The sequence below is a fragment of the Taurulus bubalis genome (genome assembly GCF_910589615.1).
Source record: "Taurulus bubalis genome assembly, chromosome: 10".
In the NCBI taxonomy this organism is placed as follows: Eukaryota; Metazoa; Chordata; class Actinopteri; order Perciformes; family Cottidae; genus Taurulus; species Taurulus bubalis.
In genome coordinates, this window is record NC_136598.1 from 28,262,377 (window position 1) to 28,377,376 (window position 115,000).

At 44.3% G+C, this 115,000-nt stretch overlaps 12 protein-coding genes across 13 annotated transcripts in view; 2 read left to right on the plus strand and 10 right to left on the minus strand.

Annotated features, from left to right (window-relative positions):
* arrb1 (arrestin, beta 1) overlaps nucleotides 1-12,776 on the plus strand; it is a 16,682-nt gene extending 3,906 nt beyond the window's left edge. The window contains exons 2-15 of one of the 2 annotated variants that reach the window (XM_079224855.1): nucleotides 1,374-1,404; nucleotides 2,616-2,676; nucleotides 2,810-2,854; nucleotides 3,304-3,500; nucleotides 4,072-4,131; nucleotides 4,221-4,288; nucleotides 4,631-4,766; nucleotides 4,896-4,980; nucleotides 5,214-5,286; nucleotides 5,410-5,547; nucleotides 6,101-6,190; nucleotides 7,549-7,619; nucleotides 7,739-7,787; nucleotides 10,692-12,776. In XM_079224855.1, the coding sequence (XP_079080981.1) occupies nucleotides 1,374-1,404; nucleotides 2,616-2,676; nucleotides 2,810-2,854; nucleotides 3,304-3,500; nucleotides 4,072-4,131; nucleotides 4,221-4,288; nucleotides 4,631-4,766; nucleotides 4,896-4,980; nucleotides 5,214-5,286; nucleotides 5,410-5,547; nucleotides 6,101-6,190; nucleotides 7,549-7,619; nucleotides 7,739-7,787; nucleotides 10,692-10,800 (1,213 nt within the window). In that variant the 3' untranslated portion in view covers nucleotides 10,801-12,776. The remainder of the gene's footprint in view (nucleotides 1-1,373; nucleotides 1,405-2,615; nucleotides 2,677-2,809; nucleotides 2,855-3,303; nucleotides 3,501-4,071; nucleotides 4,132-4,220; nucleotides 4,289-4,630; nucleotides 4,767-4,895; nucleotides 4,981-5,213; nucleotides 5,287-5,409; nucleotides 5,548-6,100; nucleotides 6,191-7,548; nucleotides 7,620-7,738; nucleotides 7,788-10,691) is intronic. The other variant, XM_079224856.1, reaches the window with a different exon arrangement.
* A 979-nt stretch (nucleotides 12,777-13,755) lies between these two features.
* Nucleotides 13,756-14,751, minus strand: LOC306742564 (olfactory receptor 52Z1P-like; the record flags this gene model as incomplete). The annotated part of the gene is made up of 1 exon (XM_079224954.1): nucleotides 13,756-14,751. The coding sequence occupies one exon, from the start codon at nucleotides 14,749-14,751 to the stop codon at nucleotides 13,756-13,758; it is 996 nt and encodes a 331-aa protein (XP_079081080.1).
* A 17,750-nt stretch (nucleotides 14,752-32,501) lies between these two features.
* On the minus strand, nucleotides 32,502-33,437 carry LOC306742565 (olfactory receptor 4B13-like; the record flags this gene model as incomplete). The annotated part of the gene is made up of 1 exon (XM_079224955.1): nucleotides 32,502-33,437. One exon carries the CDS (start codon nucleotides 33,435-33,437, stop codon nucleotides 32,502-32,504), a length of 936 nt encoding a protein of 311 aa, XP_079081081.1.
* A 7,608-nt stretch (nucleotides 33,438-41,045) lies between these two features.
* LOC306742566 (olfactory receptor 4B13-like) lies at nucleotides 41,046-41,981 on the minus strand (the record flags this gene model as incomplete). The annotated part of the gene is made up of 1 exon (XM_079224956.1): nucleotides 41,046-41,981. The coding sequence occupies one exon, from the start codon at nucleotides 41,979-41,981 to the stop codon at nucleotides 41,046-41,048; it is 936 nt and encodes a 311-aa protein (XP_079081082.1).
* Nucleotides 41,982-44,541: 2,560 nt separating this feature from the next.
* Nucleotides 44,542-59,272, minus strand: LOC306742567 (olfactory receptor 52D1-like; the record flags this gene model as incomplete). Its single annotated transcript, XM_079224957.1, has 2 exons — nucleotides 44,542-45,242; nucleotides 59,173-59,272. Coding segments are annotated over 2 exons (801 nt in total), but the record flags the coding sequence as incomplete, so codon positions are not given.
* Nucleotides 50,227-51,150, plus strand: LOC306742038 (olfactory receptor 52E4-like; the record flags this gene model as incomplete). Its single annotated transcript, XM_079224379.1, has 1 exon — nucleotides 50,227-51,150. The coding sequence occupies one exon, from the start codon at nucleotides 50,227-50,229 to the stop codon at nucleotides 51,148-51,150; it is 924 nt and encodes a 307-aa protein (XP_079080505.1).
* Nucleotides 59,273-59,917: 645 nt separating the features above from the next.
* Nucleotides 59,918-60,850, minus strand: LOC306742845 (olfactory receptor 52D1-like; the record flags this gene model as incomplete). The annotated part of the gene is made up of 1 exon (XM_079225282.1): nucleotides 59,918-60,850. The coding sequence occupies one exon, from the start codon at nucleotides 60,848-60,850 to the stop codon at nucleotides 59,918-59,920; it is 933 nt and encodes a 310-aa protein (XP_079081408.1).
* Nucleotides 60,851-68,411: 7,561 nt separating this feature from the next.
* On the minus strand, nucleotides 68,412-69,641 carry LOC306742568 (olfactory receptor 2A14-like; the record flags this gene model as incomplete). The annotated part of the gene is made up of 2 exons (XM_079224958.1): nucleotides 68,412-68,422; nucleotides 68,747-69,641. 2 exons carry the CDS (start codon nucleotides 69,639-69,641, stop codon nucleotides 68,412-68,414), a joined length of 906 nt encoding a protein of 301 aa, XP_079081084.1.
* Nucleotides 69,642-76,640: 6,999 nt separating this feature from the next.
* Nucleotides 76,641-77,597, minus strand: LOC306742570 (olfactory receptor 10A6-like; the record flags this gene model as incomplete). The annotated part of the gene is made up of 1 exon (XM_079224961.1): nucleotides 76,641-77,597. The coding sequence occupies one exon, from the start codon at nucleotides 77,595-77,597 to the stop codon at nucleotides 76,641-76,643; it is 957 nt and encodes a 318-aa protein (XP_079081087.1).
* A 3,782-nt stretch (nucleotides 77,598-81,379) lies between these two features.
* On the minus strand, nucleotides 81,380-82,517 carry LOC306742571 (olfactory receptor 10A6-like; the record flags this gene model as incomplete). Its single annotated transcript, XM_079224962.1, has 2 exons — nucleotides 81,380-81,417; nucleotides 81,623-82,517. 2 exons carry the CDS (start codon nucleotides 82,515-82,517, stop codon nucleotides 81,380-81,382), a joined length of 933 nt encoding a protein of 310 aa, XP_079081088.1.
* Nucleotides 82,518-86,590: 4,073 nt separating this feature from the next.
* LOC306742572 (olfactory receptor 2A14-like) lies at nucleotides 86,591-87,547 on the minus strand (the record flags this gene model as incomplete). The annotated part of the gene is made up of 1 exon (XM_079224963.1): nucleotides 86,591-87,547. One exon carries the CDS (start codon nucleotides 87,545-87,547, stop codon nucleotides 86,591-86,593), a length of 957 nt encoding a protein of 318 aa, XP_079081089.1.
* A 2,942-nt stretch (nucleotides 87,548-90,489) lies between these two features.
* Nucleotides 90,490-92,405, minus strand: LOC306742573 (olfactory receptor 10A6-like; the record flags this gene model as incomplete). The annotated part of the gene is made up of 4 exons (XM_079224964.1): nucleotides 90,490-90,535; nucleotides 90,637-90,785; nucleotides 91,246-91,305; nucleotides 91,503-92,405. 4 exons carry the CDS (start codon nucleotides 92,403-92,405, stop codon nucleotides 90,490-90,492), a joined length of 1,158 nt encoding a protein of 385 aa, XP_079081090.1.
* Between the last annotated feature and the right edge of the window lie 22,595 nt (nucleotides 92,406-115,000).

Below are 115,000 nucleotides of genomic sequence, written 5' to 3' on the forward strand. Positions count from 1 at the left end.
GTTCCACTGTGGTTCTCTCCACTATGGTTCTCTCCACTGTGGTTATACTGTGGTTCCATGCAGAACCCGCTTGAGCCCACAGAACATCTCCGTTTTTCTCGGAGTGTTTTTGTGTTCGCCGGCTGAATGAGGAGAATATTAATGAGCTGATGTGATCAGGACGACATACAGAGCAGCTCACGACGACTCAAGCCTCAAACCTGACCTGAAGGCCACCGGATTATATATATCATATTTATATATATGTATATGTAATATATATATATATATATATAAATATATATATATATATATAATATATATATATATATATATATATATATATATATATAAATATATTTATATATATATATTTATAAATATATATATATTTATATATATATAAAATATAGAATCATCATATTCTCCTCATACTACATCTCAGAGGTCATATTCTGCCGTTGAACATAAAATATGAAACGTTTCACTGCGAGGAAAGATCCTTCTGAAGCACATTGAAACATAAAAACATAAAACATTGAAACATTAAAATATTGAAACATTGGAGGAGGCAAGAGGCAAGAGGCAAGAGGCAGGAGGCAGGAGGCAGGAGGCAAGAGGCATCATCAGCAGCTTCCTGTCTCTAATGCCTTACATTACCTTCCCCCCCCCATTAGCTCTCAGCTCATCATCCAGCAGCTTCAGGACGCTGTTTTACTGGAAACCGCCGAGGCTGCTGGGAAAACGCTCTGCACACCACTGGCTGCAATTAGTCCAATTAGAGATGAAACATCCGCTCTGTGGCCGATGACCTGCAATCACATATTTAATAATGATAATCATAATAATAAAGTCTCCTAATAAACAAGCTCTTAACCTGATTATTAGACTAATTATTATTAGAAATATTGGTGAAATTTTGGGGAGAAAGGGCTAGTGAGGACATTTTTAATCAGATAAAAATACATTTTCAATAATTGTGAAAATTTCCCAAATGAAAATTTGTGAAAATCTTTGGGAAATTGTTGAACATTTTAATTTCGTTTCACGAAGGTGACGCTGTCATGAAAAGAAAGTCCAAAAATATATATATTTTTCATTTTGGAAATTTCCATAATTGTTGAAAATAGAAATAGAGATATAGAGATAGAACGTTCTCTGTTAGTTATTATGAATAATTCAGCTGCTGCAGCTCTATTAGCATCACCTCAGCCAATCAGTAACCAGGATTGTATAATAACAGTAAATATGAATGTTGAATCTATACACGTTTCTAAACAGGAAGACACATAAACGGTTCATGCACTAAAGCACAGAAACATCCAACAGGAAACACTTCTGAATGTATCTATAATATTTCATAGTGACATGCTCTTCTTCTGTGTTTGTTTCAGAGTGTTTAAGAAAGCCAGTCCCAATGGAAAGGTGAGTCCTCCTCTTCCTCCTCTTCCTCTTCTTCTTCGCCCCGACTCTCAGAGAAGTATCTGAGGATCGTGTAGTATAAATATACGTGAGCATGAAAAATATACGTGAGCATAAAAAATATACGTGAGCATGAAAATGATCCGTGAGCATGAAAAATAACATGAGCATGAAAAATATACGAGAGCATGAAAAATAACATGAGCATGAAAAATATACGTGAGCATGAAAAATAACATGAGCATGAAAAATAACATGAGCATGAAAAATATACGAGAGCATGAAAAATAACATGAGCGTCCATCAAAGCAACAGAAACGCTGAAAAAATAAGTAATCGTTAAGTTGAAGTACTTACGTAAACTCCGTAAACCGTAAGGTTTCACTGAACCCTTCATCAGTACACTTACAGAGTCACGAACAGAAAATCCCCGTAACCCTACAGGCTTGTATGAGTCGAACAAACCCTATTATATTTATGAATATTTCTTTTTTTATATTCTGTTGTGCACATTTCTGAGTACTGAGTCCTTCTTGGCCCAACCACATTTATAAACCCACATCATACAGCACATGCAGAAGCTGCTGAACATGTCAATACCCAGCATGCCCAAAGCAGACGCTGTTTTGTCATAAAATAAGTAATTTTTCCATTTTTGAACCGAACAACACAGTTTTTTGACTGAATATCCTTCCTAACATGCCAATGCTTTGTTTTCTTATTGTTTGTTATTAATATTATACAGATTATGATTCTTTAGGTCCTAATCTTTCCAAAAAGGGGTCTTATTAGTATGTGGGGTTAAGGTCCTGAACCAAACAGTTTGAAAAACTCTGGACCGCTCCAGGAGACATTTTTGTGGAACCTGGCTCATATCATGCTGGATGTTCATAGTTATGATCAAAATATGGTATACTAGTGATTTTTTTGAAAATATAAAAAAAATTCCCAAGAAAGAAATAATATAAAATAGTATTATAACTAGTTTGGGATTCTTATGACTACTGGAACACGAGGGAAAAGAGGTGCAGACCCCAATAGGGGTCTGTCGAGCTGATTTGGTGATGAAACTCAAAATAAAAAACAAATAGAGAACAATTACAATAAAATTATCTCACTAATCAAACATCAAGAGGCAGGGCTGTCCGGACAGTGGCTCTGATTCGCTGTTGGCGGTCCTGTTGGCCGATCTGACCGCTGTGTTCCTCCCTCAGCTCACCGTCTATCTGGGGATGAGGGACTTCGTGGACCACGTGGACCTGGTGGAGCCTGTTGGTGAGACCAGTTTCAGTTTAGTCCTGCTGTGCTCTTTGAGGCCAGCTAAACTTGGTTCAGGGTTCAGGGTTTGCTCCGTAAGACTCATCCGTCCTCCGGCTGCTTCTTGACTTTCTGACTTCTCTTCCTGCAGACGGCGTCGTCCTGATCGACCCGGAGTACCTGAAGGAGAGGAAAGGTGAGGCCGGTTCAACATGTTCACTGACTCACTGAGAGTTGTTCTACTTCTGCCTTCAGGATCTAAATTCAATTCAATTAAATTCAGTTCATTTTACATAGCCCAACATCACAAATACAAGTTTGCCTCGGAATGCTTTACAATCTGTACACATGACATCCCTATCCCGGGACCTCACATCGGATCAGGAAAAATTCCCCCAATAGAGATAGTAAAAAGGTAAATGCAGCTTTAACACAGTAGATCTGATCCCCCACAGCCTCTGAGAGCATTGATTGCTCTCAGGAATAGTTCAATTAAATCCTCTGAACAATCCTTTTTGTTCTCCATCTTTAATAAATGGTGGAGTTCCTCAGGGACGCGTTCTGGAGCCTCTGTTCTTTAAATTAAACCTTACTGGATTCAAAGGAACATTTGAGTGAATCAGCTTGTGTTTCTGGTCCCTTCAGTGTTCGTGACTCTGACCTGTGCATTCCGTTACGGCCGCGAGGACCTGGACGTCCTCGGCTTGACGTTCCGGAAAGACCTGTTTGTGGCAAACGTCCAGGCGTTTCCTCCGCCGGCCGAAGATGAGAAGAGTCTGACTCGTCTTCAGGAACGGCTGATTAAGAAACTGGGAGAACACGCCCACCCGTTCACCTTCGAGGTACTGAGCCCGGTTCACCAGTTCCATCCTTCAGCTTCTTCTGGAGCGTCAGGGTCACAAAACCACGGACGCGTCCTTATGAAGCGGTCGGTTCAGGTCTCAGGGCAAACTCTTTAAAGGGTTCTCATGAGGGTCTGACCGTCTGATCGTCCTGAACACGATTAGAAGTTGGTGATCAAAGGTCAACGGGACCATACCTGAATTCATAATGCTATTTATGACAACTTTTCAAACAAATGATTGGAAAACAATGATGAAGTGATGACATTTTACATCTAAAAGGTCTTGAACTCCATTAACTCCATAACTGAGAACAGAAACTGGAGACTGGGAACATTAAAGGAACCCAGAACTCTGCAGAGGAACCAGGTTCTCGGCTCAGTTCCCTAAACACACCCAGACTAGTGGGTGAACGAGATGAAGAAAGAGGCTCAACTACGTTTCATTGAACATCTTGTCTCTTTGTGCTTCTAGAGACGTGGAAGCACAAACCAGAAGGAGCTGATGGGCTTTTATTCTGAAAACCGGCTGAAGAAGAACTGTGACTAGTTAGTCTCTGATGTGCTTTCAGATTCCTCTGAACCTGCCGTGCTCCGTCACCCTGCAGCCGGGCCCCGAGGACACGGGGAAGGTAAAGACCGACCCGCCTGCTCGGTCCACATCCGTCCTCCTCCGCTGAGGAGATCCATCTAACTTCTAAATGTCCTTGTGTGTCTTCAGGCCTGCGGAGTCGACTTCGAGGTGAAAGCCTTCTGTGCAGAAAATGTTGAAGAAAAGATCCACAAAAGGTAAAAGTGAGTCAGAAACAGAAGAATTACCAGCAGAAACTGCAGAGGGAGGGCCACCAGAACCTGCAGGGCCACCAGAACCTGCAGGCCACCAGAACCATCAGAACCTGCAGGGCCACTAGAACCTCACCAGTCGTGAGATGCAGACATTGATTAATATCCTTGAATCTGGTTCAATTAAAGGCTCTGGGGGTCTCAGAGGTCTCTGAGGGTCTGAGCGCGGTTGAAGAGGGGGATGAAGAGTGGGATGAAGAGTGGGATGAAGGTAGACAAAGGAGTTATCCTCGTCCTCCTCCTCCTCCTCTCCGCAGTAGAGGTGTGATCATGTTGTTGTTGTTGCAGAAACTCGGTGCGTCTGGTGATCCGTAAGGTCCAGTACGCTCCAGAGAAGCCGGGTCCTCAGCCGACCGCCGAGACCACCAGACAGTTCCTGATGTCAGACAAGCCTCTGCACCTGGAGGCCTCTCTGGACAAAGAGGTGTGTGTGTGTGTGTGTGTGTGTGTCAATATGTTTAATTATAGCGACAATGCTATCACTACCAATAACAATAATAATAACAATAACAATGATTAGCACCACAATAACAATAATATGTTTCTCTCTCAGATTTATTACCACGGAGAGCCGATCAGCGTCAACGTCCACGTCACCAACAACACCAACAAGACCGTAAAGAAGATGAAGATCTCCGGTACTGGAACCTTCCTCCCTTTCTGTGTCATTGATTGATTGGTTGATTGGTTGGTTGGTTGGTTGGTTGATTGGTTGGTTGATTGGTTGGATGGTTAATTGATTGGTTGGTTGGCTGATTGGTTGATTGTTTGATTGGTTGGTTGGTTGGTTGATTGACTGATTGGTTGATTGTTTGATTGATTGGTTGGTTGGTTGGTTGATTGACTGATTGGTTGATCTGTGTGTCCACAGTGCGGCAGTATGCAGACATCTGCCTGTTCAACACGGCTCAGTACAAATGTCCGGTGGCCACCGAGGAGTCCGAGTCAGTCTCCTTCCTCTTTGATCTAGACTCAGCTCCATTGAGTTCTGAAGCTTTCACTTGTGTCACCTGGTTTTCCTCAGTCCATCCAGATGTTGTGACAGATGTTCTTGTGTGTCTCTTCAGTGACATCGTCGCTCCCAGCTCCACGTTCTGCAAAGTCTTCACTCTCACTCCGTTTCTGGCGAACAACCGAGAGAAGCGAGGCCTCGCTCTGGACGGGAAGCTGAAGCACGAGGACACCAACCTGGCCTCCAGCACCCTGTGAGTCCTGCAGCCGCGCTGCCTTCAGGCCGGGAGAGGGTGGGACATTCAGGGATGCTTTGGAGATATTTTCATGGGATTTGTGGGAATCCTTTTAAGCTCGACAGACCCCCACCTCTTCCAGTAGTCGTAGGAGCCCCCCCCAAAAAATCACCTTTAGAACATGTTTTGACTATGAACTATCAGAACTATGAACATCCAGCATGATTTGAGCCAGATTCCCCTAAAATTACTCCTGGAGCGGTCCAGAGTTTTTCAGACTGGTTCAGGGCCTTAACAACAGCCCACATACTAATATGACACATTTTTGGAAAGATTAGGACCTACACTGCCTCTGATTGGCTTACCCTGATTTACTAAACTTGTTCCTCATGCATGAACTTAACCAACCCAACCAATGAAGGCAATGAGTGGGAGCCAATCAGAGGCAGAGCAGGGCGGGTCCTACATGCTTTGCTTCACAGCCGGTCCAGGTCCAGGTCAGATGTTGTGGAGGTGGAGCTTGATCCAGTCTTGAAGTCCCGTCTGACTGAGTGTGTTCTGACTCCATCAGGTTGAGAGAAGGAGCCAATAAGGAAATCCTCGGCATCATCGTGTCGTACAAAGTCAAAGTGAAGCTGGTGGTGTCTCGAGGCGGGTCAGTGTGCTTTGTATATATTTCACATATCACCGCTGGGAAGAGCTTTACAGTCCAACTGTGTATTGACTTTTGACTTTCTGTGCGATTCCAACAACATAATTGAACTCACTAATCTGTGTGGGCTTCAAGTGGTTTATTATTTTCACATTATGTGACTCTGTATGTCAATCCAGGACTTTTTACGGGACTCTGTGACTTGGTATGTTTCCATGTGACTTGGTAGGTGACCATGTGACTTGGTATGTTTCCCTGTGACTTGGTATGTGACCATGTTACTTGGTATGTGACCGTGTGACTTGGTATGTTTCCATGTGACTTGGTAGGTGGCCGTGTGACTTGGCAGGTGACCGTGTGACTTGGTAGGTGACCGTGTGGCTTGGTAGGTGACCGTGTGGCTTGGTAGGTGGCCGTGTGACTTGGTAGGTGGCCGTGTGACTTGGTAGGTGACCGTGTGGCTTGGTAGGTGGCCGTGTGACTTGGTAGGTGGCTGTGTGACTTGGTAGGTGACCATTTGACTTGGTAGGTGGCCGTGTGACTTGGTAGGTGACCATGTGACTTGGTAGGTGACCATGTGACTTGGCAGGTGGCTGTGTGACTTGGTAGGTGGCTGTGTGACTTGGTAGGTGACCATTTGACTTGGTAGGTGGCTGTGTGACTTGGTAGGTGACCGTGTGACTTGGTAGGTGACCATGTGACTTGGTAGGTGACCATGTGACTTGGTATGTTTCCCTGTGACTTGGTAGGTGACCGTGTGACTTGGTAGGTGACCGTGTGACTTGGTAGGTGGCCGTGTGACTTGGTAGGTGGCTGTGTGACTTGGTAGGTGACCATGTGACTTGGTATGTTTCCCTGTGACTTGGTAGGTGACCGTGTGACTTGGTAGGTGGCCGTGTGACTTGGTAGGTGGCCGTGTGACTTGGCAGGTGACCGTGTGACTTGGTAGGTGACCGTGTGGCTTGGTAGGTGGCCGTGTGACTTGGTAGGTGGCTGTGTGACTTGGTAGGTGACCATTTGACTTGGTAGGTGGCCGTGTGACTTGGTAGGTGGCCGTGTGACTTGGTAGGTGACCATGTGACTTGGTAGGTGACCACGTGACTTGCAGCAGCGTTATTGTGCCGATATGAATGTGTAGCAATGAGCTGCTGCTGTAAAACTGAAGGTGTTCAATATTGATTGATTTCAGCCTCCTGGGAGATCTGGCGGCGAGGTAACCTTTCACGTTTTGTCACATCAATGAGATTTACACAGGTCCCCTGAACGTCTCACTGATAATAGTCACACAAATACATGTCTTTAATGAAGCTGCTCTGGATTATTGGTGTTTTTATGACCTGTTCTACAGGTATTGATTTGTTTTTCAGTGACGTCTCTGTGGAGCTGCCGTTCACATTGATGCATCCGAAGCCGTTAGAAGAATCCATCTACAGAGACGGTGAGTTCACAATGATCTTCAAGCTGGTTCAGGTGTCAGGTGTCATCATTAACAGCATCGCTGACATCAGTGAGTTCCTAGAACAACAAACAGCTTTAAACCTGGCTCTCTCTCTGCAGCTCCAGATGAAGCTCCGATCGACACAAACCTCATTGAGTTTGACACAAAGTAAGCAGCCGTCTCTTTCTCTTTCTGTCTCTCTTCATCTCTCCGTCCTCATCATCAGCTCTGCGATCTGATCGGCCGTGCCGTAGGTTTACGGCCCGGTCGATAGCCGACGGCAGAGAGGGTTTCCTCTGCGCCCGCAGAAGCATTAGCGGGAGATGGACTCGTCTCCGGAGTCCCGGGCCTTAATGTGTCTTAATGCGAGGAGGCGGCAGGAAGTGGGCTTCAAGTGGAAACTCATCCTCAGGATCACAGGCAGACACTTCTCTGAGTTCTCAAAAGAAGCCTCTGGAGCTGGATCAGTGGACAGTTTCATGTTGTGCAATCAGAGAAACGTGTCCGTGATCATCGCATTCATGATGAATACATTTGTGCTTTTCACCCGGATGAGCGGTGAGGCAATCCAGAATAATTATGAATAATAGAGGCTCATCTCCACGTTCCTTTGTAGAAACACTCGTAGTAACACTCGTAGCAGTAGTAGAAACACTCGTAGTAACACTTGTAGTAATAGAAACACTCGTAGAAACACTCGTAGAAACACTCGTAGTAACACTCGTAGTAGTAGAAACACTCGTAGAAACACTCGTAGTAGTAGAAACACTCGTAGTAACACTCGTAGTAGTAGAAACACTCGTAGAAACACTCGTAGTAGTAGAAACACTCGTAGTAACACTCGTAGAAACACTCGTAGTAACACTCGTAGTAGTAGAAACACTCGTAGAAACACTCGTGGTAACACTCGTAGTAGTAGAAACACTCGTAGTAACACTCGTAGAAACACTCGTAGTAGTAGAAACACTCGTAGAAACACTCGTAGTAACACTCGTAGAAACACTCGTAGTAGTAGAAACACTTGTAGTAACACTAGTAGAAACACTCGTAGTAACACTCGTAGTAGTAGAAACACTCGTAGAAACACTCGTAGTAGTAGAAACACTCGTAGTAGTAGAAACACTCGTAGAAACACTCGTAGTAACACTCGTAGTAACACTCGTAGTAACACTCGTAGAAACACTCGTAGTAACACTCGTAGAAACACTCGTAGTAACACTCGTAGAAACACTCGTAGTAACACTCGTAGAAACACTCGTAGAAACACTCGTAGTAACACTCGTAGTAGTAGAAACACTCGTAGTAACACTCGTAGTAACACTCGTAGAAACACTCGTAATAACACTCGTAGTAGTAGAAACACTCGTAGAAACACTCGTAGTAACACTCGTAGTAGTAGAAACACTCGTAGTAGTAGAAACACTCGTGGTAGTAGAAACACTCGTAGTAACACTCGTAGAAACACTCGTAGTAACACTCGTAGTAGTAGAAACACTTGTAGTAACACTCGTAGTAGTAGAAACACTCGTAGTAACACTCGTAGTAACACTCGTAGTAGTAGAAACACTCGTAGAAACACTCGTAGTAACACTCGTAGAAACACTCGTAGTAGTAAAAAACACTTGTAGTAACACTCGTAGAAACACTCGTAGTAACACTCGTAGTAGTAGAAACACTCGTAGAAACACTCGTAGTAACACTCGTAGTAGTAGAAACACTCGTAGTAACACTCGTAGTAACACTCGTAGTAGTAGAAACACTCGTAGAAACACTTGTAGTAGTAGAAACACTCGTAGTAGTAGAAACACTCGTAGAAACACTCGTAGTAGTAGAAACACTCGTAGTAACACTCGTAGAAACACTCGTAGTAGTAGAAACACTCGTAGTAGTAGTAACACTCGTAGAAACACTCGTAGAAACACTCGTAGTAACACTCGTAGAAACACTCGTAGTAACACTCGTAGTAGTAGAAACACTCGTAGTAACACTCGTAGAAACACTCGTAGTAACACTCGTAGAAACACTCGTAGTAGTAGAAACACTCGTAGTAACACTCGTAGAAACACTCGTAGAAACACTCGTAGTAACACTCGTAGAAACACTCGTAGTAGTAGAAACACTCGTAGTAACACTCGTAGAAACACTCGTAGTAACACTCGTAGAAACACTCGTAGAAACACTCGTAGTAGTAGAAACACTCGTAGTAACACTCGTAGTAACACTCGTAGAAACACTCGTAGAAACACTCGTAGTAACACTCGTAGAAACACTCGTAGTAGTAGAAACACTCGTAGAAACACTCGTAGTAACACTCGTAGAAACACTCGTAGTAGTAGAAACACTCGTAGTAACACTCGTAGTAACACTCGTAGAAACACTCGTAGAAACACTCATAGTAGTAGAAACACTCGTAGTAGTAGAAACACTCGTAGTAGTAGAAACACTCGTAGTAGTAGAAACACTCGTAGTAACACTCGTAGTAGTAGAAACACTCGTAGTAGTAGAAACACTCGTAGTAACACTCATAGTAGTAGAAACACTCGTAGTAGTAGAAACACTTGTAGTAACACTCGTAGAAACACTCGTAGTAGTAGAAACACTCGTAGAAACACTCGTAGTAGTAGAAACACTCGTAGTAACACTCGTAGAAACACTCGGTAGATTTCCGATGACATTATTTTGTCTGTTCTATAAGTGATCATGAACGAGGAAACAAACAGTTGGTTCTTCACGGGAAACAAGAAGTCACCGTTGATCTGTTCCTCGCGTAACTTTCAGCTTTCTGTGGTGGTTTGAACCCAAACTACAATCTGTTGACAACTCAGAGAACAGTACCTGTAGTAAACTGCAGGGTCCTGAAGTGCTCTGATGCTGGGAGATGTTTTGTCAGGCGGTCCGTCTGAAGGAGGATTCAGTCTCGTGATGAAGATGAAGCTCGTCTTCTTCAGACGTCGATCTCATGGCTCGACATGCTTCTCACCGTCCTCCTGACTTCTCCTCACATCCGGACTCTTCATGTATTCTTTCATTGTTTTGTTCTAAATTAACCTCCACAACCCTCTCCTCCCTCAGCGACGATGACATCATCTTCGAAGACTTCGCCCGCCAGCGGCTGAGTGGCGGCGCAAAGGACGACGAAGACGAGGAGCCGGTGGACTCCCCCAAGCTGGACGACAGATAAAAGGATGAAGATAAACCGCCGCTGCCGTTGTTGTCTCGCCGCTGTCGCCCACATCCGGACGCCCTGCAAACACTCGGCGGCGCCGTGTTTGTGTTCCTCGTTCATGTCCGTCCTCCCTGCGTCCTGCCGGAGGTGTAAAAAAAAAGCTAGAATACCGCAGCCTAGTCGTGTCGTTTTCAGACGGAGCCGCTCTTCGCTCCGTCGCCCCCCGGCCCGGCCGGAGACTCGAACCGGCGACCGCGGCGAGTCGTCGCGACCCCGCGGGTGGTAGCATGCCTCTAGTGTCCCTTGTTCTACGTGTTTCCATTAGGGAGCGAGCAGGAGTAACGTCGTGTTGAGATTAGTTTGATGTGTCGTACCAAAGGGTCTTCGGCGAATCTGGAATTGTTCGGCCGACGGAACACCAGAAGAAGTCTTCGACCGCCTGGGGCGTCAGGGAGCGCCGCCACGCCGCCGGGGGAACCGGTGGCCGACTGGGCACTGAATACACCGACACTTTCTACGGTTTATTAATGTCATGATAATCCACTTTTATAGAGGACGGCCCTGGTTTCTAAGGTTTTCATTTGTTTTCCAAATCTTCATCGGTATTAAGATCATCATCATCATCTTCGTTCTGCTGGGTTCACTTGTTCTTCACCTGAACTACAGTCACATGGGAAGTAATGAGGTTTCACCTTTTAATCCTCATACAAGTTTTAAAACGCTGTTATTAAGTTTTGATCATGTAAAGTAAGGATTCCCAATAATGTGATCGGTTTTTCCAAATGTGTGAATATGATCTGATGTTTTAGTTTCTGTGAGTTTCTGGTTTTTATATTATATTATATGTCTAAAGACACAACTCACCTCTGTGTTTACGATACAGGATTCATCCAATCAGGTTGGCCGTAGCTAGCTAGCAGCTACTAGCTAGCTAACCGCTAGATAGCAGCTACTAGCTAGCTAGTTGGTTGTTTATTCCAGCCTCCAGAGAAAGTATGTTCCAGTCACTGATGGAATCTGCTGAATGTTGACAAACATCATCCAAACCGAGTCTTCGGTTGGACAGAAACACGTGTTTTAATCCCTGGAGTTTGAACACGCAGTGTGCAGATGAATAATAAATCGCAGGTTTTGTTTGTAGCTTCTGATAAACAGACTGGAAATGTAAACGGTCACTTTCTCGCTTGAAAAATAAGGAAAACGTAGAAACTTTTCTTTTAGAAGCAAAACAATTTGGACGATAAAACTGGCGACCACCCTAACCCTAACCCTCACTTCCTGTTTGAAACACAAGTGACCTCACTTCCTGTTTGAAACACAAGTAACCTCACTTCCTGTGTGACGGTTTGTGTATGACAACTTTTAACATTCAACCACTAAAAGACATGGAAGAAAAGCGTCCTTGAACGCACCATCAGCGCTGAAGACAGATCTTCATAGAAATAGAGGATTTAAATCTATTTGAAACAGATTCATGGAATGATCAGCTGACGTGTAAACAGGAAGTGGTAATGTGAAGAATCAGGAGGCTAAAATAACTTTATTCAACGAAACACATCTTTAATTTCTGCATTCAAGTAAAACAGTGATGTGTGTGTGTGTGTGTGTGTGTGTGTGTGTGTGTGTGTGTGTGTGTGTGTGTGTGTGTGTGTGTGTGTGTGAGTGTGTGTGTGTGTCTGTTACTCTTTACCTGAATGAACTGCTGGATAAAGATCAAAAACATGGTTATTGTTTCTAACATTATCTGGATGGGCTTTTATTTTGACGGGGTGTGTTTCTGACGTAAACAGACAAAACAAAGAGCTCGATGAGGCATCAATATTATTTTTAAGATTATTGTCCAACACAACTCAATATATTGATAAGAAGCTCTGACTGTGAGTGTTAACGGACATTTCACACTGTGAACCCTCCAGCGCCCCCCGGTGGACACATTGTGTCTCAACTTCATCTTTGATGTTTCTGTATCTTCAGATGAACACGAGCAAATTAAATTGGATGACAGTATTTATCTTCAGATTTCTGCTCTGAACTTCTTTTCTGCAGCTCGTCGTTAAAATAATGTTCAAGTGTTTTGTTCTGATTCACATGAACGGAGGAACGAACGTAACTCTGGATTCACCCGTCAGTCCTCTGCATAACTTTTACAACCTAATGACTAAACATAAGGGCTGATTATTCATCATTGTGAAGTAATCAAGTAGTTACAGATGGCTGTAAGTCTTTATGTGGCCAAAGAATCACAGGAAGTAATAATGCCACGCTCACGATTGATAAAGCTATTTATGTATAAATATATATGAATATTTATTTATAATATATATATAAAAAATATACATATTTAGCTAATACTCGATGAATCGTTCGTTGCAGTACTAATTCACTCAATTTGTCTCATCTTCATTGTAAAGACAATGTGAAGTTTAGTTTAATTTAAGTTTACGTAAAGTTAAGTTGAGTTGAGTTAATGTTAAAGTTAAAGTTGAGTTGAGTTAATGTTAAGTTAAATTAAGTTGAGTTAAAGTTAAAGTTGAGTTAAGTATAAGTTGAGTTGAGTTAAGTATAAGTTGAGTTGAGTTAAGTATAAGTTGAGTTGAGTTAAGTATAAGTTGAGTTGAGTTTAAGTTAAGTTAAATTGAGTTTAAGTTAATTTAAGTTGAGTTGAGTTGAAGTTAAAGTTAAGTTAATTTAAGTTGAGTTGAGTTTAAGTTAAGTTAAATTGAGTTTAAGTTAATTTAAGTTGAGTTGAGTTGAAGTTAAGTTAAAGTTAAGTTTGAGTTAGAGTTGAGTTAGAGTTAAGTTAAGTTAAAGTTGAGTTGAGTTGGAGTTGAAGTTAAAGTTAAAGTTAAGTTAAAGTTAAGTTAAAGTTGAGTTGAGTTGAGTTTAAGTTGAGTTTAAGTTAAGTTAAGTTAAGTGAAAGTTAAGTTGAGTTTAGAGGGAGAAGTCGAGACATGAAGCAGAAGAACTTTGTCACGTTTGTGTTTTTCCAGCCGGAGGAACCCTCCGTGTGGTTCTGTTCTGGCCTCGGCGCCCGATGAGCCTCAAAAGAGCGTTCCGTACCTCTGTGGTCCGGACGCCGTACACGACGGGGTTGATGGTGGCCGGCAGCAGAATGTACAGGAGCCCCATGAAGGTGTTGGCGTCCGTGGGGATGCGGATGTTCAGGTTGTGGGAGAGGAAGGAGACGCTCCCCACCAGGTAGAAGCACATCATGACAATCAGGTGAGTGCCGCAGGTGTGGAGCGCCTTCCTGCGCTCCTCGCCGCCGGCCGCCGCCCTAAAGACGGCGCTCAGGATCTTGGCGTAGGACAAGCAGATGAGCGGTATGTCCACGCCCACGAAGCAGACGATCACGGCGAGGCCCGCCGCGCGGCTCCTCTCCGTGCCGCCGCACGCCAGGCTGACCAGCGCCATGTGGTCGCAGTAGCAATGGTGGATGGCGTTGGAGCCGCAGAACTGCAGAGAGCCCGCCAAGGCGACCAGCGTCGCCATGACGGAGCCGCTGCGCACCAGCGCGAAGAGCAGCAGCTTCGTGGCGGCGGACGCGCCGACGAGCTCGGTGTAGCGCAGCGGCCGGCAGACGGCCGCGTAGCGGTCCAGCGCCATCGCCAGCAGTAGCGTGGACTCCAGGGAGGACAGGAAGTGAGCGAAGAACATCTGGGTCAGGCAGCCGGCCAGCGAGATCCGGTCCCAGCCGAAGAGGAGGCCGAGCAGCAGGCCGGGCACGATGGCGGTCGCCGAGAGGACGTCGACCACGCAGAGCGCGCACAGCAGCAGGTGCATGGGGCCGCGCAGGCTCGCCGTGCGGCGGATCACGTGCACCAGCACGCCGTTTCCCAGCAGCACCGTCAGGTAGGAGGCGGAGAACGGCAGCGCCAGCAGCCGATGGTGGTGCCGCAGCGCCGGGAACCCTCTGAACACGAAGCTGCTGTGGGAGAAGTTCCCCCCCGGAGACGCCGCCAACATGGCGCCGGATTTACCCGAGACGCCAAACACCTGAGTTTAGGAGACACGGGAATATTCTATATTCAGATCATGACTTCCAATCAAGTTGGCCGTAGCTAGCTAACAGCTGCTAGCTAACTATTATCTACGAGCTAGCTAACAGCGGGATAGCAGCTACTAGCTAGCTAACAGCTGTTAACTAGCTGCTAGCTATCTCGTAGCTGTTAGTTAGCTAGCAGCTATTAGTTAGCTAACAGCTACTAGCTAACTAGCAGCTAGATAGCAGCTACTAGCTAACTAACAGCTCCGAGCTAGCTAGCAGCTAAATAGCAGCTACTAGCTAACTAACAGCTCTGAGCTAGCTAGCAGCTAAATAGTAGCTACTAGTTAGCTAACAGCTACTAGCTAACTAGCAGCTACTTGCTAGCTAGTTGGTTGTTTATTCCAGCCTCCAGAGAAAGTATGTTCCAGTCACTGATGGAATCTGCTGAATGTTGACAAACATCATCCAAACCGAGTCTTCGGTTGGACAGAAACACGTGTTTTAATCCCTGGAGTTTGAACACATTGAGCAGATGAATAATAAATCACAGGTTTTGTTTGTATCTTCTGATAAACAGATGCTAAACAGACTAGAAATGTAAATGGTCACTTTCTCGCTACTAAGGAAAACGTAGAAATGTTTCTTTTAGAAGAATTTACCCGAGATGCCAAACACCAGTTTAGGAGACACGGAATATTCTGTATTCAGATCATGTGACTTTCTTTGTTTCTTTATGACCTGTGAAATATTTCATAACTGCACTCACGTTCATTAGTGATCAATAGTTTTAAAAAGATATTAAAGTGAGTAACGATGTATTTTAGGCTTTGTTTATTATTCATAGTCTCAGTTCCATCTGTAACTCAGGATCAATACATGAGGATCAATATCTTTTCATGTGATTATCAACTCATCCATATATCATATCAATCAGCATCAGAAATCACACAAACTAGTTTAATGAGGTTTGATTCATTAATATTCCGACATATTAAAGTATACATATTGCTGCTACCCAGAGAACGAAGGTTTCTATAATACAGATACAAACTGTAGATTTATACATTGTATTGATATTGAATGAAAGAATACGGTTATTAACATCCTGTTATAAAGAAGGAAAATAAGACCAACACTTTCATATTCTGAACTATACCTCTTAGTACATGTTTTCATTTAAAAACATCCTGAATGAAACCATTTGCTGTAAAACAAATTAAAAACACTGATCCAGCCTAACGAGCAACAATGTCGTATAATAACTTTAAACGGACAAACTTCATAATATTTTGTCTGTGTTTCAAAATGCCGCAAAGTCTTTTTTATTATCATTATGTAAAAAAATTGCCTAGATACAGAAAGATTCCTATAAAAACGTTTAATTCAGTTTAATGTCAATGTAATTTTATTTTCAATACAAATTGTTGTTACTCACTTCTAAGTAAGATGTTTCACAATAAAAGCATCATAAGAAGAAAAATACTCAAGTTCTACATGTATAACTGTTGTGCAGTAGAAGTCTACAGTATCTCTCCGTAGTAAATAACAATAATCTAAAGTTGTATCTGTTTAGATCTGTAATTAAGTTGTAATGAAGCATGAGAACCATAAAGAGACAAGTTTTGGACTATTATTAAAACCAGTTTTTATCAGAAGAATAAAACTATTGAAGGTTCTCACCTGCTGAGGTTCATCAGAAGGTCGTCAGGAGGAACGCGGGCCGGTCTCGCCTCCTCTTATACCTGAAGTCCAAACGTCCCACGGGGAGACTGATCCCAAACGCAGCAGCACTCTGATTGGCTGAAATCAACGTGAACTAATTAAAACGTCCCTGAGCCAATTAGAGGAGGTTCTCCAGAGTTTAATCATTTCATGTTCCCTTTACTGAGCCAATTAGAGGCGCTGTTTTGTATATGTTTTATATGTTTAACATGTTTTACATGTTTTTTTCCTCTCCGTTTTTCGTGTTTCATGTTTTTTTTACGTTTTTTATTCGCATATTATTATGATGACCTTTTATTTTACATTATTACTTCGAAGAGTCAAGTCCTAAGTCCAGAGTCAAGTCCTAAGTCCAGAGTCAAGTTCTAAGTCCAGAGTCAAGTCCTAAGACCAGAGTCAAGTCCTAAATCCAGAGTCAAGTCCTAAATCCAGAGTCAAGTCCCAAGTCCAGAGTCAAGTCCTAAGTCCAGAGTCAAGTCCTAAGTCCAGAGTCAAGTCCTAAGTCCAGAGTCAAGTCCTAAGTCCAGAGTCAAGTCCTAAATCCAGAGTCAAGTCCTAAATCCAGAGTCAAGTCCTAAAACCAGAGTCAAGTCCTAAGTCCTGACAGGCAAGTCCTGACCTTTGAGTCCTAAACGAGTCCTAATGCACTCGTCACCACATGTAAAGCCTCCGTCTGTGAGTCCTTCAACCGGCTCGCTCTGCAGAGTCGAGTCTTCGTCATTCACTCTGAGTCCCGTGGCTCGAGTCCACCGCGCTAACGCTAACTGCTACAATAACCAAACAGTAAATCAGTTGTTTCCTCTGAGGTTTAAACCCTACAATCCAATTAGTCTGCAGCCGTTAGTCTCTTCAGACTTCTCTGTTGGCGTCGAGGCTCGAGGTCAAAACATCAGAGATTCATTATTTACTTAATTAGACTCTTCATTAGACCGCTGGGACGTGCACCACTTTTAATTAAGGACCATCACAGATGTTTTCATAAAACAGAAAACGCTCATTTTGGTGTTTCGTTGTTTTCTGTAAGACAATTTACTTATTTAATGAAACCCTGAGGAAGGTGAGAGAAAGCATATACTTCTATACAACCAGAGGAGTCCCCCCTGGTGGTCAGGAGAGAGAATGCAGCTTTAACACATGAAGCATAGACTTCTATACAACCAGAGGAGTCCCCCCTGGTGGTCAGTAGAGAGAATGCAGCTTTAACACATGAAGCATAGACTTCTATACAACCAGAGGAGTCCCCCCTGGTGGTCAGGAGAGAGAATGCAGCTTTAACACATGAAGCATAGACTTCTATACAACCAGAGGAGTCACCCCTGGTGGTCAGTTGTCTCCTGTTTATGTGTAACAGAATGTCACCATGGCTTACTTAAGCCGTACAGTTTAAGTTTTCTCGTCTGGGACGGGTCTACTTTCTGTTCCAAGAGTCAGAACTAAACACGGAGAAGCAGCGCTCATCTTTTCTGCTCCACACATCTGGAACAAGGTCCTGAAAGCTGCAGGTCTGCTGAGACCCTCATAGACCCTCATAGACCCTCATAGACCCTCATAGACCCTCAGCTCCTTTAAGTCCACAGTGAAGACTTTTCTGTTTGCTGCTGCCTTTAACTGAACCAGATTCAATTACTGCATCTCACTACTGCATTTTATTTCTTAAACTGCACTGCAACTTTTATTCAACTTTTATTTTTTATGTTGCTTTTTGACTGTTTTAATGTTTTCTTAACTGTTAAATCTGCATTATGTTTTGATGCTTTTAATGGTTTTATGTGAAGCACTTTGAATCGCCTTGTTGATGAAATGTGCTATACAAATAAACTTGCCTTGCCTTGACACTTTCTGAACAGGGAAATATCAATTCATTTTTCTGAGTTCCTTTAATATTTATTCATCTCTGAAACAGGCGGGAATTTTTATTTGTAATGTTTTTAGAGGTTTGTGGTTGTAATACTAATTCACAAGAGGCTGAAGTTCACCACAACTTCATGTTCTAAATAGAACTCAAAGCATTCAAGTTTTCTTCAAACACGATATTTGTCCCTTTGTGTTCACAGAGAAATTGATGATCGTGACAAAAACGAATGAATAAATCATAGTTTCCCACCTGATTCACAAATGAACAAAATATCAGGAAATTAGAACGATCGTCCCAACAAACCTGATTTTAATTCATCACGCCGACTGTTTACGGAAGCTGTTTTTAGAGGAATATCTTTTTTTATTACAACTTTTTGGATTAGTTTTTATTATTGTGAGAAAACCATGATGAAAAACATTTTGCTCATTGGTGTTTTGTTTTGTTGTTCTTTTAATGAGACTTCGGTTAATTTTCTGTTAAGTTTCTTGTTGATATATAATTAACAATTCCTTCTGTTTCCGTTCCACTGACCTTTTCTTCTAATACTAATATAATAATAATAATAATAATAATAATAATAATACAAGTCCTTCTGTGTCTCCGTGTTCCAGATGACTTCTGGTCCAGCCGTCCTCTCTGAAGACACGTCCTGCATCTGGTCCTGGACCATGAGCACACATCCAAACATTTTAGTCAAATATAACTTCATGTGCTAATCCGTAGCAGAAATATTAGTTTTTTACTCATATAACTATATTCCTGACAGCATGGGTGCACTTTACATGTAATTCTAACATACGTCGTACGAAGTACCTGCACTGTGTACAAATATACAATCTAATGTGATGAAATACAATATGAGCTGCAAACAGTTTCAACATCCTGTGAAGACGTTCTGCTTCCTGTCTCTCATGGTGAGGAACTCATAAACGCCGTGGAGCCACTATCACTTTGGTTTATTTACTTTTTCAAGACATCTTTGACATCTTTAATGTGACATATTTTACTGCACTGTTTTGTGAATGAATTATTTCTAAGTGCAAGACGTCATGAGGGCAGTTGCTTGTGTGTTTTATTAAGAGGTAACTCTGATGGAGGAACAGTCTAGGATGTGTGATTTGTTAAGCGTTACGTCGCATTTCTGACTATGTTCCTTCTTTGCAAAGAATAAATGTTATGATTATTGATTTCACATTACTGAATCCGTGCACGGGGAAGTCCAGGACTGTGGCAGAAAGCCCTCCGCCCTACACTGGTCAGAGAGTAGTCTGGTTTATTGAGAGGTTTGACAAAAAATATGCCAGCTTTTGATTGGTCAAATAGGTTTGGTCAAATAGGAGAAAAAGGAGAGAACAGTGTGAACAAAACATGACTAAGTCTTCTGATCTGTATCCAAGCGTACATTTCTGTGATAAAGCGGATGATGAAGTGGTGTTCGGGACACGGCCTCCTCCGTATGTTGCAGTGATCTCACCCTCCAGCACTCCACTCCACCCTCTCCACCCGGACACGCACAGCCGGACCAAGGCACAGTAGCTGACCTCGTGTCTGTGTTGGAGATAGTGAGGCACCAAAGCTGTGGGCCCGTTCTTCAGAACACCAGATCAGAAATGGAATACGGTAAGCAAACATACCAGTTGTTTACTTATCTTACTTACTTAATCTTACTCAACACTGGTTGTAAAATCATTAATTAGGACATTTATTCTTTGCAAAGAAGGAGCAGAGTCAGAATTACAACATGATGAACAAATTGCGTATCCTAGACTGCCCTCTGAACACGCGGAGAGTTTCCTCTTAAATACATAAAACACACAATCACAGAAGCCCTCATGACACTAATCGTGAACCTTCCTCCCGTCATCCCATAGATATGTTTTAAGCCATGAGAACAACAATGATGTGTTTTGTCTGTCCGGAACATACAGATATAGCAGATCGCTTGACTCCGAAACTGAGCGTTGTGTAAGGGAACGTTCACCGGAGACACAGGCCATGGAACATCATTTAATTAGAGGGGCTCAGACCCCGAACTAATTTGCTATGATGATGACATTTCTGAAACCGATGTGTATTTTCAAGATAACCAAAAAAGATTCCCGTGGCCGGGGGACGTGGACGGAAGGAGAGTGGATTTTAGAGATGACGACAGGAAGAAAGGAGCTTGTTTTCATGTGGAAGGGACGGACATTGGGAAAGAGAGACTGCAGGGATCAGAGGAGCTGGAGAGAAGGGCGTCAAGGATCCACTTTGGCAAACACCCAGGTCATACACAAACAATGCGCCTACACACACTGATACACAAACAGAGAGTGTCAGTGAACAACAGGAGAGAGAAATATTAGAGTTAGAACAGATATAACTGTTTATAAGAGTAAGAAAGAGAAATGTTTGTGACTTTAATTGGATGCAAGATATCGGTGAATCGACGGCGTGTTCCAGCCCCGGACTACCGTGTTGGTCAATTGGTGTGGCTTTCGGCCAAGGACATCCCCCTCCGCAACGAGTGTAGGAAGCTCTCCCCCAGATATGTCGGTCCTTATCCCATCATCTCTATCGTCAACCCGGTGTCGGTAAAACTTCAGCTGCCTCGTTCCATGAGAATTCACCCAGTATTTCATGTCTCTCTCCTCAAACCCGTTGTCTCCAGTCCCTTAAAGTTTATGGTTCGGCGGATGCCCGGGTGGCCCGAGAGACGGGACTCGTGGGCCCACCGCAGGACTTGGGAACGGGCGGCCTCAGGAACAAACAGGCGGTTCGGGGGACCTCCTCCGGGGTCAGGCTAGGTGTGCTGGGCCTCACGTACCACCCTCTCAATCTCCCAGGTAACTGCACCCAGCACGCACGAGGCGGGCAGCATGGTGTCGAGAGTAGAACCTCCCTCCTCCGGAGCAAACTGATGGGAGAGTGCGTCCGGCTTGGTGTTCTTGTGTCCTGGCCGGAAGGTGATGGTGAAGTTGAAGTGTGTGAAGAACAAAGCCCAGCGGGCCTGGCGGGAATTGAGGCGTCTCGCCGAATGGATATATTCCAAATTGTGGTGGTCGGTCCATACAATGAAGGGAAGCACCGATCCCTCCAGCCAGTGCCTCCACTCCTCCAAGGCTAACTTGACCGCCAACAGTTCGCGGTTGCCAACGTCATAATTCCTCTCCGCCGGGGACAATCTGCGGGAGAAGAAGGCACAAGGATGGAGCTTGGAGTCGGAAGCGGACCGCTGGGAAAGTACCGCTCCGACTCCGGTGTCCGAGGCGTCCACCTCGACGACAAACTGGCGGGTCTCGTCTGGGTGGACCAGGATCGGGGCCGAGACGAACGGATCCTTGAGGGCACGAAAGGCCCCGTCGGCCTCTGGGGTCCATGAAAAACGGACCTTGGAAGAGGTGAGTCATGTCAGTGGTTCTGCCGTTCGGCTGTAGTTCCGGATGAACCGACGATAGAAATTGGCGAACCCCAGAAACTGCTGAAGCTTCCTTCTTGAAGTGGGCACCGGCCACTCCGTTACTGCCTTAACCTTCTCGGGGTCCTTTCTCACCTGACCCTCCTCGATAAAGGCCCCCAGGAACTGCACAGATGTAACGTGAAACTCGCACTTCTCAGCCTTCACGAAGAGCTGATTCTCCAACAGCCGTTGCAAAACCAGGCGAACATGGTTGGTGTGCTCCTGGGGATTCGGGGAGAAGATGAGAATATCGTCAATATACACAAACACAAAGCGGTTCAAGAAGTCGCGGAGGACATCGTTCACCAGGGCCTGAAAGACGGCAGGGGCATTAGTTAGTCCAAACGGCATCACCAAATATTCAAAGTGTACCAGGGGTGTGTTAAAGGCCGTCTTCCATTCGTCCCCCTCGCGAATTCGGACCAGGTGGTAAGCGTTGCGGAGTTCCAGCTTGGTGAATATCTTGGCTTCAGCTAGGGATTCGAAAACAGAGGACATCAACGGCAACGGATATTTATTCTTGATAGTGATTTGATTCAAACCTCTGTAGTCGATGCAGGGACGGAGGCTCTTATCCTTCTTCGAGACGAAGAAGAAACCCGCTCCCACAGGTGATGAAGAGGGGCGTATGATTCCAGCGGCGACCGAGTCCGTGATGTACCTCTCCATAGACTCACGTTCTGGCCGGGAGAGATTATATAACTGGCTCGAGGGAAGTGGAGCGCCCGGGAGCAGGTCAATGGCATAATCATATGGACGATGAGGGGGAAGTGAAAGAGCCCGCTCCTTGCTGAACGCCTCTCCCAAATCCACATAATCCTGAGGCACTGCGACGAGGCCAGGACCGGTGTCAGGCCTGCTGGGAGGAATAACCTGACGGGGCAGCGTAGACCTGAGGCAGCGAGAATGACAGGCAGAACTCCAACCGGTGATCCTACCTCCAGCCCAATCAATCTGAGGATTATGCTCCCTGAGCCAGGGAAGTCCCAGAACCAAGGGTGTCTGGGGGGACGGAAACGCATAGAACCGGGTACTCTGGCTGTGATTGCCAGACACGTGCAGGGAAATTGGCTGAGTCCAGTGTGTTATCTCCGCCAGTGAACAACCATCCAATGCGCTTACCAGCAGAGTGCGCTCTAGCGCCTCCACAGGAATCCCTTGGCTCCTAATAAAGTCAGTGTCCAAAAAGTTCTGTTCAGCCCCGGAATCAATGAGGGCTGACAGGTGCACAGGCCCTGATGACAGCCTCAGGGTGGCAGGAAATAATGACCGAGACTCAGAATGGGGAATTCTCCTTGACCCACTCGCCAGCACCCCCACTCCTACTGACGAGCTCTCTCTTTTGGCCGAGCGGAGCACACGGCCCTGCGGTGTCCCGACTCCCCGCAGTACAGGCAGCTTCCTGTGCGGAGGCGTCTCTCTCTTTCCTCCGGAGAGAGATGAATCCGCCCGAGCTGCATCGGCTCCGGTTCCAACGGGGGAGGGACCGAGGAAGGAGAGCGGGCGCGCTCCTGGCCGTACCGTCCGACCGGGGTCGGAGGCTGAGAGCCGGGAGCGGAAGAAAACTGGCGCACCGGATTGGAAGGCCGGTAGTTCCTCTCCCGACGGCGTTCCCGAATACGGCTGTCCATCCTGACTGTGAGAGCGATGAGCTCCTCTAAGGAATCCAGTTCGTCCCGGACGGCCAGTTCATCTCTCAGAAGCTCCGACAGACTGTAGCGGTATATCCCCTTCAGCGCCTCACTCCCAACCCGACTCCGCTGCCAGAATCTGGAAATCCACGGAGTATTCTGCTGCGCTGGTGGACCCCTGGCAGAGACCGAGCAGGCGCTGTACAACGTCCCGGGTGTACACCGGGTGGTCGAATACGCTCTCGAAAGCCTCCTTGAAGTGCTCGTAGGAGACCCGAGCAGGGCGTCTGTGGAGCCATGCCTCAGCCCAGACCAGCGCCTTACCACGTAACAAACCCACCGTATATGCCACCTTCGCATTGTCCGAGGCGTACGTGCGGGGCTGCTGGGTGAAAACAAACCGACACTGGAGCATGAACCCTCGGTACTCCCCAGACGCTCCACCATAAGGCACAGGAGAGGGAACAAAGGACTCACGGGTGCAGGCGGACTCCTCGTCCTCCGGGACCGGCTCCGCGGCGCAACGAGAGGTTGTGCAACATGCCTCCGATCTCCTCCATCTGGGATCCGATGGTACGCTGGGAGTTCAGTAAGTCCTGCAACACCTGCTGGTGTTGGCCGAGGAGAGCGCCCTGCGAGGCAACCGCTCCCTGTAGCTGATCTGCAGAAAGCGATGCTGCTGCGGCGGCTGGGTCCGTCATCATTGGTCGGGTTGTTCTGTTAGAGGTGTGTGGTGTTGAGGACCCAAATGCACAGACGCAGCAGTTCAAGTTCCTAGGGCGGACTTTATTGCGACAAAAACAAAACACAACGAATAGACACAAACAAATACCACCGGTAATGTCCAGCGAACAAAAGGGGATCCACCTCCCCTGCTCCAGAGTCGGGAGGGCAACTCTACCGCTCTTGTGAACAATGTTCCTGAAGCACGCCGGCCGGATACCGCTCCAGAGTCGGGAGGGCAACTCAACCGCTCCTGTAGTCAATGCTCTTGAAGCAGCAAACCAGACTGGAACTGGAACAACCCGACAAATGAGCCAGGTACGCAGTGGTCCCTAAATCACCTGCCAGTGATCAAGGCAATGCACAACAGCTGGGATGAAGGAGAGGGGCGTGGCAGTGGGCGGAAACCGGGGGGTGGAGACTTACGAGCAGACAGGGAATCCAACATAGCTGGAGCCAAGATATTCACCAAACTGGATCTCCGCAACGCTTACCACCTGGTCAGAATTCGCGAGGGGGACGAATGGAAGACGGCCTTTAACCCTTTGGAGTCGGGGGTCATTTTCTTGATTTTACATAATTTCTTAAATTCACTTTTTAAAGTCACTTGCATATGATAGATACCCATGTGTTTTACATCTAAAATTGCAGAACAATCTCAGCTCTCTATATAATGAGGCACCATTGTCATAAGGCAAAAGTGTAAAGAGAAATATTACTCTAAAGCTGAAACATGTAATCTAGATTTTGGAAAATCTCTTGCTGAAACATAGCTTTACTCAGGAGGTCGAACTGTTTTGGTGCTTGAAATTAGTTTACCAAAGGTCTTAGGTTCACAAAAGCAGTGAAATATATGAATACAAAAATGGTAGAAACATGTAAATGAATGTCTAAAATCAAATGTATTATTATATGGTGAGGTGATGAGCTGTGGCTGGCGTTGTGGCCTGCAGTGATGATTTGGCAGAGACGGACTGGAGGCTGCTAAAGCGATGCTGCATGTTGTCCTCTGGACCCTGGCAGCTGCAAATCCTCTCTGTAAAATACATTACTAATAGTTAGTATAAGTTTACTGAAAGAAAGTAACAGGATAGTGACACTATTTGATTACGCCCCGTTCAGTCTCATAACTACCATGTGCCCATTTAGCTACTGCACAGCTACTTCCGGTTAGCGCGCAGCTAACCTAACAACATGGTCATTTCAGTCTCACAAACACATAACAGAGATCCCACACTACTAAGCGTACTACGTTCACTGAATGAAAGTTAACAGGGATCGTGACAATATTTGAACACCCACCGTTCAGTCTTTTATCCACCCTGTAGACATATATAACCCCGTTAGTGATCGTTAGCTCGCTCGGTAGCTCCGTGTGAGCAGCAGCTAACGTAAACACTACGGCAGTAACGATTAACAGAGATATAACACTACTAAGCGTACTAAGTTCACTGAAAGAAAGTTAACGAGGATCGTGACAATATTTGAACACCCACCGTTCAGTCTTATAGTCAGCCTGTAGACATATATAACCCTGTTAGCGATCGTTAGCGATCGTTAACTCGCTACCCGCTAGCGTCGTGTTAGCAGCAGCTCTATCTGGTTACAGGTCCCATTACTAACGTAAATATGCTATTGCAAAGTTCAGTAAATACACTTACCCATCTTCCAATGGATCCCTTTGCTTGGCGTTGTCCTGTACATCTCAGGGATCGACTCCTTCAGGCTCTATTTATAGTTGAAGCTGCGCCGTTCTCCAGTACAGCTTCACTCAGCCTGCCTGCTCTTTTTCTCTCTCTCCCGGTGAAGCTGTGTTCGCATCATATGACACGTCTGGGTGTGTAGAATGCTCTATCTTGCTGTGTGAATCTCATATGATCTCGCGGACAAAAGGCAGAGGAAGCTGAAGTTTAACTAAATCTTGGAGACGTGGAACCATATTTTTGTGCAGAATTATCATGATTGAGTGAATATTTTCAAAACGGCAGTATCGTATAGCGCGTGCGCTCGCTCGAAGATCTCGAAGGGTTAACACACCCCTGGGACACTTTGAATATTTGGTGATGCCGTTTGAACTGACTAATGCCCCTGCCGTCTTTCAGGCCCTGGTGAACGACGTCCTCCGCGACTTCTTGAACCGTTTTGTGTTTGTGTATATTGACGACATTCTTATCTTCTCCCCGAATCCCCAGGAGCACACCAACCATGTTCGCCTGGCTTTGCAACGGCTGTTGGAGAATCAGCTCTTCGTGAAGGCCGAGAAGTGCGAGTTCCACGTTACATCTGTGCAGTTCCTGGGGGTCTTTATTGAGGAGAGTCAGGTAAGAAAGGACCCCGAGAAGGTTAAGGCAGTAACGGAGTGGCCGGTGCCCACTTCAAGAAAGAAGCTTCAGCAGTTTCTGGGGTTCGCCAATTTCTATCGTCGGTTCATCCGGAACTACAGCCGAACGGCAGAACCACTGACACGAGTCACCTCTTCCAAGGTCCATTTTTAATGGACCCCAGAAGCCGACGGGGCTTTTCGTGCCCTCAAGGAGCGGTTCGTCTCGGCCCCGATCCTGGTCCACCCAGATGAGACCCGCCAGTTTGTCGTCGAGGTGGACGCCCCGGACACCGGAGTCGGAGCTGTACTTTCCCAGCGGTCAGCTTCCGACTCCAAGCTCCATCCTTGTGCCTTCTTCTCCCGCAGATTGTCCCCGGCGGAGAGGAATTATGACGTTGGCAACCGCGAACTGTTGGCGGTCAAGTTAGCCTTGGAGGAGTGGAGGCACTGGCTGGAGGGATCGGTGCTTCACTTCATTGTATGGACCGACCACCACAATTTGGAATATATCCATTCGGCGAGACGCCTCAATTCCCGCCAGGCGCGCTGGGCTTTGTTCTTCACACGCTTCAACTTCACCATCACCTTCCGGCCGGGGCACAAGAACACCAAGCTGGACGCACTCTCCCGTCAGTTTGCTCCGGAGGAGGGAGGTTCTACTCCCGACACCATCCTGCCCGCCTCGTGCGTGCTGGGTGCAGTTACCTGGGAGATTGAGAGGGTGGTATGTGAGGCCCAGCACACCCAGCCTGACCCCAGAGGAGGTCCCCCGAACCGCCTGTTTGTTCCTGAGGCCGCCCGTTCCCGAGTCCTGCGGTGGGCCCACGAGTCCCGTCTCTCTGGCCACCCGGGCATCCGCCGGACTATAAACTGGCTCCGCCGCATCTTTTGGTGGACGTCCCTCGAGGAGGATACGCGTTCATATGTGCTGGCCTGCACTACGTGCGCCCGCAACAAGGCTTCGCATCGACCTTCCGTGGGGTTACTAAGACCACTTCCTGTGCCCCAACGCCCGTGGTCCCATATCGGGGTGGATTTCTTTCCTATTTTCTCTCCATCTGACACCAACACGTCATTCTGACGGTTGTGGACCGGTTTTCAAAGGCTGCTCACTTAATTCCCCTGCCCAAGCTTCCATCGGCCCGTGAAACCGCCGATCTGCTAGTTCTACATGTGGTGAGGCTTCATGGCATCCCGGCGGACATAGTTTCGGACCGCGGTCCTCAGTTTTCGTCCCAGTTGTGGAAGGCCTTCTGTCACACCCTCGACGCCACGGTCAGTCTCTCCTCAGGATTCCACCCACAGACTAATGGCCAGACTGAGAGGATGAACCAGGAGCTCGAGGCCATCCTCAGGTGTGTGACCGCCACCAATCCCTCTTTCCCGGTGGTTCGCCAAGAGGCTCCCGTTAAGGGAGGGGTACTGTTGGATTCCTTGTCTGCTCTTACGTCTCCACCCCTGGTTTCTGCCCACTGCCATGCCCCCCCCCCCCCACCCCTTCATCCCAGCTGTTGTGCGTTGCCTTGATCACCGGCAGGTGATTTAGGGACCACAGCGTTACCTGGCTCATTTGTCGGGTTGTTCCAGTACCAGTCTGGTTTTCTGCTTCGAGAGAGAGTAGATCCCAAGAGCGGTTGAGTTGCTCTCCCGACTCTGGAGCGGAATCAGTCTGGCGTGCTTCGAGAGCGTTGATCACAAGAGCGGTTGAGTTTTCATTACCGGCTGTATTAGTTTGTTTCTATTCGTTGTGCTTTGTTCTGTCTTAATAAAGTCCGACCTTGGAACTTGAACTGCTGCGTCTGTGCATTTTGGTCCTCAACACCACACACCCCTAACACATTGCCTATAATTTTAACCCAGAACAGGCCCAAAGGGTCAATTTGGACCCTAATTCCCTTATTTTTTTTATATTTTTTGACTAATGTAAAAATGATCATAATATCTCAAATATTAGTCCCACAGTCCATAATTTGCACAGACACTCTGGACAAGGCCCAGGGTAAATGCTAGTTAGTTAGACCCAAAACACGTCACCACATATTTGATCCATTTCCGTGTCTTCCACTGAAAGTTGTACCTAAAAAGCATAACATGTCCCATTCACACTTAACCTTACCCATTCTCCCTCTAAATGCATAAAAGGTCCCAATGGTCAATGATCAATATCGCCCCCTATAGGATTTCCCACTTCGGTACACTTTGCCCCTGCAACGTCCTTCATGTTCCCATATCCCCCACAAAATTGCCTTTTTGGTCCCTTGGGTCACAATGGGAATTGGTCTAAATGGCCCATTTCTAGAAAACAAAGGGACGGTGGCCCACGATGGCCCATGTTAAATGGGTGTCATAACCCAGACATTACCTTACTAGCCTTTATTATGGAATCTCTGACACCGTGCATGCGATCCTGTGACAAGGGGAAAACACCTAACCACTTTTTTAAATCTCCCCAACGGAGGGGAAAGAGGGCCGCTGAGAATTGGGAAAGCGCACGAGGCGTCGTTCGGGACTCTGATGAACCGCCAGGGACAATTCGGGAGCCGTTTGGACTTCCGGTCGCGGAGATACGATTTTTCAAACACAGCCTACATTTCAATCCGAGCGGTCAGAGTACCCTTTCTCGGCCACCAGGTGGCGAGTTTGACTGACATCTGGGATAAATTCTGACATCAGAGGAGGTGTGCCCCCTGGATGTCAGGGTGCGTGCGCAATGTTGACCATTCTCTTATCTGACAATGGGCACCACCTCTGACAGTGGTGTATTGACAATAAACATGCATGTATGGCCCTTACGTTTGCCGTCTCAATGTCATTCCCTGGTCGAGGGTCCACTAAGTCTGGGTGCAGGTTCTGGTCCTACAGGGGTCCACATTGCCTCAGCTCGACCCAGACAAGGTCCACTAAGTCCGGGTGCAGGTCTTGGTCCTACAGGTGGGGTCACATTGCCTCAGCTCGAGTGCCCCCTGGATGTCAGGGTGCATGCGCAATGTTGACCATTCCCTTATGGTTATAGACAATGCGGACGCATGTATGGCCCATACAACTGCCGGCGCAATGTCGCTCCCTTATAATTTAAAACTCATACAAATGCACATAAATCATCAGAAAAAAGGTCTCAACTGCTTGAAATTCGAACGTAGCATTCCATTGGATGCCTCTAATATGGTCCTCGAAGCACAAGTATGCAGATCATTTTGAGAAAAATGTCAACTTATAGCTGCATGCAAACATGCTAACGCACTCATGCCCAGCTATTTCCCGGTTACGTGACCAGCTCACCGGTCCTGTTCGTGACCTTCATGGACAGGATATCTAGGCGCAGCCAGGGGGCGGAGAAGATCCGGTTCGGGAGTCTCGGGATCGCCTCTCTGCTGTTCGCGGATGATGTGGTCCTGTTTGCCTCCTCGGACTGTGACCTCCAGCATTCACTGGGGCGTTTTGCAGTCGAGTGTGAAGCGGCAGGGATGAGAGTTAGCGCCTCCAAATCTGAGGCCATGGTGCTCTGCCGGAAACCGGTGGATTGCTCCCTCCAGGTGGGACAGACTGCCTACCCCAAGCGAAGGAGTTCAAGTATCTCGGGGTCTTGTTCACGAGTGAGGGTAAGGTGGAGCGGGAGATCGACAGACGGATCGGTGCGGCTGCAGCAATAAAACAGGCGCTGTACCGGTCCGTCCTGGTAAAGTCCATTTACTGGTCGGTCTATGTTCCAACCCTCACCTATGGTCACAAACTCTGCCACTGCCAAGGACAAGGGCATAATGCAGCGTTCTACTCTAACTTTACTCTATGACGACATGTTCTATCATGTAACTTTAATCTATGAGGACATGTTCTACTGTAACTTTACTCTGAGGACATGTTCCACCATGTAACTTTACTCTGAGGACATGTTCTACTGTAACTTTACTCTCTGAGGACATGTTCTACTGTAACTTTACTCTATGACGACATGTTCTACTGTAACTTTACTCTATGAGGACATGTTCTACTGTAACTTTACTCTATGAGGACATGTTCTACTGTAACTTTACTCTATGAGGACATGTTCTACTGTAACTTTACTCTGAGGACATGTTCCACCATGTAACTTTACTCTGAGGACATGTTCTACTGTAACTTTACTCTCTGAGGACATGTTCTACTGTAACTTTACTCTGAGGACATGTTCCACCATGTAACTTTACTCTGAGGACATGTTCTACTGTAACTTTACTCTATGAGGACATGTTCTACTGTAACTTTACTCTCTGAGGACATGTTCTACTGTAACTTTACTCTCTGAGGACATGTTCTACTGTAACTTTACTCTATGAGGACATGTTCTACTGTAACTTTACTCTATGAGGACATGTTCTACTGTAACTTTACTCTATGAGGACATGTTCTACTGTAACTTTACTCTATGACGACATGTTCTATCATGTAACTTTAATCTATGAGGACATGTTCTACTGTAACTTTACTCTGAGGACATGTTCCACCATGTAACTTTACTCTGAGGACATGTTCTACTGTAACTTTACTCTGAGGACATGTTCTACTGTAACTTTACTCTATGAGGACATGTTCTACTGTAACTTTACTCTATGAGGACATGTTCTACTCTAACTTTACTCTATGAGGACATGTTCTACTGTAACTTTACTCTATGAGGACATGTTCTACTGTAACTTAAACTCTACTCTGATTTTCCTTCCCAAGACAGTTTCAAACACCCTTGCAAATCTTTTCTTTTCTTATTAAAATACACTTGGCGCTTTTGTTTTATATTATATACTTGTTCAAAAGTACTATTATCCATGTGTTGTTTACTATATTCATCTATTATGTTTATTGTTTTTATTATATTTGTCTTGTTTAATTCTACGTCTATGTTTATTGTTAAGCACCTTTCACCAAGTCAAATTATTTGTATGTGAAACGGCCAATAAATGATTCTGATTCTGAAATATACACATTTTATTTGGCTTCTTTTTAAATAGTCATTTGCATGTAAAATCAACCATATTATTTTATTTGACAAAGAAAGAAAGACAAGCTACATCAAAAGGAAATATGAATAATGATATGAAAAATGAATGCATTTATTTGGCTTCTTGACATAGAAATTACATCAGAAGAAAAGGAGCCTTGTAGCCCTGAATGAATAATGCGGTGAAGGACCTGTGACCAGTGCAGACAGACCAAGCAGGTGAAGCACAGAATTCATTTTCCTGATCACAAAGGTTGAGAAGAACTCAGACGAGAAGCCGTTTCACAACGTTAACCCTGTGAGGTAGATGACAAGCGAAAAGACCCAAATGTGACACATTGACAGGCAGAATGTCGGGTTATTTAAAGGGCTTTCCATGAGACCGGTGTCCTTCCACATGTCTCCGATGTGTGTTGTGAGTCCTTGCAACCGTGGAGAGATAGTGGTTCAAGTAGTTCCAGTACTACCAGTAGTCGTAGTACTGTGTAGTAGTGGTGAACTTCTAAAAAGATGTGCTGACGTTATCTTTGACCCAAATGTGCCCGGGACACCACACAGCCTGTTAATGGACTGAAGCTGGTGGAAGCAGGAAAAGCTCAGTGAACAAAGCAGGAGGACTCACACATGTAGTGCGTAGATATTTATCTTCCTTTATAGGCAGTAACACTCTGCTATGCTTGAGATTCTGGGTGTTTCCGGCCTTCACCAGCGTGACAAAGATGTGATCTCCGTCTCAACCTCCTGCCTCAACATGTCTAGAAATGATGATTCAAGTCAAGACAACTGGTCGAAACTATCTGATTCACTTTGGGTGCTGCTCCGGCTCTGTCTTAGTAAACAACATATTGTCTGTGTTCATTGTACTTTTGATTTCCCTCAGCTAATAAATACATTCATCTCATTTCTGAAATTTGACACAACATGATGCAACTGTTTCTAAAACTGAGGACATCACGTCTCTGTGTTTACAAAAGCAAAACGAGTCTGAGTTATGTACTTGTGTTGGAAACACACTGCACAGAACAATACAATGGTCTATATCCTGAAAGAGAATCGGCTGCTAATACCAAGAGCTCATGTTTGAAATCAGATTTTTACATGAAACACGTATTTTAGACAGATTCAGTCCGTACATTAAAGGGTTAAAGAGCGGCGGGCACGTGAGAAAATACAACGATAAAAAAATACGCAATATGTTAGGAACACCGTTCATATTAAATCTGCTCTGTAATATGTCAAAACTAGCTCCAAAGGAGAAGTTGAGCAGGGAAGCGAGGTGAGGTGTGCAGGTGCTGACAGCTTTCTGTCTGGTCTGCTTAGAACCAGAGAAACAAACTCTGAGAATCCTCACGTACGAGTAAATGATGAAAACAACAACAGAAATTAATGAAGTTGTGTAAGTCAGTCCATAGATGTTATTAACCGTTGTGTCATAACAGGCTAGTTTGACAACAGAGTAATTGTCACAGTACACTTTGTTAATGATGTTCCCACACAGCTGTAAAGGGACAGATAATGACAACAAAACAGGGATTGCAATGAAAGGGTATAACCATGTTAGAGCAATGAGTAAGGCTGTCTTTTGATGGGGCATAAGGGTGTTATATTGTAGAGGATAACAGATAGCAAGATATCTGTCATAAGACATCACGGCTAAGTTAGTAAATTCTATACTGCCATAAGTATAAACAAAGAATATCTGCAGGAAACAAAATGGAGCAGAAACCGTGTGAATGTCAGAGAGGATCTGAACCAGAAGGAATGGAAACAACCCTGTACTACCAAACAGTTCATTCACAAACAGGCTGCAGAGAAACAGGTACATAGGTTCATGTAAGCTTCTGTTCATGCAGATAACCACAATGAGCAACACGTTGGAACCAACAATTACAACGTATAAAGACATAATAATCACAAAACATATGTATTTAAACAGACCGGTGTCAATGTAGGCAGCAAGTATGAAATAAGGAACCTGTGTTGAGTTCATCATCATAACTCTACTGAACACAAACAACAGGGTTTCTCTGAGTGGTTTCTGTATTATAGCGTGTCTGTTTTAAATGTCTGCTTGTTGGGCACCATGTGCAGCTGAAACATGAAGAACACATGAACAGAGCTCGGCTTTACACTGAACAGATTCATTACAATAGACAGAATGAATTTAAAACAACCCCAAACGTACCGTTTCAAAGTCAAAACAATGCTCAGTTCAGAAATGACAAAAAAACATTTGTAGCATTATGTAAGTTTGAGATTTTACCATCTGCAGCCTGACTGGGAATCTCTCCGATCTGAACTCTGCTTTGACTTGTTTGAGACTTAAAGACACCTGCAGCAGCAGAGTGACGTCAGTATGATCAATTCAGACTGCTAAAATGTAAGAGGAGGTGGATGGTGACACAATGCAGAACATACAACCAGGAGACCGGTGTCCTAAAGTGTTGTTGGTTGTTGTTAGTTATTAGCCAATCAGAACTGTTTAGTCCGAATGAGACACGTTTGTTACCAAATACGCTACACATACAAGGAATTTGGCCAAGTGAATGGTGCAAAACAATGAAGACAGTGACAGTGCAATACTATAATAAAAAATCATTTAAAAATAAACAATATTAAAATGTGCAATAACATATGGGAAACAAACAATAACAGTACTTTAAAAGAAGCATATTATTAAAGTGTCAAGTGTGTATTAATAGAGAAAATATGTGCAAAGGTGTGTAACTGTAAGTAATGGTCCTGAGGATGTACGAGTCAGAGTCTGTGGGGGTCCCGGCTTTGTTGATGAAGCCAATTGCAGATGAGAAAAAAACTGTTCTTGTGGCGTAAGGTCTTGGTCCTGATGGACCACAGCCTCCTGCCAGAGGGATGGGACTCAAACACAGTTCGTGTCCTGGAGGCAAACAAGTCCTGGAGGGTAGGATGGATACGGGGCAGTCTGCTCAGTCCTTGGCAGTGGCTGCAGCATAGCAGACGGTGATGGAGGAGCATAGGATGGACTCAATGATGGAGAAGTAGAGCATTGATTCAATGATGGAGGAGCAGATGATGGACTCAATGATGGAGGAGCAGTGGATGGACTCAATAATGGGGGAGCAGAGGATGGACTCAATGGTGGAGGAGCAGTGGATGGACTCAATGATGGAGGAGCAGAGGATGGACTCAATGATGACCGTGTAAAAGTGCACCATCATGGTCTTTGGCAAGTTGAACTTCTTCAGCTGCCTGAAATTAAAGCTGTTGGTGTACAGGGGCTGCCTTTCTATTTCGTTCAGGTTGTAGCCTCACACTGTCGGTCAGATCCATGGTAATTGATCCAACAAAGCGAAGCGCTAGGAGTGCGTCTCTGGTATAGCTAAAGGGCAGCCGAGCCTCCATGCCAGCAGGTAATATTGGGGTGGTGTACAGAGTCTTCATATGTGTCATGTTGTCACCTAGGCAGTCGAGTAGTTTCCCTGCGTTTCCTCTGTTTCCCTGTCATTTTGTCTCCTGTTTGTTTTACCTGGTCAGTCTGGTCTGTCTGCCAGGAGGGAGATGTGGCCATCGCCTCCTCCCTCTTCTGGGCGGTGGTTGCTGGAGCAGCTGACACCAATCATCTATCAAGACACACTCTGCAGTTTATCAACGCTGGTCTTCCCGCCATTCATCACCAGATTGTTACTATTATCTTACTCGTAAACTGTTGACTAAACTGTTCACTTTGTACCTTTTTGCCCTAGTTCTGAATCCTTTCCTGCCAGCTGCCTCCACTTCCTGCTGAACTTACCTGCTCACTCTCCAACATCATTGCTTCTGCCGCGGATCATAAGTGGACTGGAGATGCCTCTGGAGGAACACTGGAACCCCACTCCCCATGCTCCTCGCTCCCTCGAAGACTTTCAGTCTTAATCCCAGCCAGGTTCGACGTAGAGAAACCCTGCCCTGTCCACCCTTTTGAATTTATTATTATTAATAAATCCTTATTGTTACAAATGTCCTTATTGTGTTGCATTAACCACAACATAACAATATGATCAGTGCAAGACAGACGAATTATGTAATTGTTGCCTTGTCTTCTGTGATTATTTATCCATTTCTGTGTTGAAAGGAGTTGTTGTTGTCGTTAGCCGTCAGTTAAAGCCTACTGAGAAGATGTATCCCATAACGCATTGGGCTGAAGCTGTTGACGAATCAGAGGCTTTGTTGCTGGCTGGACATGTATGTTGAACAATCCTGATCTCACTTATAATAGAATAACATGACGTTCATCTCAACCTAGTATCAGATCTGTGCTGTATGGATAGCAACTGAAATAATATTGTAATGAAGAAATTATGCTTTGCACACTGGACAGTATTGTGAGCCATGCGCTTTGGAAGAAATCTATGAATATGATAGGTTCTGCAGAGGATGTTCTTCCTGAGGCAGCTGAAGAAGTTCAACCTGCCAAAGACCATGATGGTGCACTTCTACACTGCCATCATTGAGTCCATCCTCTGCTCCTCCATCAGCGTATGATATGCTGCAGCCACTGCCAAGGACAAGGCCAGGCTGCAGCGCATCATCCGTTCTGCTGAGAGGTGATTGGCTGCAATTTGCCATCCCTCCAGGACTTGTTTGCTTCCAGGACTCTGAAGCGAGCAAGAAAGATCGTAGCTGACCCCTCTAACCCTGGACACAACCTGTTTGAGTCCCTTCCCTCTGGCAGGAGGTTGAGGTCCATCAGGACCAAGACCTCACGCCACACCAACAGTTTTTTCCTGTCGGCAGTCGGGCTCATCAACAGAGCCCGGGTCCCCCTTTGACTGATTTTGTCAGCCCCAGGACTATGCTTCAGAATATTTTTCGGACTATTTTTTCATTCTTTTCTTATCTCTTCTTTTCTTTCTTCTTACCGGTCACTCCCATGCACACTTCATATTTAAACACTCATGCCACTTACATACACTTTAACTTAAACACATGTAACTTTAACATACACTTACATTAACGTTATCTGTTTGTCTGAGCACTTTATCTTATACTTGATTTAATATCATTGCACTGTTGTTGTCGTTGATTGTTGTTTGTCTCATCTAACGTCTCATGTCTAATGTATGCACCTTCCGCCTCAAAGAATTCCTCGTTTGTGTAAACATTCCTGGCAAATAAACGGTTTCTGATTCTGATTCTGATTTTAGTGAGGCGCTACAACATCTGGCTAACCAGACTCCCTGCTCGGTGTTCTTGGACACTTTATCAGCAAAGAACTGCCAAAATACAGACAACATAGTGTAGCACCAGGGACAAAAACACACTGGACCACTACAACACTCAAGGACGTCTATTGCTCAGTGTCTGGACTCTTTGATCATTGTGTGGCTCACCTTCTCCCAACCTCCAGGGAGAAACTAAAATGTGCAAAGCCTGTGGTCAAGGCTGTGAGGAGATGGACCATCGAGGCGAAGCTGGAGCTACAGACTGGCTTTCTCTGCACTGATTGGAGTGTTTTTGAGGCTGCTGCTACAGATCTGGATGAGCTCACGGACACTGTGAGCCGACTAAAACCTTCCACACATACAGCAACAATAAACCCTGGTTCACTGCAAAACTCTGGCAGCTTCGTCAGGCCAAGGAGGAGGCCGACAGGAGTGGGGACAGGATCCTGTACAACCAGTCCAGAAACACACTGAACCTGGTTCTGGATCAGCATTAAAGAAATCTCAGCAATCTAGTGATCCCTTTACACAATTTCCCCGTATTTATTTTGGCAAAGTTATTTGAGATTGTTCATGAACCATTTTGAAATCTCAGGACAGCCCCAGACCTTTACAGGCTCTGAAGACCAGATGTCCTATGTCGACATATTTCGTAATATCCCTGGTTTTGACAAAACATAAAGGTGTTTAATTGTTTAATATGATGGAATATTTATTAGAAATATCATTGTTATAGAAATTCATTTGAAAACATATGGCTCTTTTGAAACAAGGAAATCTATCTAAAAAGTATGATGATTTAGAAAATGATCATGTGAGTTCCGTCATCTTCATTTACTAATCTCTCAGTAATACATTCGTCCCCCTGCCTGAGAAACAAGAAAACATTCCCTTTCCTGTCGTTACTACACAGGATCCCAAACGCTGCTGTGTTTCCTGTAGTAACCATGGGGACAGCAGAGCGTCCTCCCATGATGCATTGCGTAAGTGCTAATTGGCCTGTTGCTGAAGCTGGTTGGAGCCTCCAGAGTGTCCAAGTGTCCACAGAGTCCTCTGGGGTTCGACCTTGTGTTGCTTCACATGGAAATATCTGCTGATGAAGCTCCTCCGAGACTCATTATTGTCAAACGATACAGTAAACATGACGAGTCTCCTCCGTCCTCATGTCCACCACAACAATGACGCCGAACAGAGCTTTGGCCTGCAGAGGACCTCTAGCTGGTTGATGTAATGTCTCACTGCTGTGGTCCTGGTGGTCTTCACTTAAACTCCTTTAGTTCTGGAAGCAGTTCCGATGTTTATACAGAAAATACAACACTGAACTCTGTAGGGAAACATCAAGTACTGTGGCAAACAGGCTTCAGCATAGGCTCAACAAGAAACAAGGCCGTTTAGTGATACAAAACCCATACATATATGTTGGATATAAACCTGTATAAGTATACAACTAAAAATATACAATTGTCAGGGCTCTCTTATGGACAGACTGTAATGGACACACATTTTCTAATTGACCCCCAACATATCTTTGACTTTTCTGAACTACAATTTCTTTTCACTTATCGGCCAACATATACGCCGACGTTATTGTTATATACACTCACCTAAAGGATTATTAGGAACACCTGTTCAATTTCTCATGAATGCAATTATCTAATCAACCAATCACATGGCAGTTGCTTCAATGCATGTAGGGGTGTGGTCCTGGTCAAGACAATCTCCTGAACTCCAAACTGAATGTCAGAATGAGAAAGAAAGGTGATTTAAGCAATTTTGAGCGTGGCATGGTTGTTGGTGTCAGACGGGCCGGTCTGAGTATTTCACAATCTGCTCAGTTACTGGGATTTTCACGCACAACCATTTCTAGGGTTTACAAAGAATGGTGTGAAAAGGGAAAAACATCCAGTATGCGGCAGTCCTGTGGGCGGAAATGCCTTGTTGATGCTAGAGGTCAGAGGAGAATGGGCCGACTGATTCAAGCTGATAGAAGAGCAACTTTGACTGAAGTAACCACTCGTTACAACCGAGGTATGCAGCAAAGCATTTGTGAAGACACAACACGCACAACCTTGAGGCGGATGGGCTACAACAGCAGAAGACCCCACCGGGTTCCACTCATCTCCACTACAAATAGGAACAAGAGGCTACAATTTTCAAGAGCTCACCAAAATTGGACAGTTGAAGACTGGAAAAATGTTGCCTGGTCTGATGAGTCTCAATTTCTGTTGAGACATCAACAGTCAGAATTTGGCGTAAACAGAATGAGAACATGGATCCATCATGCCTTGTTACCACTGTGCAGGCTGGTGGTGTAATGGTGTGGGGATGTTTTCTTGCCACACTTTAGGCCCCTTAGTGCCAATTGGGCATGGTTTAAATGCCACGGCTTACCTGAGCATTGTTTCTGACCATGTCCATCCCTTTATGGCCACCATGTACCCATCCTCTGATGGCTACTTCCAGCAGAATAATGCACCATGTCACAAAGCTCCAATCATTTCTAATTGGTTTATTGAACATGACAATGAGTTCACTGTACTAAAATGGCCCCACAGTCACCAGATCTTAACCCAATAGAGCATCTTTGGGATGTGGTGGAACGGGAGCTTCGTGCCCTGGATGTGCATCCCACAAATCTCCATCAACTGCAAGATGCTATCCTATCAATATGGGCCAACATTTCTAAAGAATGCTTTCAGCACCTTGTTGAATCAATGCCACGTAGAATTAAGACAGTTCTGAAGGCGAAAGGGGGTCAAACACAGTATTAGTATGGTGTTCCTAATAATCCTTTAGGTGAGTGTATATATACTGCGATAAAACTGATTAATTAGTCTAGATACTTATAGTAAACCATTGTATGTGTAAATCAACAGTTATAACATATTCACTATAATACTGAACCAGGCAAGGTGGCCAAATGCCCTGGGGCCCCAGAGCTTTACAGGCCCTGAAGGGCCCAGGTTGTCTTTATGACAATCACAGAGATCTGATTACTTGTACATTTGTTTGACAATAAGCTAAAAGCCCACAAAAACTGAACTTCTAATGGTGCTGAGTCTATGATACAGACTATGTCTCAAAATCTGTTTGTAATATTTCATGAATGTACAATACTTCACGTAACATTTCAGTTAATTTTGTGCTAACACGGCACAATATACTAAGATGGCTGCCTCGGTGTTGGTGCGCGTTATTTTGGTTGTAAATTAACTTTTCTGCTGTGATACCCGGAGCTCCTTCACCAGAGATGAGCTCATATACACCAGGCAAACAACTCCAGCGGATGTTATGTTACAGATTGTAAAGCCCTCTGAGGCAAACTTGTATTTGTGATGTTGGGCTATATCAAATAAACTGAATTGAATTGAATATACAAATAAACTTGCATTGCCTTGCCATGGGTGGGGGCATTCTTTCTAAATTAGGGTGGCGTCCTATATTTATTATTTTGTTAAATTCTGTGAGTTGCACTAATGGTATCATCTTTATTTTGATACAAAGGTAAGTGTTTATGATTCATAATTTAGTTAATAATCATTACATAATTTGATATTTATTTATAATTTGTTTAACCGCTACCAACAATCATGCGACAATAAGTAGGGAGTCAGTCATATCATTTAAATTGATAAAGAAAGTAAAATAAGCTACATCAAAAGGAAATATGAATAATTATATGAATTTGACAGAAATTGGCAGGAAGTGACCTAAGAAGAAAAGGAGCCTTGTGGCCCTGAATGAATAAAAAGATGACAGACCTGTGATCAGTGTGTGTTGTGAGTCCTTGCAACCGTGGAGAGATAGAGGTTCAAGTAGTTCCAGTACTACCAGTAGTCGTAGTACTGTGTAGTAGTGGTGAACTTCTAAAAAGATGTGCTGACGTTATCTTTGACCCAAATGTGCCCGGGACACCACACAGCCTGTTAATGGACTGAAGCTGGTGGAAGCAGGAAAAGCTCAGTGAACAAAGCAGGAGGACTCACACATGTAGTGCGTAGATATTTATCTTCCTTTATAGGCAGTAACACTCTGCTATGCTTGAGATTCTGGGTGTTTCCGGCCTTCACCAGCGTGACAAAGATGTGATCTCCGTCTCAACCTCCTGCCTCAACATGTCTAGAAATGATGATTCAAGTCAAGACAACTGGTCGAAACTATCTGATTCACTTTGGGTGCTGCTCCGGCTTTGTCTTAGTAAACAACATATTGTCTGTGTTCATTGTACTTTTGATTTCCCTCAGCTAATAAATACATTCATCTCATTTCTGAAATTTGACACAACATGATGCAACTGTTTCTAAAACTGAGGACATCACGTCTCTGTGTTTACAAAAGCAAAACGAGTCTGAGTTATGTACTTGTGTTGGAAACACACTGCACAGAACAATACAATGGTCTATATCCTGAAAGAGAATCGGCTGCTAATACCAAGAGCTCATGTTTGAAATCAGATTTTTACATGAAACACGTATTTTAGACAGATTCAGTCCGTACATTAAAGGGTTAAAGAGCGGCGGGCACGTGAGAAAATACAGCGATAAAAAAATACGCAATATGTTAGGAACACCGTTCATATTAAATCTGCTCTGTAATATTTCAAAACTAGCTCCAAAGGAGAAGTTGAGCAGGGAAGCGAGGTGAGGTGTGCAGGTGCTGACAGCTTTCTGTCTGGTCTGCTTAGAACCAGAGAAACAAACTCTGAGAATCCTCACGTACGAGTAAATGATTAGTGTTAGAGGACAAAAGATGACAAAGGCACTAACAACGAGTCCATAGACGTTATTGACCGTTGTGTCATAACAGGCCAGTTTGACAACAGAGTAGTTGTCACAGTACACTTTGTTAATGACGTTCCCACACAGCTGTAAAGGGACTATCAGAATCAGAGTGCAAACATTCTCAAGGACTAGGAACAACCACGTTAAAGAAATAAGAGTGGCAACTTTCCTATAGGTCATAAGTGTGTTATATTGTAGAGGATAACAGATAGCGAGATATCTGTCATAAGACATAACGGCTAAGTTTACCAATTCTATAGTGCCATAAGTATACACACAATATATCTGCAGGAAACAAAATGGAGCAGAAACCGTGTGAATGTCAGAGAGGATCTGAACCAGAAGGAATGGAAACAACCCTGTACTACCAAACAGTTCATTCACAAACAGGCTGCAGAGAAACAGGTACATAGGTTCATGTAAGCTTCTGTTCATGCAGATAACCACAATGAGCAACACGTTGCCAAAAAGAATGAACACATACAAAGACAAAATAACCATGAAACACAAGTATTTAAAACCCCCGGTGTCAAAGTAGGCAGCGAGTATGAAATAAGAAACCTGTGTGGAGTTCATCATGATCCTTGAATATTACTGTGCTCACCAACAAATCATTTTGTTAACGCTTGTTACACATTTGTTGAAATGTCACCAGTTTAAATTTGGACTGGGTTGGCACAATGTGCAACTTAAACACCAAGTACACGTGACCAGAGGTCATTGCAAATCAAACATTTTGTTCAATATTATGCTCAAGTTAAAAATGACTCATAAAACATCTGCGGTGTGGGAATTTGTGCATTCACCTATTGTCCTGCCAGAGTCATACTGCGAGTCCCTTCGAACAGAGTTGAAACTCATTGATGCCTTATATACTTTTCAAGACCGAGGACATCCACAGCAGCATGATTACCTCATTGTGAAAGGACACCCATTGGCCAAGAAACTGGGCACAGAGTCAGTCACAGGACTAACATACATAGACAAGTGACCATTCAAACTCAGGACTATGAGCAATTAATGAGTCACTTCCTCATGAAACCTAACCTACATACGTTGGTTAGTGGATGGAAACTAAACTACAGCACAGAGTAAACCAAACGAACATGAGAAAATGCTAACTCCAAAAAACAAAGACTACAGTCAGTTTGTGAAAATCAGTCCCAGAAATCAGTGCTGTGGTACCAAAACCATGAGGAAACATAATGTCGCCTCCGAGAACTGCCACCTTCTTACTACCCAGTCCTCCTTAGAGTTTTTGGTTAGAGCCCTGGATTGGTTAGTTTAAAGACTTAGGGATATTGGGTACAGGGGTTTTTACTTTCCTTGTACGAGGGTAGAGTCTCCAAATGCCCTTGTTTCAGAAACTACTTGGTGAAACCTAGCAGAGGTCCAGGGACTAGCTGCAGAGGTCCAGGGACTAGCTACAGAGGTCCAGGGACTAGCTGCAGAGGTCCAGGGACTAGCTGCAGAGGTCCAGGGACTAGCTGCAGAGGTCCAGGGACTAGCTGTAGAGGTCCAGGGACTAGCTGCAGAGGTCCAGGGACTAGCTGTAGAGGTCCGGGGACTAGCTGTAGATGTCCAGGGACTAGCTACAGAGGTACAGGGACTGGCTACAGAGGTCCAGGGACTAGCTGTAGAGGTCCAGGGACTAGCTGTAGAGGTCCAGGGACTGGCTACAGAGGTACAGGGACTAGCTGTAGAGGTCCAGGGACTGGCTACAGAGGTCCAGGGACTAGCTGTAGAGGTCCAGGGACTGGCTACAGAGGTACAGGGACTAGCTGTAGAGGTCCAGGGACTGGCTACAGAGGTCCAGGGACTAGCTGTAGAGGTCCAGGGACTAGCTGTAGAGGTCCAGGGACTGGCTACAGAGGTCCAGGGACTAGCTACAGAGGTCCAGGGACTAGCTACAGAGGTCCAGGGACTAGCTACAGAGGTCCAGGCACTAGTTGTAGGAGCTACAGTGGCCATGACAACAACAGTGTATCTCGGGTCACACCAGAGTTCCTTGCTGTCCTCAGTTTACTCATCTGGCATTTATTGTTCTCACTTGTTTACTTGTTCAGAATATTATATATACAGTCAGTATTTATGAGCATGTATATTTATTATTATACTTGTAAATTATTATAGCATTAACCGTTTCGGAATTACAACCATTATTACACTGTCCTCTGAAAATGTAAAAACGGCTGTAATCCCTAAACAGTTAATGTCATATTGTTGTTCTATCCATTGAAATAAAGCTGAATGTCTATATATATTTATGCTTTATTTAAAGTCAACTGCAGTTGTGGAAATAGGCAAAATTGTGTCACAGTCCAAATACGTCTGGCCCTGCCTGTACACCCTCATTGGATCTGAATGCTGCTGGTCTAGTGCTAGAGTTGCCATGGGACTCCTGTGTTGGGAGTCATGGGTAGACTGTGCAGTCTTTGTTTTGTTGTTTTTGTTGTTCCCTTCTTCTGTTTATTTCATTATTGAATGAGTATTTTTTCTTTCTTCCCCATGTGCACTGCCTTGGTTCCTGAAGGGCCTAAAAATACAACATCCACAACTGAAATCCTGTCCTACAACCCCGACCCACCAATATAATAATAATATGTGTGTATACAAATATATATATATATATATATATATATATATATATATATATATATATATATATATATATATATATATAATAACTTTACAAGCGTGCATGGATATCAAATGACCGATAATGTGGTGTCATAATGTGGCCATATGTTCATGTGTTCTTTGTTCCAAAAGAAAGAGAAGGAAACTAAAAGCAATATTGAACGGTTTATTAGGTGGAACTTGTTTCTTTCAAAGTTTATAAGATTCCCACAAACTGCACTATACAAATGTTTCTTCTATTGAATATAAGCAAATCCTTTTTTCTATCTGACAAAGAGTGATGCCAGCTGCTTTCACAAACTGTAAATCATGATTATTACTAATGTTGACATTATATAAATGTAAATGTTCTCTTTATTTGTAGAGGCAAAACCGTTTAAACAATACACAAAGAGTCATTGTTTTGTTGTAACCCATCCTATAGCAAGATAGTGTTTCTAAAGCACAACAAATTTAAATTAAAGCTGAAAATCTGCAGGGTAATCGTAGTGGTCTACATTCAAAGAAAAATCAGATTCCTACATAGGATACGAATGTTTGACATATTCAGGCCATACAGTAAAGGGTTTAAGAGCGGCTGACATGTGAGCCAGTACAGCGATAAAAAGATGCGCACTATATTAGGCACATTTTTCATATCAAATCTGCTCTGTAATATTTCAAAGAAAGCTCCAAAGGAGAAGTTGAGCAGGGAAGCGAGGTGAGGTGTGCAGGTGCTGACAGCTTTCTGTCTGGTCTGTTTAGAACCAGAGAAACAAACTCTGAGAATCCTCACGTACGTGTAAATGATTAGAGATACAGGACATGCGATCGTGAGACAAGTAGCAAAGAGTCCATAGATGTTGCTGACTGTCGTGTCATAACAGGCCAGTTTGATAATGGAGTAGTTGTCACAGTACACTTTGTTAATGACGTTCCCACACAGCTGTAAAGAGCTACTCAGCATGACTGGGATGAAACATAAAACAGAACTATAGGACCATATTACAGCAATAAGCATAGCAACCTTGTTAAATGTCATAAGGGTGTTATATTGTAGAGGATAACAGATGGCAAGATATCTGTCATAAGACATAACGGCTAAATTGAAAAATTCCACACAAGCATAGGTGTACACACAGAATATCTGCAGGAAACACAGTGGAGCAGAAACCGTGTGAATGTCAGAGAGGATCTGAACCAGAAGGAATGGAAACAACCCTGTACTACCAAACAGTTCATTCACAAACAGGCTGCAGAGAAACAGGTACATAGGTTCATGTAAGCTTCTGTTCATGCAGATAACCACAATGAGCAACACGTTGAAAACAACTATTAGAACATAAATACACATAATAATCATGAAACACACGTATTTAAACAGCTTGGTATCAATGTAAGCAGCAAGTGTGAAATAAGAAACCTGTGTGGAGTTCATCATGATCCTCCTCACATAAACAGAATTCAGTGTAATGACACAAAACAGATGTACTATCATTCCCTTTGTTAAAGTTGATAGAATGATGAGATTTGAAATAAAAAAACACATTTAATTCATGACATTGTGTGAATCCCAACGTGCACCTGCAGTAGTCAGAGTCCCTCCTAACTGAGCTTCTGCTTCTGCTTCTCCTCCTTTTAACCTCGTCCAAGTCCGAGAACGCCCACAGCGGCAGGCTGAGGTCAGTACCACAGGACCCATAGAGACTCTATTGTGAGGGGAAACTAACTGACCCCCTATAAGTTTACAACACAGCATAAAGGACTGTACAATGTCTTCTCTACTTTCACGTAACGTTTTAATTTTGAGTTGTTACTCATAAAGAGCACATGCAACATATACACTGAACAGGTGAAATAAACTGCTTCGTTAGGAACACAAGGTGGAAAGGATGTCATAAAACAAAGGAGATCCAGAAACTGAACTTGCCAGGTTTCATTATGAGAAGAGTAGTAGCATCCTTTATATTTAGTCTCAGAATTCTTACTGCATCTCTATATAGCCCGATCGTGGATGAAGCTGCCTTGATCAGTTATTATATTATTTAATTGCACACAACATAACACAAGAACGTAGTCTCTGTGACGTTACTCAGAGGCTTCTAAAGAGCTCAAACTCAGCTCAAAGTGGGCGGCAGTGACGCAGCTGTAAAAGCTCCAAAAGCTCTAAACCAGGGGTGTCAAACTCAAATACACAGTGGGCCAAAATAAAAAAAATTGTACAAGTCGAGGGCCGGACTGGTTCAATGTTCATTGCTAAACTTATTGAAAGTAACTTATTGCACATATTGAACCTGGAACTAACAAAGCTTAAGTTATTGCCTATAAAAACAACATTAAACATGAAATAAATGAAACATCTGTAACATTAATTTCTTATGGCTCTATCTGCAGCTTTTCCACAGTAATTTCTAATGAAGACATTTTTCCACAGGCCAACAACAGCCAAAACATAAGAACCAAACACGCCCTGTGGTTCAAGAAAAAAAGTGCAAAAAGGAAACATACATTAAACTCAGTTTGCTGCTCTGTGATGCTCACTAGTCTAAGCCAGATACTTGGCATCACATCTTGGATGTAAGTTCATCAATGTTTGGGGTCAGGCTCTGAGCTGAAGAAATCCTCAGGATTAAGTGAAGGTGTTCATCAGTAAGACGACTCTCCTGTGGGATGTTTTGTTCACCTTCAGCAAGGAGAACAGTTTCACAGTGGACAACTAATCAGCAGTGTCGTCAGCAAGACGTGCATAGCCGTTACAACGGCACCTGCCGAAATTTATATTTCACAGCTCAACGCTGAGAGGTTAGCGGTCGGAGCTACTTAAGTGTCATGATTAGAAGTTTAGTCATGGTTACAACTTTATTTGTGGTTATAACTTTATAACAGCAATTGGTAAGCCACAACTAACGCTCTTTAACAGGTAAAACACCACAACACGACGACTTTGTGACACAAACAATTTGTAACACTAATAATTGTACATTAATAAAATGACACCGCCGAAATGCATGCTGGGTAAAGCTCGCACACAAAAAACAGGAAGAGACAGACCGGAAGACATGCCACACAAACAGCTGTTCGCTGCCCAACTTGCTGCAACTGGCTGTCCCAGCATGCAGTTCAGCGGTGTCATTTTATAAATGTACTATTATTAGTGTTACAAATTGTTTATGTCTCACAGTGTCTTGGTGTTTAACCCGGTCAAAGAGCGTTAGTTGTGGGTTATCAATTGTTGTTATAAAAACCACAAAAAAAAAGTTTTAACCATGATTGAAGTCATAACCATGACACATAAGTAGCTCCGACCGCTGCCCTCTCAGTGTTGAGCTGTGAAAATAAATGTTCTTCCCTTCCGTAGAGCAACAACAGTTGTTACGTCTATGAACCGCTATCACGGTATATGAAAAAGTCATCCCGTTTGCGCTATATATTGGCGGGCCAGCTCTAATAGTAAAATTAGATATTGTCCTGCAGGCCAAAGATAATTCCACCGTGGGCTGGATTTGGCCCGCAGGCCTTGAGTTTGACATATAAGCTCTAAATATAAGCCTGGTTGCTGAAATACGTCCAACGAGCTCCACGCTACCACATTAGCTCACATTAGCTCTCGGGCGAGAGCCCAGTCTAAGAGCAGTTAAAAGCCCTGATGGAATGCGGCCCACGGACTAAAGCCACCTTGCTCGGACCAGGAAAACCGGGGCACCCTTGCCGGTGAGCGGCTGGTGGCTGGGCTTTCGCCCATGGGGCCCCGTCGGGCTCAGCCCGAAGAAACAACATGAAGCAGCCACCCTGTGGACTCATTACCCGCAGGGACAAGCATCAGGGTCGGGTGCTATGTAGGCCGGGTAGGCTCTGACTGTTGTTTGTGATTATGCACCAAACAGTAGTTCGGAGTATCCGGCCTTCTTGGAGTCGGTGGGAGGGGTCCTGGAAAGGGCGCCGCCTGCCGACTCCGTAGTTCTCCTGGAGACTTCAACGCTCACGTGGGCAATGACAGAGAAACCTGGAGGAGGTGATTGGGAGGAACGGCTTGCCCGATCTGAACCAGAGTGGTGTTTCATTGTTGGACGTCTGTGCTAGCCAGTTTGTCCATAAGGAACACCATGTTCAAACATAAGGAGGCTCATAAGTGTACCTGGTACCAGAACACCTAAGGCCGGAGATCAATGATCGACTTTGTAATCGTATCATCTGATTTGTGGCTGTATGTTTCTGACACTCGGGTGAAGAGAGGACCAGAGCAAGAAAGACCTGGCAAGACAATGTGTAGTGAGAGTGAACTGGGAACATCTGGTGGAGGATCCTGTCTGGAAGGTTTTCAACTCTCACATCCAGAAGAACTTTCCACACATCCAGAGGGAGGTTGGGGACATAGAGTCTCTATAAACCCTCTGATGTGGATGTAGCCAGTAGGAACTGTGGTACAGAAGGTCATCGGTGTTGTGGCGTCAACCCGAGAACATGGTGGTGGACACCGAGGTGAGACAAGCCGTCCAGCTGAAGAAGGAGGTCTTTTGGGCCTGGTTGGCCCAGGGGTCTCCTGAAACAGCTGAGAGGTGCTGGATGCTAAAACTCGTCACACCCATATCCCTGCAGATGCCACTAAAGTAGTCAAAAAGCTCCTTGGTGGCAAGGCGCTGGGGGTGGATGAGATCCGCCCTGAGATGCTGAAAGCACTGGACATTGTTGGGCTGTGTTGGCTGACACACCTCTTCAGTATCGCATGGGGGTCGGGAACAGTGCCCATGGACTGGCAGACTGGGGTGGTGGTTCCCATCTTCAAGAAGGGAGACTGGAGAGTGTGCTGAACTATCGTGGCATCACACTGCTCAGTCTTCCCGGGAAAGCTTAGGCCAGGGTGCTGGAAAGGAGGCGTGTGGGGGGTGCTGAACTCGTTGCAACAGGCCATCTGGTCTCTGTCCGCCTGCAGTAGGAGCTGTGTTCTTATTCTCGCTATTAAGTTAAACATGTTCCCGGTGGGTGTTGGCCTCCGCCAGGGTTGCCCTTTATCACCGGTCCTGTTCGTGACCTTCATGGACAGGATATCTAGGCGCAGCCAGGGGGCGGAGAGGATCCGGTTCGGGAGTCTCGGGATCGCCTCTCTGCTGTTCGCGGATGATGTGGTCCTGTTTGCCTCCTCGGATTGTGACCTCCAGCATTCACTGGGGCGTTTTGCAGCCGAGTGTGAAGCGGCAGGGATGAGAGTTAGCGCCTCCAAATCTGAGGCCATGGTGCTCTGCCGGAAACCGGTGGATTGCTCCCTCCAGGTGGGACAGACTGCTTACCCCAAGCGAAGGAGTTCAAGTATCTCGGGGTCTTGTTCACGAGTGAGGGTAAGGTGGAGCGGGAGATCGACAGGTTGCAGCAGTAAAACAGGCGCTGTACCAGACCGTCTTGGTGAAGAGGGATTTACTGGTCGGTCTTAGCTATGGTCACGGCTCAGCCTTGGAGATAGTGTAAGGAGATTACTTTCCTCTGTGGGGTGGCTGGGCTCAGCTTTATAGATGGTTATCTGGTCATAATCCAACATGTTTAATAAAGTACTTTAGGTACCAGTCTGCCATACCCATCAGAGGACTCAAAGGATCCCGGTCGACTGCATTTCAATTGGTTTGTAGTTATTTGTTAAATTGACATTTCTGGGGTAATACTGGCGATACCAATGAAAGCATTATACATATAGGGGTCATCAGGTCACGCCTTGTAAAGGGGCCTTGAAGTAACATCCACATTTAAGGCCTTTATTTTTTTGGTTATATTGTATTTTATTTGTTGAGATTTGAGGTATTCATCCTTGACATGTTTCCCTGATAATCACAGATCAGTAATAATCTGAGTGTTCTGTGATAATGACGTCAGTCTGCTGCTGTGGGTTTCTCCTATCTAGAGAAGTAGAAAAAGAAACAGAAGCAGTCTTTCAGATCAGTTAGGAGGGACTCAATGACTTCAGCAGAGCAGCAGGTGAACTCACACAGTCATGAACTATGATCTGTAATTTCTAACCTGAGCTTCATATTGATTTTCAATGATAGAATGATGGTTTTGAGTTTATTTATTTCTGTAACGTAGAATGAATACCGTTTTGTGTTAATGTTGCAGATGGTTCAAAACAAGTGTCATTACACATTTAACAAAGTTTAAATAGTCATTACAAATGGTATGTCTTGTGCAAGGTGTAATTATTCTGTGAACCAAAAGGAGGATCATGATGAACTCTACAAAGTATGCATACTTCATACTGTCACCCTACTTTGATGTTGGGCTGTTTAAATACTTATGGTTCATGATTATTATGTCTTTATACGTTGTAATTGTTGGTTCCAACGTGTTGCTCATTGTGGTTATCTGCATGAACAGAAGCTTACATGAACCTATGTACCTGTTTCTCTGCAGCCTGTTTGTGAATGAACTGTTTGGTAGTACAGGGTTGTTTCCATTCCTTCTGGTTCAGATCCTCTCTGACATTCACACGGTTTCTGCTCCACTTTGTTTCCTGCAGATATTCTTTGTGTGCGTATATGCCTCTATAGAATTTACCATTTTAGCCGTTATGTCTTATGACAGATATCTTGCTATCTGTTATCCTCTACAATATAACACACTTATGACCCAGAAAAAGACAGCCTTACTCATTGCTCTAACATGGTTATACCCTTTCATTGCAATTCCTGTTTTGTTATCATTAACTGCCTCTTTACAGCTGTGTGGGAACATCATTAACAAAGTTTATTGTATTAACTATTATGTTGTCAAACTGGCCTGTTATGACACGACAGTTAATAACGTCTATGGACTGACTTACACAACTACAATCATTTGTGTTTTTATTTTGATAGTTTACTCGTACTTGAGGATTCTTCGAGTTTGTTTCTCTGGTTCTAAACAGACCAGACAGAAAGCTGTCAGTACCTGCACACCTCACCTCGCTTCCCTGTTGAATTTTTCATTTGGGTGTTTCTTTGAAATAATACAAAGCAGATTTGATATGAAAAATGTGCCTATTATAGTGCGCATCTCGTTATCGTTATACTGGCTGACATGTCCACCGCTCTTCAATTCTGTATTGTATGGACTGAATTTAACCAAAATTCGCATTGTGTGTAAAAGTCTTGTTTTGGGTTATTTATAAACTCCTGACATTATAAATATCATAATGCCTCAAATGCTATGACATGAAAAGAACCGAATGAAGATTGACATTTTGACAATAGAAGTTCAAGCAACAATGTGTTTGTATTTATTAAATGTCACTGTTACCTATTTTGTTGTGCCTTCTGTCTTAAATGTGAATATTACTCGTTCTGAAAATAAATACAAATAAAAACATTGGTTTGAGTCTTTTGATCTTCTTTAAGTCAGTAAGAGTCTCTACAATTATTCAAACTATATGTGTTTATGTCAATACATACTTTTGATTTGTGTTTTTTATTGATTATAAAAAATAATTAGAAACCTTCTTTTGATGGGATCACACCATCCATAACAAAGTGACATTGAATAATAATAATACATTCACATCTTTCTTTTTGCCAGAAAGAACAACTAAGCACTGTTAAAATTATTATAATCCTAGTTCTATAAGTCTTTACAGATATCCCTGGAGCTGGGCAATTCACTCCAAAACAATATCAATATATAAAAAATGATGTGTTTCGATATTCATTATGAATCATGTTATAGAAAAAATAAATCATTTATGGATATTTTTTTAAATATAAAAATACTAAACCGTAGTGAAATAAGGGAAAGGAAAGAAACATTGAGTGCAGTATAAGATCTTTAGGGGAAAAACTAAGATGAAGAAAAGGTTAGTAACATTTAGTGGAGGCGATGTGGATTGAGGCGTCTAAGAGTTGAAACTGAAGTGAAATAAGGTACACTGATCTTAAGTTAAATAAAGTAATGTAAAGTCAAGTGAAGTGAAATAAAATAAAGTAGGTTTACATGAAGTAAAAGTCAGTAAATTAAGTACATTGGATTGGATTGAGAAATCCTCAAATTAACCCGATGAGAAATGAAGTAAACTGAAGTGACATTAACAAAAGTAAAGTGAAACTGAAGTTAACTGAACCAAAGAAAAGAAAGATCAGGTGAAGTGAACATCTTTAGATGTTCTGGAGTTAAAGTAAAGGGTAAGGAAGTGAAGGTTCAAGCAAGGGTCAAGCAAGTGAAGGGAAGTGAAGAACATCTTTTAGAGTCAGAGTGTCATTGGAGGTCTAAACTGAAGTGTAAAGTTAATAAAATTGTAGTGTAGAGCACTGAAGGAAAGCAAGTGAGTTTGACATCTTTAGGATTCCTAGAGTTCGATCAAAATCAACTTTAGTAAGGAAAAGTTCAGTTCAATCAGGAGAGACTTCATTAGAATTTATCAATATATATGTAACGTATCTGCGTTACCCCCGCGAGTCTCGGGCGGCACAAAGGCAACACATTTCTGATTTGCGGTTTCCTAATATCTTTTATTGATCAGCTGTGTAGTCTCGGCTGTCTGGAGTGCGCTCACGGCCTCGCCCCTTAGCGCACCCGCCTTCGCTTGTCTCCTCCTCTGTGGAATCAGCTGTTTTGGCTACGTCGCCTCTGCACACCGCTCTCTGCCCGTTCATCAGACGCTACTCCTGTTTTAACGGGGAGAGACACACACAATTGCCCCCAGCTGAGGCTGATTATACTTCATCCCGGGAACCTGTTCCCTGAATCACACCCTCGCTCAGTTTCCTCTGCAGCTGAGTGCAACCTGCCGCCACATACCATCCGGCCTAACCTACTTACCCCCACTCTGGGGCTTCCCCCAGCAGCCAGGCAGGTTTACATTTACTTTTATGCCATTAGGGGGACAATTGGTAAGGTTAAGGTGTAACTTTCATTGTGACATTGTCACATGTGAATGGGTGGGTCAGTTTTTTTAATGTTTTTTCGGTACAGCTGAAGACCCTTTTGGGGTCTAATGTGCCTTTTAGGTCAAACCTTCCTTGAATAACCTGGAAATCCTTTACAAAGGGTCTGCAGACTTGCTGCTTTGTGTACTCATTCAAGTCATGCATTGCAATGTTCCCTGCATAGATGCTAAGGGCTAAAGATTCATATCAAACATGGTTGGACAACATTTGGGAGTGGGTACAACATGAAAAAGAAAACTAAGCTCTGACATGTTTATAAAAGGTTAGTGAAATCAGCCTCTCAAAGTACGAGAGACACTGGGGACCATAAATTACATTGAGAGTACGATAACTTCCAGGGAATGCCCAGGTCTAACTCCGCCCAGGTCTAACTGCACCTTCTCTGGGTCAAAGTTAGTCAAATCCCCCTCTCAAAGTACAAGGGACACTGGGGACCATAACTGACACCGGGTTTAAGACCGCTATGAAGCACTCAAACCTAGGTAAACCTGCATGCCAAGTGACCACTGGAGAACCAAACCAACATCTGGAGCTCACCCTCTAACCCGGCCCACCAGCCGAACCTGCGTACCCACACTTAAGCACACATCTCTGAGTGAAAGACCCTACCCGGCCATCCACAAGTCTCTTGCCCTTGGTACTCAAGAATAAAGGTCACTCGGAACAATAACTGCCAGTTGGGTTAAGACAGTAGGCCTACATTTCGGGGGCAGGTTCGGTGGGATTTTCCAAATGGCCTTTCCTTATAAATCAGAAACGGCCATTCCGACTACATTAATATGGGCCGAATATTTTGTCCAATCGTCCTAACCAAATTGGCATAAATTGTCACTTCTTCCCCAAACCATATCTACAGTAGGCTCCAATCTAGGAGGCTGACACTTATAAGGGGGCATTCATGGGAACAACCCTTTAAGTGTACCGAGTTTCAACTGAATCGGATGAGTTTGAGATTTAGGGTGACATGCACTGATGTTAACACAGGCAAGGTGGCCTAGATTGCGGCTACATGCCCAGCAGAGTGACTCCCTTTCCTGGAGGAATTTTTTAATCCAACCAATTGGCTTGAAACGCCACACAGCAGTACTTCAGCATAACCCCCCTTCAATTTCAGAGCCCTACCTCAGAGCAACTGTGTTGCAAAGTGTTGTGGGTATACTATGACACTTTTTAAGACTCAGGGACAAATAGTTGGCCGAAATTAATGTAGTCGAAATGGCCATTTTCTAAATTAGAAAGATACTGCCTCGAAAGTAAACTGACAAGGAGATGAGAAAATTAAACTTAAGATTGGCTTATCTTCCTGATGTCTACCCAGTCAAGGTGGCCCAAATTGCGTGTACATGTGCAGCAGAGTGACCCCCTTTCCTGGAGGAATTTGAGTTTGAGAATTAGGGGGACATGCACTGATGTTGACCTAGGCAAGGTGGTCCAAATTGCAGGTACATGCCCAGCAGAGTGACCCCCTTTCCTGGGGGAATTTTTAAATCAATCCAATTTGCTTGATTCAATTTGGACAGTTGGAGGAAATAGTCAGCCCATATTAATGTAGTCAGAATGGCCATTTTTGAGTTATAAGGGTACTGACTTTCCCAACATGAATCAAAAAAACACATGTAGTCGAGATGGCATTTTTTGAGTTAAATTATGAATCAATAAGGCCTTTTGACTAATATGGCCGACTATTTTGTCCAATTGTCCTAAGTTTTTTCATTCCATAAAATGTAGCACCTGTCCGAGATATCTACGTTTCAACGCTTTACATCTAACGGTGGAGAAGATCTCACAGTTTAAAATGTCAATTCAGAATCCGGCAAAGCTTGCCCAGAATCGGCCCTTTTGTTCCCATAATCCCCGACCGCATGGCCCTTTTATTCCCATTTGGCCCTTGAAGTGTCCCTTTTGTTCCCGGCCGGCCAAATGAACAAGGGACATTTCGGGGGCGGGGTCGGTGGGATTTCCAAAATGGCCCTTTTTGTTACTTATGGCCCGGCTCGAATGGCCCTTTTGTTACTGCACGTCCCGCGTCCTTTGCCCCCTGGTGGACGAAAAAGGTACGGGGCTACTTTGACTACACGCTCCGAAACTTTGGCCAATCACCAGGCGGCGATGGCCGCTTCCCCTCTTGGGAGTCGGGAAGATATGTTGTCTGAACCCGGGCCCTCACGATTTTTAAGGGCGCTCCTTCCGCCCGTTAGGGAGGCCCAAAAATGGTCCGTTTTTAATCCTTACCCACAGTACAATTGTAGTCGGGGTGGCATTTGAACATCCCTAGGGCGTTACGGCCGGGGGTAAACTTTGACTCCTATAGATGCTCACTTTCCTTTGCGCCACTCAGCTTGACTTTACTTCATGACACTTTCATTTATTTAAATTACAAAACTCCTCAAGATGTTTGATTCACTTCATCTGACTTTACTTTAGTTCACTTCACTTGAGTTTAACTCAAGGACTCCTCAATCCTCTTTACTCCAATTTACTTTACTTACCTTTACTTCACTTCACCCAAACCCCAGACATCTCAAAGATGTCTATTTTACTTGAAAACACTACCCTTTACTTCAGTTTAGACCAGGGGTGGGCAAACTTTTTGGCTCAGGGGCCACGATGAGTTTACAATTTGACAGACGGGCCGGGCCAGTATCAGATCGATGGAGAGTGTGTGTGTGAACTAGTATGAATTTAAACTAAAAGCCATTAATTAAAAAGTAAAGAAAATATTTAATTTCAGTGGGAAAAGTGTTCTTCTCCTTTAAGGCGGAGTCACATTGAAGATCAATCAGCTCCAATTGAAACTTCTGCGGCGCTGTTTCATAGTCTTGTGACAGCCCAGGTAGACAAAATGACTCAGCCCAGATCCGGCTTAAGCTCGGCACGCCGGAAGAAACACGTTGGGCTGCTTTAGTGCTAGCTGTCGATAAACCCGGCTGCCATGTCTAAGACAGAATAGGCCTCTGTCTGTAACAGCTGAATCTGGGCCAGATATGGCAAAAATTAAATGAGACAAAGCTGGCTCACATTTGGCCACATCGAGCCGGATCATAGCCGATCAGCCGACACTGCTACCTAGGAGGAGACGTGACAGCAGCTGAAGTCACTTTTTTTTTTTCAGAGAACCAACTGCAGAATTCTCCATGCGATTTGTTGCATTTCTTCACATGGCGAGGGGGGAAGGAAGCTGGAAGGCAGAACCTGATGTGACACATGAGCGCGCAGGTCGGCGCAGTCTCCTGGGTCTGATGCTTGTTCATTATGCCGAGAAAATAACTCTGGATTCAGCTGTTTGTTCATTTTACAACTTTAAAAACTTAATTTACTTTTAATAAGGACTGTTAGAGTGCTCGTACTGGGGAGTGGGATCAACTGAAACGGCGGGTATTGCAGGGAAAAGGATAAATGAATACTTTACTATGATTTTAAATTTTTTTTTACCAATATTCGGCGGGTCGGATTAAAATGCACAATAGGCCGTATACCAGGCACACCCCAGGTTATGCCCACCCCTGGTTTGCTCTTTACTTCACTACAATTGACTTGACATTACTTTATTTTAACGAGAGAACTCCTAAAGATGTTAACGTTTCTTCACCTTACTTTACTTTAGTTCACTTCAGTTGACTGCAGTTGACTTCACTTGAACTCCAGGGCTAATGAAGATGAAGACAACTTTTCTTGAGTTTACTTCACTCCACTTTACATTATGCTCCTTTAACTCCAGAACTCCTAAAGATGTACACTTTCCTTTCCTTAAATTTACAATTATTTGATTTAAAAAAGAACGTTGTATGTCGAACATCCATCCATCCATCCATTATCAGCCGCTTATCCGGGGTCGGATCGCGGTGGCAGCAGGTTCATCAGGCCGACCCAGGCTTCCCTCTCACCCGCAACACTTTCCAGCTCATTCTGGGATCCCGAGGCGTTCCAAGGCCAGCCGGGAGATATAATCCCTCCAGCGTGTCCTCGGTCTTCCCCGGGGTCTCCTACCAGTTGGACGTGCCTGGAAAACCTCTAATGGGAGGCGTCCAGGAGGCATCCTGACTAGATGCTGAACCACCTCAGCTGACTCCTTTCGACACGAAGGAGCAGCGACTCGACTCCAAGCTCCTCTTGATGTCCAAGCTCCTTACCCTATCTCTAAGGCTGAGCTCGGCCACCCTACGGAGGAAGCTCATTTCGGCCGCTTGTATTCGAGATCTCGTTCTTTCGGTCACGACCCAGAGTTCGTGACCATAGGTGAGGGTTGGAACATAGACCGACCAGTAAATGGAGAGCTTCGCCTTCCGGCTCAGCTCCTCTTCACCAGGACGGACCGGTACAGCGCCTGTTTTACAGCTGCAGCCGCAACGATCCGTCTGTCGATCTCCCGCTCCACCTTACCCTCACTCGTGAACAAGACCCCGAGATACTTGAACTCCTTCGCTTGGGGTAGGCAGTCTGTCCCACCTGGAGGGAGCAATCCACCGGTTTCTGGCAGAGCACCATGGCCTCAGATTTGGAGGTGCTAACTCTCATCCCTGCCGCTTCACACTCGGCTGCAAAACGCCCCAGTGAATGCTGGAGGTCACGGTCCGAGGAGGCAAACAGGACCACATCATCCGCGAACAGCAGAGAGGCGATCCCGAGACTCCCGAACCGGATCCTCTCCGCCCCCTGGCTGCGCCTAGATATCCTGTCCATGAAAGTCACGAACAGGACCGGTGATAAAGGGCAGCCCTGGCGGAGGCCAACACCCACCGGGAACGTGTCTGACTTACTACCGAGGATACGAACACAGCTCCTACTGCAGGCGTACAGAGACCAGATAGCCCGTGCCGACGGGTCCGGCACCCCATACTCCCGCAGCGCCCCCCACAAAAACCCCCGAGGGACCCGGTCGAAAGCTTTCTCCAGGTCTACAAAGCACATGTAGACTGGTTGGGTGAACTCCCAGGACCCCTCCAGTAGTCTCTGAGGGTAAAGAGCTGGTCCACTGTTCCACGACCGGGACGGAATCCGCACTGCTCGTCTTGAATCTGAGGTTCGACAAGCGAACGGAGCCTCCTTTCCAGCACCCTGGCATAAGCTTTTCCCGGGAGGCTGAGCAGTGTGATGCCACGATAGTTTGAGCACACTCTCCGGTCCCCCTTCTTGAAGATGGGAACCACCACCCCGGTCTGCCAGTCCATGGGCACTGTACTCGACCCCCATGCAACACTGAAAAGGCGTGTCAACCAAGACAGCCCGACAGTGTCCAGCGCTTTCAGCATCTCAGGGCGGATCTCATCCACCCCTGGCGCCTTGCCACCAAAGAGCTTTTTGACTACCTTAGTGACCTCTGCCAGGGATATGGGAGAAACCATCCTAAAGTCTTCCGGCGCTGCCCCCTCTCCGGGGGACATGTTGGCCGGGTTTAGGAGTTCCTCAAAGTGCTCTTTCCACCGCCCGACGATGTCCCCAGTCCGGGTCAGCAGTTCCCCCCCCTGCTGAGAACAGCCTGGGGTAGCCCCTGCTTTCCCTTCCTGGGCCGTCGGATGGTTTGCCAGAACTTCCTTGAGGCCAACCGAAAGTCCTTCTCCATGGCCTCCCCGAACTCCTCTCATGCCCGAGTTTTAGCATCCGCGACCATCGCAGCTGCAGCCCTTCTGGCCTGCCGGTACCCGTCAGCTGCTTCAGGAGACCCCTGGGCCAGCCAGGCCCGAAAGGCCTCCTTCAGTTTGACGGCTTTCCTCACCCCCGGTGTCCACCACCGGGTTCTCGGGTTGCCGCCACGACAAGCACCGATGTCTAACATCATGATTAATAATTGATATTAAAACACATTATTTTTAAGATAGTGACAATGATTTGGAGTGAATTGCCCAGCTCCAGGGGTATCTGTAAAGACTTTTAACGCTCTTGGTTGTGATTTCTATCAAAAAGAAAGATGTGAATGTATTATTCAATGTCACTGACAAATGTTTTTACCAGCCTGTTTTCCCCTTGTGAGTCTGTGTGTGAGTCATGACCAAAGGTTGTCCTGGAGACATCACTTCACAACCCAGCAATGATGACGTTGTGGATGGTGTGATCTAATTATATTTTATAATCAATAAAAACAACAAATCAAAGTACATATTAACATATGTTCACATAAACATATGTTTCAATAATGTAGAGACTCGTAGTGACTTAAAGAAGATCAAAAGATTCAATCCAATTTTTTTCTTTTTATTGATTTTCTGAACAAGTAATATTCCCATTTAAGACCAGAAGGAATATAGACAACCCTGTACTACCATACAGTTCATTTACAAACAGGCTGCAGAGAAAAAGGAACATAGGTTCATGTAAGCTTCTGTTCATGCAGATAACCACAATGAGCAACACATTGGGAAAAACATATTACAACCTAAAAACATAATAATCATGAACCATAAGTAATTTAACAGCTCAAGATCAAAGTAGGGTGACATTATGAAATATGAATACTTTGACTTTGTTCATCATGATCCTCCTTTTGGTTCACAGAATAATTACACCTTGCACAGGATCTACATGTGAAGGGCGGGAGTCAATAATATCAAGAGAGCATTGCGAGTGAACGTAGCAGTAACTCCAGGTCTGGTTAACAAGGTGTTAATGTTACATTAAATTGTTATTATTTAATCAATCAGCTTCACCCAAAGGCCGGCTGACAGAAAAGCTGGTGTGATGAACGGTGCACACTTTTACTTTCCTATGAGGCATTAAAGGTGTTGCTCTTGTTCGTACACATGAGAAGCTGTATGGGCTCAACTAGCCACCTTGAACCAGATCTTGGACCAACAAGCTTTGGTTAGAGTTAATCATTATCCTTATTTTGCCTCACAACACAATTTCAATTTGCAAAGGAAGAACCGGTTGTAATAAATACTTGACATTTAGAAATTGCTTTAGCTCAACTGAATGACCAATTGTACAGACAAAATGGACTTGTGGTTTTGCAGATATCACGTGATTGAAGTTGAGGAAATGAACTACATGGCTTTCAACAGTACCTTACATCTTATCAAAGACAAGACTTTTACATATGATGCGGATTTTTGTCAAATTCAGTCCGTACATTAAAGGGTTGAAGAGCGGTTGGCAAGTGAGAAAGTATAAAGATAAAAAGATGCGCAACATAATGGGTGCTCTGTTCATATCAAATCTGCCCTGCGCAATTTCAAAGAAACACCCAAAGGAGAAGTTGAGCAGGGAAGCGAGGTGAGGTGTGCAGGTACTGACAGCTTTCTGTCTGGTCTGCTTAGAACCAGAGAAACAAACTCTGAGAATCCTCATGTATGTGTAAAAGATTAGTATTGCAAGACCAAATAATACAATGAAAGTGTACATGAGTCCATAGATGTTGTTGACTGTTGTGTCATAACAGGCCAGTTTCACAACAGAATAGTTGTCACAGAACAATCTGTCAATAATGTTCCCACACAGCTGTAAAGATGCACTCAAAAATATCACAATGACTATATGAAGAACAGGGATAAACCACGTTACAGCAATAAGCATAGTCACCTTATTAAATGCCATACGAGTGTTATATTGTAGAGGATAACATATCGCAAGATATCTGTCATAAGACATGACAGCTAAGTTATAAAACTGTACATTTGCATAAGTGTACAAACAGAAAATCTGCAGGAAACAAGATGAAAAAGAAACCGTGTGAATGTCAGAGAGGATCTGAACCAGAAGGAATGGAAACAACCCTGCACTACCAAACAGTTCACTTACAAACAGGCTGCAGAGAAACAGGTACATAGGTTCATGTAAGCTTCTGTTCATGCAGATAACCACAATGAGCAACACGTTGGTGCAAACTATAACAACATAAAAACACATAATAATCATGAACCATAAGTATTTAGACAGCCCAAGATCAAAGTAGGCACCAAAAGTGAAATATGAAACCTGTGTGGAGTTTATCGTCATCATCGCTTTGGTTCACAATATAATAATTCAAGTTTGCACAGGATAAACAATTCACATGTTTAAATGTTCTAGATTTGCTGAAATGAAACTAGTTTACATGTTAAATTTACACTTTTTCTAAACACTTCATAAACACACAGTAGTCAGCCTGAAAACAGTAAAGACTTCAATTCTCACAAAGACACGTGTGACAGGTTTTACAAAGGTATCATTTACCTCTTTTAAATGGAATACAATTATAACTGACCGAACAGGGACGTTGTGTGAATCCTAACATTCATCTGCTGTCTAGTCATGACTGCTTTGGAAGTGAGATGAAGCTCTGCCTCTGCTTCTTTAAACCCTTCAGGGCAGATGATGTGGCGTCATTACCACAGGAGACATCGAACTGATGTCACCCAACTGACTCGTCCTTCCTGATTAGTAGTTTTAGTCATCGATCAATTTAGTCATCGCTCAATTTATAGTTGATCGATGTTTTAGTTTTCGTCATCGATCAATTTATTCATCATGCGTCTGTTTGTGAAGTAATAGGTGCAGTGGCAGCTGGTGCCATTTTTATTTGGTAGGGCCATCTAATCAATTTCAGCAAACATCCCTGTATGATTACTACTACTTTGCAGTTAAATATTTAACATTTATTCCAACACTTTGACATAAGGACATCTTATTAATACAATTCAGTATATTAATATATATATATATATATATATATATATATATATATATATATATATATATATATATATATATATATACACTACCATTCAACAGTTTGGGGACACCCAGACAAATCTTCAGTTTCTTCTTAATTTCTCTCATGGAATAATCTTCATCTCTAAGAACAAGAACAGACTGGCGAGTTTCACATGAAAGTTCTCTTTTTCTGGTCATTCTGAGAGTATAATGAACCCACACATGTGATGCTCCAGATACTCAACTAGCTCAAAGGAAGGCCAGTGTTATAGCTTCTCACCAGCATAACTGTTGGAGAGGTTCGTCCTTGTCTATCTCCACCCCCTGGTGAGCTCATCCCTGGACCCACTTCAGTCCGCCTACCAGTCTGGCATCGGGGCGTGTATGTGCGGATACAGGAGTGTGAATCAGTAAAAGTTGTGCTAACATAATTGCACAAAGGTTTTCTAATCATCCATTAGTCTTCTATGCAATGAGCAAACACAATGTACCATTAGAACACTGAGTGATAGTTGCTGGAAATGGGCCTCTATACACCTATGTAGATATTTCATTAAAAACCAGATGTTTCCACCTAGAATAGTCATTTACCACATTAACAATGTAGTGTATTACTGATTTATGTTATCTTCATTGAAAAAAACACTGCTTTTCTTTGAAAAATAAGGACATTTCTAAGTGACCCCAAACTTTTGAACGGTAGTGTATGTATATATATATATATATATATATATATATATATATATATATATATATATATATATATATATATATATATATATATATATATATATACGTATATGTATATATATATATATATACACTACTGTTCATGTTGCATACCCCTCCGAAAGATAGGTTGCGAGTCGCCTTTTTCTCGATTTTACATAATTTCTTAAATTCACCTTTTTAAAGTTACTTGCATATGATATATACCCATGTTTTTTACATCTAAAATTGCAGAACAATCTCAGCTCTCTATATAATGAGGCACCATTGACATAAGACACAAGTGTAAAGTGATCATATGGCCCTAAAGCTGAAAAAGTGACACTTGATTTTTGAAATTTTGTGAAAACATAACTTTACTCATGTGGACGAACTGTTTTGGTGCTAGACATTGTTTTACCAAAGGTCTTAGGTTCGCCTCCACCCAAACAGAAGGGGATCCCAGATGCGCTCTGAGAACATGGACTCTGCACTAAATACATGACACGGCGGTATGATAGGGAATGTTACTCCACCCCCTACTCCTCTTGTCGACTCCACGCTCCAAAATAGGACTGGTACACCTTCTTTTATTTCCACCATCATTTCCTACCACAGATCCACTGCATCCGTTGACAGCTCTGCTCCTCTCTTCACCCGAGTGTCCAAGACATACGGCCGCAGATCAGATGATACGACTACAAAGTCGATCATTGATCTCCGGCCTCAGGTGTTCTGGTATCAGATACACTTATGAGCCACCTTATGCTCGAACATGGTGGTTGTCATGCACAAACCGTGACTAGCACAGAAACCCAATAGCGAGACACCACTTGGGTTCAGATCGGGCAAGCCGTTCCTCCCAATCACCCCCTCCAGGTTTCTGTCATTGCCCACGTGAGCGTTGAAGTCTCCCAGGAGAACTATGGAGTCGGCAGGCGGCGCCATTTCCTGGACCCTCCCACCGACTCCAAGAAGGCCGGATGCTCTGAACTGCTGTTCGGTGCATAAGCACAAAAACAGTCAGAGCCTTACTCCCCGCAACCCGCAGGCGCAGGGAGGCGACCCTCTCGTTGTCTGGGGAAAACTCCCGCCCGGCGCCTCTCACCCTAGGCAACTCCAGAAAAGGACAAAGTCCAACCTCTCTCCAGGAGCTTGGTTCCAGAGCCAGTGCTGTGCGTGGAGGAGAGCCCAACTATATTCAATTCAGTTTATTTTGTATAGCCCAAAATCTAGTGAAGGAGGTTGTGTAATAAACGGTTGTTTGGCTCACCTATATAATGCTGGTAACCAGACACTTTGATATGGGGTATGCAAGTCTTTCTCTAATGGACAAAACCCAAAAATCTATTGGGCAAAGGTTTTGGGTTTTTTCCAGCCCAGTAGAGCGTTATTTCTGGTTGCAGATTTAATACGCTTCTAGCTTAATTATGAGTGAAGGCACTCAGCGTCTGCCATAAGAAACAATTGTTAAAGAGAATTTAACATTATATTTAATTTAGGAAAAATATTAATTATTAATTTTGGAAAAATAGGGACATTTTAAAATGTGATATTAATCAATTAAGTCTCTATTTAGGGGTTGCTACTGAGTTATTGCCATGGTGTACAGTGACCTATTCGTGAATGTACACACAAATGAAATGATCAAGTTCTTTAGAAATTAAATATTTATTGGATTAACTACATAACTGAGCTACTAAACAGGAAATATATTAATTAACAATAAAATGAATGTAGCGAAGTCTACTGTGTACGGTTCTGAATGCTCATTGTCTGTAACATGGATTTGTTTGAAGATAAGTCTATATTATAAATTTGTGAATAAGGGCAGCTTGTTATGTCAAATGATTCACACCATGCTGAAGTCTGTGTTTTTACTACGATGCAGACCCAATTATATTTCATTATACAACATTTTCGATGTATCAACTTGAATGGATAATTGTTTTATAGTCGCATCGTAGTCCTCTGAATAGAAAGCTGCCTTGAGATTCCATGCCATTAGCGAAGGCAGGATTCACGGGTCGCCAGTTTATCTCAGGTCTCATACAGAGACAGACAACCATACACTCTCACCTATGGGCAGTTCAGAGTCTCCAGTTAACCTGAGCTGCATGTTATAGACTGTGAGTGGAAGCCAGAGAACACATGCTATTACAGGTGCTGGTCATATAATTAGAATATCGTCAAAAAGTGAAACTTGTCTATTATATTCATTCATTTCACACAGACTGGTACATTTTAAATGTTTATTTCTTTTAATTTTGATGATTATAACTGACAACTAAGGAAAATCCCAAATTCAGTACCTCAGAAAATTAGAATATTACTTAAGACCAGTACAAAGAAAGGATTTTTAGAAATCTTGGCCAACTGAAAAGTATGAACATGGAATGTATGAGCATGTACAGCACTCAATACTTAGCTGGGGCTCCTTTTGCCTGAATTACTGCAGCAATGCGGCGTGGCATGAAGTCAACCAGTCTGTGGCACTGCTCAGGTGTTATGAGACCAGGTTGCTCTTGTAGTGGCCTTCAGCTCTTCTGGCATTTCGCATCATCCTCTTCACAATACCCCATAGATGTTCTATGGGGTTAAGGTCAGGCGAGTTTGCTGGCCAATTAAGAACAGGGATATCATGGTCCTTAAACCAGGAACTGGTTGCTTTGGCACTGTGTGCAGGTGCCAAGTTCTGTTGGAAAATGAAATCTGCATCTCCATAAAGTTTTATCCAAAGCGACTTATCTGGCGACGCAGATGGCTGCCTCGGAGTATTGGTGCGTATTGTATTGTGTTGTTTTTATTGTAAATTCAGTTTTCTGCTGTGATGCCCAGAGTTTTTTCACCATATATGAGGTCATAAACATCATGGAGACAACTCCAGAAGATGTACTCCCTACTTTTCTTTTAACTTCCATGGAATTACTTGACATTTAGTCAAAAGGTGCGCTCAACTTTACTGATGCAGTGAAACGCCGTTCCGGTGTGCTTAAGCGTCTCCGCCTACAAGGATTTGACACCATTACCGGGAAAATGTCTTTCCAACGTGCACATACTTTGCAACAAATTGGACAGCTACTAATGGGGGAAAACAGAGTCTGCCTACGGGTGGGAGATTGACCACATGGGGCAGGAATAAAAAACGTAGAGCTCCATGCTCTGTGTGACTCCCCGACCCACGCTGTGGTGTCCTTCCGCTTCCTGAACTCCACCATAACCCAGGACCTCAAGTGGGAGCCGAACATCATCACCAAGAGGCTCAGCAGAGGATGTTCTTCCTAAGGCAACTGAAGAAGTTCAACCTGCCAAATACCATGATGGTGCACTTCTACACTGCCATCATTGAGTCCATCCTCTACTCCTCCATCTTTGAGTCCATTCTCTGCTCTTCCATCATTGAGTCCCTTAACCAGATGAGGAAGGAACTGAGGAGGATCAAGGTGAGAAAGGCCACGGGTCCAGACGGCATCAGCTCAAGGCTCCTCAAATCCTGCGCAGGCCAGCTGTGCGGGATAGCGGAGCACGTCTTCAACTTGAGCTTGAGGCTGGGGAAAGTACCAGAGCTATGGAAGACGTCCTGTGTGGTACCAGTACCAAAGACCCCGCGGCCCAAAGACCTCAACAGCTTCAGGCCGCTGGCGTTAACATCCCACCTGATGAAGACCTTGAAGAGGTTGGTCCTTGTCCATCTCCGCCCCCTGGTGAGCTCATCCCTGGACCCACTTCAGTCCGCCTACCAGTCTGGCATCGGGGCGTGTATGTGCGGATACGGGAGTGTGAATCAGACCAGGTGTCCTGCAGCACAGGAACGTATTATTAGGCTGCTCCGGTAAATCCCTTGGATCTCTCCAATTGATCCAGAATGCTGCAGCTCGTGTACTAACGAGGACGCGGAAGAGAGATCACATTACTCCTGTACTAGCTGCTCTCCACTGGCTTCCTGTAAGATTGAGAATCGTATTTAAAATCCTTCTCCTTACCTACAAAGCCTTAACTGGTGATGCACCATCATATCTTAAGGAGCTTATAGTGCCATATTACCCCACGAGAGCATTACGCTCACTGAATGCAGGGTTACTTGTGGTTCCCAGAGTGTTAAAAAGTAGGTTGGGGGCTAGAGCTTTCAGTTATCAAGATCCTCTTCTGTGGAATCAGCTTCCACTTTCAGTCCGGGGGGCAGACGGTCACCTCATTTAAGAGTAGACTTAAGACTTTCCTCTTTGATGGCGCTTATAGTTAGGGCTGTTTCAGGCTTATAGTTAGGGCTGTTTCAGGCTTATAGTTAGGGCTGTTTCAGGCTTATAGTTAGGGCTGTTTCAGGCTTATAGTTAGGGCTGGCTCAGGTTTACCTGGTCCAGCCCCTAGATATGCTGCTATAGGCCTAGACTGCTGGGGGACATCTTAGAATACACTGAGCTCCTCCTTTCCTTCTCTTCCTCTTTCGCTCCTCCTCTTCACCTCTTCTTTCTCTCCTTCTGGATAAATGATTGTCTCTTCAATGCATATTACTAACTCTACTTTCTTTTTCCATGGATTCGTGGCTGCCTGGAACCAGGACCTGCTGATACAACCATGGCCCTGCTGATGCAACTGGCCTGGAGCCGTCCTGTCAGCTGCCATGGCCCTGCTTTCTCCTCCCACTGCCCCTGGGATGCCCCTCCTCTCTACCTCCTTCTGCTTAATGGATCGAGGCTATCTGGATCATGGACCATGCATACTACTCATTATATGAATAATGTCTGTCATATTCATGTAATGTGCTGTAACTCTGTTACGTTATTCATTCTTGCCACATGACAACTATTGCTTCTGTCCATCCAGGGAGAGGGATCCTCCTCTGTTGCTCTCCCTCAGGTTTCTTCCCCTTTTTTTCCCTGTGAAAGGGTTTTTACTATCTTTATTTGGGGAGTTTTTCCTGATCCGATGTGAGGTCCCGGGACAGGGATGTCATGTGTACAGATTGTAAAGCCCTCCGAGGCAAACTTGTATTTGTGATGTTGGGCTATACAAAATAAACTGAATTGAATTGAGGAACCCCACAAGGAACCGTTCTGGCTCCATTCCTCTTCTCCATTTACACCTCGGACTTTAAACACAACTCTGCTAACTGCCACCTGCAAAAGTTCTCTGACGAGTCTGCAATCGTCGGCCTCATCTCCGCCGATGATGACAGGGAATACAGGGAACTAAATAAGGACTTTATATGATGGTGCCAGTGGAACACATCAACATCAACTCTAGTAAGACCAAGGAGCTGGTGGTGGACTTCCACCGGGGTAAACGCTCTCCTCCAGTACCAGTTAACATACAGGGACTGGACATTGAGATTAAATCGTAGTACCTGGATGTTCACTTGAAAAATGAACTGGACTGGACTGACTGTTATTTGGAGTGCAAGGACCTCCTGAAGACTTTCTTTGAGTCTGTGTTGGCATCAGCCATCTTTTATGGAATGGTCTTCTGTAGCAGCAGCATCACTGCAGCTGACAGAAAGAGACTGAACAAACTGGTAAGGAAGGCCAGCAGTGTGCTGGGTGTCCACTGGATACTGTGGAGGAGGTGGGAGACAGGAGGATGATGCTAAGCTATCACCTGGTGGAGGTGGTGGGAGACAGGAGGATGATTGGCTGCAATCTGCCCTCCAAGACTTGTTCGCTTCCAGGACCCTGAAGCGGGGAAAACAGATTATAGCTGACCCCTCTCACCCTGGACACAAACTGTCCGAGTCCCTTGCCTCTTGCAGGAGGCTGCGGTCCATCAGGACCAAGACCTCACGCCACAAGAACAGTTTTTTCGCGTCTGCAGTTGGGTTCATCAGCAAAGACCAGGACCCCCACTAACTCACTCTGACTCCTACATCCTCAGGACAATGAATTAACTACAGTTACACACCTTTGCACATTATCTCTATATACACTAGACACTTTAATAATATACTCTTTTACATCATAACATTTAAGACTAAAGCTACATATTCTGTTTATTTAACATCATAAAAGGTCAAATATACTATCAAATGAAATGTAATGTAACTTATGCACCACATTGTAATTAAATTAAAGTATATATGAACAGTTCAATATCACAAAGACCAAATTCATATGAATTAATTCAAAGGCCAAATGAAAATGATTTTACAAACGTAAGTTACCAGCGGCTACATAACATCTACCAAAAGAGAAAGGACGAAGAGTTGTCATGCCACTTAAATATGTTATATTTATTGATTGTCTCTGTATAAGTACATGTGTGTATTGCTCTGTGTAAACATTTAGGTGAAACAATTTGTCTCTAGATTCATAAATATTCTGAAGCATTTGGAAAAAGAAAACATTAAAATCACCATTATGAAAAATGCCACAATGGTTCCACTCAGTTGAATGCATTTAATCAGCATGCTTTAAAAAAGGAAATCATGATGACACTTGAGTTATTTCATCTACATCGTATCTTTGCGACAAGTCAACATTTTATAACAAAAGACACGTTTACATGTATTCCGTATTTTGGACATTTGCAATCCAAACATGATGGGATTCAAAAGTGGCTGAATGATGAGAAAATACAGTGAGAGGATGATCCGCAGCAGTCTGGGTACACTGGTCATATCAAATCTACTCTGAATGATTTCAAAGCAGCAGCCAAAAGAAAAGTTGAGCAGGGAAGCGAGGTGAGGTGTGCAGGTACTGACCGCTTTCTGTCGGGTCTGTTTACAACCAGAGAAACAAACGCTAAGAATCTTCAAGTACGAGAAAATGATTGGAAGCAGAGGGACTAAAATGGTGAGAACAGTACCAAAAAGTCCATAAATGTTATTCACCCGAGTGTCAGAACACGCCAACTTAACAACATGGTAGTTATGACAAATAACACTGTTTATGGTGTTTCCACAAAATGTCAAACGGATGTTTAAGGATAAAGTAATTAAGAATTTCACAAAAGAATAAAACCATATTACAGCAATAAAGATAACCGCTTTGTTAAATGTCATACGTGTGTTATATTGCAGAGGATAACAGATAGCAAGATATCTGTCATAAGACATAACGGCTAAGTTTAAAAACTCTACATGTACATAAGTGTACAAGCAGAATATCTGCAGGAAACACAGTGGAGCAGAAACCGTGTGAATGTCAGAGAGGATCTGAACCAGAAGGAATGGAAACAACCCTGTACTACCATACAGTTCATTCACAAACAGGCTGCAGAGAAACAGGTACATAGGTTCATGTAAGCTTCTGTTCATGCAGATAACCACAATGAGAGATATGTTGACAATAAATATAACAGTGCATAACATTGCAGTTAACATAAAATACAAGTACTTTAAATTTCCAACATGCACATAAGCTCCAAGAATGAAGTAAGATAAAGTTGAGTTTACCATCATTCTAGTTCAAGATGACTAAACTAATGGTATCAAGCTTCACTTCTCTTTTATCAAACCAAACTGCATCATTGGATTTAGTTAAAATCATTGTTATAAATAACACAGGCACTGTACAAACACTGAAAACACTGCTTCACTGTTTAGTTGAAAAGGATCAAGACAAAAGAAGAACTCACGAGCAGCAATACTTACAATTTACTCCCCAGCCTAAATGAATACACAAATACACTTAAAATAGATTTCTTCAATGACACAAAGCATTCATTCTACACACAGATAAATGTGTGTAACCTGCTGATGAGCAGACTGCCAATGTGAGGCTGCTTAGATATCTGCTGTTTATACCTCTGCATGTGAAGGAAGAGCATCAACACCAGACCCACCTCCTTAGATTTATAGAGCAACGTGTTTACAGCAGTGGTTAAAGGAGAGATATAGAGCAACATGTGTATCTCGGTGGTTAAAAGAGAGATATAGAGCAACATGTTTATCTCAGTGGTTAAAGGAGAGATGTAGAGCAACATGTTTACATCAGTGGTTAAAGGGGAGATATAGAGCAACATGTTATCTCAGTGGTTAAAGGGGAGATATAGAGCAACATGTTATCTCTGTGGTTAAAGGAGAGATGTAGAGCAACATGTGTATCTCAGTGGTTAAAGGAGAGATGTAGAGCAACATGTGTATCTCAGTGGTTAAAGGGGCGATATAGAGCAACATGTGTGTCTCAGTGGTTAAAGGGGCGATATAGAGCAACATGTTATCTCAGTGGTTAAAGGAGAGATGTAGAGCAACATGTTTATCTCAGTGGTTAAAGGGGCGATATAGAGCAACATGTTATCTCAGTGGTTAAAGGGGTGATGTAGAGCAACATGTTTACATCAGTGGTTAAAGGGGTGATATAGAGCAACATGTTTATCTCAGTAGTTAAAAGAGAGATATAGAGCAACATGTTTATCTCAGTGGTTAAAGGAGAGATGTAGAGCAACATGTTCACATCAGTGGTTAAAGGGGTGATATAGAGCAACATGTTTATCTCAGTAGTTAAAAGAGAGATATAGAGCAACATGTTTATCTCAGTGGTTAAAGGAGAGATGTAGAGCAGCATGTTTACATCAGTGGTTAAAGGGGAGATATAGAGCAACATGTTATCTCAGTGGTTAAAGGAGAGATATAGAGCAGCATGTGTATCTCAGTGGTTAAAGGAGCGATTTAGAGCAATGTGTTTACATCAGTAGTTAAAGGAGAGATATAGAGCAACGTGTTTACATCAGTGGTTAAAGGAGAGATATAGAGCAACATGTTTATCTCAGTAGTTAAAGGAGAGATTTAGAGCAACGTGTTATCTCAGTGGTTAAAGGAGAGATATAGAACAACATGTTTACATCAGTGGTTAAAGGAGAGATATAGAGCAACGTGTTTACATCAGTGGTTTAAGGAGAGATATAGAGCAACGTGTTTACATCAGTGGCTAAAGGAGAGATACAGAGCAACGTGTTTACATCAGTGGTTAAAGGAGAGATATAGAGCAACATGTTTATCTCAGTGGTTAAAGGGGAGATATAGAGCAACGTGTTTACATCAGTGTTTAAAGGAGAGATATAGAGCAACATGTTTAACAAGCAAACGTTTTATCCGACCCTCCTCCTCCTCCTGTTGGCACTGGGTTCTTCTTTGTGGGCAAGAAGGACCACACGCTACGCCCCTGCATAGATTACCGTGGTCTTAATGAGATCACCATTAAGAACAAATACCCTCTCCCTCTCATTGACCCTGCCTTTGAGCCCCTCCTCGAGGCCACTGTGTTCTCCAAACTGGGCCTTCGCAATGCCTCCCACCTTATTCGGATCCAGAAGGGAGACGAATGGAAAACCGCCTTCAACACCCCCCTGGGCCATTTTGAGTACCTCGTCATGCCTTTCAGCCTCACCAATGCCCCTGCAGTTTTCCAAACCTTAATCAATGATGTCCTCCGTGACATGCTCAACCGTTTCATCTTTGTATACCTGGACGATATCCTCATCTTCTCCCAGAACATGGATGAACACACCCAACACGTCAGGCTTGTGTTGTGCCGGCTACTGGAGAACAAGCTTTTTGTCAAGGCTGAGAAATGTGTGTTTCATGTGACGACCAGTCAGATTCCTTGGCTTCATCATCCAACAGGGCCAGGTGAAGGCAGATCCAGCAAAGGTTCAGGCAGTGGTGGAGTGGCCCACGCCCACCAATCGCAAACAGCTACAGCGGTTCCTTGGGTTTGCTAATTTCTACAGACGGTTCATCCGAGGCTAAAGCAAAGTAGTATTCAACCTGCACAGTCTGTGCCCGCAGCAAGGTTTCCCACCAACCCCAGGCAGACCAGTTGCACCATTCGCCTATTCCCCGCCGCCCCTGGTCCCACATAGCAGTGGACTTCGTCACTGGTCTGCCCCCTTCGGAAGGAAACACCGCCATACTAACGGTCACTACATTCCCCTTGCCAAATTGCCTTCGACCACTGAAAATGCTAGCCTCCTGGTCCTCCATGTCGTCAAGCTCCACGGCATCCCCAAGGACATTGTGTCGGATCGAGGACCTCAGTTTTCTTCTCAGGTCTGGAAAGGCTTCTGTCAAGCCCTAGGTACTACCACCAGTCTCTCCTCTGGATACCACCCCCAGACTAACGGCCAGACGGAGCAGACAAACCAGGATTTGAAGACAGCATTACATTGCGTCACTGCTCGCCGCCCGTCCTCCTGGTCCGTACACTTGCCGTGGGTTGAGTATGCCCATAACTCCCTGACCAGCTCCGCCACAGGCATGTACCCCGTCATGGCCTCCCTGGGATACCAACCACCCCTGTTTACGGTCCAGGAGGAGGAAGTGGCGGTGTCCTCCGTTCAAGCAGGCCTTCGTAGGTGCCGGCAGATTTGGAAGGAGGTCCGGTCTGCGCTCCTCAGTTCGGTCGGCCGCACCAGGCGCCTGGCCAACCGGCGCCGAATGAATGACCCACCTAGTGCCCTCGTCAGAACGTGTGGCTCTCTTCATGGGACTTCAGAATCAGAATTCAGAATCAGAATCAGAATCAGAAACCGTTTATTGCCAGGAATGTTTGCACAAACGAGGAATTTAGTTAGGCGGAAGGTGCATACATTAGACATTAGACATTAGACGAGATAAACAACAATCAACGTCAGCAACAGTGCAATGATGTCTAAATCAGATAAGGATAAAGTGCTCAGACAACAGATAACATTAATGTAAGTGTATGTTAAAGTGACGTGTGTGTTAAAGTTAAAGTTAAGTGTATGTATTAAGTGTATTAAGTTAAGTGTATGTGGCATGTTAAAGTGACGTGTGCGTTTAAGTTAAAGTTAAAGTTAAGTGTATGTGGCATGAGTGTTTAAATATGAATTGTGCAGTGGAGTGACCGGTAAGAGGAGAGAAAGGAATAAAAATAAAAATAAATGGTCCGAAAGAATGGTCCGTGAATAGTCCTGTGGTAGAGTCAGTCAGTGGGGAACCCGGCTCTATTGATGAGCCCGACTGCCGACGGGAAGAAACTGTTAGTGTGGCGTGAGGTCTTAGTCCTGATGGACCTCAACCTCCTGCCAGAGGGGAGGGACACGAACAGGTTGTGTCCAGGGTGAGAGGGGTCAGCTGCGATCTTTCTTGCCCGCTTCAGTGTCCTGGAAGTGGACAGGACCTGGAGGGATGGCAAATTGCAGCCAATCACCCTCTCCGCCGAGCGGATGATGCGCTGCAGCCTGGCCTTGTCCTTGGCAGTGGCTGCAGCGTGCCAGACGGTGATGGAGGAGCAGAGGATGGACTCAACAATGGCAGTGTAGAACTGCACCATCATTTTCTTTGGCAGGTTGAATTTCCTCAGCTGCCTCATGAAGAACATCCTCTGCTGGGCCTTCTTTGTGATGGAGCTGATGTTCAGCTCCCACTTGAGGTCCTGGGAAATGATGGAGCCCAGGAAGCGGAAGGACTCCACAGCGTCGACGGGGGAGTCACACAGGATGAGAGGGGCGGGTGGGGCTGCATTCTTTCTGAAGTCCACAACCATCTCCACTGTCTTCAGAGCGTTGAGATCCAGGTTGTTCTGGCTGCAGCAGGTCACCAGGTGGTCAGTCTCCCACCTGTAGGCAGACTCGTCCCCACCAGAGATGAGTCCAATGAGGGTGGTGTCATCCGTGAACTTCAGGAGCTTGATGGACTGGTGACTGGAGGTGCAGCTGTTGGTGTACAGGGAGAAGAGCAGCGGGAAAGAACGCAGCCTTGGGGGGAACCGGTGCTGATGGTCCGAGAGCCTGAGACGTGTTTCCCCAGCTTTACGTGCTGCTTCCTGTCAGTCAGGAAGTCTGTGATCCACCTGCAGGTGGAGTCGGGCACCTGCAGCTGGGAGAGCTTGTCCTGCAACAGAGACGGGATGATGGTGTTAAAGGCAGAGCTGAAGTCCACGAACAGGATCCTGGCGTAGGTTCCTGGAGTCCAGATGCTGGAGGATGTGGTGGAGGGCCATGTTGACTGCATCGTCTACAGACCTGTTGGCCCTGTCGGCGAACTGCAGGGGGTCCAGGAGTGGGTCAGTCAGGGTTTTGAGGTGGGACAGGACCAGGAGTGGGTCAGTCAGGGTTTTGAGGTCGGACAGGACCAGGAGTGGGTCAGTCAGGGTTTTGAGGTGGGACAGGACCAGGAGTGGGTCAGTCAGGGTTTTGAGGTGGGACAGGACCAGGCGCTCAAAGGACTTCATGACCACAGAGGTCAGGGCGACGGGCCTGTAGTCATTGAGTCCTGTGATCCTGGTTTCTTGGGGACGGGGATGATGGTGGAGGCCTTGAAGCAGCTGGAACGTGACATGTCTCCAGGGAGGTGTTGAAGATGCCTGTGAACACCGGAGACAGCTGATCAGCGCAGTGCTTCAGGGTGGAGGGGGAGACAGAGTCCGGGCCCGCTGCTTTGCGGGGGTTTTGTTTTTTAAACAGTCTGTTAACATCCCTCTCCAGAATAGTGAGGGTCATCACTGGGGAGGGCGGTGATAGAGAGGTGTGAGCCGCTGATGGACTGGGGGAGGGTGGGCTGATGGTTTGTTGCTGGCTGATGGGCCTGTGGGGGATGGCGTCAGGACTGCTCCATTGTCTATTGAAGCGACAGTAGAACTTGTTCAGCTCGTCTGCCAGGCGGAGGTCGTTCATGGCGTGGGGGGTTTTCGGCTTGTAGCTAGTGATCTGCCTGAGCCCTCTCCAGACAGAAGCAGAGCCACTTGCTGATAGCTGTTACTTACCCCTTCAAGTCAAGTCCTGCAGACTGGGACCCCGCTTCATTAGACCACATGAGGTGGATAGGATCATCAATCCCTCTGCGGTCCGGCTCAAACTCCCGTCCTCATTAAAGGTGCACCCAACCTTCCATGTCTCCCTACTCAAACCGGTGTCCTCCAGTCCCCTGTCCACTGCATTTTCTGTGTGATTGTTATCTGCTTTTTACTTTGACTCGATAAGGCATCCCGTTCATAAGTTCCATTTATAGTCATCCGCATTCATCTATTTGCAAAGAAATGTTCAGGCGGAAATAAAAAACGCCTAGTGTGTTCAAACTTATATAACTCAGTGTCAGCAACACTTAAAGTGATTCTGACTATTGACGGGGAAAGCTTCAGAGTGTTACCTTTAAAAAAAACAAAACCATGGATTTACTCCAAAAGGTTCAAGTACAGCTTGCAATTTACTTTGGGTATGCCTTGATAGGCGTTTTAGGAACATTTTACAGCAACACTAAGAGGTTTAATGCATGATAAAATCATTGTCAGTGTTAATGGATTGCTGCGTTAAGGCATGTATAACGCATTAACGTGCACAGCCCTAATATATATATATACATATATAGCAATATATGTACATATACATACATATAGCCATATATGTAGCTTAAAAACAGACGCCTCAAAGTTCAACTAGCAGTCGAAACCATTGCAAAGGTCCCTTACAGCAGCGGTTGAGACCGGATTATCAACTAATCGAGCCGCTCTAATCAACTCCCAAGGGACGCTGAAAACTCTGAGACTTAAGAAATACAAAACTTGCATTGACCTCTGCAACTATGTTGGAGACCATGTTCCCCACTACCAGAGATATGCAAGGCTGGTGTGTAAGCACGATTATAGAAGATAGTCATATATGTATATATTCATATTTATATATATATATATATATGTATGTAGAGTATGTGTGTGTGTGTGTGTATATATATATATATATATATATATATATATATATATATATATATATATATATATATATATATATATATATATATACACACATATATTTATTTATTTCACATACATTAACTACATTCCTGTTTTTTCCATGTCAAATTACTATAAATTTGTCTACTACAAATTGATTTCACTTTAGATTTAATAGGTTTATAAATTGAACTATCCACATATTTCAACTTTTGTGCTATTTAAAATGTAGATTATAATTTTCTTCTCTTTAGGAGCATTGTACATATGATGATAAATAAAGAGGTGAGTCGTTGTTCTGTCGCAGCCTGGTGTCCTGTGTGTGTGATTAAATAAAAAGCATCAGTGCACAATGAGTCTGTAAAAGCTGTGTATCAGGTGCACAATTGAAGGTGCATGAGAGTGTTTAACTCCAGATATGTTGTACTAGTTTCACCTTCAGCCAGAATGAATGGATCAGGAAGTATGTACACGTGTAGTTGTTGTTCCTGAGTTTTATAAATGAGCTGATGATATACATGATGGAGAGTTACTAGTGAGTTAGTCACTGGGCTCATGGTTTGTGTTATCAATTTAACAATATAAGAAATGCAATAAAACACTCAACACTTCCCACTGAGTCCTCTTTGAGATCATGTTTAATTTTCTATGTCTGAAAATTCACTTGTGGAATTATTTCAGTTCATCAAATCCAATAGAAATGAGCAACAACATGTTTTAACACTTTGAAACAAGATAAACATTTAATGACACTTGAGTTATTTCATCTACATCGTATCTTTGTGACGAGTCAACATTTTATAACAAAAGACACGTTTACATGTATTCCGTATTTTGGACATTTGCAATCCAAACATGATGGGATTCAAAAGTGGCTGAATGATAGCAAAATACAGTGAGAGGATGATCCGCAGCAGTCTGGGTACACTGGTCATATCAAATCTACTCTGAATGATTTCAAAGCAGCAGCCAAAAGAAAAATTGAGCAGGGAAGCGAGGTGAGGTGTGCAGGTACTGACCGCTTTCTGTCGGGTCTGTTTACAACCAGAGAAACACACTTTGAAAATTTCCATGTAAGAGAAAATGATTGGAAGCAGAGGGACTAAAATAGAGAGAACAGTACCAAAAAGTCCATAAATGTTATTCACCCGAGTGTCTGAACACGCCAACTTAACAACAAGGTAGTTATGACAAATTACACTGTTTATGACGTTTCCACAAAATGTCAAACGGATGTTTAAGGATAAAGTAATTAAGAATTTCACAAAAGAATAAAACCATATTACAGCAATAAAGATAACAGCTTTGTTAAATGTCATAAGTGTGTTATATTGCAGAGGACAATAGATAGCAAGATATCTGTCATAAGACATAACGGCTAAATTACAAATCTCTATATTTACATAAGTGTACACACAGAATATCTGTAGGAAACAAAGTGGAGCAGAAACCGTGTGAATGTCAGAGAGGATCTGAACCAGAAGGAATGGAAACAACCCTGTACTACCATACAGTTCATTCACAAACAGGCTGCAGAGAAACAGGTACATAGGTTCATGTAAGCTTCTGTTCATGCAGATAACCACAATGAGAGATATGTTGACAATAAATATAACAATGTATAACATTGCAGTTAACATAAAATACAAGTACTTTAAACTTCCAATGTGCACATAAGATCCAAGAATGAAGTAAGATGAAGTTGATAAAGTTAAATTCAACATTCTTTTTTAAAAAGGAATACAAAATGTATCTGTAAATGAAACAGGATTACATCAAACATGATTCATAGTCACCTGTTGAGCTGCAGACTTCTGCAGCCACTTCCATCGGCTGCAGACTCTTTTATACCTTTTCAGAGGTGAAGAATCTAACAGGCAAGTCAAACTTTATTATCAGGTCTCACACCAGCCTATCAGATCACGTTCAGTCCCGTCATCAGTCTCACCTTCCTACTGTGGTCATCCCCTAGGTCCCATCCTCGTCTCCTGAGTCTGATTGTCACCCTGTTGTAGTCACCTACATCCAGTTGTTGTCCCTGACGCCAAAAACCTACCGTCATTGTCTCGTCATCACGTCATCGTATCACGTCATCGTCCCGTCATCGTCTCGTCATCGTCCCATCATCATCTCGTCATCACGTCATCGTCCCGTCATCACCTCGTCATCACGTCATCGTCCCGTCATCGTCTCGTCATCGTCCCATCATCATCTCGTCATCACGTCATCGTCCCGTCATCGTCTCGTCATCGTCCCATCATCATCTCGTCATCACGTCATCGTCCCGTCATCACCTCGTCATCACGTCATCGTCCCGTCATCGTCTCGTCATCGTCTCGTCATCGTCTCGTCATCACGTCATCGTCCCGTCATCGTCTCGTCATCGTCTCGTCATGAATGAATCAGCCAGAAAAGAGGTGTCGCATCTTGCCTGGAAAAGGGAAACCGGGTCACCCTCTGGAGCCAAAATCTGTCAGTGGAGCTCAGCCGGGCACTGCCAGAGGAATCAACATGGAGCCGCCACCTTGTGGGCCCACCACTTGTCTGGGTAGGCATTGGGGATGAGTGAATTGTGTGGGAAGTGGAGCTATACAAACTAGATATAGTTGGGCTAAGTTCCATGTACGGCGCTGGTTCTGGAACCAAACCCCTGGAGAGGGGCTGCATCTGAAGGAAAAGGCCTTCTTTATGTGACTGCAAGTAGTAGAGTGGAGGTGAATGACAGCTGTTTGTGTTGGGTGCTGGAAAGTAGGCTCCCACCGATTGTCGAACCTCAGATTCAGGATGGCCAATGTGCATTCTGTCGGGTCATTGTATAACGGGGTTATCCCTTGTCACCGATCCTATTTGTTATTTTCATGGACAGGATTTCAAGGCACAGCTGGAAGGAGAAGAGTGTCCAGTTTGGGGACCTCAGAATTGTGTCACTGCCTTTTGTATATGATGTGGTTTTGGTGGACCATTCAGAACGGGACCTTAGGCAACCACTTGAGTGTGAAGCGGTCAGAATGAGAGTCAGGACCTCCAAGTCTGAGGACATATTTCTCTGTCGGGAAATTGTGGATTGCACCCTCCGGGTTGCGAGTGATTTACTGCTGCAGGTGTTGTAGCTGACCCTCGTGGTGAAGAAGAAGCTCAGCCAGAAGGCAAAGCTCTTGAACTGCCAAAATACATGCGGCACATTAAATGTAACACCAGGGACAAAAACACACTGGACCACTGCTGACTAAAAGATGCATATCGCTCAGTCCCCCGTGCAGCTTTGGGACTCTCTGGTCTTTGCCTGGTTCATCTTCTCCTGTCCTACAGGCAGAAATTAAAATCTGCAAAGTCTGTGGTGAAGACTGTGAAGAGATGGACCAATGAGGCCAAGCTGGATCTACAGTCCTCTTTGCCTCCACTTATTGGAGTGTTTTGGGGGCTGCTGCTACAGACCTGGATGAGCTCACTGACACTGTGACATCTTATATCAGCTTGTGTGAGGACATGTTCACCTTCTGCACATACAACAACAATACACCCTGGTTCACTGCAAGACTCAGGCAGCTTCATCAGGCTAAAGAGGAGGCCTACAGAGGTGAGGACAGGATTCTGTACAAGACACACACTGATGAGGGAAATCAAGGTAGCTAAGAAGAGCTACACTGATAAGCTGGAAAACAAGTTTTCCGCCAACAACCCCTCGTCAGTTTGGAGAGTTGGAGAGGCCTGGAGGTTCTCACCAACTACAAGAGACCATCCAACCCACTGAGGACAATCACCAACTGGCCGACGACCTGAGTATGTTCTATTGCAGGTTTGATAAGCTCACTTCCACCCCGCCCAACTGCCCCATCATCAAACAATCACCTTCACACTCTGCCTCCTTCTCACCTCTCCCATCCAACCCCCTACCGGCACTGAGGATATGCGAAGAGGATGTGAGTCGGCTCTTTCACAGACAGAAAATCAGGAAGGCTCCGGGCCCAGACGGTGTCCCTCCTGCCTGAAAGTCTGTGCTGACCAGCTGGCCCCCATCTTCACGCAGATCTTCAACCGATCACTGGAGCTGTGTGAAGTCCCTTCCTGCTTCAAGCGCTCCATGATCATCCCGGTCCCCAAGAAATCCTCCATCACAGGATTAAATGACTACAGACCCGTCACCCTGACGTCTGTGGTCCTAAAATCTTTTGAGAGACTGGTGTTGGCCCATCTGAAGGACCTCACACGGCCCCTGCTTGACCCATCTGAAGGACCTCACACGGCCCCTGCTTGACCCATCTGAAGGACCTCACACGGCCCCTGCTTGACCCATCTGAAGGACCTCACACGGCCCATGCTTGACCCATCTGAAGGACCTCACACGGCCCCTGCTTGACCCATCTGAAGGACCTCACACGGCCCATGCTTGACCCATCTGAAGGACCTCACACGGCCCCTGCTTGACCCATCTGAAGGACCTCACACGGCCCCTGCTGGACCCATCTGAAGGACCTCACACGGCCCCTGCTGGACCCATCTGAAGGACCTCACAGGGCCCCTGCTGGATCCCCTGCAGTATACATACTGTGCAAAAAGGTCGGTGGATGATGCAGTCAACATGGGACTGCACCATATGCTGAAACACCTTGACTCCCCAGGGTATATGCAAGGGTTCTGTTTGTGGACTTCAGCTTGGCATTCAACACAATCATTCTGGAGGTACTTCAAAATAAATTCACCCAGCTCACTGTGCCAGCCCCCACCTGTCAGTGGATCACAAACTTCCTGACAGACAGGACGCAGCAGGTGAGGCTGGGAAAAATCACATCAAGCACCCGGACTATAAGCACAGGCGCCCCACAGACATGTGTCCTCTTCCCACTGCTCTTCTCTCTCTACACCAATGACTGCACCTCAGGGTGCTGAGTCTGTTAGACTCCTGAAGTTCGCAGAGGACACAACGGTCATCGGCCTCATCAGGAACGGTGACGAGTCTGCGTACAAACGGGAGGTTGACCGGCTGGTCCTCTGGTGTGGTGAGAACCACCTGGAGCTGAACAAGCTGTGGAGATGACAGTGGTCTTCAGGAGGAGCCCCCCAGCACTACCCCCTCACCATACACAACAGCCCTGTGTCTGCGGTGGACACCTTCAGGTTTCTTGGATCCACAATCTCCCGGGATCTGAAGTGGGCCTCCAACATCAACACCATCGGAAAAAAATGCCCAGCAGAGGCTGTACTTCCTGATCCAGCTCAGGAAGTTCAGCCTGACTCAGGAGCTGCTCCTGTTCTTTCCACTGGCCATCACTGTGATGAACAATTAATCACACTCTCCCATCTGCACTATTTTCACTACTCTGACTACAGTTGTCTTTAATGTCTTTTGTCTCTGTTGTCTTTTTTATATTCATCTTGTTTATTGTATATTATGGATGTATATACGTACAAAGAGCTACGTGAAACCAGAGTCAAATTCCATGTATGTGTAAACACACATGGCCAATAAAGCTGATTCTGATTTACCAGTCCTTCTAGGTTCCGACCCTCATGTATGGTCATGAGCTTTGGGTAGTGACCAAAAGACTGAGATCACAGACACAAGCGACAGAAGAAAGAACAATTGAAAATTCACTTGTGGAATTATTTCAGTTCATCAAATCCAATAGAAATGAGCAACAACAAGTTTTAACACTTTGAAACAAGATACACATTTAATGACACTTTAGTTATTTCATCTACATTGTATCTTTGCGACAAGTCAACATTTTATAACAAAAGACACGTTTACATGTATTCCGTATTTTGGACATTTGCAATCCAAACATGATGGGATTCAAAAGTGGCTGAATGATAGCAAAATACAGTGAGAGGATGATCCGCAGCAGTCTGGGTACACTGGTCATATCAAATCTACTCTGAATGATTTCAAAGCAGCAGCCAAAAGAAAAGTTGAGCAGGGAAGCGAGGTGAGGTGTGCAGGTACTGACCGCTTTCTGTCGGGTCTGTTTACAACCAGAGAAACAAACGCTAAGAATCTTCAAGTACGAGAAAATGATTGGAAGCAGAGGGACTAAAATAGAGAGAACAATACCAAAAAGTCCATAAATGTTATTCACCCGAGTGTCAGAACACGCCAACTTAACAACATGGTAGTTATGACAAATTACACTGTCTATGGTGTTTCCACAAAATGTCAAACGGATGTTTAAGGATAAAGTAATTAAGAATTTCACAAAAGAATAAAACCATATAACAGCAATAAAGATAACCGCTTTGTTAAATGTCATAAGTGTCTTATATTGCAGAGGACAATAGATAGCAAGATATCTGTCATAAGACATGACAGCTAAGTTTAACAATTCTACACCTCCATAAGTGTACAAGCAGAATATCTGCAGGAAACAAAGTGGAGCAGAAACCGTGTGAATGTCAGAGAGGATCTGAACCAGAAGGAATGGAAACAACCCTGTACTACCATACAGTTCATTCACAAACAGGCTGCAGAGAAACAGGTACATAGGTTCATGTAAGCTTCTGTTCATGCAGATAACCACAATGAGAGATATGTTGACAATAAATATAACAATGTATAACATTACAGTTAACATAAAATACAAGTACTTTAAATTTCCAACGTGCACATAAGCTCCAAGAATAAAGTAAGATAAAGTTGAGTTTACCATCATTCTAGTTCAAGATGACTAAACTAATGGTATCAAGCTTCACTTCTCTTTTATCAAACCAAACTGCATCATTGGATTTAGTTAAAATCATTGTTATAAATAACACAGGCACTGTACAAACACTGAAAACACTGCTTCACTGTTTAGTTGAAAAGGATCAAGACAAAAGAAGAACTCACGAGCAGCAATACTTACAATTTACTCCCCAGCCTAAATGAATACACAAATACACTTAAAATAGATTTCTTCAATGAAACAAAGCATTCATTCTACACACAGATAAATGTGTGTAACCTGCTGATGAGCAGACTGCCAATGTGAGGCTGCTTAGATATCTGCTGTTTATACCTCTGCATGTGAAGGAAGAGCATCAACACCAGACCCACCTCCTTCATGTCTGACAAGGATTACAAGAGATTACATGGAACAATCTCAGCACTCAGATGAGAGATGTAGAGCAACGTGTTTACATCAGTGGTTAAAGGAGAGATATAGAGCAACATGGAGAGATGTAGAGCAACATGCTCATCTCAGTGGTTAAAGGAGAGATATAGAGCAACATGGAGAGATGTAGAGCAACATGCTCATCTCAGTGGATAAAGGAGAGGTATAGAGCAACATGTTACATCAGTGGTTAAATGATCGATATAGAGCAACATGTTTATCTCAGTGGTTAAAGGAGAGATGTAGAGCAACATGTTTACCTCAGTGGTTAATGGACAGATATAGAGCAACGTGTTTACATCAGTGTTTAAAGGAGAGATATAGAGCAACATGTTTATCTCAGTGGTTAATGGACAGATATAGAGCAACGTGTTTACATCAGTGTTTAAAGGAGAGATATAGAGCAACATGTTTATCTCAGTGGTTAATGGACAGATATAGAGCAACGTGTTTACATCAGTGTTTAAAGGAGAGATATAGAGCAACATGTTTAACAAGCAAACGTTTTATCCGACCCTCCTCCTCCTCCTGTTGGCACTGGGTTCTTCTTTGTGGGCAAGAAGGACCACACGCTACGCCCCTGCATAGATTACCGTGGTCTTAATGAGATCACCATTAAGAACAAATACCCTCTCCCTCTCATTGACCCTGCCTTTGAGCCCCTCCTCGAGGCCACTGTGTTCTCCAAACTGGGCCTTCGTAATGCCTCCCACCTTATTCGGATCCAGAAGGGAGACGAATGGAAAACCGCCTTCAACACCCCCCTGGGCCATTTTGAGTACCTCGTCATGCCTTTCAGCCTCACCAATGCCCCTGCAGTTTTCCAAACCTTAATCAATGATGTCCTCCGTGACATGCTCAACCGTTTCATCTTTGTATACCTGGACGATATCCTCATCTTCTCCCAGAACATGGATGAACACACCCAACACGTCAGGCTTGTGTTGTGCCGGCTACTGGAGAACAAGCTTTTTGTCAAGGCTGAGAAATGTGTGTTTCATGTGACGACCAGTCAGATTCCTTGGCTTCATCATCCAACAGGGCCAGGTGAAGGCAGATCCAGCAAAGGTTCAGGCAGTGGTGGAGTGGCCCACGCCCACCAATCGCAAACAGCTACAGCGGTTCCTTGGGTTTGCTAATTTCTACAGACGGTTCATCCGAGGCTAAAGCAAAGTAGTATTCAACCTGCACAGTCTGTGCCCGCAGCAAGGTTTCCCACCAACCCCAGGCAGACCAGTTGCACCATTCGCCTATTCCCCGCCGCCCCTGGTCCCACATAGCAGTGGACTTCGTCACTGGTCTGCCCCCTTCGGAAGGAAACACCGCCATACTAACGGTCACTACATTCCCCTTGCCAAATTGCCTTCGACCACTGAAAATGCTAACCTCCTGGTCCTCCATGTCGTCAAGCTCCACGGCATCCCCAAGGACATTGTGTCGGATCGAGGACCTCAGTTTTCTTCTCAGGTCTGGAAAGGCTTCTGTCAAGCCCTAGGTACTACCACCAGTCTCTCCTCTGGATACCACCCCCAGACTAACGGCCAGACGGAGCAGACAAACCAGGATTTGAAGACAGCATTACATTGCGTCACTGCTCGCCGCCCGTCCTCCTGGTCCGTACACTTGCCGTGGGTTGAGTATGCCCATAACTCCCTGACCAGCTCCGCCACAGGCATGTACCCCGTCATGGCCTCCCTGGGATACCAACCACCCCTGTTTACGGTCCAGGAGGAGGAAGTGGCGGTGTCCTCCGTTCAAGCAGGCCTTCGTAGGTGCCGGCAGATTTGGAAGGAGGTCCGGTCTGCGCTCCTCAGTTCGGTCAGCCGCACCAGGCGCCTGGCCGACCGGCGCCGAATGAATGCACCCACCTAGTGCCCTCGTCAGAACGTGTGGCTCTCTTCATGGGACTTACCCCTTCAAGTCAAGTCCTGCAAACTGGGACCCTGCTTCATTGGACCCTATGAGGTGGATAGGATCATCAATCCCAACAATTTCCTCATTAAAGGTGCACCCAACCTTCCATGTCTCCCTACTCAAACCGGTGTCCTCCAGTCCCCTGTCCCCTGCATTTTCTGTGTGATTGTTATCTGCTTTTTACTTTGACTCGATAAGGCATCCCGTTCATAAGTTCCATTTATAGTTATCCGCATTCATCTATTTGCAAAGAAATGTTCAGGCGGAAATAAAAAACGCCTAGTGTGTTCAAACTTATGTAACTCAGTGTCAGCAACACTTAAAGTGATTCTGACTATTGACGGGGAAAGCTTCAGAGTGTTACCTTTAAAAAAAACAAGACCATGGATTTACTCCAAAAAGTTCAAGTACAGCTTGCAATTTACTTTGGGTATGTCTTGATAGGCGTTTTAGGAACATTTTACAGCAACACTAAGAGGTTTAATGCATGATAAAATCATTGTCAGTGTTAATGGATTGCTGCGTTAAGGCATGTATAACGCATTAACGTGCACAGCCCTAATATATATATATACATATATAGCAATATATGTACATATACATACATATAGCCATATATGTAGCTTAAAAACAGACGCCTCAAAGTTCAACTAGCAGTCGAAACCATTGCAAAGGTCCCTTACAGCAGCGGTTGAGACCGGATTATCAACTAATCGAGCCGCTCTAATCAACTCCCAAGGGACGCTGAAAACTCTGAGACTTAAGAAATACAAAACTTGCATTGACCTCTGCAACTATGTTGGAGACCATGTTCCCCACTACCAGAGATATGCAAGGCTGGTGTGTAAGCACGATTATAGAAGATAGTCATATATGTATATATTCATATTTATATATATATATATATATATATATATATGTATGTAGAGTATGTGTGTGTGTGTATATATATATATATATATATATATATATATATATATATATATATATATATATATATATATATATATATATATACACACATATATTTATTTATTTCACATACATTAACTACATTCCTGTTTTTTCCATGTCAAATTACTATAAATTTGTCTACTACAAATTGATTTCACTTTAGATTTAATAGGTTTATAAATTGAACTATCCACATATTTCAACTTTTGTGCTATTTAAAATGTAGATTATAATTTTCTTCTCTTTAGGAGCATTGTACATATGATGATAAATAAAGAGGTGAGTCGTTGTTCTGTCGCAGCCTGGTGTCCTGTGTGTGTGATTAAATAAAAAGCATCAGTGCACAATGAGTCTGTAAAAGCTGTGTATCAGGTGCACAATTGAAGGTGCATGAGAGTGTTTAACTCCAGATATGTTGTACTAGTTTCACCTTCAGCCAGAATGAATGGATCAGGAAGTATGTACACGTGTAGTTGTTGTTCCTGAGTTTTATAAATGAGCTGATGATATACATGATGGAGAGTTACTAGTGAGTTAGTCACTGGGCTCATGGTTTGTGTTATCAATTTAACAATATAAGAAATGCAATAAAACACTCAACACTTCCCACTGAGTCCTCTTTGAGATCATGTTTAATTTTCTATGTCTGAAAATTCACTTGTGGAATTATTTCAGTTCATCAAATCCAATAGAAATGAGCAACAACATGTTTTAACACTTTGAAACAAGATAAACATTTAATGACACTTGAGTTATTTCATCTACATCGTATCTTTGTGACGAGTCAACATTTTATAACAAAAGACACGTTTACATGTATTCCGTATTTTGGACATTTGCAATCCAAACATGATGGGATTCAAAAGTGGCTGAATGATAGCAAAATACAGTGAGAGGATGATCCGCAGCAGTCTGGGTACACTGGTCATATCAAATCTACTCTGAATGATTTCAAAGCAGCAGCCAAAAGAAAAGTTGAGCAGGGAAGCGAGGTGAGGTGTGCAGGTACTGACCGCTTTCTGTCGGGTCTGTTTAGAACCAGAGAAACAAACGCTAAGAATCTTCAAGTACGAGAAAAAGATTGGAAGCAGAGGGACTAAAATAGAGAGAACAATACCAAAAAGTCCATAAATGTTATTCACCCAAGTGTCTGAACACGCCAACTTAACTACATGGTAGTTATGACAAATTACACTGTTTATGGTGTTTCCACAAAATGTCAAACGGATGTTTAAGGATAAGGGAATTAGGGTTTTCACGAAAGAATAAAACCATATTACAGCAATAAAGATAACCGCTTTGTTAAATGTCATACGTGTGTTATATTGTAGAGGATAACAGATAGCAAGATATCTGTCATAAGACATAACGGCTAAATTAGAAATCTCTATATTTACATAAGTGTACAGGCAGAATATCTGCAGGAAACACAGTGGAGCAGAAACCGTGTGAATGTCAGAGAGGATCTGAACCAGAAGGAATGGAAACAACCCTGTACTACCATACAGTTCATTCACAAACAGGCTGCAGAGAAACAGGTACATAGGTTCATGTAAGCTTCTGTTCATGCAGATAACCACAATGAGAGATATGTTGACAATAAATATAACAGTGCATAACATTGCAGTTAACATAAAATACAAGTACTTTAAATTTCCAACGTGCACATAAGCTCCAAGAATGAAGTAAGATGAAGTTGATGAAGTTAAATTCAACATTCTTTTTTTAAAAAGGAATACAAAATGTATCTGTAAATGAAACAGGATTACATCAAACATGATTCATAGTCACCTGTTGAGCTGCAGACTTCTGCAGCCACTTCCATCGGCTGCAGACTCTTTTATACCTTTTCAGAGGTGAAGAATCTAACAGGCAAGTCAAACTTTATTATCAGGTCTCACACCAGCCTATCAGATCACGTTCAGTCCCGTCGTCAGTCTCACCTTCCTACTGTGGTCATCCCCTAGGTCCCATCCTCGTCTCCTGAGTCTGATTGTCACCCTGTTGTAGTCACCTACATCCAGTTGTTGTCCCTGACGCCAAAAACCTACCGTCATTGTCTCGTCATCACGTCATCGTATCACGTCATCGTCCCGTCATCGTCTCGTCATCGTCCCATCATCATCTCGTCATCACGTCATCGTCCCGTCATCGTCTCGTCATCGTCTCGTCATCGTCTCGTCATCACGTCATCGTCCCGTCATCGTCTCGTCATCGTCTCGTCATGAATGAATCAGCCAGAAAAGAGGTGTTGCATCTTGCCTGGAAAAGGGAAACCGGGTCACCCTCTGGAGCCAAAATCTGTCAGTGGAGCTCAGCCGGGCACTGCCAGAGGAATCAACATGGAGCCGCCACCTTGTGGGCCCACCACTTGTCTGGGTAGGCATTGGGGATGAGTGAATTGTGTGGGAAGTGGAGCTATACAAACTAGATATAGTTGGGCTAAGTTCCATGTACGGCGCTGGTTCTGGAACCAAACCCCTGGAGAGGGGCTGCATCTGAAGGAAAAGGCCTTCTTTATGTGACTGCAAGTAGTAGAGTGGAGGTGAATGACAGCTGTTTGTGTTGGGTGCTGGAAAGTAGGCTCCCACCGATTGTCGAACCTCAGATTCAGGATGGCCAATGTGCATTCTGTCGGGTCATTGTATAACGGGGTTATCCCTTGTCACCGATCCTATTTGTTATTTTCATGGACAGGATTTCAAGGCACAGCTGGAAGGAGAAGAGTGTCCAGTTTGGGGACCTCAGAATTGTGTCACTGCCTTTTGAATATGATGTGGTTTTGGTGGACCATTCAGAACGGGACCTTAGGCAACCACTTGAGTGTGAAGCGGTCAGAATGAGAGTCAGAACCTCCAAGTCTGAGGACATATTTCTCTGTCGGGAAATTGTGGATTGCACCCTCCGGGTTGCGAGTGATTTACTGCTGCAGGTGTTGTAGCTGACCCTCGTGGTGAAGAAGAAGCTCAGCCAGAAGGCAAAGCTCTTGAACTGCCAAAATACATGCGGCACATTAAATGTAACACCAGGGACAAAAACACACTGGACCACTGCTGACTAAAAGATGCATATCGCTCAGTCCCCCGTGCAGCTTTGGGACTCTCTGGTCTTTGCCTGGTTCATCTTCTCCTGTCCTACAGGCAGAAATTAAAATCTGCAAAGTCTGTGGTGAAGACTGTGAAGAGATGGACCAATGAGGCCAAGCTGGATCTACAGTCCTCTTTGCCTCCACTTATTGGAGTGTTTTGGGGGCTGCTGCTACAGACCTGGATGAGCTCACTGACACTGTGACATCTTATATCAGCTTGTGTGAGGACATGTTCACCTTCTGCACATACAACAACAATACACCCTGGTTCACTGCAAGACTCAGGCAGCTTCATCAGGCTAAAGAGGAGGCCTACAGAGGTGAGGACAGGATTCTGTACAAGACACACACTGATGAGGGAAATCAAGGTAGCTAAGAAGAGCTACACTGATAAGCTGGAAAACAAGTTTTCCGCCAACAACCCCTCGTCAGTTTGGAGAGTTGGAGAGGCCTGGAGGTTCTCACCAACTACAAGAGACCATCCAACCCACTGAGGACAATCACCAACTGGCCGACGACCTGAGTATGTTCTATTGCAGGTTTGATAAGCTCACTTCCACCCCGCCCAACTGCCCCATCATCAAACAATCACCTTCACACTCTGCCTCCTTCTCACCTCTCCCATCCAACCCCCTACCGGCACTGAGGATATGCGAAGAGGATGTGAGTCGGCTCTTTCACAGACAGAAAATCAGGAAGGCTCCGGGCCCAGACGGTGTCCCTCCTGCCTGAAAGTCTGTGCTGACCAGCTGGCCCCCATCTTCACGCAGATCTTCAACCGATCACTGGAGCTGTGTGAAGTCCCTTCCTGCTTCAAGCGCTCCATGATCATCCCGGTCCCCAAGAAATCCTCCATCACAGGATTAAATGACTACAGACCCGTCACCCTGACGTCTGTGGTCCTAAAATCTTTTGAGAGACTGGTGTTGGCCCATCTGAAGGACCTCACACGGCCCCTGCTTGACCCATCTGAAGGACCTCACACGGCCCCTGCTTGACCCATCTGAAGGACCTCACACGGCCCCTGCTTGACCCATCTGAAGGACCTCACACGGCCCCTGCTTGACCCATCTGAAGGACCTCACACGGCCCCTGCTTGACCCATCTGAAGGACCTCACACGGCCCATGCTTGACCCATCTGAAGGATCTCACACGGCCCCTGCTTGACCCATCTGAAGGACCTCACACGGCCCATGCTTGACCCATCTGAAGGACCTCACACGGCCCCTGCTTGACCCATCTGAAGGACCTCACACGGCCCCTGCTGGACCCATCTGAAGGACCTCACACGGCCCCTGCTGGACCCATCTGAAGGACCTCACAGGGCCCCTGCTGGACCCATCTGAGGGACCTCACACGGCCCCTGCTGGATCCCCTGCAGTATACATACTGTGCAAAAAGGTCGGTGGATGATGCAGTCAACATGGGACTGCACCATATGCTGCAACACCTTGACTCCCCAGGGTATATGCAAGGGTTCTGTTTGTGGACTTCAGCTTGGCATTCAACACAATCATTCTGGAGGTACTTCAAAATAAATTCACCCAGCTCACTGTGCCAGCCCCCACCTGTCAGTGGATCACAAACTTCCTGACAGACAGGACGCAGCAGGTGAGGCTGGGAAAAATCACATCAAGCACCCGGACTATAAGCACAGGCGCCCCACAGACATGTGTCCTCTTCCCACTGCTCTTCTCTCTCTACACCAATGACTGCACCTCAGGGTGCTGAGTCTGTTAGACTCCTGAAGTTCGCAGAGGACACAACGGTCATCGGCCTCATCAGGAACGGTGACGAGTCTGCGTACAAACGGGAGGTTGACCGGCTGGTCCTCTGGTGTGGTGAGAACCACCTGGAGCTGAACAAGCTGTGGAGATGACAGTGGTCTTCAGGAGGAGCCCCCCAGCACTACCCCCTCACCATACACAACAGCCCTGTGTCTGCGGTGGACACCTTCAGGTTTCTTGGATCCACAATCTCCCGGGACCTGAAGTGGGCCTCCAACATCAACACCATCGGGAAAAATGCCCAGCAAAGGCTGTACTTCCTGATCCAGCTCAGGAAGTTCAGCCTGACTCAGGAGCTGCTCCTGTTCTTTCCACTGGCCATCACTGTGATGAACAATTAATCACAGTCTCCCATCTGCACTATTTTCACTACTCTGACTACAGTTGTCTTTAATGTCTTTTGTCTCTGTTGTCTTTTTTATATTCATCTTGTTTATTGTATATTATGGATGTATATACGTACAAAGAGCTACGTGAAACCAGAGTCAAATTCCATGTATGTGTAAACACACATGGCCAATAAAGCTGATTCTGATTTACCAGTCCTTCTAGGTTCCGACCCTCATGTATGGTCATGAGCTTTGGGTAGTGACCAAAAGACTGAGATCACAGACACAAGCGACAGAAGAAAGAACAATTGAAAATTCACTTGTGGAATTATTTCAGTTCATCAAATCCAATAGAAATGAGCAACAACAAGTTTTAACACTTTGAAACAAGATACACATTTAATGACACTTTAGTTATTTCATCTACATCGTATCTTTGCGACAAGTCAACATTTTATAACAAAAGACACGTTTACATGTATTCCGTATTTTGGACATTTGCAATCCAAACATGATGGGATTCAAAAGTGGCTGAATGATAGCAAAATACAGTGAGAGGATGATCCGCAGCAGTCTGGGTACACTGGTCATATCAAATCTACTCTGAATGATTTCAAAGCAGCAGCCAAAAGAAAAGTTGAGCAGGGAAGCGAGGTGAGGTGTGCAGGTACTGACCGCTTTCTGTCGGGTCTGTTTACAACCAGAGAAACAAACGCTAAGAATCTTCAAGTACGAGAAAATGATTGGAAGCAGAGGGACTAAAATAGAGAGAACAATACCAAAAAGTCCATAAATGTTATTCACCCGAGTGTCAGAACACGCCAACTTAACAACATGGTAGTTATGACAAATTACACTGTCTATGGTGTTTCCACAAAATGTCAAACGGATGTTTAAGGATAAAGTAATTAAGAATTTCACAAAAGAATAAAACCATATTACAGCAATAAAGATAACCGCTTTGTTAAATGTCATAAGTGTCTTATATTGCAGAGGACAATAGATAGCAAGATATCTGTCATAAGACATGACAGCTAAGTTTAACAATTCTACACCTCCATAAGTGTACAAGCAGAATATCTGCAGGAAACAAAGTGGAGCAGAAACCGTGTGAATGTCAGAGAGGATCTGAACCAGAAGGAATGGAAACAACCCTGTACTACCATACAGTTCATTCACAAACAGGCTGCAGAGAAACAGGTACATAGGTTCATGTAAGCTTCTGTTCATGCAGATAACCACAATGAGAGATATGTTGACAATAAATATAACAATGTATAACATTACAGTTAACATAAAATACAAGTACTTTAAATTTCCAACGTGCACATAAGCTCCAAGAATAAAGTAAGATAAAGTTGAGTTTACCATCATTCTAGTTCAAGATGACTAAACTAATGGTATCAAGCTTCACTTCTCTTTTATCAAACCAAACTGCATCATTGGATTTAGTTAAAATCATTGTTATAAATAACACAGGCACTGTACAAACACTGAAAACACTGCTTCACTGTTTAGTTGAAAGGATCAAGACAAAAGAAGAACTCACGAGCAGCAATACTTACAATTTACTCCCCAGCCTAAATGAATACACAAATACACTTAAAATAGATTTCTTCAATGACACAAAGCATTCATTCTACACACAGATAAATGTGTGTAACCTGCTGATGAGCAGACTGCCAATGTGAGGCTGCTTAGATATCTGCTGTTTATACCTCTGCATGTGAAGGAAGAGCATCAACACCAGACCCACCTCCTTCATGTCTGACAAGGATTACAAGAGGAAGTTGTTTTAACTCGGCCGTACATTATGTAATCATACATTATGTAAAATTATGTAAAGTTTGATATTTTAGGAGTCTCGTATTTGGGTACAAAAAACGTCTCTATAGATCCCCTTTAGTTGTGAAAACCCACACTTTTTGCCAACAATGACCGATTGACATGCAATTTGCCACACATGTCAGGGTGGGTCTGCTTTACAAGAAAAGTGAATCATGACAATAAGCTCCGCCTACTTAGATTTTCCACCATTTTGAATTGAGTGAAAAACCCATTATTGCGAACTGCTCCTAAACGCTGGGTCCAATTTTTGTGAAACTTTCTGTGGATCATCATTGGTTCAATGTGATCAAAGGATCCTTTCAACTTTGTTGATATCTCATTGCGTTTAGAAGATATGAACCAATGAACCTCTTAATATGTCAATACACACAACTTCCAAATCACTTGGCCTATCCTCACACACTTTGTAGCATATGTCAACATCGTGTCCCTTAACATGCCCACATTTTTTATAGTAGTGAATCCCCCAATTTTGGCATTTTCCTTATTTTCAGGCGTTGTATTCTGACGAACTCCTCCTAGAGATTAAACACGATTGATTTCACATTCGGGCAATATGATGTTGAGACCTTTGCAGGGAAAAGTTATTTCAGGATTTTCAAAATATCGAACTATGTGAGCGCAGAGCAGCGGCAAAGAGACACCATTTTCCATGAAAATGGAAGTTGCTTTAACTTGGCCATACATGATGGAATCTACTCCATATTTCTCATATGTCATGACCTCCTGACCCTGAAGACATCCATATGATCAATTTTCATCCTAGTCATAGCGCCACCTAGAGGCAACAGGAAGTTACATGTTTTCTACTTGTACACCGTGCTCCTCACAGATTATTCAGATCCCTCTCAAAATGCGTCGGAACAGACTTAAGACATTGGTAATGCATCACCTTGAAGATTGTAAGGATCCGTTGAACGGCGTAGCGTCGGTCCATCGCAGAAGTTCGATCCTTCGCCAGGACCGAATAAACCGATGTAACTCGACTCCACATGATAAGATCCTTTCCAGGTTTCACATGTTTGATCAGCCTCCAGGCCTGAAGACATGTGCAGTCTAATTTTTAATTAGAGTCATAGCGCCACCTAATGGCAACATGAAGTAAATATTTCTATACTTTGGCTTGCTTCTCTTAGTCGGTCAATCAGATCAACTTCCAATTACTTCTAGACAAACATAAGACTTTCATGATGTCAGCCCCTAAAGCTTTTGATTTTTGTGTAACGCTGTTGCCGTGGCGCCCCATCCTTCGCGGTCAACAACGAAGGTACTTTTGAGGGACTAAGCATGCTCGACACGTAACTAAACTTGGCACACACATTTAAAGGCAAAGATGTAGTTGCCTGATATGACTTGAATGACTCAAAACTGGAACTTCGGCTCGATAGCGCCCCCTACAAATATTCAATTAAGCAGCCCCAGCGCTACGGTTGACCTACATGTATGAAACTTGCTAGGAATATGTAACACATGTAAACTTAGAAATAACTCTCTTGGGACCATGCTCTAAACCGTACAGGAAGTCAGATAGCGCCCCCTAAAAAAACGTGTTTTTTTTGACAACCTGTGAGTTGTGAAAGCCCACAGTTTTTGCCCCCTATCACCAATTGACCTGAAATTTGGCCCACATGTCCGGTTGTGTCTGCTCTACAAAAAAGTACGTGGTCGCACTATAGTCCGCCTACTTAGAATTAACACCATTTTGAATTTTGATAAAAACAATTTTTTCCTCAAATCTTCCTAAACGCTGGCTTCGATTTTTACAAAATTCTCTGTGGATAATTAAAGGTTCAATTTCATAAAAATATATCAAAAGCTTGTTTGTATCTCATTGTGTTCAAAAGAAAAGGACCCATTAACTTCTTAGGGGTAAATTCAACTAAATTCAACAAAGCAGCCCTTGCAGTACGTTCAACATAGATATACAATATTTGATAGGCGTATGTACCACATATAAACTTAAAAATAACTCTCTTGGGACCATGCTCTAAACCGTACCAGAAGTCGGCCATTTTCATTTTCGTCCTTCATTTCTAGTTCAAATTGCCATAGTTTCCCAGTAGGTGGCGCTCTGACTATGAGTTAATATTGGCATGCAGAAGTCTTCCAGCCATGCCTCTCATAAAGCATGTTAACTTTGGAACAGTTTTGACAAAGTACAGTGGAGTTAACAGCTTGCTGCATGATCACGAACCACATGCAATAGTCGTCACACCACTTCCACGCCGTTCCATGAAACCTCAAGCTTTCGATCACTTTTAATACATATTTGTATCTTTTATATATATATTTACATGTACAAAATATATATACATATATTCCATTTTCCAGAGGTCAACCTTTCTGCGAAAAAGAGGAAATATGTGTCTGTCATCACATCAAATGACAGAACTCAGTCTGCGCTTCCCAGATCTTTCTGCCATTGAGAACGAATTCAAGCTGTTCTCGACTCCCTTCTTGATGATGCAGAAGAAGTGAAGAGAGTCTGAACTAGAACTGATGGAGATGCAGTGATGAATCTCTGAAGAACCAGCTTCAGTTTCTCTCCCTACCGACTTCTACTGGAGCTTGGAAAAGGCCAAATTTCCTCTGATGTGATTTATATATATATACACATAATTGACCTCATTTGATTCATTTGGCCATATACCTCACCTGAGTAGCCCAGACTTTCATATATTTTTCTGTTTGTGGCCCTCGGTGAAAAACGCTTTGACACCCCTGATATATATGTATATATATATATATATATATATATATATATATATATATATATATATATATATATATATATATATAATATATATATGTGTATATATATATATGTGTATATATATATATGTATATATATGTGTATATATATATATATATATATATATATATATATATATAATCTTCCTCTAAATTAAAGCTGCGAGCAGCTGTGACTGGGCCCTCGCTTCAAGCACGTCGGGGTAAGCCAAAGGGTCACCGGCTCGTCCGTCCGAGAACGTTCGCCTGCCAGGCGGATGTTCGAGGCCGGGAGAGTCGGCGACCCGCCGGCGTTCCCGACGTGCTTGAAGCGAGGGCCCAGTCACAGCTGCTCGCAGCTTTAATTACCTGATATAATTGTAATGCTTCAAAATGGTACTTTGGTTCGATAGATATAACATGTATAAAACTAGATAGGCATATGTAACACGTCTGTACTGAAAATAAAGTCTCTTGGGACCATGCTCTAAACCGTACAGGAAGTCAGATAGTGCCCCCTAAAAAACTTGACAACCATTGAGTTGTGAAAGCCCACAGATTTTGCCCCCTATGACCGATTGACCTGAAATTTGGCACACATGTCTGGGTGGGTCTGCTCTACAAATGAGTCAGCCGTGGCATTAAGCTCTGCCTACTTCAATTTGCCGCCATTTTAAACTTTGTGAAAAATGCATTCTTGCCAAATTCTCCTAAACGCTGGGTTCTTACTAAATCTTCTGTGGATCATTATTGGTTCAATGTTATCAAAAATAATCAAAGATTTGTTGATATCTCATTGTGTAAGACTTTCCTGATACCAGCCCCCAAAGTGTTTGATGTTTTGTGTAACGCTTATGCCGTGGCAACCCGTCCTTCTCGGTGAACAACGAAGATGCTTTTTGAGGGATGAAAGGGTTTTTCATGGCCATGAAAAACAAAGATGATTTTCAGGTGCTAAAAATGCTCAAAACAGAACAAAACATGGCACACACATGTAATGTCTTAAATGTAGTTATATGATATGAATGTAATGCTTCAAAATGGAAATTCGGCTCGATAGCGCCCCCTACAAAACTGAACAAAATGTAGACAACCCTTAAGTTGTAATGAAGTGGAGCTTCTAATGAGGACCAGGACACGTCTTGTCTGAACGGAATCACTTTACTGGTGAACTGCAGTCTTAAAACTGTTAAAGCGATTGAGAACGCGCTCTTGCACCCGACATGTATATAATCCACACGTAACATTCAAATTAGTAGCATCAACAAGCATGTAACATTGTACTTTCTGCCTTCAAAGTAAAAGCACTTCCTGTGTCCATACTCTTCAAAATAAGAGTAAATAATGTAATAAAACAAGTTACAACATTCTCCCGCCCGATGAACAGTTGTTCATTACTATTCAGCCCATTACTTTAACTTATCTCTAATGGATATATCAACTGAACAGGTCTCCTCAACAAACTGCCTGTAGAGGTATGAACAGTACAGGAACGAATGAGTCCATCCCTTCCAGGGAAGAGTTCTTTTATCCTGCCCATCTTCCAGTTCTGCCTGGGCGCGTTGTCCTCTCCAATCAGGATGACATCTCCCACCTTCAGCACAGTGGGTGTGGGTGTCTCGCACTTGTGAGCTGAGTTCAAGTCCATCAGGTAATCTTTTCTCCAGCGATTCCAAAAGCTGGTTAAGAGTCTCTGCCGGTACCTCCATGTCCGGCCCATGTCCTCTCTGCTCACGTTGTTTGTCTGGGACGGTGGCAGCATAGTCTTTGATTTTTGAATCTCTCTTGATGTCCTGTCCAGATTTCAGCTGGACGATGTCTTGGTTGAAGCTCTGCTCTTGGGTCATCTTCACCCAATATACTTCTGCTGCAGTGAGCTCCTCTGAAGTTAGCTCTCCCTGAATCCTTTGACTACAACGGGCATTAGCTATGAATCTTTTCACCCATGCAGTTATTCTTAATGCAGGTTTTAACCTACTGTACTTCTCCAAGTCCAATAGTGGCTCAGCTGGTTCAGTGCTGGTCAGCTGTACTACAACCTGAAACTTAGACCTAAGCTCAGTGTTCACCTCATCTTCAACACAGTCTTCATCCATGTCCTTTGCCCGATCAGTTGATAACAGTGATGCAGGTCCGCTCCACCACAGCTGGCTTTGGATGAGATTGTCGACGCTCTGGCCTCTGGTAGGTAAATCAGCAGGATTAGTTTTACCTTTGCAGTGACACCACAACTCTGGATTTGTGAGTCCTTGTATTTCAGTCACTCTGTTGGCCACAAATGGCTTCCACCTTTGTGCTGTGCTTCGTATCCAATGGAAAACAATCATTGAATCTGTCCACATGTGCAGCTGATTTCTTTAGTAGTAGTAGTAGATTGCTTGAGTGGCTTGAGGAGATTACTTCCTAGTCTCGCTCCAATCAGTGCACCCATGAGTTCCAAGCGTGGTAACGTCATTTTCTTCAGTGGGGCTACCTTTGACTTGGAAGCCACAAAGCTTGTTACAACATCTCCTTCCTTGTTCTGTCCTTGCAGATAGGCAACAGCACCGTATGCCTTCTCACTGGCGTCGCAGAAGACGTGCAGTTTGATCTACAAGTTTGGTCGGATCTCGATCTGGTACCATCTTGGAATGTCCACCAGGTGGAGCTGTGGCAGCTCTGCACACCACTGATCCCATTTTTCCGCCAATTCTGGGGGAAGCTGCTCATCCCAACCGATTCCCCTCTCCCATAGTTCTTTAAACAAACACTTTACTCAAATAGTGAATGGAGTGAGGAAACCGATGGGGTCGAAGACTCTGGCTGATGTCTGTAGCACACTTCGCTTTGTGTTTTCTTTGTTCTTTACAATGTCCAGTAGTCCCTTTAAATCAAACACAAAACTGTCCTTTTCAGATCTCCATACCAACCCCAACACCTTCAGTACATTTCCACAAATGGCTGTGTCTGTTGTGTGCTCCACTCCCCTTTCTGTCCACTTGTCTCTCAGGTCTGGTGAATTTGTCACCCATTTGCACAGGTTCATGCCGGCGTGAGACAGAATCTCCTTTGCTGTTGTGGTAACTAGAAGTGCTTCATCCACATCACATGAGCTGGAGATAAAATCATCTACGTAGAGGGACTCTCTCAGTGCCTCCACTGTCTCAGGCTGTTGTGCTTCATACTGCTTAATATGTGTTCTTATTGTTGCAGCTAACAGGAACGGGCTGGATGACACTCCAAAAACCACTCTATTCATTCTCATGATGCGCAGCTCATTTTCACAGTCTTTGGTTGGAGGTCCATGTAGCCACAGGAACCTCACAGCATCTTTGTCTCTTTTTGTTAGTTCTATCTGCAAGAAAGGCTTGGTGATGTCTGCCGTAAAGGCTATCTGGTGGAGTCTGAATTTTATCAGCACATCTAACAGATTTGGGTTCAGGTTAGGCCCAGCTAGTAAACAGTCATTAAGAGAGGGGCAACTCTCTCCGTGTGATGATGCATAAAATACAACCCTCAGTTTAGTTGTCACCTTATCTTCTCGAAGGACAGCATGGTGTGGCATGTAGTACTTCACAGCCTCAGTTTGATCTGCCGCTGAGGTGTGCTCTGGTACATCCTCACAGATGCCTTGCTGCAGATAATCTTGTATGACATCATTGTATCTTGTGTAGAGCGTTGCATCCATTTTCAGTCTCCTCTTGAGGCCTTCAAATCGTCTCCTCGCAACTCTGAAGTTGTTTGCGAGATCTGGTTTGTCAGGTCGCCACGGCAACTCAACTCTGTAGCGGCCATCCTCGTACTTTATAGTCTTTTGAAAGTTCTGAAGAGCTTCCGTTTCTTCTGGGCTCTGGATTTGTTCATGAACAATGCCCAGTGACTCTACTTACCAGAAAGCATGTAGGTGTTTTGCTTTTTGAGTGTCCTCCTCTAGGCAGATGTGCATGCAAGTGGCATGGGTTACTCTGGATGTGTAACTGGACCCTGCAGAACCCATCCGAAGCTGCTTTCAACGGCTACTAGTGATTCTGTTATCCTCTGAACCTTGCCAGTCACTATTCTCCAGTAATAGTCTGCTCCTATTAACACTGACACGTCTGGATCCTCAGTTCCCTGTGGTGGAAATTCAGCAAGTTGAAGACCTTTTCTCTTTAACTTCTCTTGGATAGGTTCGCTGGGGATCTTTATCACAGCCGTGCACACTTGAGGGGTTTCCACTGCTTCAATCTCAATGTTTTGCTGTGTATTCCACACGTTTCCCAGTGACACTCTTACGATGTTGCGACGTGCAGTGACAGGAGAAGTGCATGTTCAGCGTCTCTTGCCTGACTACTGGCAGTTTCAGTGCTTTAACTACATCTTCGTGAATGAAGCTTTTCTGGCTACCTCCATCTAACAGGCAGTGTACCATTTTCCTCCCCGCTGGGGCGACTGCCCATGCCTTGGCTGTGTGGAGCAACACTGTGTTCTGAACGTCAGCTCTCGGTTTCACTGTGCTGGACACAGAGGATACCACAGCATCTGTACCACCAGTCAGCATCCGGCTTAACTTCACTTTGATCACAAACTGACTGGTGATGTCTGCGATGGCACAAGGCACACGAAGCACCCTTGACTCTGCAGAATTTTGCTCCGTGTTTTGGGCCTCAACACACGTAGCATCTTCCCAGTTTTCTCAGTTTCTCCTTGCGAGAAGCCACAGAACTGTCTGGACAGTGTTGGGGTTTATGGTTGGCACCATCACAATACACACAGGTCTGACAAACATTACTTGCTGTGTGCAAAGCTGTTGCTGAAGGCACGCTCCATCTTTTAGGTCTGTTTTCATGAACAGGGTCTGGCTTACCAAATGATCTGTTATTTGGTATAAAGTCTCTTTGTGTGTTACCTGGTCTGGTGAGATGAAGAGCTCTCTCTCTGCTTTGGACTTCATTTTGCAAGAACTGCACGAGATCAAGCACTTTCCATTCGCCACTAGAGTCTGACTTGCGGGTGTAGTCTAGTGCAATATCTTCTGGTATGAGCTGTAGCAGCACTGGGCATAGCAGGCAGCCATATGTGTCGCTGTGAACCCCTAAGGATTTTAGACTTCTGATCTGTATTTCACATTCATCGTACGGTACAGGACACGTCTTGTCTGAACGGACTCCCTCTACTGGTGAACTGCAGTCTTAAAGCTGTTAAAGCATTGAGAACGCGCTCTTGCACCCGACATGTATATATTCCACACGTAACATTCAAATTAGTAGCATCAACAAGCACGTAACATTGTACTTTCTGCCTTCAAAGTAAAAGCACTTCCTGTGTCCATGCTCATCAAAATAAGAGTAAATAATGTAATAAAACAAGTTACAACATAAATTGTGAAAGCCCACAGTTTCCACTCAAGATGAGCAATTTACCTGAAATTTGGCACACATTTCCAGTTATGTCTGCTCTACAAAAAAGCCTGAGACAGCATTAAGCTGCGCCTACTTATATTTTCCACCATTTTGAATTTTGTGAAAAACAATTCTTTCCCGAACTCTTCCTAAACGCTGGGTCTGGAGTCTCAAAAAATTATCTGGGGATCAATATTGGTTCAATGTCATCAAATTTGATCAAAAGCTTGTTGATATCTCATTGTGTTCAGACCAGTGGCGGCTGGTGACATTTTTTTTTTGGAGGGGGCGCAGTTTAAAGAGCACTGATAGAAAAATGTACTCAACACCTGGTGGTAAAATCATTGATCAGGACATTTAATCTTTGCAAAGAGGAGCAGAGTCAGAAACACAACATGACATGTAAATTGCGTATCCTGGACTGCTCCATGAAGGAGAGAGAGTTTCCTCTTAAATACATGAATGACACCATCACAGAAGCTCTCATGACTCTTCAGGTTGGCTTGCATCGGCATGGTCATGATAACAAGGAACACCACGTTCTTCACACAGAGACATGGAGGCCTCCACATCTCAGGACCATCAGAAGGTCACTGTTAAAGCATACATATGTTTTAACAGGAGAGGAGGTCACATGAGAAGCCACAAGCCTTTACACAGTATATGATTAATAATATAACTGTGAAACAGTACTTGATTAAGAGTAAATAAGTTTTTCTTCTAATAAGCACTCAATAACACCTGAACACCTGGAGTGGCACCCCTCATTACACTGGCACCGTCATATGCCTGGCAGATGAGTTTACTGTTCTGCTCACCTGGAGGATGGCAGCAAGGCGTTCTCTTAATGCCACGGCAATGGTCTCTGCTGTAGCTGACTGCAGAGGGATGAATCAAAGAATCGTTCCTCCACATTAGCACCATTGGTGTAGCGAAGCACAAGCACAAGCAGGGTTTGTGTGCTAATGTCCATGGTCTCATAGAAAATCGCTGCTTTGAACTTCACTTCTGATCTGTTCCCTCACAACAGACAGCATACAGTCAAGAAGCTCATTCTGGACTGTTTTGGATGTTCCCTTAAACACAGTCGCGCTCTGGAGATGCTCTTTCAAGTGAGGCAACGACGTCCACCAAGCCACGGAGTATCCCTGGGTTATCAGAGCTCTCGCCCTCATCAGGACCACGCAGGGCAACTCAAATGCACCACAGAACTTCACACAGTCCATTATTCCAAACAGGCTTAGCTTCATGCTGTTAGCTAGATGCTGCAGCAAGATTCGTGCTTCTTACACTTCTCGGTGAAGTGCTTTAGATCCCTCATCCCCGTTGTAGTCCAGAGTGTTTCAGTCCCAGGACTTTGGAACAACAGACAGGGGAAACAAAAAAACGCATTACTCACTGAGCATCCAGCTAACCAGCTCCGGTTAGCATATAGCTTGAGGAGAAGCTCCCACAGTCAGCGCTTTGCTGCTGAAGTTTTAAATCTGGACGTTCGGGTCCCAACTCTTTCAGCCTCTTCTTGTCAACACCTGACCGTCGGTTGAAAGGTGTTTCGCGTAGAGATGCCACAGAGTTTTCAGTCGCCATGCTAACATAATCAAAGCCTCTGCTAGTGTTGCTCGTAGCTACGTGGGAGCTGTATGGGCTGTGAGGGAATGATAAAGGTCTCTGATTCGACGAATAGTCCAACCACGTTGCAATAAGAAACGATGTCATTGAAGATTCTCCTTCATCCGCCAATGAGAAGCTGTCCTCGCCGTAACGCCCCTGAAACGTTTGCTCGCTTCCATAGACTCACATTGTCCGGCGCCCTGAGAGGGGAGGGGCTTTCCTCAGTGACGATGAACGCGATTATTATTATTATTATTATATTTGGTCACATTTAACTTAAGTGGTTGTTGACAGGGGCTTACGGTCTCCCACACACATGTAGCGCGTCAACACGGTATATTTCTTATTTAAATTATTTGGTATATAATGTTTTTTAACAGTATATATTATTTATTTATTTTCTTCTTTTTTTTTTTTCATCGCAAAAAAAAGAGGGGCGGCGCCCTATTGCCCTCTATGGACGCACCGCCACTGGTTCAGACGAAAAGGACCAATGAACGTCTAAGGAGAAAACTCAACAGAATTCAACAAAGCAGCCCTCGCAGTACGTTCAACATAGATATATAACATTTGGTAGGCGTATGTACCACATGTAAACTTAAAAATAACTCTCTTGGGACCATGCTCTAAACCACTGATTCTCAACTGGCGGGCCAAATTTAAAAAAATAAAAAAAATTACATGTTTTTTGTGGTTTTATTTTGATGGAACTTTTCAACTTGTTTTGCACTTGTCCCTCCATGTTTTCAGCAGCGTGTTCCAGGTTGGGTCAAACCATCCTGATATGGGGGAGACTGTGAGTTTTTAGAATAATTAAATTAAACAGCCAACTGAATATAACATTCACAACTGATGGTGCTGCCTGCATGTCAGGAACACACTGTGGTCGGGAGGAGAATTGAGTGCTGCTTAATTTTCTGTAAGGCACAATGTTTTTCAGTATTTACTGATGAGGTAATCACAAAAAAAGTTAATGTTGTATATATGAATCCTTTTGAATTGCACTTTTTGTTTAATTTATTTTTAGTTTGTGGAAAAACTGCTCCTCAAGACAGTGACTTGGTCCACAGTAAAGTGTTGTCATAGATTCAGTGAGTGAGTGTTGTCAGGTAAAGTTAGGTCATTTGAGTCTTTTTGAAACTACTTCTTAGTTGTTGGACTTTTTTGTTTGAGCATGAAAGCTGTTGAGTCTGTTTAAAAATGTCTGAAGATTCTGAATAGTTATGTATGTTGTAATACCTCGTGTCCTGAAGATGCACTTTGGGGTTTTTAATTCAAATGCAGCTCATCGAGTGTAAAAGGGAACAGTTCCCTCTCTAGCATCGCCACCAGCTGCTCGTTTTGGTTCATCATTAAACTTGTGTTTGTGTTGGCATACATATTCTGTTCTATCTCAGGTTCAAACTGCACCATCTTTTCATTAAATACATTTGAGAAGTGGAGAATGTTCCTCGATTTGGGTCGCGGCTTGTCCTTCAGGGGTGATGGTGGGTCCTGGACCAGTGTTCCCTCTAAAGTGTGCGCGTGCACGGCCGCGCAGGCCAGTCGAAGTGGCCGCGCAATAGTTTTTTCAGACCGCACAAACGATTTTTTTTCAGGGGTTAAAAATCTTTTTTGCGCCAGTGTTTCTGAGATAGGAGTGAGCCATCTCCACAATAATAAGATCTTTGATGTGACGTGTCGAGTCTTCTTGGCCAATCAGCGTCCCGTTTCTCGACATGCGCTCTCTGTACCTCTGCTAGCGCTCTGCCTCCGTTAGCACCCCTCCACCCCCGCTGTCCTCCTCCGGGCGCCAGGAGTGAAGCTCGCCCAGAGCGCCACATGAGCTCGGGCCGGCGCTGTTGAGGCTCCTCTTGGCGGGCCCTGCTCCAGCAGCTATAGGCCTCCATGGCGAAAAGAAAGGCAGAGCAGGCGCCCCAGAAAAAGGTCTGCCTAACGTTTAACATGAGTGGCTAGATGAAATAGTCCAAACTGACACAGGTAGGATGACACTTTCAGACATATTTAAATATGAAGAATATGAAGTTATTAAATTGTTTCTATAGGCTACCTTTAGGAAAAATGACACCATGTAAATTTAATAGGCCTATAATTATTGTTAAGCGCTGCATTAGCATTTTTCTTTCAATGAAGTTCCACTTAAATGTTGTACCTGCTGAGAAATGACTAAACACCTTTGATACTTTTATTTTTTTTATATATATCATTATCAGTCATAGCCAGTGAACCAGTCATAACCTCCCCTTATTGAAGTTCAACAAAGATCCTTTAAGTTCAACTAAACTGACTGGTAAAACACCATCATTAAAATGTTCCCAAAGCCCAGCCATTATAAAGGATATTGAATAAATATCAACCTTGTATACATATTGATGCATTTGCTGTCATCTCTTTGAATCCCCTATGGCTAACGCAGGCTTGTGGTCATTTTCGCAGCGAGAATGGCTCACAGTGCTGAAATGTGCACTCAGAAAAAAAAAAATTTGCTCAGTGCTGAAAAAAATTAGAGGGAACATTGTCCTGAAGCCAGACCAGTTGAGAATCACTGGTCTAAACCGTACCATAAGTCGCCCATTTAGAGTTTTGTGTGATTTTTCAAATTCAAATTGCCATAGTTTCCCAGTAGGTGGCGCTCTGACTATGAGTTCATATTGGCATGCAGAAGTCTTCCAGCCATGCCTCTCATAAAGCTTGTTAACTTTGGAACAGTTTTGACAAAGTACAGTGGAGTTACAACAGCTTGCTGCATGATCACGAACCACATGCAATAGTCGTCACACCACTTCCACGCCGTTCCATGAAACCTCAAGCTTTTGATCACTTTTAATCATGAAAGTCTTTACATTGTACTGACCACATTTGAAGTGGATCTGATGAAAAACACATATATATACATTATATATACAGTATACAGTATATATGTATATAGATTCATCAGATCCACTTCAAATGTGGTCAGTACAATGTAAAGACCTTTGTGATTAAAAGATATAAAAATAAATATATATATTTTTTAAAACTTTACATATACATATACTCGGGGTCGGACGATACCCAAAGCCCAGGTTTCAGTATCGGGACTGATGTAGTCAGATTAGTGCATCTCTCGTTTCACACCTGTAATTCTGGTTCAGATCAAACAGAAAAGGCAAAAAGTCGAGACTGAACGAGATAGATGTTATGGAAGGAAAATGTTTATATTTATGCGTAATATTAAGTATTGTGTTTAGTTTTATATTATGTGTATAGTACCACTGCAGAAATCACATAAGAGCACATTTAAAACCAATTCAAAACCAATACCCTCCTACTGGGGGCAGACTGAGCGATTGTTATATAAAACTGTAAATCATAGCTTGTTTCATTTTTTAAAAAAGCCCCAAACTGCTGTATTTGGATGTATTGAACACCATAAGTAATATACAAGTGAAATATATGGTTGGGTACATGATGTGCGCAAATGCAAATGTTGAAGACCTCGCCTGAATGTTCTCTGTTATAAACCCTCTCTAACTTTGTTCTGCTTCACTTTATCAAAGTCAACCTTTTGCAATGTTCGCATATTGTGTTATGATTTTGGTTAGAGAATGTTCACATATTGAGCTATGATTTGGGTTAGAGAATGTTCACATATTGTTTATGATTTTGGTTAGAGAATGTTCACATATTGTTTATGATTTGGGTTAGAGAATGTTCACATATTGAGTTATGATTTGGGTTAGAGAATGTTCACATATTGAGCTATGATTTGGGTTAGAGAATGTTCACATATTGAGCTATGATTTGGGTTAGAGAATGTTCACATATTGAGCTATGATTTGGGTTAGAGAATGTTCACATATTGTTTATGATTTTGGTTAGAGAATGTTCACATATTGTTTATGATTTGGGTTAGAGAATGTTCACATATTGAGTTATGATTTGGGTTAGAGAATGTTCACATATTGAGCTATGATTTGGGTTAGAGAATGTTCACATATTGAGCTATGATTTGGGTTAGAGAATGTTCACATATTGAGCTATGATTTGGGTTAGAGTTGGACATTACAGCTGCATCATCTCAAAAATAATCATCTTGAAAGTGATTTTTTTTATAGGCGGACCTGAAACCTTTTCATTTGTTTCTGTTTGTCATCTTCATTTACTCTTAACCATATAGACTGATATTTACACATCTGAACAAAATCTCACCTGTGTACCTTTTATCATAACACAATCATTCAAATAGCTCTAGTGGTTGCAGAGATACACCCTTTTTAGTTTGGGGGTGCAATTTTCGAGCAGAGGCCTAAAAATAGGTTGGCTTTCAAAGGGGACGTGTCGTTATGAGAGACTTTAATATGAACAGGGGAGCAGGCCCGTAATACACAGTGAGTAGTCAGTCCCGAGAAGATGAGTGTAATGTGAGAGTTCGCTGATTAAAAGGGAACATTGAGCGTAGATAGTCGCAGTGACCTTGTTCTGTTCCAGTATTAACCGGTAGACCCACAATCGCCCACAGCCCACTACTGACCGCAGACTCTCCACTTTAGAGAATCTGAATGTTGCAATTCATATCCCACATTTCCTGACCGGCAGAACTAATATGTTGTAACGTGTCTGTCCGTCCTGCGGTTGCCTCAGAGCGTCTGAGGGGAGGTCCTTATCGGCCCCCGTGGACCAGTGGAACCAGTGCTGAGGTCTGCGGACTGATTGGTCTCACTGGTGAAAAGCTCGGACTAATTTGCCTCAGAGGGAATTAGTGGAGACTGTGGCCGATGTGAAGGAGCCTCCGGGACAAACATGTTGACATGAAGTGACCTTTGACCTGAGGGACTTCATTAATGAGTATCAGTGATGTAACTACATGTGAGGGTTACATCAGAGGAACCTTTGTTTTTGTTTAGTTTGAGCATCACTTTAGTTTGTCAGAACTTTAAATAACCAAATATGTTCATATTAATAATGACATGTAAAACTCAGAGAGGATTCTGACCAATTCTGCAGCTTTTGAGGCTCTTTTAGCTCCTTTGTTGGTTTTACAGTCAGCTCACGTCTCATCAAACAGCTGCTGGAGACGTTAAAGCAGTCAAAATAATCACATAAGGAGCACACGATGAAACAAGTTTAGCTGCTGTTTGTAGAGATAATGTCAATACTCTCCGATAATGAGGGATCGTATCTCATGGACTCACATCAGCTGCAAAAAGACCTGAAATCAGATTGGAAGACAGATCTGTGACTTCCAGACTCTTCCAGACCTCACGAGAAGAAAACAAACTCTGCGTTAGCTAGCGAGCTAATCCCACCGTTAATGCTTCACAGTTACAGAACATGAGCCTTGAGTGCTTTTCACTGATTGTTTTAGTGGTTAATGTAAAACCTCAGCGTCTTTCTATAAGTAGGTCTGTCCTGTTAGAACTGTATAGAACCTTTGAGAACCTTTTAGAACCTTGTGAACAACAAACATACCTCAGAAACAAAGTGAAGTTTGAGGAATCAGTTCTTCCATTTAAACAACCAGCTGTTTACTGTTGAAGAGGATTTTAACTGGAGCAGAAAAGAAACTCACCTGAGATCGGTTCTGCTTGGTCCTGCTTGGTCCTCTTGGATTCTGTTGGATTCTGCTGGGTTCTGTTGGATTCTGCTTGGTCCTCTTGGTCCTCTTGGATCCTGTTGGATTCTGCTTGGTCCTCTTGGATCCTGTTGGATTCTGTTGGGTTCTATTGGATTCTGCTTGGTCCTCTTGGATTCTGTTGGATTCTGTTGGGTTCTGCTTGGTCCTCTTGGATCCTGTTGGATTCTGTTGGGTTCTGTTGGATTCTGCTTGGTCCTCTAGGATCCTGTTGGATTCTGCTTGGTCCTCTTGGTCCTCTTGGATCCTGTTGGATTCTGTTGGGTTCTGTTGGATTCTGCTTGGTCCTCTTGGATCCTGTTGGATTCTGTTGGGTTCTATTGGATTCTGCTTGGTCCTCTTGGATTCTGTTGGGTTCTGCTTGGTCCTCTTGGATTCTGTTGGATTCTGTTGGGTTCTGCTTAGTCCTATTGGATTCTGTTGGATTCTGTTGGATTCTGCTTGGTCCTCTTGGATCCTGTTGTATTCTGTTGGGTTCTGTTGGATTATGCTTGGTCCTCTTGGTCCTCTTGGTACTCTTGGTCCTCGTTTGGTCCTCTTGGTACTCTTGGTCCTTTTTTGGTCCTCTTGGTCCTCTTGGTCCTCTTGGGTCCTGCTTGGTCATCTGAAAACATCCTAAAATTACATTGTGTGACTCAACAGAGGTAGTATTCATAGAATGTCAACTTTAAGTTGTGAGTTTTCTCATCTGCCATTGTTCCCCGTTTGCTGGTCCGAAATGCATTCTGGGATATTCAATTCAAGTCAGTTTATTTTATATAGCCCAACATCACAAATACAAGTTTGCCTCAGAGCTTTACAGTCTGTAACATAACATCCTGTCCCGGGACCTCACATCGAATCAGGAACAACTCCCCCAATAAAGATAGTAAAAACCCTTTCACAGGGAAAAAGGGAAGAAGCCTGAGGGAGAGCAACAGAGGAGGATCCCTCTCCCCGGATGGACAGAAGCAATAGATGTCATGTGACCAGAATCAATAACAATAATATTGGCTCTCTCAAGTACGCTCAAGTCTGCTCTGATGCATCCTGGGTAAAATGGGAGGATCAAGTCACATTTTCACCGTTCTTGGCGAGAAGCAGACTTTTGAATTGGAACAGTACTTGAGCTGCGACTGATGACATTTCACGAGTCCACGAGAACACAAGTACAGAGAACACGAGTACAGAGAACACGAGTACAGAGAACACAGAGAACACAGAGAACACAAGTACAGAGAACACAGAGAACACAGAGAACACAGAGAACACAAGTACAGAGAACACGAGTACAGAGAACACAGAGAACACAGAGAACACAGAGAACACAGAGAACACAAGTACAGAGAACACAGAGAACACAAGTACAGAGAACACAGAGAACACAGAGAACACAGAGAACACGAGTACAGAGAACACAGAGAACACAGAGAACACAGAGAACACGAGTACAGAGAACACAGAGAACACAGAGAACACAGAGAACACAGAGAACACGAGTACAGAGAACACGAGTACAGAGAAGAACACTTATTGAGGAACGGCCTGTGTTTCTGTGACCTTGAGCGACTGATCTGAGCTCAGTCGTTAATCATGAAATCAAACACGTGTACTTTGATGTAAAACAGCTTCGTCTGAACCAAAACAGTTCATGTTCAACGAGTTATTTAAATTCGTTCAATTATCTTTCTTAAAGTATGTTTAACTGTACTTTATATGTACTTTCACTACAGCTAGTAACAAAGTACAAACTGGAGCTAGAAAGTAGCTTTGGTTACTTTACAGATCATGAATCGACTAATGATTTATTGTTACAGATTATATAGTCATCAAAATAAGTATAATGTATATTAATATTTAGAATATACTTTTACATGCAACAGAAGTGAGGTATTAGTACTTCTTCAGCTATACTTTGATTTCTTGGTGACGTAAAACAGAAGGAGATATTAATCATATTCATTCATCAGGAAAATGTACCTTTAAACTTGTGAAGGCGGAGATCAATTATATCATATTGTTGTACTCCTGATACTTTAACTAAAATGTATAATACTTCGGGTATATATATATATATATATATATATATATATATATATATATATATATATATATCATGTGAAGAAGACTGAATGTGTACTCGTACGGGTAAAGTATGAGTGGGGTGCGCTTGTTTCTCACCTCTGTGCACTGCCACAGCGGCGGGTGGAGGTTGGCGTCCCCGTTCAGGTCGGTCTGATGGTCCTTCTCACACTTCCTGTCCTGCACAGCTTCCACCAGTCGGACCTTCTGGTCTCCGTGTTCTCCAGACGCCACCTCCATCACTGGAGAACACAGTACAGGTACTTGTACTTCCTACTTGTCCTTCAGAAGGGTTCATGCAAGATGGCGCCGTGCCAGCGGCTGCCTGTCGCAGTAGCTTTGAAGGTGCTGGAGAGGCTGGGCTTGGCCCACCAAGAAAGCGTCGCTGGACCCTCTACAATTTGCTTTCCAGCCCCTTGTGGGTGTGGACGACGCCATCATCTACCTGCTGCAACGAGCCCAGTCGCACCTGGATGGAACAGGTGTCTCTGTGAGAGTCACTTTCTTTGACTTCTCCAGTGCATTTAACACCATCCAACCACTGCTACTGGGTGAGAAGCTGCGGGTGGTGGGGGTAGACTCGTCCACCATCTCCTGGATCACTGACTACCTCACAGGCAGACCACAGTTTATCAGAATGGGCCGTGTCCTGTTCACCCTGTACACCACTGACTTCCAGTACAACACGGAGTCATGCCATCTGCAGAGGTTCTCTGATGACTCTGCGGTGGCCGGGTGTATTAGGGATGGACGGGAGGAGGAGGACAGGGCAGTGGTGAGGGACTTTGTGGAGTGGGCCGGTGAGAATCACCTGCTTCTGAACGTGGCCAAGACCAGAGAGATGGTGGTGGACTTCAGGAGGAAGACAACAGCTCCGAGTCCTCTAAGTGTTCTGGGAGAGGACGTGGACACAGTGGAGGAGTACAGGTACCTGGTGTCTCCATCACAAGGTGGAGGAGTACAGGTACCTGTTGTCTCATCACATGGAGGAGTACAGGTACCTGTTGTCTCATCACATGGAGGAGGAGTACAGGTACCTGGTGTCTCATCACATGGAGGAGTACAGGTACCTGGTGTCTCATCACATGGAGGAGTACAGGTACCTGGTGTCTCATCACATGGTGGAGGAGTACAGGTACCTGGTGTCTCATCACATGGAGGAGTACAGGTACCTGGTGTCTCATCACATGGTGGAGGAGTACAGGTACCTGGTGTCTCATCACATGGTGGAGGAGTACAGGTACCTGGTGTCTCATCACATGGAGGAGTACAGGTACCTGGTGTCTCATCACATGGAGGAGTACAGGTACCTGGTGTCTCATCACATGGTGGAGGAGTACAGGTACCTGGTGTCTCATCACATGGAGGAGTACAGGTACCTGGTGTCTCATCACATGGAGGAGTACAGGTACCTGGTGTCTCCATCACATAGTGGAGGAGTACAGGTACCTGGTGTCTCATCACATGGAGGAGTACAGGTACCTGGTGTCTCATCACATGGAGGAGTACAGGTACCTGGTGTCTCATCACATGGAGGAGTACAGGTACCTGGTGTCTCATCACATGGAGGAGTACAGGTACCTGGTGTCTCATCACATGGAGGAGTACAGGTACCTGGTGTCTCATCACATGGACGAGTACAGGTACCTGGTGTCTCATCACATGGACGAGTACAGGTACCTGGTGTCTCATCACATGGAGGAGTACAGGTACCTGGTGTCTCATCACATGGAGGAGTACAGGTACCTGGTGTCTCATCACATGGAGGAGTACAGGTACCTGGTGTCTCATCACATGGAGGAGTACAGGTACCTGGTGTCTCATCACATGGAGGAGTACAGGTACCTGGTGTCTCATCACATGGACGAGTACAGGTACCTGGTGTCTCATCACATGGAGGAGTACAGGTACCTGGTGTCTCATCACATGGAGGAGTACAGGTACCTGGTGTCTCATCACATGGAGGAGTACAGGTACCTGGTGTCTCATCACATAGTGGAGGAGTACAGGTACCTGGTGTCTCATCACATGGAGGAGTACAGGTACCTGGTGTCTCATCACATGGTGGAGGAGTACAGGTACCTGGTGTCTCATCACATGGAGGAGTACAGGTACCTGGTGTCTCATCACATGGAGGAGTACAGGTACCTGGTGTCTCATCACATGGTGGAGGAGTACAGGTACCTGGTGTCTCATCACATAGTGGAGGAGTACAGGTACCTGGTGTCTCATCACATGGAGGAGTACAGGTACCTGGTGTCTCATCACATGGAGGAGTACAGGTACCTGGTGTCTCATCACATGGAGGAGGAGTACAGGTACCTGGTGTCTCATCACATAGTGGAGGAGTACAGGTACCTGGTGTCTCATCACATGGAGGAGTACAGGTACCTGGTGTCTCATCACATGGAGGAGTACAGGTACCTGTTGTCTCATCACATGGAGGAGGAGTACAGGTACCTGGTGTCTCATCACATGGAGGAGTACAGGTACCTGGTGTCTCATCACATGGAGGAGTACAGGTACCTGGTGTCTCATCACATGGTGGAGGAGTACAGGTACCTGGTGTCTCATCACATGGAGGAGTACAGGTACCTGGTGTCTCATCACATGGTGGAGGAGTACAGGTACCTGGTGTCTCATCACATGGTGGAGGAGTACAGGTACCTGGTGTCTCATCACATGGTGGAGGAGTACAGGTACCTGGTGTCTCATCACATGGAGGAGTACAGGTACCTGGTGTCTCATCACATGGTGGAGGAGTACAGGTACCTGGTGTCTCATCACATGGAGGAGTACAGGTACCTGGTGTCTCATCACATGGAGGAGTACAGGTACCTGGTGTCTCATCACATGGTGGAGGAGTACAGGTACCTGGTGTCTCATCACATGGTGGAGGAGTACAGGTACCTGGTGTCTCATCACATGGAGGAGTACAGGTACCTGGTGTCTCCATCACATAGTGGAGGAGTACAGGTACCTGGTGTCTCATCACATGGAGGAGTACAGGTACCTGTTGTCTCATCACATGGAGGAGGAGTACAGGTACCTGGTGTCTCATCACATGGAGGAGTACAGGTACCTGGTGTCTCATCACATGGAGGAGTACAGGTACCTGGTGTCTCATCACATGGTGGAGGAGTACAGGTACCTGGTGTCTCATCACATGGAGGAGTACAGGTACCTGGTGTCTCATCACATGGTGGAGGAGTACAGGTACCTGGTGTCTCATCACATGGTGGAGGAGTACAGGTACCTGGTGTCTCATCACATGGTGGAGGAGTACAGGTACCTGGTGTCTCATCACATGGAGGAGTACAGGTACCTGGTGTCTCATCACATGGTGGAGGAGTACAGGTACCTGGTGTCTCATCACATGGAGGAGTACAGGTACCTGGTGTCTCATCACATGGAGGAGTACAGGTACCTGGTGTCTCATCACATGGTGGAGGAGTACAGGTACCTGGTGTCTCATCACATGGTGGAGGAGTACAGGTACCTGGTGTCTCATCACATGGAGGAGTACAGGTACCTGGTGTCTCCATCACATAGTGGAGGAGTACAGGTACCTGGTGTCTCATCACATGGAGGAGTACAGGTACCTGGTGTCTCATCACATGGAGGAGTACAGGGACCTGGTGTCTCATCACATGGAGGAGTACAGGTACCTGGTGTCTCATCACATGGAGGAGTACAGGTACCTGGTGTCTCATCACATGGAGGAGTACAGGTACCTGGTGTCTCATCACATGGACGAGTACAGGTACCTGGTGTCTCATCACATGGACGAGTACAGGTACCTGGTGTCTCATCACATGGAGGAGTACAGGTACCTGGTGTCTCATCACATGGAGGAGTACAGGTACCTGGTGTCTCATCACATGGAGGAGTACAGGTACCTGGTGTCTCATCACATGGAGGAGTACAGGTACCTGGTGTCTCATCACATGGAGGAGTACAGGTACCTGGTGTCTCATCACATGGACGAGTACAGGTACCTGGTGTCTCATCACATGGAGGAGTACAGGTACCTGGTGTCTCATCACATGGAGGAGTACAGGTACCTGGTGTCTCATCACATGGAGGAGTACAGGTACCTGGTGTCTCATCACATAGTGGAGGAGTACAGGTACCTGGTGTCTCATCACATGGAGGAGTACAGGTACCTGGTGTCTCATCACATGGTGGAGGAGTACAGGTACCTGGTGTCTCATCACATGGAGGAGTACAGGTACCTGGTGTCTCATCACATGGAGGAGTACAGGTACCTGGTGTCTCATCACATAGTGGAGGAGTACAGGTACCTGGTGTCTCATCACATAGTGGAGGAGTACAGGTACCTGGTGTTTCCATCACATGGTGGAGGAGTACAGGTACCTGGTGTCTCATCACACAGTGGAGGAGTACAGGTACCTGGTGTCTCATCACATGGAGGAGTACAGGTACCTGGTGTCTCATCACATGGAGGAGTACAGGTACCTGGTGTCTCATCACATGGAGGAGGAGTACAGGTACCTGGTGTCTCATCACATAGTGGAGGAGTACAGGTACCTGGTGTCTCATCACATGGAGGAGTACAGGTACCTGGTGTCTCATCACATGGAGGAGTACAGGTACCTGGTGTCTCATCACATGGAAGAGTACAGGTACCTGGTGTCTCATCACATGGAGGAGTACAGGTACCTGGTGTCTCATCACATAGTGGAGGAGTACAGGTACCTGGTGTCTCATCACATAGTGGA